At 39.5% G+C, this 127,130-nt stretch overlaps 1 protein-coding gene across 1 annotated transcript; it reads left to right on the top strand.

Moving 5' to 3' along the window:
- Positions 1–6,051: 6,051 nt before the first annotated feature.
- On the top strand, positions 6,052–123,694 carry slc2a9l2 (solute carrier family 2 member 9, like 2). Its single transcript, XM_075459975.1, has 14 exons — positions 6,052–6,108; positions 6,338–6,404; positions 8,652–8,728; positions 16,627–16,728; positions 22,920–23,080; positions 27,996–28,120; positions 29,691–29,836; positions 50,040–50,172; positions 60,587–60,774; positions 64,447–64,557; positions 74,946–75,047; positions 75,218–75,293; positions 102,679–102,806; positions 123,452–123,694. Exons 1-14 carry the CDS (start codon positions 6,052–6,054, stop codon positions 123,692–123,694), a joined length of 1,716 nt encoding a protein of 571 aa, XP_075316090.1.
- Positions 123,695–127,130: the final 3,436 nt, after the last annotated feature.

Raw genomic sequence — 127,130 nt, 5'->3', positions numbered from 1 at the left:
TACAGGTACTGACACGATCATACTTATGGTCATTTAAGGCACTCCACAGTTTCTACACCATTCAATGGGAAATACACTTGTGTCGTTTTGATTCGGCAAATAACTTGCAGTCAAAGTGCAGCATGATTCAAGTCAGGTGATGGTGATGCACATGTCACGCCTTCAAAAACACTGGCTCATTAAACCTTGTCCCAACATTAAGCACACACGGCTTTCTGAGGAGCTGCCCAGAAGTTAAGTTCTCAAAGCAGAGAGGGGCTATAAGAAGATGAGCTTTTTCAGGCTGCCATTTCCTCCGTTCATAAGCAAAAGAAATGGCCGGTAACAGTGGAAGTGGTGGTTAAGTTGAAGTCTTGATGACCAAAAAGAGAAAAAAAAGGTCCTAAATAAACTTGGAAAAATCAAAGTTTGACTGCATGAGACTGACATTTGGCTGACTGATAATGGTGCACTGTTTGCTGAACAAAACATGTTCACAAAAACAAATCTGACTACTTGTTATGGGATATACACAGTACAATACACTCAGAGCAAATCGTCTCCCTATATTAAGAGGCTGTGCGAGTATCATTGGGAGGATGTGGGAGCCAAGTATATGTACATACAGATATATACACAATCACACATATACATAAGGAAACGTTCAGTCCTATTACAATTGACAGCATTCCAGAAAATACATATCTGCAAAGAAGGAAGAGTAATAAAGAAAATAACAATGTCAATTTAGAGAGAAAATGCTAGTTTGTTTTGGACAATGAAATTAATAAATTAAAAAATAATTATAAGTAAATTAATGTCCAACCTTATGACCCAAAAACATCAGTTAGCCAGTTTTCCTCATTGCCATATATCATCGCTTAATATTATGGTTGTGAGTCTTTTACCTGCATATTTAAAGAAAGGTGTCCAAATCTTACAAAAATCATCCATCTTACATTTTAATCTGTAGGTATTCCATTGGTAGTAAGTCAAATATCATTTTGTGCCAGCCCCTAATTGTAGGTGGATCATTATCAATCCACCCAAGCAATATATTTTTCTGAGCAGCAAATATGAGAATACTGAACAGCCTTCTTTGATGAGACCCTTGACTGATGAATTTTGCACTGGACTCACTAAACTGAAATGGAAGTTTATTTTAGGGGGAAAAAAGGATTTAAAAAAAATAGCAGCTTTCCAAATGTTAAGCATGTGGTGGGTTGATCGTACTTTGCGTTGGCATGTGGAACTTCTCCATTTATAGAGGAAAGAAGGATTTCCCCCAGAGGTGCAAGGCAGACAGGAGGTTTCACTATGGCCTTTGTTCCCCTACCTAAAAATCATCAAAAATCAGTTGATAGGTTTTGAAAATGTAGTGTCTGAAAGGTCTTAGAACACAGAACAGTCCTGAAACTGCGACCTTCGGTACCCATACACTCATCATTAAACTGGAAGTGAACAATGTCCCAGCCAGGGGCGGAGCTATAGGCGGGGCGGGCGGGGCAACTGCCCCTGGGCCCAGGGCCCTCACCCACTCAACCAAAAAAAACAAAAAAAACACGTGTATATAGTTCCCAGTTTGTTTGCATCGCAATGTTCTATGTTTAAACATTCCGAAATGTTTTGTAATGTATATAGTTTAGCCTAACCCAGCCACTTGGATGCAGTCAGCTCAAACAGGTGCCGGTCCCAAGCCCGGATTAATGGGGAGGGTTGGCGTCAAAAAATAGCCGGTCGGGATGTTTTGCCCCTGGGTCCTGTCCGCAATTGTTCCGCCACTGGTCCCAGCAAGCGATTAAAACACCTCTTTCTCCCTGCATGGCATAGGGTTAACTGTAACTGTAAACAACAATAAATAATGGAAATTAAAAAATGTTTCATCATTAACTTTATGTATTTTGGAAGTAAAGTCTGCGAAGTGAGTACTTGCCTAACTGTTGACAACAACAGAGATTCTTGGGTGTTTAGGCTGACCACAGAACCAGACACCAGCAGAAATGGACAGAAAAAAACATCTCTAGTATTCTTTTTCATTCTTTTTTTTTATACCGTTGCTGGCAGGTGGATACATGGAAAACAGCTGAAGTGGTCAGGGGTGTTGAATTTCTCTCACAAATGTTTTCTCACAGTTTGATACCAGAGGGGAAAGGGAGGAAGCTGATAAAGGTTAACAGAAGATTTATTTCACTCTCCGTCTGACACCACTTGTATTTGGACAATGATCTGCCATTTGACTAACAGCACACTGAAGCACACTTTTTTAAAAAAATTTTGTTGCAAAGCTGGCAGGCTGAGTTTCTTGAAGCAACCTGTAAGGTAATTATTTAACAGACACACGGAAAATGAACCTGCGTAACTCTGGCATGATTGCGTCGTTAAGAGTAGCGTTTAGCATTTCCCCTACATGTCTATTTATAAATATATATATAATATAGATGCACTGTGAGAATAAAAACAATCCCTCGGGTCCGTATGAGTCTCAGTGGTTACATTTACTGTATTACATAAAGCATAATTTAGACAAAAGTAAAGAAAAGTAAAAAAGAAAAGACAATAAGGTCGATGGTTAATGATGCTTGTTGAGTCTTTTAATCATCCCCCCCCCCCCCCCCCCCCTTCCCGTCATCTGTGCCAGTTTCCGAAATTCAACAAGGCTGATCATTGACAGAGTTTTAAAGAAAACGTGGCCTGCATTAGCAGCACTCCACACTGTCTCACATCACTTTTGGTTAAAAGTTCAGCGTCAGTAAATTAAGTTAGCCAGCAAATCCTCATGTGATAATGGCGTCCTCTTCATAATGTGCTCACAGTGGCCTTTTTCATTGGAATTCTGCTGGAAAATTCCGATTTCTCCTGACAGACGGAGGTGAGTTCTCTTTTTCTCTTGTCTTAAAAAAAAGAAAAATGACCAAGCGCACACTTGGGAGATTAGAATTTATTTTCTTTTAAGCGCCTAAAAAAAAAAAATTCCAGTTGTTTGGAAAGTCACAGCAGCGTAGACTGTTCTGAGTGGATTGTTATGAGGAGTCAATGTTTAACAACGCTGGTGACATTTGATTATACATCTCTGCAGGAAAAAAAAAGAAGAAAAAAAAGGGCTCTGAGATAAAAGAAATCTAGGACATAGGCTATGGAAAGAACTTTGTAATGCTGACAGAATCAGCTCTGGAGTGGCTTTAATTGTGTACCTATCTATCACAGCGCATGCAAGGACACATGCCAGGTGAGCAGTAAAACATTAATGTAATCCGAAGTGGACAATGTTGTAGAATATGATGGTCGAAAAACAATGCATAAGCAATGAAATCACCGTGTAATAACTCGTTTAGTAGTCTGCTGCCACTGAGCACTCTTACAGCAGCTGCATCTGTAGGCTAATATCCTAAACAGCATTACCATAACTTGCATGAAATTAATATGTAAATGTGAGTAAAAAAAAGGTTAATTCTTATCTGGAAATACTGGAAAAGCCAATTGTATGTGGGCCTATCCCCAATTCGATTTTTATGAAATGATTGTCTGTGTGTGTGTGTGTTTGTGGTAGTTGGGGGGGGGGGTTGTATGTCTTTTAATGTCTTTTTAATGTACTGCATATTCTTATCTGGACCTTGAGTCCGTGAAAATAAAGTTTATTATTATCATCTCAGCATCCCTCCGTGTCTGAAACCTCTGGGAAACACAACACTTCTGTTACCTGGACTGTTGAGGAAACATGTCCCAAAGGGGGGACTCGGTTGAGCCCGAGTCTCATTACTGGGTGGTATCTTTTTTTTCTCCCGCGGGGGCTCCTGACTCGACAAACAACAACATACCCTCAAAGTTGCCCAATCCAGCTCAAGCCACGTGCCACGGCTTTCAAACTTGAAGGCGCTCTTTCATGCAACGTTTTCACTTTGCAGAAATTTCGCTCACATGTTTGCAATATAGACTGCTGCCAGGCTGCGGTTTTGAAACTGTCATCGTTGTGAGCGAGAAGAAAACAGCCATTGATCAGCAGAGAAAAAGATGCCTGAGGAGAAAGTTGTTTTTTTTTTTTTTTTGTGGGGGGGATTAAAGAACAAGTTGTTGTGCTCCTTTTATGTAAGAAACGGCTGTGTGTCTGTAGTGACTCCACTGGCAGAAACTTTTTTTTTACTGCATAGGAATGGCGCTGTCACTCCATTTAATAGGAAGTTAGCCTCCAACATGTCGCCGTGGAATAACTGGGTGTGTGTTACCTTGACAACCGCTGCTCTGTTCCGTTTCTGGTCTGCTCGATGAACAATCTCGCCAGGGGTCTTCTCTGGACTTCTCTGGTAATGTGCTGAGGAGGAGGTTGTTGCTCACGCTTACACGAGGTCAAGGAATATAGCATAACAATGAGGCATGGGTGAGCTGGAGGGTAGTCCTAATTATTCTTATGATAGGAGAAACAAACACTTGCTGCCAGTGTGCTATTTGTACAGTCATGATTCCACATCTCACAATTTCAACTCCTTGGTGATAGAACGTTCTTTGCAGGCGTTTTGCAAGGTAAGAACCAATATATTCTTTCTTGGACTTATTTATTAGAGGTAATTTACTCAGCTACTGTCCTTATGTCTGACTGCAGTGTTTACATTTTACAAGCAGTAGAGCTTTCCTTTGTTGTGCATGGTCCAGGCATTGGAAAGGGGCAACTATGGTCATGGTATCGCGTTGCGAGCAAAATGAGTCTATCTTGTAGGTCTTGTCTGTTCTGGCTACTGGTTATGATTTCTATCATGAGGTTTTTGTAACAGTGATAATAGACAATATTGCCTTTGTTGGAAGCATAAAGATTTTGTTGATCTGTTTCACTTATTGAGAAGGTGCTCTTTGAAGTGAACAACCACAAAGAGAGACACGAAAGGAAATTACTTTTGTACGCAGGCCTGTGACCCTCAGATAGATCACTTGTCTTGTTTGTGAAGGAGTGTCCTCCTTTTTTGTCAAGCTGATAGGAAACTAAAAAGTCATATTTCATACATGGATGAAGCAAATACTCAGGTAAAAATTGCTCCATGGCTGATACAAATGTGATATCGAGCCTCTTTTTATTCGGTGGAAAAGTTACCTTATTCAGGGCTTTTATTGACAGTACCATTTACATTACATTTATTCATCTAGTTACCATGCAAAATGTGAGTAGTTTTCAGCATGAGCAACTCTGTGGAGTCCCAATGTTGTTCTGTCCATCAGTCCCATCTGACATGCTGTTTGCAGTTGACATTTTTTAGAGATTTGGACAATCCTGATGAGTCTGTTTGATCGTCTGACTTGTTCTCTGTTTTAGTGACAAGTGACTGATATTTGTCACACCCGACTTTCAGCAAGTGCTGCTTTGGTTTATGACTAAAAAGCTGCAGAGCTGAAGACATTTTCCTCTGCCGCATCTGCACTTTATAGCCGTCATCAGTGTATTAGCAGCTTCACTGTGGAGCTACTGAGTTTTGTACCGCGATGCAGCCTAAAGACTCTCATCGGTCTCAGAAAAGCAGGGCCTTCATAAAGATTTCCGAACCATAGGTGGTATGAAGTTTCTACCTTGATCTGACTTCAGTGACATCATAGGATCTTGTTTTACAGCTCTACATCACTGCACCAACTAAACCGCTGCATTGCCTTTAGGAATGCCCTCTGATATCTGTGTGTCACTGTTCAATAAAGGCTTTAAAGTGAAATGTCAGCATTGGCCGTCATTCAGCACAGATGAGCAGATAGGGTTAGGTTTGGCCGGGTTGTGGCTATCATCAGGATTGTTGATAACATGAATCAACAAGCTTATAAAAGTTGGGCGAAGTCTAAATTTTTGCTTAAAAAAGATAAATATGGCATGTTTTTAGTGTAAATGAACGTTTTTCTTTCCTCTGTAAATTTGGGCCCTCACACAATGATGGGAAATGTAGTTATTCTACAGGAGAGGCTTGATGATCATATACCTGCCCTGGCAATCTGCTTAAAATGGTTGGCATATCAGATTATAAATCAGCAATTCATTGTTGAAAGTTAAAACAATATCTTGGATTTTGTTTGGTGCTTTTTTTTGTTGTTGATCTGGGAAATGAAGCGATGACTCATTGGCACAACAATACCACCGGTGTGCCCTTAGAGTACAACTGCTTGCAAGTAAATTTCATACGATTGATATTTTCAAGTTTCAGTGATTGCGCTTGATTAAACATGTGAGGCAGGACACACAGCTAATGGTATTGCCTTGTTTTTCTGAGCAGCGAAAGGTTGTAGTGGGTTTTTGCCTTTTTTGGAAAGCAGCTGACTGCAATGATGACATAAGGAAGTAACATGGAGAGGAAAGGTGTAACTCTCCAAAGTTAATCATTTCTCAGTGTTATCACAGTTGCGTCTAGGGGATGTTTGGGCTGTTGTCTCCCTTCTTGCTCTGGATACACAGCCCGTGTACGCAGGTAAGAATACCTCTGGGGATTCTTTTTTACTCTGTGAAATTTCTCGTTTGCACACATCCACAGCTGATCTAGCTCAAATCAGTTTCTCTCACTTCTATCACGGTTGTAACAGTCAGCCGAAATGGACTTGTGTCACTTATGGTCTGTAATGCAGAGAAAATGACTGCAAGATCATTTGAAATGCTTGTTGTTTTTGTGTTCAGTAGTCATATATATCAGGAAATGCATTGTAAATGTAACTGTAATTTTACAAATGGGACATTGACATTCACAAATAACAGAAGGAGATGCAAATAGGAAAATCCCTTGAATTCGTTGATATATTTGCTTTGAATAAAACGTCCCTGCCAATATTGACAGCTGATTTGCTGCAGTTATGTAATATTTCTCATCGTATAAATTTAGGACTTGCAGTAGTTTAAATCTGTTGTATCTTTTCGTTTTATGGCTTTGATGCTGTATGTGATGCAGTTCACTACACTGAGACAACTGCACGATTTCATCGTTGTGCTTGAGCTCTTGTACCAGTGGAGCTATTAAAGTTGATTCACCCTTTTGCTTGAATGCAATTCTCAAATTCTGCGCTGGAGGGAGCGCTCTGTTCAAAATTTCCTTTGAGCCTTTAAGAGCCCTGAAAAGAATGAGAAATCTATATGCAGACAGCTTACTTGCGTGGCAGCAGTGATTTAACAAGTTTGGATGGATAGTCCGGGTCCCTCTCTTTCAAGCTTATATGGGCATGAGAATTTGAAACTTAAAAGACAGATTTCCTGTGAGAGTACATCTTGTGAGGCTGCCAATGACATCTGCCTACAGTAATTTAGCAATGTGTTGGAGAATCTTACGCAAACCGTAACCCCGATGTAGTTGTGATTCTCTGTGTGCACAGAAGATATGAAACAGCAAGGCAAATGGTTTGAAATGATGATAAAAATTCTCTTGCAGTGTGTGGCAAAGTACAGTAAATATAATCGATTTTGCTCATGAGGATGTGAGACAAGCGGCTCTCTCAAGTGACATCGAGGTCATGCTCTGATTACATGGATGAGAAGTATTCTAAAATCAATACTTATGACTGCTGGTAACCACTGGTTTCTGCTTCGTGTTAAACAAACAGCCAAACACTGACGCATTCTATGCACTTGAGAGAACATTCCCATCACTGCAGGAAGGTGCAGCAGCAGTCAGTCAAAGGCAACGCTCTCTCAGGCTGATCATGCATTTCGTCTCCTTCCAGATTAAATCGTTGCATTGTAGTGTGTGGGATTTTTATGGTACACACATTATTTTACATCTGACAATAATTCTGCCGGTGCACAAGGAGTTTTCAACTGTGCCCTATGGTTTGTGCGACTGGCAGCTGATGTAGCAATTCCACCGCGTTTTTTTAAAAACAATTTTTATGACAGTCATAGATCAATTTTACACTCTGACTGTGAATGTGGTCATGTTGTGCATCTCCTTAAGAAGTCACTCCACAGCTGGGGTTTATATTTGTGCTCATCATGACGCAGGCTCCTGCTGGCTTTCATTTGCATCCCATCAGGTGCTCATTTGATTTTCAGAAAATGAAAAATTCTATTTTAGTCAGTGAATCCTATATGCATGCATGTAATATACTAATTTCAAGCACAACTTCCTGATGACATTTTTTCACAAAGGGGATTTTTGAGAGACTAATTTGGACAGACCAAAGCCCAGCAACAACTGTGTGGTTATATCACCTCTTTAAAACGTTCACACTTCTAGGCCGGAAGTTTTTCCACTGTGCAATATTTGAGTGTTGCTGCTTTTATAACCACTAGGTGGCAGACTCAGTCTTTGCTCGTCCACCATTGTGTCATCCTACACTGTGGTGCAGGACAAAACCAGGCCATTGTTCTTAGCGGTTGTAGGAAAGTTGGGTAAAAATGCAGTGCTTCAGACTGTAGGCTGGGTAAGATTTTACCTCATGACAGAGTTAATTTTTCCACGTTTTAAAACCAGTTTTTACTTTATATCCTTTCGTGGAATGGCACTTAATGTGGATTAATCCTGAACTTGTGCTCAAGTTCCTGATCTATAATCCTGTACGTTTTCATGCCAGCCTTTCTGATGCATGTCAGCATGTAGAGGCACTGGTCATTTCCTTTTCACGAGATGTTTCTATGAGAAATTCTACTTCCCCATCCTTGTTGTGAAATTATTATTTTGTCCCTGCTAGAATTTCATGCAAACTTGCGTAATGTTGTAATCTTCTCATTTAAGGTCTCCAAAACTTGGACAAGCCGAAGGACAGCCAAGATAACCACAAAATGATCAAGTCAGAGAAGAGCTCAGAAAAGGTCTGTGTGATAAAGTCAGATTCTTTTATGCCTTGAATGTATTTCTCTAACAAGTGCCATTTGATATGAAATTATTTATTTTGGGAGGAATCAAATTTGACCGGTCTGATAGATGCACTGTTCTGACAGCACTATATGTAGGCCATGGTTGCCGTGTCATACATTAACTCCCTTCGGTGACTTGTGCATGCATGATATAGGCTGTGTAAACCTGTATACTACACTTCAGCCAGGTTGCGCATGACCTTTGCTATTTGGACCGAGCACAGATATCTATCTGCTGTTTAAAATCCTGCTACTGTTTTGTAAGGATTTGACCTGCTGCTGACACATGAATACTCATCCGTGTTAAAACTAAGAAAACATCAAAACTGGATGTATTAAAATACTAAAAACCTCGACTGATTGTGTAATGACACAATCACAACAAATGTCTGAAAGATAATCAAGGGATTGAGCGAAACTAATGTAACACAAAAGTGGAGTAACTTTATTTGTTTTTTCTTTTTAGTGAAATAAGTAATGAGATTTATTTATGTTGTGTTCACACAGTCTCACGTCTAAGAAATGTGTTCACAATTCTGTTTATGAGCAACTGTAAATGTTTATTTATAACTTGCCATAAAAATCTCTCCTCATGCTAGTCCCTCACCAGTAGTTGTAGACATTAACATCATAGCTTTGATCTAGCCGCCTCTCCTACTCCACTATGATCACCGTCCTCCACCTTGTCAATAAACCACTCAAAAGTACAATAGACTGTACACCTACATTCATGCCTTCACACATACATGCACACTTTGTCTGAAGTGTGATGCAGAAATTTCACTGACGCAGGAGTTGACGTCGACGTGTTTTTAAAAACTCACAAAAACTCCATGTACTTAATAAGATACCTTAAACATTTATTACTGTCTTTTAACATTTACTTTTCTGCGAAAAATAGAAATTCTCTTTGTTTGTATTATTTAGTTGAAAAGGTTCAGGGATGGTTTTTTTTTGTTATAGTGTGTGTTAACATTTTATCCTTTTTTTTTTTTTACATTGGCTACTGGGTAGTCACATTATACTGATATTGACTGGTGCTTTTAAAAGAATTTAATATTAATATCATGTTGATAACAGAATACTGTGATTTGATCTCAGCTTTTTTTCCACCTCAAGTTTTATATTGATATTGAGATCATTATCATCAGTTCTTTTGGCCACAGTAAGTGTGCAGATGCCAGCCTTATTGTTTGACTGAAATGTTACTCTGTCACAGATTTTAAAATCTGAATCTAGGTATTTATAGAAAAAGACAATCTTTTTTTTTTTTTTAGTAGTTGTGATGCTGAACCTCAAAGTGACACTGTCAAGTACCATCCTAGCACCTCCTGCATTTAACTGTGAACAACTGGGCCCTGAGCAGCAAATGCAGAGATAAGCTTTGCACCTTTTGAGATTGGTATTGATGAGTAGCTCAATGAAACTGAAACTTTTGGGATAATACAACTTCCCTGTGCATGCTGGTGTTTTTCTGATTTGCTTATAAATATTTTTTAAGATGGCACGTAATATACAACTTGGAACTGATATGCAAAGGAAGAATATGCTCCTCCATTTGTTCACAACATATACTAATAGAAAAGGTGGATTCCACTGGGCCTAAGCTCTGCTGGAGCGCACGTTACAAGCTCACGTTCTAAGGCGTTCTTTCACCTCTCAGTAACTGCATTATGTCTATGTTAAATTTCTAAGTTGAATCAGGGACATCAGACAGATTCCATCAGATATGGCAACCATTTCTTGATCATATTTCACAGCGGAGAGAACCCTGATGACACCTCAATGTCTTGATTGTGTTTGAATATTTATTTGTCTGGAATTTTTTAAGTACGTTTATTACAGTCGCGGATGGCCACAGAAACTGTGGTTATAGAGTACTGCTTTCTCTTTTTTGTCTTCCAACCTGCTTTGGGGAAGGGGGGGTGGGAAGACGGGGGTAATCGTTTGGGTTGTTATTAACCTTGATGTTCTGAAAATGTATAAATATAGTATTTAAAACAAAATTCTAAGTTGAGTGCCAGAGGAATCGAAAAGTCTGCAAGAAGGACTCAAAGATGGAGAAGAATAGAACAAGCTGACTAAAAATCAGGGGAAACACATTTACAGTGGAAATCAGGAGGTAGAGAATGAGTAATTTGATCAGTAATAGCTGTCTTATCAAAGGAACACAATGGGCAGTGTGCTCTGAATATCATAAGTGAAAGTTCTTCAGACTTGCCAAATTGGAGGTCAGTGGCATTTCAACTTTCTGTACAATACGTTCAGTCTCAAGGAGAATTGCATATTTTCAGCCTCTATAGATGGCACCAAGGGAGAGGTGAGGGGAAAAAAAACTTCAACTTTACTTTGGTAAAGAACTTGAAGAGAATTCTAATGATTATTAGGTGTCCATTTCTTTGCTCAGATGTCACCATTTTTTATGGTGGTGGTGGTGGGGGGCTCAAATGTGTTTGGTGTGAACCTGATTATTATGTTGAATGTACTGACCTGAAATCAGGAGTACAAAACATGATTGGCAGATAATATTTGTAGCGGGCAGCGTGAGTGCCTGTTGATATTAACTGGCTGACTGGATAGCTCCCGCTTTGCAGAAGCTTGGAGGAAGAGGAATATTCTAGCACGATAAAGCACGCTTCCAACAATCATAGAGGAGCTTATAAAGAAGGAATGTCACCTGCCTCGAATGAAAATGGCTGAATGTCTCGCCAGAATTGTGCACCCCTGGTTTCCTCCATGCTGATCACAGCAGACCCTTCCATCAAAAGTAAAAGGTGGAAAAATGAATGATTTTAATTGTAGTAATGAAAGACTCATGCTGCTGGGCCTGTCCTTTAACAACTGTAAATCTTAGCCGTTTTTAATTTGATATAAAAGCAAAAACTTCACAGTCTGAAAACTGAAGCAATTACAAAAAGGTGATGCAAATTTTGATTAATGTGACATTTAAATTATATTCTACCGGGGCGTATTCACTAGTGTTTGTATTGTTTTGTGTTTTGCATGTGCCAGTCTTACTCAGAGTCTGTTTGGCTGCAAGTTGCAGCAGCTCTGATCATTTAAAAAACACAGTATTAGCTATACACAGAGTACACAGAGTTCACCTGTGTTGCTCTGGTAACAGTGTATATCTCACCCAGGGCCTCTGACGCTGTCTGTGACATCAGCAGCTCAGTTGCCGCCATTTTTTTTAAACACAACATCCCAATTTCTGGAGCTTGTAACCCCTTCTCCCCACCCACTGTCCAGTGGCAAGCTGTCAACATATGGACTTTAAGGTAAAGAAAATCTATGGAGATGCTTTGAGGCTAGACTGGAATGTACTCTGCGAGCGGCATAGAGGCATGACATTAATGCCATGACTGAGTTTGTGACAGACTACATTAACTTCAGTGTGGAGAATACAATCCCCATAAGGACAGTGAAGTGCTTTCCCAATAACAAACCCTGGATCACCAGTGACCTGAAGAAGCTGTTGAACATGAATTAAAAAAGCCTACAGGGAGTTACTGAGGACCGTTCAAAACAGCTGAAAAATATTTAGATGGAAAGGAGGTGTATAGATGAAAGCTACAGCAGAACAACATAAGAGAGATGTAGGTCAGGGATAAAAAAGATCAGACTTTAAGGTTAAATAGGATCAGACTCGTGGAATCCTCGACAGACCTGAACATGTTTTTCAATCGGTTCAGCTCAGAGCACTCAGTATGCTCCTCATCTGCCTCCAGCAACACAGACCTCACACCCTACCTGCACCCACATCCTCCGTCACACCTGAAGTGTCACCCCACACCTCAGTCACGGATCTTACCTCAACCTCACTAACATCTCCCCAACACTTCAGGACACACTGCGACCTCTGCTGCCTCCCCCTCCAGCCTGTCTGTCTCTAGCAGTCAGGTGAAGAGGCAGCTGGAGAGACTGAACCAGAATATGGCTCAGATACAGATGGTGTCTGTCCAAGGATCCTGAAAATCTACACCGAACAACTCTGTACTATTCTTCTCCAGCTCTTCAACCGGAGCCTGAGTCAGGAGAAAGTTGCAGTTTCTAGTTCAGCTCAGTAAGCAAGTCAGAATCAGAATCAGAATTAGTTTTATTGCCATTGTTAGTGAACAGTGTTCACTGACTAGGAATTTGCTGCGGCGTAAGGTGCAAACATGTAACATAAGATATAATGATAAAAAATAAAGAATAAAAATATATGAATATTAAGTGAGCATCTATCAGGGCTCACTACAGTTTCTTTATCATCCTGGGGTTGGTGTTGAAAATGCCATAATTTGTTTTGGATTTTAGGAGGACCAGGAATAAGAATTCTGCACAAAGTTGACAAACATACTTTACATAACATGTTGTTAAAAGATTGGAATCAGTTTGAGGCTTTCTCAGCTCTGCTGCAATACAATGATGACTTATGACAAATGAACGAGTTCGTTAGTAATGGGGTGAATTTTTTTTCGTACTTTGACATTATAATTGATCTATGGGATTGTTAATGTATGTATTTTTTTTCCTTTCATTTCTCCACCTCCAATCTTATTTCCCCTCTACGTTCATCACAAAACTTATTCCCATAAACTATATGTTATTCCTATATGCTGAGTCATGTAGCTGTGCTTAAAGACATGTTACTCTAGTCTTTGGCCTGCTGATGCAAGGCATATGTTTATGTTGTACAAGTATAATGTACATGTTTTTTATTCTTTCTATTTTTTACTTGTAGTAATAATGCATAAAACACACAGTAGAATGGTGACCGTGTTCAGACTTCGCCCGCCACTGTAAAAGTGGATGTTCTAAACCATTGCCCAATCTAATAATCACAACACATTCATGTAAAACTTAGTAAAACTCATAATACTTATGAATACACGTCTGCATCTTCACCATCTTCTGGTCAAATGTCAAGCTTGCACACTGGATACATAATGTAGTTGTGTCAGAAAATCTGCTAATAACCCGCTTTGTCTGAAGGGGCATTTCCTTTTGTACCCCTGGGGAGAGACTTTCTGGTTTTAAAGCTGCCGTCGGCAGGTTTTCAAAATTCCGAGTCTAAAGTCGGAAAATTCGAACTGATACAACTTTCAGGTCCCTCCCCCAACCTCTAACAAGCTCCGAATCGCCCCCCAAACCCCTCCCCCTTCTGTGGACGAGGTTGTGCACGTGAGTTCACACCAGTGTGCGCGCACACAAGCTGGGGACAGACTCATGCTCAGCATGGAAGACGTGGTTGGTGACTATTCTGCTCAGATAATAGATAAATAACAAACCTAACGTGATTGGTTAAAAACAGCCGGGAGCGTCGATTTTTGCGAGCACGATTACAGGCTTCAGAGGGAGCTACAGAATTCGGGATTTTTCCTAAACAGCCTATTTAATATTCTCCTTTCAGAATCCCATGACAGTTCAAGCTAATATGACTAAAAAAAAGTTGCCGACGGCAGCTTTAACCCCTTAACCCATTGACGCCGGATGTTGCGTAGCGCAACATTGCCCCGCCGGTTGTTGCGTTGCGCAACATGGTCCCTAACGCCGGTTGTTGCGTAGCGCAACATTGTTCATTTATCATTATTTTCAAGGCGCATGTAATGCACAATGATTGGTATTTGTTTGGAGAGGATGAGGACGAGGACGAGGATTTTTTTGGCTTTCAAGTAGACTGGCAGTCCGCTGGATTTCGCCCCCGACGTCAACAAAAGTTTACTCGTACACCGGGGCTGAAGGTGCCAATATCTGAAGATGCAAGTCCTTTAGATGTGTTCTCGCATATTTTCACTGATGAAGTTTGGGATATGTTGGTGACACAGACAAACTTATATGCGGATCAGGCGCGCGGCCACACACCACCCAACTCGAAGTGGAGCCCCGTGTCAAAGCAGGAGATGAAATCTTTCATCGGTATCTGCCTAACTTTTGGAATAATCAAACTACTAACTCGCCGGGATTACTGGAGGCAGAGCAAGTGGCTGTATCAGACAAATGTCGCCCGAGTGATGGCACGAGATCGTTTTGACATGATCTGGAGGTAATTATTTATTCTTGCGCTTCATTCTGACGACTTCTCATTCTTATTTGAGTGGCGTTGCCCTTATGTAAAAAAAAAAAAAAGAGAGCCCGGTGCGAATTACTGCAGTATAACTATGATGTTTTAGAAGTCGTGTCACTGAAGTTTACAGTATAACTGCAAAATGCAAGATATATTGCAGTTTCTTTTTATCATTCATTATTATTGCTGATATTATAATTTTGCAATGACGTCTCTATCATGGCCAGAAATGTAGCTGAAGTGGTGCCTACATTTACTACTAATACTAATAATAATAATGATGATAATAATAGTAATGATGATTAGTTATAGTATAGTAATAGTAGTATAATAAATAGCAGCATTGGGTATTATCCTGAATCATGTGTGTGTGTCTGTGTGTGTATTGACTCATCTTTTTCATTTTTTTTTAATGAAAATGTGTTGGTGTTAATGCTGAATGAACATGACGGAATAAAAGCAGAGAATTTAACCTTTAAAATGCAAATTATTTCATGTCTTTATGTGTTTCAGAGGCTGAGACTATTGAATTGTTCTTAGGTGTTTTCAATTAATTGTTTTTAGTTAAAAAAAAACCTCAGGCATTGGGGACCTTTTCTAAAAACTGGCTTAGGCATTGAGCAGCTTTTTTTGCAGGTGCTTTAGGCGCCAATGGGTTAAATGGTTTGGCTGTCAGAGTAGCAAAAGTTTCTTTTCTGCTCTGTCTTTCTATGTTTGATCCTAAGATTATTTTTTAAATGCCCTGATCATTAACCACACCTGCATAATCTATTTCAGGGGCTTGGAAATGTCATCCCAATAATGAATGTGACATCGACGGGCAAAACATGGGCAATAACAGAATCTACATCCTTTTATAGAAAAGAAACCAGTTAATTGATTTTAAGGTTAGTTACATAAAACATCTAAGAAAGTTTACCATATGAGTTTCCTGAAAAACGGCAGACCTTCATACTGTCTGGCCTCCACTGACGACCATTTCTACACTTTCTGATTCTGCCCAAACACACGGGGTCACTGGCTGGAGGTCATGAGCAGGCCGTCAGGGATTTTCCTCTCCAACATCGCAGAGCACAGCTTAATCTCTGCTTTTGTAAACTGTCCTCAAACATTTTTAGCACCTTGAATCATTTTTACTTATAGCATCACCGTAGCTTAAAAAAAAAACAAAAAACAAAAAACAAAAAAAAAGACACGTCAAAGACTTCTTAAAAAAAACATAATCCAATAGCTAAAAAAGTAACACAACCTAATGTATTCTGTGTGGAATTTCAATATAATGAGCAACCTCATGCAGGTCCTGTATGTTTGTACATGTGTTCCTATATGCATGTTTTCATGTACTGATGTAAAAGTGTTTAGAGAGCAGTATGAGTTTGTGCATATACTTAATGCATGCATATATGTGCTTGTATGTTTTATTTATTGAATTATGTATGCATTTATGCATGCATTCATGTTTATGGGCAATAAATTGTTAAATAGGATGATGTTTTAAGACGAAAAGATCAGATGCCTTTCACGTTTCCAATTCTTGTCTTGGCTGCACTTAACTGTGTCAAGGAGAGCTTGCTTGCGCCATCATCCACTTGGTGCTGTGCTGTTAGTATTTAATGTTAAAGCAATGATCTTCTCAAGGGTAACGTTAAGTCAATAACCCAGTTTCCTGGCCTCGACTTATATAAAACCTTTACCTTGGTTTAGTTTGACCTTGACATTGATGCGCGCGCCACTGATGAGGCCTGTGTTTGTACGACCAGCGTGGATCTGTGTGTCTGATCTCTTATGTCTTCTCTCTCATTAGCAACCAATCACAGCCTGCCTCTTCAGTGCAGCCTTCTTTGGGGCCCTGGGTTCATCTTTCCTTTATGGCTACAACCTCTCTGTGGTCAATGCGCCTGCTATGGTGAGTCAAACTGTTAAGCTGGCATGTAAGCCCTTTAGTGGGAAACCACCATTGATTTCTCTCATTTTCTCAATGTGTTAGCACCTCCAGAAATAAAAAAAAAATGTTCATTTAGATGGGGATTCAGTGTCAGATTCAGATTCTGATTAAACTGAATGGAGATTTGTTTAGTGCTGAAAGAAGTAAGTACATTTCATCACTGTCGATGCTTTTAAACAGCGAGTCCTTCAGCCAAATACAGGGGCGTGCTTGTATCTTTTGAGTAGCCCATGATTAGTGAACACCACTGTGTGTGTGCATGAATAGATGGAGCTGTTCTGCTGAGTTAATGAAGTTTGTCAGACCTGTGATGGAGTTTTCAGATGAAAAAAAAATGCTGAGGTCTTTAGCGTCCTATCAGACTCCTTAAGTTATTTCTGATGGAATTCTTTTTTTTTTTTTTTTTTTTACAGCATCTTTTAAGGCACCTGTTGTGTTATTGAAATATTAGTTCTTATTCTATGATTCGATGTCACTCATTAATTGTAATGCTTAGTCGTTTTTGTTGCTTTGCTACAGTGCTCCACTGGAGATATAGGAAATAACAATTAATGATATTAAGAATATAAAAACGCATAAAAGCAATACAGTTTTACAACTATACAGTAATTATGGAAATGGAAATGAATAATTAAGGTAAAGACTGAAAGTAAAGACCAAAACTACTTATTTTAAATTAAGACTGCCAGCAGGTGGAGTCTTTATAGCTTGTTTGCCACAAGCAGAAATTATTTCCTGTGGTGTTTAGTGGTGCACTGAAATTAATCTCTTGCTGAACACGCTCCGGTGACTTACCAGCATGTCATGGAGCGTGTGTGAAATATTGTCCAGTATTGTACTGAACTTGAATATCTTCCTCTCTGACACCACCACTGCTCTTTTTCCACTCTTACAATGTTGCTGACCTTTGCAGATTAGTTTCTTGAACCTGCTGGCGTCTACTACCCCCGCATACAGCCGCTTTGGAGGATAGCACTGGCCACCACAGACTCATAAAACATCCAGCAGATGTTGAAAATAAAAGGAGGCTCTGGCTTTTCCTGTAGATGGCAGTGGTGCTCTTGGTCCACTCCAGTTTAATGTCAATGCGCGCACCGAGATATTTGTAATCATCAACCGTCTCCACATTGAGCCCCTGGATGGAAACAGGGGTCAGAGGTTTGCTAGTCCCCCTGAAGTCCACAACAGTCCACAGTTTCTTAATATACACCACATTAAGCTGCAGATGGTTCTGTTCACACGCGTGACAGAGTTGTCCACCACAGCCCTGTATTCAACCTCATCACCCCTTTCTGATACATCCGATTATGGCAGCGCCATCGGAAACACTCCTGAAGGTTGTAGATCACACTTTAAGTCTGTGGTGTAGAGGGTGAAGATGAAGGGAGAGGACTGTCCCTTGTGGGGATGTCATATATCACTTTTATACTAATGCAGAAGAACTTCTAAGTAGATAATCATGATAATTTTCAGAATATTTCATAGATAAGTATGCTGTGTTCTTTCGTTTGATTTGGTTAGAATTTTGTTTTGATTATAGTTGGAGAAGAGATCAGCACATTTACAGTGAAGGCTGGCTTAGACATATCCTCCTGCACAACTATGTGCACAGTCTTCAGTCACAACTTTAAAAACAAAGACAGGTCAAATGAATAATGTAAATGATGTTGTTACAGTGCAATCTTCTGTTGGGAAACATTTAGCTTTGACATTTACAAACACCTAAATGTTAGTGCAAACTAAACACGCCTCTAATTGCAACTGCCAGATATCTCAGGGCACCCTGAGAGGTCTCTTGTCCATGTTCCAACTGGTCTGAACTAGTGTTTTAATATTGTGGCTGACTTGTGTATTTGGCATTGCTCAGCCCAGACATTTTCATAGTCTATACATGCTCTGTGTGAAAAATGCAATTTTCAGGAGCAGCTAAGTGGTGCCACTTTTGCATAAGAAACAGCATTTTCAGAAGTTAGACTTTCCAATCTGGCCTTGTGTTTCTTCTGAGGTAATTAGATGCCTCGCAGGTCATTGAATTAGTATTCAAAGATTACAGCCCCCAGCTCTGCAGATGCCCACACAAATATACAAGGAATATTGCATAAAATACAACAGGGATCTTAGCATTTACTGAAAAGCTAAAGTAATAAAAACTTTTAAAAAGAAGCAAAAAAGGCTGTGAAGGCTGTAACTGTTAGTGAACAGAAAAAAAAAAAACATACACTTTGCCCTTGTTTTTTAACCATCAAATGACACTAGGATACTTTGCAGTTTATTTTCTCACATGGACAAAGTATTTTTTAGTTCAGTAGTGTCACAAAACCTGTTCCAGTCCTTCACTGGAGGCTCCATGTGGTTACAGAGAAGTGTATTTGATACTTCTTTCAGACCACCCATATACATGGTTTATAGTGTGTGAATGAAAGACTTCCCTATGTCTTATGGTTGCTTTGAATGAAAATCCTCTCCACATACTATATGTAATGTCTCTGCTTTGTCACACGCTTTAACATGTTTGTCATGTTGGTTGTATTTGTGGTCTGACACTGCAACACCAAGCTGGAGGTTTCACGTCTGCCAATTCAAAACGCTCATTCCTCTGTCCCTCTCGTCTTTAGAGTACTTGAATAAAATGTTCAAAAAGTTCCATCATTACATAAAGAGAAGAGAACAAGTTGTGCAAGACTAACGAAATCAAAACTAAAGCAACCTTTAAACTGTCCTTGAATCCTGAATCTTTATTCTGTGGCCAGGGTTGTTTCTGCTCAGCCACGCAGCCACTGCGTTTGCTGTAAACCGGCATGACTCCTCTGAAAATGCAGGCTGAGTGTAAAGCAGTAAATTGCTGTTGATGGTGTCAGCTGGAAAATGTATTTTAACCATCTTTAAAAAAGAAAAAACTCATTTTTTTCCCCCAGTTTGTGTTTATACTTCCCTGTCATATGCTGCTTCCCAACGGGGAACTGAGGCAGTTGTATTGCTCTTTTCAGAGCCAAGAGATCCCTTAGATGAAAACTGTAATTTTCCCTCAAAGAGCCAAGGAGCTGTTGGTCCACAGCTATTTTGACTTTTCTGTTTTAAGGGAATGGTTGGCAACACACTCTTTATACACACAAAAACACACTTGAGAGAACAGATGAAGGCAAAAGGAAACCTGCAGCTCCTGCTGCTTTTCTTAGTGGGGTATGATGACATTGAAAAGAGTCTAGATAGATATAACTGCTTCAGTTCCTTGTGGGAAACTGCTGTCTGATGTCAGGAAAATCACTGAGAGTATTCAGAATACATTAAAGCATACGCAATAAATTCTGAACAATTTAGATGATTTTCTTATTTTTGCAGCTGATCTTGTCCACAGCAACACCTTCTGTAGCTTTCTGTGCTGGTATTACTGTCTGCCAATTTCTAGGGTATGTGATATACTAACAGCTCAGTATCTAACGCCAACCCCACTTGAAATAAGCCGAACTGTTATTTGAATTCACAGCAACAGTTCAGCTACGGATGCAGATAATTCTCCAGTTTATGAGCATGCTGAGCGATCGTTGGTTGTTTATTCTCCTTCATAGCTTCTGCCCACCAGGAACATAAGCTGATCATTAATGTAGGCACTGGCTTCTGTCCGCCACTCTAGGGGTCCAGCACTGCTTCCGCTGTCTTTTTACAAAATTCATGAAAAATAAATAAACCAGCATCTCCACTCTTTTAATGTATGTTTTTTTTTTTTCCCGCTATGCCAAAATCTAAAGATCACAAAGGAGCTTACTGTCTGTTCTCAGCTATGAATGAATAAAAAAAAGACAGTGCCACAGTTTATTACAATGAAAAGATCATAAAAAAAGCAACGCTTCTACTCATGCTCCTTTAACAAAGGACTTAATCAGCCTCTTTAGTAACAGTTCACTGAAAACACAATAGTCTCTACATATGGCATGACAAATCACAGCATGTGTAAATCAAAACTCAGTTTTCCCCATGCACAGCAGGTCCATTTCCAGCAGTGAGCCATTTTAAAATGTGAGCAAGGGAATATTATATGAAGTGTCAAAAATGCATTCCCAGTGAGTCCCAACAAACATTGTCTTAGGCACTAAATATATGATTTGTTGCCATTTTCTTGGCCACAGCGAGTTCTCTTCTAAGCTTTATTTTGCTTACTCACTTGCACTTTGCTTCATGCAGTAAAAGTAACATTGCAAGAACAATGGAGTGGAAATAAAAGGCAAAAAGAGTCCACGCACTTATTTATACTACTTATAAAATGTACACAATATACAGAGGGCAGTTTATTTCAGTGGTGGTAAGCCACATCCATGAGACTATTCTATGCAAATTTAGGGCCACTCAGGGAAATGGGAGCAATGATCAAAACCATTCAGCATAACTGCCGACATAACCTGCTTTCTTGGATTCCAAATTGTTTTCAATTTTTTTTCTGAAGGTACAGGGTTTACTTTCTCTGGAGCTCATGTTGCTCATTTCGGGTGAACACATTGCCTACTGGCCCTAGTTTAGGATCTCGGAGAACAATTAAGTAACAGTCTTTCTAAGATGGGTGAAGTTTACCCTGTAGGAATCAGTGTAACCTGTGACCCTCCTGCTCCACAAATAGGAATAAGCTTTTCAAAGCTTTTATTCCAGTGACATCAAAGGTAACTTTGTCAGCACTTTAAACTGTTATGCACAATGCTTGTGGGAACAGCCTTGACTGCAGAGTCAATGAGAGCCACCATGGCACTGGGCTATCTGTGATTTGAGGACTTTTAGCAGTGTAGCTCGGTTCAGGAAATTAATGAGGATTGTAGTTGTAAAATGAAAGATTAAAATATATAGAAGCTCGCCTGTGCTGCTCTTTGGGGGCCTTCCTCTGATGTCCTCTGGGTTGGAGCATGACTTTCCTGTGATTGACTGCCTGGCTTCTCTCTTCCTTGCTCCATGGGGGCTGCCTGGGTCTGGGGGCCCTTGCAATCTGCTCCTGATCTCTGGAGTTGGGAGTGGCTGTGGCCCCCTTTCCCCATTATTAACCACAGTTCATGTAAAGCCTTGGCCATATATTTTGCACACACAGGCACAAATACATGCACGCACATCCACTCATTCACTCGCATGCTCACTCTACAGTTGCTATGTCACTTTGTAGCTTTAATAATATTCAGTGGCCACAGTTAAGTTTTATGCTTGTTGCTGTTGGTTTCTTTTTTTTTTTTTGGAATTTTTCTTCATTAATCTTTTTGCAGGTGCTCCCGATGGTCCTGCTTGTTTTGTGTTTTCTTTTCCTCCGCAGATGCAGCAGCTGGTTGCCTGTTTTATCGTTCTATCTACTTCCTTTTCACCACACTTTAACTCTTTCTTTCATTCCCCCCATCAATTAAAATTTAATAATAATAATAATAATAAAAAAAAAGCCTACAATGGTGCTGCAAACTATGATGAGGACACCGGCTGCGTGGGCTTCGGCTTTGCTGATGCCTGAGCCTCTGAGTACAGCAAACGAAAAATAAGCTGTTTTTTTTTTCTTAAACCATCACAGACAATGAAGACACTTCAATTAGACCTCGAGTTCTTTGACACAGTCTCCATTGATTTTAAACCACAACACTGACTCGTAGGTACCTCAGCAAATTAATCTTTCGAATCACATCTACTCAGATTGCTCTTTAAAGTTACCAGATGACATTAAAGAATTTTTGGCCACTACATTTAGTTTGATCTTTTTTTTTTTTTCTATTTGTTTTTAAGAATGATTTATTCTAATATTAAACACAATAAAACATACAAAGGAAATTATTTACAGGATGATGAATTACAGACAATACATAATAAGCACAATAATGCATCAAATCAGATATTTGATTAATAGATTTTACTACGTGTCTGTAACATGATTAATTATGAGTTTGTCTTATAATTGATTTTTCCTGTCAAATTTGTATCTATAGCTTTGAAAAATCATTGCAGGGTCTTAAACTCAGTTTGGACAAGTGAAAGGACAGCTTGGTACGATGCACATCACATTCAGAAAATGCATGTTTGATAAGACAGTGGGAAGTTTTTGTCTTGCTTTTTCAGATTGATAGCTTTTTAACACATTCAACCATTTTATGAATATGACACAATCGTAAGATATGTGTCTGAATCTTTTTCTTGTATTGCAGTACATTAAAGCTTTCTACAATAAGACTTGGATTGAGAGATACGACGAGCCTATTCCAGCAGAGACAGACACCCTTCTCTGGTCTATCACAGTGTCCATATTTGCCATTGGAGGCCTTTTTGGAGCTCTGTCTGTCTCTTTAATCATGAAAGTTCTTGGAAGGTGAGTACACTCGTAAGAGCTCATAAAAACACATCATCTTCGCACTTGTAATGGACTAGCAACCTTAGCTGAGCTAATCCTAATTTAAGATTCAACCCAGTTTTTAAATGTCTTGAGGCCGTCTCTTTATCTGAAGGCATGTTACAGCTGTAGCTCACGGTGCTCTGGCAGGATTATCAGATCAAAAACTATCGAAACTGATACTAAACCACCGAACTGATCTGGGAAAAGTGAATCGCCATTCAGCAGATTCCTGACTTGGGGAAAAGTATTGCATAGTTCATTGATATGTTACATGTGTTTTTTACTTAAAGTATCTCCTGATCTAATCCCCCACTGACTCATTTTTTAATTGGAGCTCTGTAGGGATCCTGCCAACTGCTGCAGGACATTGTGTTCTTTAATAGGCCAACCAACACCATCCCAAACCATCCAGATTATATTGTTCACTTGATAAAATGTTGAACATCTAAAGCGCACAGACGAGCACTTAGATCAGAGATTTGTATCAGAAACATCTGCAGCATCTGCTTGGCCCCTCCATTTGAAATAGGGCTTTAAAATAAGGAAGCTTGTTGAGCAGAAGATGTTGATAAAGTAAAAGAAGATTCAGAATATTTCAAAATATTCTAAAAAAATAAGATGTATAAAAAATACAAAATTCTGCTTACAGCGAAAAGGTGGGTAACTTGAAAGTGAAAAATTTGGATTGGCACTGTATGTGTAAAAAACCCCCAAAAAACCCAAAATTGGTCGCTGCAGTTTTCTTACCTTGACTTGTAAAGTAGGACACTCTTCCCCACCTTGCTTACACTTTTACTTTTGCTGGCTTGTTGCAAACACGTCTCATTTACTGTACTCAGGTACTCTGGGTTGAAAATGAACTGTCATTCATATTACATACTTAGGGAAATGTTTCGTTTCCTGTCAGACTCTGAAATGTCTGAGGAGACAGGAGCGCTGTATGCATTTTTGCTTTGTCAGCATTTTCTTTCTATCTTTTTCTTCGTACACTCTCTAAATCACTGCACCTACTATTGTACAACGGTACTTCAGCTCTTCTACCAGCTGGCAGGACATATTTTTTAACAGAAAAACTGAAATGAGCGACTGTCCCTTAGCAAAAGAAAAAGGAATTGTGGAATGTAGCTGGGGCTGCATAATTTGAAGCAGGAGTTGTAGTCCTGGATGTGCTGGTAAAGAAGATTTAAGTTTCAAATCAAAGGCTCACCGTACACATTTTCTCAGAGGTCTGCCAGATTTCACAAAATTCTGTAACACTTGCAATTAAGCAACATTTGAACCCAAATCTGATGATGGTTTTGCCAATTAGTTTTTTCAATGTTAATTGAAAATGGGTGAGGATGTTTTTTTCCTCTCAAAACCTATAGTCGGATTGTTTCTTACTGTAGTTTGCTGGGATTTTGCCATGATCTGTACTTTATAGTACACTTACAAAAATGTTGGTTCAGTCAGTCATGTTGTGCCCATTATCATGAACTACATTTTCTTTGCCACAGAAGCAACATTAGTTTGTCTTCCCATAGTTTCCCTCGAAGGCCCAGTTATTGTGACAGCTGGTCCTATTAAGTGCTGGCAGCTAAGAAGTCGTTATATACATGGTGGCTTCCTCACGGTTGTCTCCAGCTCACGTGCAGAACTATCACGCAGCAAAGGCACTTTCTAATGGAACCAAGGCCTTATTCTTGTTTTTTTTTTTCTATAACAGATTGTCCACATACAGATTCCAAGGAAATAGATGTGTTGGGGAAGAAAAAATGATTTTTTCCTGATTCCTTGGTTGTGACTTGACATCTTATTTTGCACTGTGAGATCCAATCTCGCAGCCATTATGATGAGTTTCTCAGGTTTTGGCCTAGCTGAGTTGTTTCACCATCTTTGCTTGGGACTGCAGAGTTGTATGTCCTCCCGGCCCCCAGGGACTCACAGGCACTAATATTATTCCTGCACTGCTTTGAAATGATTCACATTCGAAAGACTGTATTAACCTGTAATGATAAGTATGTCTGTGTCAGAGCAGGGTAACACTCATGAAGCTTCTGTTCATAGTGATTTGAGATAATTAAGATGTCCTAATGTTTCACCTTGGAGTGGTGGTTTTCAAATGTGTTGATTAGGCAGAAATATACTATTCATTCTTCCTCCATATTCTCTGCTAGACAGCTGGTAGTTCAGGTCAGAGTCCTGGAGAGGTTGACATTCAGATGTCAGGGAGAGGAATTGAATATATATTAGCAGATAAGGACATGGGAAGCGGTGCAAAAGTAAGCTACTTCAAAGAGTGACCAAGTGGATCATTAAAAGTTTCCTGGCGAGGCTGATGTCATTTTCTGTTTTTTTAAACTAATGTTTTTGGATGTTTTACCACAGCAATCTTTTTCACAGCGCAGATGTGATTGGATGATATTAGTGCAAATTGTTTATCTTCCCACTCAACTTTAATGGGAATGAGGCTGCCCTTGAGACAATGTGTGTTGCTCAGAATCTCACTGCGGCAGTCAAACAAAAACATATTTTCTCTTGACCCCTGACACTCAACAATGAAGCTCTGCAATTTAATCCTGCAAAAAAATATAGCCCTCTTTTAGTCTATTCACCTCCAAGTTTGCTTTGAGAAATGGAATGTTTAAGTATGCGCCTGACGTTGAATCTAGACAGAAAAATATTTGTGTGCATGCAAATGTGTGCATACATGTGTACAAAGCCAGGTTTAACATCCTTGTTCCATTTTCTTGACATGTTAAAGTCAGAGGTTTTTACTGCATAGATATTTTAAATGCCAGCAAAAACATTTCCACCATTTAAGGAATAAAATGTTCTATAAATAAGGCTATGAATGATATATGAACAAACCCCTCTGCAAAAGCCACCAAAGTAATGACAACATGATAGTTTGGTGTCTGTATCCGAGTCTAGAGTCTCTTCCTTTACACAACCTTTGCATCCACACCTTGAAATGTATATACAAAGCTAAGTAAATGAGTCTGCATGAAATATTTAAGTGTTCTCCTCCTCAAAAGGGAGCGATCATGGTGTACATGTCTTTCAGGAGCTAACTTAACTGCGTCTTGTCAATTATTGACAGTAATAGTATTTTTATGCTAAAAATCTGGGCCTGAGAATCTTACAGGTTTGGGAGCAGAGAGAATGGAACTAACAAATTGCTTTTAACAAATTCTAACCCACCAGCAGCAAGCTCCCTTTCGATAGGAAAGCATGAAAGATGAGCTCTTGCACATTGTTTAACAATTTTAAAGATATGGATATTGTTTTAAAAGAGAAGTTATGAAGGTGCTAAAAGGCATTTTGAAGGAGTCTCGCTCCTTCATACATGTATAAAAATTTTTGCAGTTTTATAGCTCAGTGTTTGTTCGCAGCAGATGAACAAAGACAATTTCCATATAGCTGACTTGACTTGTTGCCAGTATTTATGCCAAGCTTAACTGCTGGTTCTGGCATCTTTTATACCAGAATGGCATTTATCCTCTCATTTGAGAGGCCTTTGTCTTTCTTGATTCACATCAATTTTACCAGACCTAGTTCATGAGTATAGAAAAGATCTGACTTTGATCACTACTCTGTCATGAAACACATAGTAATGAGTAATGAGTAAGTCCATGTCTGTCCTCCAGCACAGCAGAGTTTAAACCCATAAGGGGATAAGAAGCAATTTCGATCTTTAAGGGTTAAGAGATGTTCAGTCAACAACGATGATGATAAATTATCAACCTGATGTTTTTAAAGGGGCAGTTTAGCTTTTGTTTTGATGTGAAACTGGAACATGAGGTGAAAAGCCAGGGCGTTTAAATAGGTGAATGAGAATGGCTGAGGAGAGAGAACACAAGTGAGACAGTGGAGTTAATGAACAGGCAGGAGGGAACTGAGAAAAACTAAGAGGAAAAATGGAGCAAGAAACAGAACTAAGATGAGACCAACTGATCAAGGTAAAAAACTAACAAAAAAAACCCCCACGAGTGTAAGTACAACCAACTAAAGACTAATACAAACTAAAGAAACGTGACAAACCAATAACTCAAGATCACAAGCAAACTAAGCTTAAAAACATGAACAAAGAGCAAGCAAGGAGGAACAAAAAGACAAATCCAGACTAGAGAAATACAAACAGCAAAAACAGTGATTAAAAACAAACTAACAAGAGAAGTAGATTAAGATAAAAGCACAGAAAAACCAAGAATCCAACTAAAGTCCAAAAATCTATTAACCATGACATGTCATTTTAGAGGAAAATTCTTTGAATAAACTGAAATGCTTTATGCACCATGAGAGCTGCCTGAATGCACCAGTAGTTTAAGGCTGTCTGTTACAATTAGGGTGGAGAAAAAGCCCAGATCCAGAGTGGCCTTCAGGTCCCTGTGTGTGCAGGGGGTGACGTTGCACCCAATCCACAATTATTTCAGTAATGCTTCTGACTGTGCGTTGATAATCAAATGCTTTCAGAATTGAATAGACATTAACATATATACAACTGCTGGTTTACCTTTGAGTTTGGATGAATTCTGCATTGTTTTTCATCAACTTGAAAACCTCCTATAGAGAAAACAATTTTCAGTTTTGTTGGCCTTGAAGAGTTGTTCTCATCCACTCTGATCTTGATAATGACACAAACACATTACTCATCTTTACTCCTTTTTCAAAGGTTTATTCAATGCCATTTCTTGCTCCAGGAAACCTTGCTGAAATGTTTCGACAGATGTCAAATGTGATTTTTTTTTTTTAAATCACAATATAGGCACTTGATTTGGACAAAACGGATTGAATGGAGTTGAAATGGAGGGCATTTCTTATAAGATTCATTTTAATGTGTCAATGTATCCCATGTTCTCCACTTAATTTCTCCTATAAAATTATTTCTAATCCTATTTTTGACTTTTAGAAAGGGAACCTTGCTGCTGAATAACGGCTTTGCTGTGATAGCTGCACTGCTGCTGTCGTTGGGCGAGATGTCCAGATCTTTTGAGATGCTCATCATTGGCCGGACAATTATTGGGGTGAACTCTGGTAAGTCATTCAGAGAAATACATTCTAAATACTTAATTTCTCTTCATCACACTTAGGCTACGGCTACACGAAAACGAAACGAGGTTTTTTTTGAAAACGGGTTCGAAAATTCTTGCGACCACACGGAAACGCGCTGCTGGTCCAGACGAAAACGATGAAACGATGCAGTACACACGCCACTGTGTCACGCCACGCTGTGAGACAATAGAGAAGTGTTAAAATTGGCTCACAGCGTCAACGTGTGACTGACGCAAAAACGTTTTAGCTGTAACAATGGAAACGAAACGAGGCCGTTTTCAAACTTTCCCACTCTGGAACCCGTTTTCAAAAACTATCGTTTTGGGGTAGTGGGAACGCCGGCTCCGTGTGGCCGCGACAGCGAAACGATAAGAAAAAGTATCGTTTACAGTGAAAAACGTTTTCGTGTAGCCGCAGCCTTAAGTTTTGGCAGTAACTGCTTATTACATGTGCATACCATTAGTGGTAGAGGGAGTACTACTACAATACAATGAAGTAATACACATAGTATCCAAATAAAATTACTGGTTGGTTCCCTCTGGCTTTTTCTTTTGAAATTATCGGATAAAAAAGCATCAGTTTGTAAACGACATGATACTGGGATTGTTGCTGAAAGGGGGTCTACTTTAAACCGCTTAATGTACGGTGATGCATATGTGTGCACAAGAGCTACATTTAAGGAGTTGTGAGATGATAAATGTGAGGGGGAAGAAAAATATACATTTTCTGATACAGAAGTTAGTTTTTTTTTTAATTGAATCTTTTTTCCATTTTTTTGCGAGTTATTGAACAACTTAAAGCTTTACTGAAAGTCTTGAAGGTTTTGCACATCCTTGATTTGATTTGAACGCTTGAATCATGTAAGAAGTTTCAGAGGCCAAAAAGATTGGCATCCATGAATGTAATCTCTAACAACATGTTATCTTTTAAAACCTTGCTGTGCTATCTTTTTTCTCTTTAAAAAAAAAAACAAAAAAAACATCTTTGTGTTAAATTAACTCGTAACTTAAAATGTCAAATAATTAATGGAGTAGAAAATGTAACATTGCCTTCAACAACGTATTGGGAGTTTTAAGTAGCATGAAATAAAAACGCTTTGAGTACTTTCCACCACAGACAGAATTTGCCTCGATTAATTAACACATTGAACTACACAAGGATCAGTTGTAATCTCTGGATCATCATAGATGTATTAGCACACACATTTCCCAAAGAGCACAATTTGTAAACTGTTGAGACTGATTAGTGGAAAATCTTCTTCAGGATTAATTATCTTATTAGGGATGATCATTTCTAACACACATACCTCCTATCTGAGCAGTCTTTGCAAAGCTCCCTCAGCTGTGACTGTGTAATGCTGTCTGTGCAGTGTGGGCTTCAGACTAAGACATCATTTAAAATGGAATGCTTTTACATCCTGCTGAAGGAGAAAGATACTAAACATATAAATGGGTGCTCCTCTGGTACTGTCATATCCACACATAGTAGCTACTCATCTCTCTTTTTTTTCAACATCACTGTGTTGCGCGTCCCCTTTATTTTTCCGTGGCAGGCATAGCGCTTAGTGCCCTCCCCATGTACCTGGGAGAGATTTCGCCGAGGCATATCAGAGGTTCTATTGGCCAGTTCAACTCCATCCTGATCTGCTTAGGAGTGTTCACAGGACAAGTGCTGGGCCTGCCCGAACTGCTTGGTCAGGTCAGTGGTGTATGAAGTATGAAAAATATGGCACTATACCTATCAAGTCATCCTTGCATACAGTTGCTTTCTAAAATTATCTTTTATAGATTTTTTTTTAAATTTTGCAACTCAAAAAATGTAAAGTGGATATGATATAGAAAAGAGCCTTTTCTCTTTGCTTAAGAGCGTATACATGGGTCTGAAATCATTCAGAAACACAATTCATATCACTCCAGTTCTGAGATCTTTACACTGACCTCCTGTCCAGCAAATAATTGATTTAAAAATACTACTGTTGATCAATAAATCATTTAATGGTTTAGACCAAAATACATTTCAAATCTTCTGGTCCCCTACGACCCTCCAAGGCAGCTTAGATCTTCAGGTAAAGCTTTGTCCCCAGAGCAAGGACTAATCAAGCAAAACCTGCTATTAGCTTCTATGCAACTTTCATGTGGAATTATCCCAAAAAACTGCAGATCTGGAGAAACTCTTACATGCTTTAAATCACATCTTAAAACGTATTTTCACATTTTTACCATTTCATTTGGTTGATTTCTCATTGTTCTGTGCTTTTATCTGGTTTTAACTTCATTGCCTTACTATGTGTCCTTCATCTTCTTCGTTTATTGAATATTTTTTTTTAATTATTATTACATGCTTTAAGATAAGATAAGATAAGACAAGATAAGATAAGAAACTTTATTGTCATTGTACAAGAATACAACGAAATTGCGTTTGGCAGCATCTCTTGTAGCTGCTACAATGTCACGAGTAATAAATATTGAAAAAAAGTCTTAGACAAAGTCTATTTATTGCATGCTCTCTCATACAATAATAATATGTTCATATGTTTATTAAGTACTAGAGATCTCAAAAGACCCTCAGGAAGAGAGGGGCAGAGTGGAGTCAAATGGATCTCTCCACACCCTGAAATGACATGCTTGAATAGAGGTGTAAATTAATGTATAAAAAAAGAGCTTCTGTTCTGTCTCCCTGTATTATTTTGACCAAAGCATGTGACAGATATTTCATCAGGCTCTGACAAACCTTTGCGATCTTTTTTGATTGAAAAAGTATTGATGCTATGGCTGGTAGCTAATCTATCCAATAAAGTTTGGTTGGAAACCAACAGTAGATTTATTTGATTGCTTGATTGGTGGGTGAGCTGTTGTAAAAAGAGAAACACCTTGCACAGGCACACACTGTTGTTGACAGAGTCTACACATCATTTAAACGGTGTATCAACTGGATTGTCTGCTCAGTTCTAGCTGCAAAGCAGTGGATACACCCACCTAAATCACATGTAGGAAACAAACGCAGCAGGATTGTACTGACGAATGAGTTGCATGCCAGATTTTGAATTCACATTTATTTTGCCAGCATTTAACGGCACAATTAACATTAATCGATTTGAAAGATTAACGCTTTTTTAAGGTGACTGTTCCTCCCACAAAACAAAAGTTATGTGAAAGAAACATCTGGAACATGGGAAAAAGCAACACAAAACAACCATCACAGCCACCTCCACTCTACTGTTTGTGGAAAATGACTGAAGAGAATTATTTTTTCCCCTTTGATCTGGATAATGTTTTCAAGTCTTCATTTGAAAAAAAAAAAAAATCATTCTCATTCCCAGCTTGCTTGATCAAAAAGCACCTCTTGTCAGATTAAATATTTCTTTCAACATGAAGGGTAGGTATGTGCATCTGCATCTTGCTGGGTGTGGTGATGCAGAGAAATAAAACACAGGAGTTCCAACTAGGACACTAAGATTGAATCCTTTTGAATAGGATTTTAAACTAAACTGGTAATGTGATTCCACAGTCTTTGTTTTCTGTTTCTGTTTTGTTCACTTCAGACAACAAAACTACCTGGTGAGAGTTGTCTGCTGTAGATAGTTTTGTAGACCTGTCACTTCTTATTTTTTCCTCTACCTGTCCAGTTTCCTCAGAATATTTTAAAGACAAACTCCACCCCATGCTGAGATATGCCAAAATTATTTCGCTAATAGCTCTTAGGAAATCACTGCTATAAAAAGTGTGATTTTATGCCAGTCCTACTGTTATTCTTGGCATTCTTTATAGATACAGCTATAGAAATGCAAACAAAGTATATGCGTCTGCAACAGGCTGCTAGTAACAACGTCCTACTGGTTATACTATACTACACTTCTGGTTCTTTGCTAAGTTGTCTGTTATGTGCAGACAAAACAGACCCTTTCCCCCTCCATACCTTTAAGATTAGAGACAAGTATTTTGCTTCCTCCTCGGAAAAATGAGGGCTGGCTCAAGAGTTGCATAGTTCTGTTTATCTCTGGATGTCATCTTTTCTATTTATGAAATGAAAATGAAAACGTCAGGAATATATTTGAAAACCACTTTGACATGTTTTTGCATTTCACTCCAAAACAGAAATAAAGCTGAAAACAGACTTTATAGTACATCCATGATTGAAGATGTGTTTTTCCACCAATGGCCCTGAAAACGGTCAAGTCTTCTGAGAGTAGTCATCACTCTGAGGAGCTGCAGCACATCCATTTCAGCTGGAGTAAAGACAGTAAAATGTTCAAGCTCGAGGCTGTATTCATTTGTCTCGTTCAGAGCAGTCAAAGGCATTTTGGTCTTGAAACCAAAAACAAACGCAATCTGTCAGAGATATCAAGCGATTTTTATGCAGGGTTCTGTTTTGCTAAATGTAAGTCACAGTGGAGCTGAGTGTAGGAGCAAAACATTGATGTCCTGCCCTGTCGGTTTGGAGTGACCTGGAAATCGACCCTTAGTTACATATTTGCATAACAATGGTTTTGTTTGCTTCCCTAATCTCATGTAATGAGAAGCAGTGGAGAAAATCTAAATTCTTAGACTGCGCAGCATCAGGGAAGTTCTCTCTCAATGCCAGAGGAGCTGACATTATGCACAGACACTCTGCACTGCTGTGGCTATTTATAGTTCGTATTATTAATTCACCACCTGCAAACACGTCAGGAGTGCAAGTCAGTCGTTTAATGCTGAGGAATTAATCAGAGTCATGTTGTTATCAAAGCAGATCGCAGTGCTTTAGAGTAGATAAAAGGAATATTTACTCTTGGAAATAGAATTGTATCTCAGATAATAGGAAAGTCAAAATAATGACACAAACTCTACTCAGTTTGTTAATGCATGCACTCAGTTTACATAGTAAAAATGTTGTGTGTACCAGAAAACACAAATTGTAGAAATAAAATAAAATTTTGTATTGAGATTTAATTAGTCATTTATTCTCTGTCCTGGCGTATCATTTGGGCATTTTTTCTGTAGAAAATTACGTGTTTATATAAACCACGTGGGGTATATTCATGGTGGACATAATGCTTAATCTGATCTGATTTGCTGCTTCCAGCTGGCTTGGAATTCCCATGCTGCTTTGTGCGCAATTTCATTCACACTGCAAAGGCAGCCTGGAAACCACCGCCCTTATTTTTGCCTGAGTTAAGGCGGTAGCATGGTTGCCGCGTCTGTCACGGCGGTGGTGGACCGTGACGTCAATATGACGTTTCAGGCCTGGCGCTTCCCTGGAAAAGACGGCGCAGCGCGTTGTCGTGCACCAGTCGATTTTTGTAACTTGGCGGCGCCGAGCACAACGAACCGGATGGACCGATGTGAGACCAGGCTCAGTGAGGAGGTGCGTTTGTACAGGCAGCTGTACGAAACTGCAGTGAAACAACACAGGGAGCACGTAAACTCCCAAAACTGGTGCACAGAGATTGGCAGAACTTTGGGGAAAGAGGGAGAGTTCTGTAAGAATGTGTGGAGGAAGCTACGGGACAGATACGTGAAGGCAAAGAAGAGGGCAGAGACTCTGTTGATACCGGGGGCTTCAAACCTTCACCTCTTTTAACTGAATTAAAAAATTAAAATGATCCGAAAACTGCAGCAGTATCATTAATTACAGTATTCTTGCTCTTGACAGCGGCATTGTTTTCTTCTCCACTTTCGTGGTTGTAGAGTAGAGGTAACCTTCACGTAGCAGCGCCACCTCTGTGACGGAGAAAATTGCAACTACTGGCGCGCAACGACTTGCGCCACTATATAGGGTCCTATGGGGGGCACAAACTCGTGACGTCATCAACACCGCTCGCGCGAGCAGACGCGGCAACCATTCTAGAGCCTTTAGGGCAAACAACGGACACAACGTTACCGTTCGATGCAGCCTTAGAAAGTGTTTTAAGTAGCTTAGAACGCAAGTTTACTATAAAAAAAGAGCAAAGTTTGGCGTTGAAAGATTTCATTGCCAAGAAGGATGTATTTCCTCGTCGAATTTCTGTCGCTCTACATACGTCATCTGGTATAAGTGATACAATTGGCTATGAATCGCGCGCAAAGCAGCATAGGAAGAACCAGACGCCATTTGATAGACATTCGTAGTGCCCAATAAATGGCTCTAGGCATTCGTAAACCACGCCTCAAATACGAGAAAATACACACCTAGTTCCCAGACCACCATCTCATCGAGATATGGACGCGTCAGCCAGGCTAGCTTCCAGCAGCACTTGACTGAAACATCATTTACGTCTAATCAGTTACTTCTAATGTTATTTAGCCATTCCAGCCTCTTTGTTTCTTTCTGATTCAAACCTTATTCTTATGTCTTTGGTGTCTCTGCCTTGTGTCCTCCATGCCAGTAAAGTCACAAAGGTTTTGTGATGAGGTTTCCTCGCTCAGCACTGACTTCTTCAACTTCACAGCCTCAGTGGCAGATAGTTCATTTTGGCTTGACATTCAAGCTTGAGCTGGCGCTTGAGAGGGGGGTTGAAAAAGAAGTACCATCCCTCCTCACACTTAATTATCTTTCTTTGCTTTTCCAGACTGGCTGACAACCATTGTGCCCATCAGCCACTTTATTTATAAAAAAAGAAAAAAAAAACCTTATACCTACCCTTCACGGTACTGTATGTGTATGGTTCTGTTTGTCCCCGATTTCATTTGAATAGCAGCAGGAATTGTCAGTCACACCTTGCTAACCCCAGAGGAAATTTGACCCACTTTATCCCCTCTCACGTTACATTCCGTGGTATGCAAACACTTGGCCTTTAGCTGAAGCATTTTCATACCAGGGATCCATCATCTGTGTACTTGATTATTTATGTGCAAAGATTTCAGTTTATCTTGTAGGGCTGAAAACAGACATTAGCCTGAGGCACATATGCTTCCAAAGCCAGTTGTGTCATGAGAACAGAAGACTAATAATATCAAGCACTCTTCTCCTGGCATGTTGTGTTGACTTTAGATCACCAATTACTTTTGGCTCTGTTTTGGTGCTGGTAATAAATGCGTACTCAAATATGCGTTCCCTAAATTAATTTACTAAATGTATTGCCAGAAATCATATACTTTGGAACTTGTGGTTGTTGAGGGCAGGTACGTCACCAGCCACTTTTTACCGGGGCACATGCCCCTGTAAACATGCATTGTACCCCAGTAAAAATTCCCATATACATCCTTCAGACTACGCAACAACTGATGTGCCAAGGAAGAATAACATAGGCATGATTTTCCCTATTTCAACCACGTAACCTACTTTAGCCAATGCTGCACAGGTCTACCAAAGAGTGCAGTGAAGCGGTTGTATTCGCAGGCATTGGGTGCGTCTGTGCATGTTCAGTGAATGGACCGTGTGTGACGCGTAGCGCGAAATCACGAGTTTGAAAGCAAGATACTGCGGCTCACACGTCATATTCATCAGCGGATAGTAGCTCATACATTTTACCAATCGAAGCGTAGTAGTATAAACCACTACACATTGATGGATTGCCGTCACCGTGGTCATGGACATAAGGAAATAAGTCAGAAGCAACAAGGAGAACTGAGAATGAAGTGGAGAGAGGTGAGAGATTTGTTTTCTCTGTTGTAGCTGTGAGAGATCTTTCAGTGTATTGAGACGGCTCCCTTCTTGGCTAAGGTCCACAATGTCACAAGGGAGGCTGCATCACCTCACCATCTTGGCTGTTGAAAGGGATCAGCTTGGTAAAGTCAGTCACAGTGAAGTCATTGATCGTTTTGCCGAGATGAAGAGCAGGCGGTACAGTTTAATTAGGGGTGTCACGGTGTGAAATTTTCGGCTCACGGTTATTGTGACCAAAATTACCACGGTTTACGATATTATCGCGGTAATTTATTTTTTTCTTTTAGTGTTAACATTAAGGTGACCAGGTACCGATCCGAAGACCTCGAACAACAACGTTGTCTTACATTGCGCAATCATTTATAATACACGTGGTGTAATAATGTGTTTCACTGCACTATTTTCACTGTCTCATGGCATATCAAAGTTTAGCTATTCAACTTAGCTTAGAATGGCGTTTAGCGCCCATCTAAGAATGGTGAACACACTAGAGCAGGTGCATTGCTAATGTAATGTAAATGATTATTATCACGATTTAACATTATTGACAGTCGGATATAATTGTTACATTTCCCCTTTACCCGAAGGCAAAAGTTATTTCGAGCATTTCAGCTAAAACTATGTGTTAATATAACAAATATACCTTGCACTGGCTCTGCAGCTGCAGGTGATGGTCTCGTAGGTGAGTGATCAAATTGGATGTGTTGCTCCCTTTCGCGGATACCGGCATGTCCTACACACGGGGGCACCGTCCTCCACCAGTTGCCCCTCAGAGTTTTTGAAATATCCAAAGTAGGACCACACTTCTGATTTTGTGCGCTTAGAAGGTGGAAAAATGGTACCATCGCGGCTTCCTTCTTCTGCTGCCATGCTTAAAGTGAGAGAGTGTGAGAAAAGAACCTCGGACTAGTGGCACCCGCGAACGTTCGAAAGTGTCACGTGTGCGGTGTAGAGCTCTAGTAACGCACCTAGATAACATTATGTTTTGAAATGCAAAGTATTTAGCGCAGAAACAGTGTAATACAGTGTAACCGTGGGAGTATTAGGGAAATGAAAGCTCTCCCGGTGTAACGGTGTGCGGTAAGGTAACCCACCGAGATAACACCGTGTTTTGAAATTCAGAAGGTTATCTTACCGTCAAAATATTTTAGCGCGGTTACCGTGTACACCGGTAACCGTGACAGCCCTAAGTTTAATGCTTAAAAAGTAAACTTATATGAAAGATAAATGGGTAAAATGTGGGTAGGCTAGTTTAAAAGGCTTCTCAATCAGGGGAATAACTTATCAGACCTTATCAGGTACTCTTAATGTAAGATTTTGACTTTTTATTTTGCAATATTCCCTCTTGTAGAAGTATTTATTGACTGTGCTGCAGTAAGATTAAAAAATGCTCAATACCTGGAATGAAATATTGTTCATTATTTTGTATCTATTGAAAATTGTAATACTGTGCATACTGTGTTTTTTTTTGTAATATTGCCTCTTGTAAAAGGCTTACTTGATTATGTTTGATGTGCTACAGAGGGAAGAATTGAAAAGCTAAATGGTTGAACTCAAAAGTGTTTTTTTATTTGCTTAGATAGCCTATAGCTCCATTAAACCTGTTGAGGTTCATGCTAATTTGAATAAATGTTCTTATACATCCAGCACAGGCTCATTTTCTGTATACAGTAAGACAGTGTTGGTGGTGGTGTCCTGGCTGGGGGCCTGTGCCGCTGTACAGCTGTATCCCTAGCAACATCCCTGGTTGAGGGTAAAATAAATGTTATAAATTGAATACCTGAGATGCCCTCCTAATTGCAGGCAATTGAGGTCAACAAGGAGAAGGATTTTAATTTCCCTGATTATAAAGAAGAGGTTAAATTAAAAAGCCAAATGAATAACTGAATCTAGATGATACAGACACGCTTTGTCTGTGAGAAATTGATGCAAAGTTTATAAAATAATGGCCAAACTGGGAAAGAAGTGTGTGTTTTGAATGTGCTACTTCCTCTCTTCAATTATATGTTTAATGTGACACACACCAAAAAAAAGGCATTTCTAACTATTAAAGGCATTTCTAACAAATCCTTGCAAGCTTTCAGTCTAAAAGTATGTACGTTTGATGTTTTTTGTTTTTGTCATAAAAATGAAGCCGAGACTGAAGTTGAAATTGACACAAAAGTTGTTATGCAGCATTTGGTCGTGTGCAGTTGTTGTGACGACGCCAGTTAAAGACTTCAAAGACCTGACTGTGTCTGAGTCCTCTTTTGTTTGGGGCTTATCCTTTGTGCTGTATATGAGCATAATGCAAATCTGCAGCTGCACATTTGTTGTCATTCCAACAATTATAAGAGCGACAAGCATTTTTTCCCTTTTCGTAATTTCGGTGGATCAACGCCAATCATCATAATGGCACATTTATTACAATTAATACATTTTCTGTTAGCTTCTTGTACCTGTTCTTCTATGGGTGTCCTTTGGAAAAATACAATTCTTTTTCATGCCATGCACTTTCCATTTGACTAACAATCGAAAGAACTTTTATTAAATTCATTCCTGCCTTTAACATAGCATAAACATATATATCCACCCATCCATTATCTATACCGCTGAATCCATCGGTCGGGTCGCGGGGGGGCTGGAGCCTATCCCAGCAGTCAATGGGCAAGAGGCGGGGTACACCCTGGACAGGCTGTCAGTCCATCGCAGGGCCACATAGAGACAAACAACCATGCACGCTCACTCCTAAGGACAATTTAGAGATGCCAATTAACCTTACATGCATGATTTTTTGGACAGTGGGAGGAAGCCAGAGTACCTGGAGAGAGCCCACACATACACAGGGAGAACATGCAAACTCCACACAGAAAGGCCACAGCTGGGTGTTGAACCTGGAACTTTCTTGCTGTGAGGCAACAGTGCTAACCACCACACCACCGTGCATCGGTGAAGAGACTTTGCTCCTGGAAATGCAGGGACTTTAATGTATTGGTATTGATTTTCTCCATCTTTCATTTGAACCCGCAAACCACCTTTATATCCTACTGAGTTGCATTTCTTTGTGCAGCAGGTGTTATGTATTCTGCAACTTGCCTCTTTCCATGTCATTTAACAAGCACATCACAGGCTCATGTCACATATATATAATGATGAATGCATTGTCATGATCTTTGTGGGTCCTGGGTTGTGAGACTCTCAGGCCTTCTTGATGTCAGTTTAAGATAAAGGGACTTCGTCCAAAATGTCGCCTTTCGTCAAGTTCAAAATTAGGGTAGGCTTGATGAGACAGGTGACCATTAATCTTATCTTCATGTTTATCTACTAACCTTCTCCAAACACAGATGTAGCTTAGGTTCAGTGGCTTTGATGAGCCCTTGTATTCTTCACCACAACGGTCAGTGGTTTCATTTGAATAAATTGATTGTTTTGAGGGGGATTTGACTAAAGCTCATCTCATGTTAGATACATTGTATACTTGTTGGGCTTATGAATAATGTAATACACACAAGGTGTGCTGTATGTGTATGCTTTGAGCTCTGTGTAGTTTAACATCACAGTACAGAGTATTTTGGCATCCTTTAACATGAAGCCACCAATGCAATAGTTGTAGCAGAGTATATATTGTACTTGCAACATGACTCTAAAGGACTTAAAGTAATTCTCTAAGTGTGCATTGGTGCATGGCAAAAATGTTGCTAGGCTACATTTTCATAGTGATATATCAGTTTGCTGTACCCACATCCTCATGGGAGTTAAAGCATTCAGTCAACTTGCTTTATGTGTAGCCACGCACAAGCAGCTCTTGAGAGATGGCGTTCAAACATGTTGGCTCCTCTGCAAGCTTTCTGTATGGAAGAACTGTGTGTGCAGTATCAATTGTCTTTGCAATCCTAAACACCTCCATAATTCAGTCTGGCCTATGGTCACATGGAATCCTATTAAATATTCAGACGTTGTTGAATATAAAATGTTATTATGGAAAGTTAGGTATCAAATGCAGCAATTTTGCTAAATACATTCTAAATTTAACTTTTGGTACTGAATCCTTTCTTTTAGAGAGAAAGCTAAATTGACACAGCCATGCTGTGGAGCTTACAGTGCATAGATTTTTTTTTAAATTTAGCTTAACTCAGAGGAAACAGAGGATAGCCTTCAGACTATGAGTTATGTGAAAGGCTGCACCACTGCAGTGCTGTCTTAGCTGGGTGTCCAAAGCAGTTCTCTGAAGATGTTTCAGTTGATCCAACACTGTGGCTAGAGTACCACATGGTGCTGCCAAGAGAGATCACAGTTCTCCAGTTTTGCCCCTTTCTATACTGCCCCCCTGGAATATTCTTGAATAGTTTTCATTCAACATCCTCATTACATATAAACCCAAGCCCTAAAAGCCAAGTTCTGTATCATCCTACAAGAACTCTTTGGTCTAGGTATGCAGGTCTTTTGTGTTCTCAGAATCTCTAGGACTAAAATGGGAAGCAGAGCCTTTAGTTTTCATCCTCCTGTCCTTTGGAACTGGCTCCCAGCAAAACTTTAAAGTCACCTCTTAAGAAAGAGCTTATTTTTAATTCATTTATCTGTGCGCAACCTTTTTTGTTGTTGTTTGTGTTAGGTATATATTTAACAGTTTAGTTGATTTCTTACTTTATTTTTTTTAAATTTTTTATCTTTTACTTAGGGTTTACATTTCCAACTTGTTATACTTGTGGTTATGTAAATGGCTGGATCTGTGGCTGGATCAGAATCTGTGGAGTATTTTTCCCTGTCATAATGAATACTTAGAGTTTGATGGTGGTGGTAAGTATTCTTAAAAAAGGTAACATTTGTGAATGGGCAGCATGAATTCTGGAAAGAAACAACTAAAAGTATTACAGCACTTTCACAGACAACCAGTCTCTTTCATATCCGCTTTGGGGCTGCCACAACATCTCTCATGATGGACAAACACTAACTCCAATCATCACGACACAGCCCCTCATATTGACACACCCACGTCTAATCTACCCCCAGAGACGCCGGGCTGCCTTGGAAGTGATGAGTTTTGTCGATTTAGCCAATGATGACCTAGAATTGTAGAAAAAAACTTGACTCTCCCGCCCCCTCCTGAAGCCGGGCAACCCTCGGCACAGAAGCCTGGCTGTTAGTGGCGGCTTCATAACATGATTTCCTCAGTGAACGGCGGCGATTTCAGAACAAATCACTTCATTAAGCTACAGGACAACATGTTGTAGTTATGAAAGTAAATGCAGTATTGGGCATATCTTGTGTTTTGTGAATAACTGTTTTATCGTCAATTTAACATTGAAGATGTAGCAATTTCGCCAGAGAATGGGAGAGGCTGTCCGGCTTCCCGTGTTGTTTCTGAATAGCCGCGGCTGAGTTGGAACCAGCAAGGGCCAACAACATATTTCATAACAAAGAAGACAAAGCATCATAAACAAAAAGAACAACCATTAATAGCAAAGAGGCACAGGTCAAAAACTTACAGCATCTGAACTGGACAATCTTTATTATCTTCAAATCATAAAACATTAAATTCAACATTAAATTCCACTTTCACTTTTGTCTTTTCAACAGCAGAGCAAAGCTAAAGGACCAACAACAGCACCAGCACTACTAAGAGCAGCCCACATCTTAGATTGTTCCACATATTTATGAGACTGTCGTCAAATGGCAGAAAAACACAATGACATGTAGACTTGCATTTGGAGAGCATACAGAGTGAACACTGAACTGTGTTCAGCCCAATAATGTAGATGAGAAAGTAATACTGATGTCTGGAATATTAAACTATTACCCTACTGCACTTTGTTTCTCTAACTCACAATTAATATCACAAATTTAGAACTTTAAAATTGAACAGCCCTCTTTAGCCCTTCATGTATCAATTAGAATCTCAGTGGTCCCCCCGATTATAAACGGTTTTATAATACACCTGCAAGGACTAACTGTCAATTTGCTCTTGTGACACCCCACCAGCAAAACAGGATTATGGAGAAGGTGACATTCATCAAAAGTAGCTGTAGGCAGAAGGATGATGGGCTTTTCTTCTGATCCGGGCAGATGTCCACTTACAGGTTTCTGAAGATTGAGTTTCTGGTGGAATGAGATTTTTAACAAAACAAGCTCTCACTTTTCACTTTGTGAAAACATGTGGAAGCAGTGTTGTGTTTTCCTTGATATTATAATGACATAAAATTACTCCAGGAAGACATTTATCTTCCAGATAATGGACAGACCAGTGTAACCAATACAAGCTGGAAATTTAGCTTTAAGAGAAAATATCCTTGCACTGAGCTCGCTATTTAAGTAGGTTTAATTCCATGCTTTTGAAATTTCATATCATGTGGTGTCACATGCAGAGTTGTCTTGTGTCTTGTCTTTTTTTATGAACTACCTAATTACACTCCCAGGAACAAAGAACACTTATATAAATATGCAATGATGTCCACCAAACAGTGAGTGATAGTCTTAATCTCATTTGCTGCTGTGAGAATCAATCTAGGCTTTAACCTTTGTGGGACTAAACTTAGAGAAGTTTGCCACAGAGCAGATTCATTAAGCAACTGGATGATGCATAGGTAATGTAATTACAGCTGACTTATCCTACAGAACATTTGCTTGTATAATTGGATATATCACTGATGTGGCCCACCTGAAGTTTTCATTATCACTGTCTCAGAAGTTACATGTTCACACCAACCCCTCTCTGGTTCTACGGGTTTCTTCTTTGAACAGCTGCCAGAGCTTCACATTGTGCTCTGTTTATATTGTTTCATCTTCAGAGAACAAAACTAGCTTTTATCCTCTGGATTTTTTCAATCACAAGATGATAATATATGGCATCTAACTTCTCTCAGGAGTTAACTGAAGGGAAAAATTGCACTGTAGGCTTTGTTTAGTTGTGATTTATTATCAGGGTTATAGCCACATAAAGCTTCCTCCATTTAAATGCCACTACTGGAAGACACCAAAAGGCACACATTTAGTTCATGCTGTTGACAGCACTGCTATATTGTGCATTTGCATGCATGACTGTGTGCCAGGACCCCATTCTGAACCCATCAATTATTCAGAGGCCTTACAAGTGCCCATTCAAGTACGCAGTGTAAACATAATGGGCACAATCCACTTTGATTTTCAGGCTAGTGTTGTAATGCTGGTTAAAAATGGTCATGAGGTGCCTCATTGTTGAAACAAGCCAAACGGGGAGAGCACAATGTAAGTTGGAGATGAAAACTGAAATCATTTGTTTGATTAAATTACAACTCCAATTCCAAAAAGGTTGGAAAGAAAGAAACATATCAAATGTTGAAAATCTTAACTTTTAAGAATGAGCTTATATTTTTCACGGCGTAGGGAAATGTCTCCCTTTCAACGTGTGATGTTTTCTGTGTTATATTGTCAAGGTGGTCAAATAAACAATATGTGGTTTCCGGGATGAGAAGAAAATAATGACAACGTAGGTTAAACAGCCCCGGAGTGAATAGGAGGGAGTCAGGGCCATCACAACATCAAGAAGCATTATTCTCTTTTTTTTTTTCCAGATGAGCTTGACCTGCTGGTTGGATCAGAAATAATATGTTTGAGAGTGCTCTCAACATCAGTAGATCTATACCATGTTAGCAGAGAATCATAATGAGGTAAAACGTTGAGTTCCAATGAGGTGTTAAAAGGTACGAAACCCAGAAATCGGTATTTGCAGAACAGGTTATGTTTTTTGTCTGAAAGGTTTAATCTTATCTCCTGCTTCAATAAGATGGTCCACTGCTCAGTATCAGCGCGACATCTCCTTCATGAGGCATACAGAGCCCACTCATGATTGATTGCTTGGGATCACTGAAAGGAGCTGAACTATCTGTCACAGATGAAAAGGGCAGACATATATTTTTTCAAATTCCATTTAATATCTCAGACGGACATTGCTGAGAAACATAATTAAGGACTGTGCAAGATAAGAGTAATAATTCACAATTCAGTCTAGGTTCTCCTTCCACTTTTCTCACTTTTATATTGCAAACTTTTTCAGTCTCGATGTTTGATTTTAGAGGTAGTTTGTGCAAGTTCATGAAATGCACAGGAAAATCTTTTTTTTTCCCCCTCAAGAGAGTAAGTGAAACCAAAATTAGGAAATTAATTAACTCATTTCAGATGCATAATGGAGATTAAGTAATATTGTCACTCGAAAATAACTGAAACCTCTGCCTTCATGTTGTCAGAGTATATTAAAGAAATATTGGAATTCGCACAATATATTTTGTAGGGTGGACTTCACACACTGCTTTTACATTTTGATTTAGAAACTCAAAAAGCAAACTTGAGACAGGAGGTGACGGAAGTCTAAACTTGATTTTATTACAAAACAAACAAAAAGCGTAGACTAGCCCGAATATCTAATTGAACCCCCCCCCTAAAAAAAAACCTAAGAACTCACAAGAAAAAACATACAGAGAATCAAGACTAGAATAAACTCGAATGGCAGAAAGTTACATGAGGAGATATGGCGAGGATCTGGTAGGGACTGAAGGAAACCACGGAGCTTAAATACTGTGGGGGAGAGTGATTAGTGAATGAGTGCAGCTGAGGATAATGAACATGGGGGAAGGCAGTCGAGCCGATAACCAGACAGGAGGCAAACCTAGGCTGCGGCTACACGAAAACGTTTTTCACTGTAAACGATACTTTTTCTTATCGTTTCGCTGTCGCGGCCACACGGAGCCGGCGTTCCCACTACCCCAAAACGATAGTTTTTGAAAACGGGTTCCAGAGTGGGAAAGTTTGAAAACAGCCTCGTTTCGTTTCCATTGTTACAGCTAAAACGTTTTTTGCGTCAGTGACACGTTGACGCTGTGAGCCAATTTTAACACTTCTCTATTGTCTCACAGCGTGGCGTGACACAGTGGCGTGTGTACTGCATCGTTTCATCGTTTTCGTCTGGACCTGAGTCTTTACAGCAGCGCGTTTCCGTGTGGTCGCAAGAATTTTCGTACCCGTTTTCAAAAAAAACCTCGTTTCGTTTTCGTGTAGCCGTAGCCTGGGGAAGCTATCGGTGAAAAAATGAAATAAGACCAAAACAGAGAAGAATAACAAGAATAATCTGATTCAAGAAAGCCTAATAAAGACCAACCATAAGAGCAACTACAAAACCAATAACTAAAGACGAGACTACAAACTAATAACAATGAACAAGACCAGAGAGCAACCAAAGAAACAGAATACAAACAACACAGATCGTGACCGAGGCTGTATTTACCTCATTTTAAGACCTGATAATTACTGTATATTTCATAGCAGTTTTCCAAATTGCAGTACGTATGAGTTCGATATGTTATCTTTGTTGTATTTTAAATCAAATATAGGCTTCAAGTGACCAAATAATTCCAATCATTGAGATTTCGTTGTATTTAACATTGTATATATCCTGAATCTTTTTGGGAAACAGTGTTGTGACCACTTTCTGTTTTATTTATTTTTGTTGCCTCTCAATTGAACACATTGCACATGCAATTTGATGACATGTGTAGAGAAGAACTACAGAATACTTGTAGTAGTGTGAATATTGAATCGTACTACTTGAATAAAGTTAAGGCATTCGCAAAAGTAAATTTCCTAGAACTACCAGGATTTTTCTGCCTACCTAGAAGTACCAGAGAGGGGCCATTTGACCCAGCGGCTTTTACCGAATACACTAATCACTCATTTTGTTATGGTAATGAGGCTGTTAGGGGCCGTGTGTGGGGTGAGGGGTGAGGGGGTCACACCTTACAGTGGTAACAGCCAAGACAAACAGGGACAGACAGCTTCTTCCCAAGGGCTGCCAGCCTCCAAAATCACCACAGGTAAATAGCAACTTGCATGAAGATATCAGCAGCAAAGACAGATAGCACAGTTTGGCGGACAGTGTGTTACAGTTTTTCTCCATTGGTTTGGCTCATTTCTTGAAACTGAGATGTCATTCTCAAAACATGGACAAAAACTAATTTGCAGTTCCTCACAACAGAATGGCATTTATCATTGCATTCATCAAATTTCAAATGCTTTTGTACATGTCTCAAATCATTTAGTACATCCTTGCAAATGGCTATGTACAAGTATCCTACAGTTAACACAATCAGCTTACATTTAGTACAATTTTCAAATGAATGTACCTTGCTGATCTGTCCCAATTGGATATCTATCGCAATTGTTAGATGGATAAATACCAGTGCATGTGGACTACTGCTTCATTTCGCTCAAGAATTTTGTGGTGAAAGAAGCTCCTCTCCAAGGAACGAAGATGCAGAGATACAGCACTCAACCCACATTTCCACAACAAAAGGAGTGTCCTCAGGGGGTCCAAAGGGTCAAATGACCCTCTTGTGGGTCTTTTATAGCCTGGCTGACGCGTCCACAATCTCGATGAGATGGTGGTCTGGGAACTAGGTGTGCATTTTCTCGTATTTGAGGCGTGGTTTACGAATGCCTAGAGCCGTTTATTGGGCGCTACGAATGTCTATCAAATGACGTCAGGTTCTTCCCATGCTGCTTTGCGCGCGATTCATAGCCAATTGTATCACTTTATACCAGATGACGACAGAAATTCGAGGAAGAAGAAAAAAATGGAAAATAAAAGTAAACTTGCGCTCTAAGCTACTCAAATTGACAACAAAGTAGGCCTATATGCTATATTCTACATGAATTTTTATGTTGTAGAGTTGTGAATTTATTTTAATAATGGAGAAATTGAGCAGCCTTGCTTTGTTGTCTACAGTAGTAGATCAACCCTCATCTTACTTTGAAGCTCCCAGCTCTCTGAAGTGACGTCGACGCAGCTTTAGCTGCAGAGAAGCTATCAGGCTTGTGTTGATGATAATAATAAACTCCTGGACTATGTACAAACTTCTAAATGCATCGTTTTGTGAGTACAGACCATATTTGTGCTACTGTAGAAGTTTGGTTCCATGACATGTGATTTTAGTGTGGTAATTTTGGAGATACTGCCAGGGTCCGTTAGCGCTTGTACCCTACTAAGCTATTCGGGATAACTCTGTAACTCAGCTGATGTTCAGCCAATATCGGAAAAACTTCGGGTGGGCTACTTGGCTGGATGTCACGGTTCAAATGACCCTAGGGTGAATCTACTCCGAAACACTTTCTAAGGCTGCATTGAACGGTAACGTTGTGTCCGCTGTCATGTTGGATTAACGCTCTACAAGCTTCGGTGTAGCGCATAGACGTCGTCATCGTCTTGCTGCCCCCCCCCCCCCCCGTTCTGTGATTGGTTCCCAAACTCTAGCAAAAATAAGGGCGGTGGTTTCCAGGCTGACTTTGCAGTGAGAATGAAATCGAGCGCAAAGCAGCATGGGAATTCCCAGGCTAGGTCTTTTAGGTAAAAAGGTCAATTGACCCTCTCCGTGATAGTTCTAGTGTTAACTCAGACGTTTTACAGCCTAATTGTTTTTTTTTTTAATTCTCCTATAAAGGTTAGTCATATAAATCTCAAATAATGTCTCTCATGGGTTTGGAGCTGCCATTTTTTTATTCAAAGCTTATTTTATTCCAAGTGCCTGGAAAACTGTGTTCTGTTCTCATTTTCTGAGGTTAGATCATGGAACATAGATCTGCCAATTGGTGGAACTTTGAATCCTGAAATCTTTCCTCTGAGTAAAGTTTGTATGCAGATATGCTGTGTTTGCCACAATGCTTGTAGTGTACAACCTAGAATCAATCCCCCATTGGTGTTGTGTGTGAGATAGCTGGCAGGTAAGTGACCTCACATGTCATTAACCCAGGAGTGAAATCCAATGCAGTTCTTACGAAGAATAAGGTCAAACATAAAATAACATTCTGTTGGGGGTGTTCACAGTATCTGATGAAAGGTGCACTGTTGAAGAACAAGATTGGTACAAAAGAGACATTTTAGGCAAGACAGAAATGCAAGTAGTTCTGTTCAAGGATATAGATACAATTAAAGGTTCTGGATGGATGAATATTGCAGTGGTTTGGTAATTTGGGCATTATTCATTAGGTGAACTATGCTGTATAACATGTACACAGGAATATGAGTATATTCTAAATGCAACTCATATAAACACCAGTTACCAGGATGGCGTTTTTATTTAGATGAAGATCAGTAGTTTTCAGATTATATTGCTGGATTTATAAGCTGAACACTGTCAGATTCTCTGTTTAACTGCACAGTTTTGTTTCTGATTGGAATAGTTTTAACATCTGTCGGTGGACACATAACACCTGGCCTCATTATCGGTACTAATTATAAATGCACCTAATTATATTACAGAGTACACTGTTTGTCAGATTGCTCTGATGTGTTCAAGGAATATTTTTAGACTCAAATGAAAAATGCTAAATATTTCATGGGGTGTTTCTGAGGAAAGTTTTCATTTGTGTTTCCCAGGTGTTTCCTCTCAGGAGCCGTTGTGACATTCTGTTTGTTTTGAATTAAGTTGCCAAAAGGACCTTGTTGATTACCAGCGTCCATAAATTTGCCAGACTTTGATAAATATTTATGTTTTATAAACATCTATATTACTGAGGGATTTTGTGAAAACACTGAATACAATTTAGATGACAGCCGTCATCCCACTCCATTCACTTAATGGTAATACAACAAAAAAGTTAGGGGTCAAAAGACTTATTTTAACATCGTCCTTGTTTAACACTTTGGTTTATAGCTTTAGGAACTAAAACTAGAACTTTTATCTTTTAGGCTGCGGCTACACGAAAACGTTTTTCACTGTAAACGATACTTTTTCTTATCGTTTCGCTGTCGCGGCCACACGGAGCCGGCGTTCCCACTACCCCAAAACGATAGTTTTTGAAAACGGGTTCCAGAGTGGGAAAGTTTGAAAACGGCCTTGTTTCGTTTCCATTGTTACAGCTAAAACGTTTTTGCGTCAGTCACACGTTGACGCTGTGAGCCAATTTTAACACTTCTCTATTGTCTCACAGCGTGGCGTGACACAGTGGCGTGTGTACTGCATCGTTTCATCGTTTTCATCCGTTTTCGTCTGGACAGCAGCGCGTTTCCGTGTGGTCGCAAGAATTTTCGTACCCCTTTTTAAAAAAAAACCTCGTTTCGTTTTCGTGTAGCCGTAGCCTCAGTTATTTTAGAAAAACTCTCAGTTTTTATTGAGGACTTGTAACACTGGCTTTCTAAATTTGAAAAGATCTTCACACTTACTAATGGCCCTGTCACACTGTTGCGTACGAGAGAAGCGTAGAGTTGCGTATGAAAATTAATAATATAATTTTCATGCGCACGAAAAGTCCTTGAAAATAAAGAATGACTAGCGTATGAGTAGCATATGAACTGCGCATGCCCAGCATACATTTCAACGCGCCTATATCAGCAGCCTTTCCACATTGCTCCATTATTGCAGTAGACGACGCACTATCAACATCTCTCGAGACATTCATCTCGATCATGCCTCCCAAGAAGCAATCGTCGTTTGCTCGGGCCCTGGGCCGAGGAAAAGGCAAAAAAACACAAGAATCATTCTCACCCAAACCTGCTGAAATGCCCGATGCACCTGCGGCTGATGAGTTACATGCTTCTGAGCGATCAAGATCCCCAACTCCTCCTCCTGACCGCTCCCGTGAATCGTCGGTTGCCTGCCGCCTCCATCTCTGCCCGTCTGGCGGAGATGGAGGCGGCAGACGGGCGGAGGCTATAAATACGCTAGCTGTACGGTACACCTTCATGCCAACATATGGCAATTTATGTCCAGCGTTCTCGACCTATCAGTAACGTACCTATATCGTACCTCTAGCGTATTCAGCGTATGCCTAGCGTATGCTTAGCGTATTAACCATACGCACAAAAGTTTTGAGCATGTTCAAAATTTTATTTCTGCCTCAGCGTATGCCAACGTATGCCAACGTATGCCAACGTATGCCAACGTATGCCAGCGTGCTTGAAACGTATACAACCTATGCCTAACGTTCCCCTGGCGTATGTCAGCGTATACCAGCGTATGAGTGATAATTTTCATACGCAACTCATATGCTTCTCTCATACGCAACAGTGTGACAGGGCCATAACAGACAAAGACAGGAGTCAACCCACACAGACATTTCACATCTATTTGATGAATATTTTTTGAGTTTTTAATAAGTTTTGTGGCCATGACACCAACAGAATTTACATGCTTGAATGGGCCTTTGTGCTTCTTTCTGAAGCCACAGATAACTAACCACATCTGTAAATGTAAGAGATGCGCGTGCATTCATTCCTTCAGTGGATTGTTGTGTAACAGCTGTAAGACATCTGTTTTATCAAATGTGCTCATCAAATATATTTAAACGGCTCCATTGCTGAAGCTTTGATGTAGTCCTTCTGTTGATGTTCTGATTGCAGGAGTCCAGGTGGAACTACTTGTTTTCATTTTTGGCATTTCCGGCAGTTCTTCAGCTGTGTGTGCTGCCTTTCCTCCCAGAGAGTCCTCGCTACCTGCTGATGGAGAGGAGTGACGAGGCGGGGGCAGAAAGAGGTTTTACACACAGCACACAACACTAGTACTCACTGAGCATTTCCATGACGCATACACCAGACTCCGCAATGTGCCGCAGTACAGTCTGCGCTGGTAATGTTTTTAAAAAAGACCATCATGTGGAATGGTCACAACGTAAGAATCTTTATATTCGTGCCAATAGACTCAAATTGTGCACTGAAGTCTGCTTTGAAATGCGCACTGATTACATACTGCACATGACTGTTTTCTTAATCCAAACAATATACAATATAATTCAAAACAAAAGGGAAGTTTCAAACTGAAGTAAGTTTATAGGTCACTGTGTGTAACTCAAACACAGGTAGCGAATTTTGACTCCCAGACCTTGCAAAAGAAGCCTTTAACGACTCCAGCTCTGTACAAACGTGAAGGCAGTCTGGCAGTGCAATTTAGAAACGATAAATTAGCCAAAAAAAAGCTAATATTCCCGCAAAAATTCAAATCCTCCTGACCGTTAATCCCACAGGCTTTATGTACAGTCGTGCAGAACGGTGACAATGGAGCAGGAAACAAAATAAGTAACAGATAAGCAAACAAACAATATACAACCAACTTGAATACATCAGATTTCCCATAGCATGAGAGTGCACACACAAGCCAGCCACCAGTGACCACATACAAGTAAATAGATGCCAAATAAATTAAATAAATTTAACGGTGCCGACTTAACATTTCTGATAACATTACTTCTAAAACTACTTGCAGTGCACTGACTTGGATTAACTTTTTAAATCGCAAAAACCCAAATCTCCAAATGAAAAATGATCTCCGCAGTAAAGCTTTTGTGCTTTAGTTGATCCTGTGACCAACTGTCCAACGCCAAAGTCCGTCAACCTCCAAATGCAGATCACTCCCCCAGTGAGTCATTTCATGACAATATTATATCATTAAGAGTAGCTGTACACCTTTAAATCTATGTGAGCACCAGTCATCTTTACATGCAGTAAACATTTATGGTATTCATATTAAGTAGAGTAGACATTACATTACATTACAGTCATTTTGCAGATGCTTTTATCCAAAGTGACTTACAATAAGTGTGTTCAACATTGGTAGGCAAAAGAACTTCAAGTCGCAAGAAATCATAAGTGTACCTTTCCTACTTTGACATAATAAAACGTTTATTGAATATCACATTTAGCCAAATTTGTGGATCTTACTGTGGTTAAACCACCACCCAGATCTCTGTACATGTATTTTAAAGAACATATGAGTGTTCCTTTAGTTTGTTGGAAGAGCCTGGAGTACCTCACCTTTTTCTTTATTTTTGTAAAAAAGTAAATAAAGTTTTACTGTAGTTTGTTGATGGATGAAGTCAAAAAAGATTCTTGTATTCTAATAGGTAGAAACAAGGTTTCAGTCATGATATACATTAGTCCCATCCAGGAATTATTATGTGGACAGAAATTAGTTGGTTTTAGGTATTATTTAACTTTTTTTTGGTTTGTTTTTTTCCCGTTTAATCTTTTTTTTTCTTTGTAAAATGGTACCATTAGAAAACATTCCAAATGGCCACTCAAAGATTGGTGAAACTGATAACTGTTGGGATGTCAGTCCACCTCTTTGTCACGGCCGAGGTGCCCTTGAGCAAGGCACCGTACCCCCATGCTCCCCGGGCTGTGAATGGCTGCCCACCCCTCCAGTGTATGGCATCTGTCTCTATCAGTGTGCGACCCTGTGCATGTGTGTGTCCACAGGTGCCAACCTAGATGGGTTAAAGGCGGAGGACAAATTTCGTGTGTATGCATGTATGCATGACAATAAATATAATCTTAGAATTTTTCCAAACAAATGTATTTTGTAGCTCAGTTGTCAGCTGTGCCAAAAATATGCTACTGTACGTGTTTTAGGTACTTCTATTGCAACTCCATCTGTTGTCAAATGGCTTTTATAGCTTTTCTTTTCTTTTTTCTCTCCTTAAAGAAATCCGAATTACTGATGCAATTTTTGTCCAGTGATGAGATGATGTGACTTGAAAAGAAGCAGTATGTGGTTTAATCCCGACTCAAAGTGCATGTGTAAACGAATCATACAGAGAATTGTGACGTCAGATCCTTTGATCATCTTAGTCTCTTGGGCAGTATGCGCTCTTTTTTTATTATTTTTTTTTATTCCCATATACATACATTATGAATGGATTCCCTTCGAAGGATTCCTTACTTTTGTTCTTTGTAACACTGAATATCTTGGTTCTTTTTAAAGAATAGTTGTGCAGGAGTTCATGAAGTATCAGCGAAGGCTTCGCATGAAGCTGTATTTTTATTATAAGATGCAAAAAAGCAGCATTGATATCAGAAAATAAATTTGGATTGCTTAGCTTGCCTCATTACTTTTGTAAGGACAGTAATATTGAGGCATTATAAAATAACTGCATGTAATATTTACGTGCATGTCAGTTTTAGAACATTAATAAAGACGGGAAAGAATGAGTGTATTTTTATGACATTTTTATTGACACCATTGCACATATAGAAACTGTCATTTGGTGATATGGGGGGGCATTTGTTCTCTCGTATTTATTTGAAGTTAATTAGCTCTCAATATCTTATGGAACTTATTGTTATACTATAATATCAAATTTTGACATGTCAGGTATTCTCAGCACATATCAAACTGCACCATGGTCATGTCACGTTACTCGGCTCCTGGTATCGGGCTGGATGCTCTGGGGTCTCCGATGTGTCCGCAGATCTTTCTTTTTTATGGTGTGGTGGCGTGCGGTGGGGTGTGGCGGTGCTTTTTCCCTGTTGGGGGCGGCTTGGGTGGGCCTGGGTGGTGGTGGGTCTCAGGGCCGGGCTGCTGCAACTGTAGTGTCTGCGTGTTTGTGTTTTTTGTTTTTTTGTTTGTATGTTTGTTTGTTTTGTTATTTTCTTTATTTGTAGGGGCTGTCTGGGGTGGGGCGGGTGGGTGCCTTCTGGTTGCCGAGTAGCTCCCCAAATACGGTCGCTGCAGGCCGAATAACTGGTGGACATTGTCTCTCCCCGCTGCTTGCGGCTTCACCCACCTGTGGGCATGTCTTGACTCCCAGGGCGCTTGGCCAGGGGCACTGGGGCATGCGCTGGCCCTCTACGCTTGGCTGTCTGGGGCGCCTGGCACTTTCGGGTATTGGGTGGGGCCTCTGCCAGGCGGTTTGGGGGCGCTCGGGCTTGCGGTGCCCGGTTAATGTCTGGGTGGCGGGGGCCTGGCGGAGCCGTTGGGCTGTCGCCTCTGGTCACCGGGGGGCCTCTGCCCTATGCTTGTGGGGGCTCTGTCCGGGGGCTTCATCTGCAGTCTTCTGGATGGATGCGTGGTTGTCCCTACGGTGGGCTTCCCGGGTTCTGTGCTCCGTGGGGGCTGCTGGTGGCCTGGGTCTCGGGGCCCTCTCGGCCTGCTTCTGATTGCTGGGGAGGGTGTGGATTGTATACACTTATACACTCATAATTAAGCACGGTTATCATGTGCGACCTATGCCATGTGTATTGCATGTTCATGCACACACACGCACACACATACACATTCATTAGCTCAGTAGCATGCTCGCTAAGCAGTTGTTGTATTGTCCTGTGGTTTGAGGTCATCCATGTCCACAGTTGTGTTATATGTGATTGCTGCTACTTGTGCTTTTTTTAAAAAAAAAAAACACAAGTAGCATTAATAAAGCTTCCCTTGGCATAGCAAATGTGTTTGGCATAAAAGGTATTCAGATTACAATTCTGCTGCCATAATGCTGGACAGGACAAGGGGTAAAAAATAAACAAAATAAAATAAATAAAGTCATGTTACTGTTGATTTCAATGAAATTGTTGTTATATAATTGAATTAAAAATCTAAAGTTTTACTGCAGTATTACTGCAGTGTTTGTGCTAAAGTCCTGTAAAAAAGATACAGGTCTTTGAAAAAGTATAATTCAAAGATAAGCTTTGAATTTTACTGCTTTGGAATTTCAAGCCGATGCGTACACTTGATGGAGCACTTTAATTTATAGCCAACTTCCTCATTGTGCTTTACCCATTTGTCTTATACTGCTTCTCTCACCAAATAAATAATTCCAGCTTTGAGTTATTTCAGCATATTGGAGTGCAATAGATAGGGGTATTGTTCTTTTTTCTGTCTTTCTTTTTTTTAACAACTGATTCAGAAAACAAAGAAAGAGGTGAATTAGTAGGGAACCAAGGAAGCAAATGTTTCCTGTGAATATTTGAAGTAATGTTAAGCTGTCAATCTATTTAACTACTAAACTGTTAATTACTTGCCTTTGAATTTGACTAAATATTAGGGGTGGGACGAAATGCTTTGGTCACGATTCGATTGTATAACGATGCTAAGGTGCCGATTCGATTTGTATCACGATTCTTGATAATTGCAATTCTCCAAGTATTGCGATTCGATATAATCAGTAATTGCAATTTTCTTCCTCCTTAGAAAAACAAACAAGTTGAATCATACACTTCGGAATGTTGTTCCCATAAACAATGCACATCAGTCTGTGTCAGTCAGTCCAGCAGCTAACATTATTTCAACTGAGACAAAAAGAGGCATTTTTTAAAGTTTACAGTTACAAAATGAATTGAAATGTCCACACAGCACAAATGTGGGCTGGTTTTTAACATAACCTAATGTGATGAATTGATGAAGTTTATCTGGACACGGATATGATGTAATATAATCGATGAAGCTTCCCTTGGCATAGCAAATGTGTTTAGCATAAACGGTATTCAGATTACAATTCTGCTGCCATAATGCTGGACAGGACAAGGGTAAAAAAAATAAAAAACGATTCAGGGGAGAAAAATCTATTTTTAAAATCATCCCATACAAAAAAAATCGCGATATATACATGAATCGATTTTTTTCGCCCACCCCTACTAAATATGCACAGTGATCTATACTTTAGTCTGACGATTTACCCTTGCATGAAACAAGTGACCCTCTTAGAAGAAAAGAATGTCTGTTTAAAGGACATTCAGCCTTCAGATTTTTCCCCACCACTGCAAGCCAACATTACGCTGGCACAAGTCTGCACGGTGCTGAATCGCCATGTTGTTGGGATGTGTTACAGCACTGCAGAGGAGGGAATTGTTGTCAATACACACAGGTCTTGCAGGCGGGCCCTGTAATGTAGCCAGACAGAGACGCCATGTTCCTATGCCTTATCGCTTGCCATGTGATGTAGCTGCGGTGGTCTTGCCCACTATTTAAAGGTTTCAGAGGTTGAAGATGAGTAAACTTGTATATCAAAGGCTGTCTGAGCAATTCCCATAACCATTTATTAATTTTACAATTGCTTGGTCTGCACTTTTTTGTTTGTGACCAATGAATAAGTCTTAATTAGAAAGCATCAAACTTTGTGTTATACAGGCCTGAGCTCGTTAGCCATAGTGATTCTGTAAGTTCCTCCTAAGAGGGCTGTAGTTACTGATGATAGATGTTAATCACAATCAATCCATCACTTTCCTGGGAAAGTAAAGGTTTCCCTCCCCAGCATTCTGTTGTAACCAAAGCTATATAATTTCCAACCCAACCTCCTGATAGATTTTGAAATAGCTACATCGGACCACTACGCAAATCTTTATAATTTACAATAAATACTCCAAAATTTTACTATTACATTTTCTTTACTCTTCACTGCACAGATACAGCTGAACCCTTCTTTTGTGAGAATGTTGACATTATACGTCTCCATGTGTTCCTAGATGATGATGTAAAAAAACTCACGGCAAAACACTTGAATCATAAGATCACTTGGGGGGGAGTTGCTTGAACATTTCTGCCTCTCCCTTGTCCCTCTACAATATTCACCAGTGAATTCAAACAAAAATGCATCCACGCTAACACATTGAGACTCATAGGACCAACTTAACGGTTTCCCAGTAAGGTTTCATATGATAACACTATACAATGAGTAGTTCAGTCAGGCTGTAGGGTCATTTAAAGGTTGTCTGTTGTGTCACATCCCTCCTCCTTGTGGCATTGTGAGTGTCTTGTCACAACAGTGTCACAGAGTGGAGCCATGCTGTCTCCCACAGGGAAAACAAAATCTACTCGAATCAAAAAGACTGGCACAATGGCACTCTTGGACATCATTCCACACTCTTACAAACATCCCAATCATGTCGATGAGATGGACAACTCATGTAAGACTGTGGATTTAACTAACAGGGAAAAGTAATTTAAATATACATTTTTAAATGAAGAGAATTTCTAGGAAAGAAAGGCTTGTAATGTATGTAAAAGCCCACACGTGTTCTCATTGTCCTGAAAATCAGTATGGCTGTGCTTGCATCTGTTGGAATGGGTGAAATCATGCTTTCCTTTACTGAATAATCCTCCCTCTTCAGTAAAATAAAAAAAACAAGAGAATCACACAAAAGAGTGATTAGTTCAAGCTTGTCAGTTACTCCAACAAACAAAAGGTGGACAAAGTGTGTTATCCTCCTTTTTACAGCCTTTATGAGGCAGATTTAACCAGCTTTACAGGTACCTTTAAGTGGACATCACTGATACAAAACATGCGTTACGGTTTAAAGAAAAAGCATTTCTGGTTAGCTGATACATCTAATTATATGGAGGATTTAGCGTTTACTGGTTTTACACATTTAATTCCCTTTTCCTTTCAGAAATAATGCAACCTCAAAACTGCATAGGTGATCATTTCATGTGATACTTTTAATTTTGCTCCATGGGCCCAGTGTCCCAGTTACTCATTGATGAGAAAACTTCCCTTTTCTTATCATCTACAGAATAATATTACTATATCCTATAATTAGAGATTATATTATAGCCTATGTTGGCTTGGTCATCGTGTTTTGTGTGCAGACTGTACACTTCATTCTCCCAGACACACACTGCTCATATACATTACAAATGCTACAGCATGCTCCCAAGGAGACTGTGGATGAAACTTTAGTTTGACAGGTGTGTATGTTGTGCGATCAGTGTCCGTACAATGTACCAGTGCACTGGGACTTCCCTAATTATGTGCTTTAACACACTGTCTTCTTTCTGAGAAGCCCTTTTTTGGGTTGTGTTCCTAATCTCTACCCACCTGATCCTCCCACAACCTCAGGGATTCACCTTAAGGGGAGAAAGGCTCAAAGTGAGGAAAGGGGTGTCTTTACATCAACCTAGTCTCTCCTGTCCATTACATTAAAGTGGCAAAACTAAAAATGGCTGCCAGACACCTGGCCAGCTTTGCTCACATTTTAAACGTGTTCATAACTGGTTTGGCCTCCAGACTGAGAAAAGAACAAAACGATGTACTGCAAATATTCTATATGAATTTATAGGGAAATCTAGTTGGTATTCTGTTGTTTTAAGATAGTCAACAGTCATGTGAAAAGAAGAGTTACACCCTCTTTGAATTCCAAGATTTTATTCATTGGGCCAAAAATAATGGTTAAAAAAAAATCATCTGGTCCTTGTTTGTAAGGGTTGTCAGAGGAAAGCCTCTTTTTTCTAAAAAAAGAACATGGCAGCTTAGGTTTGATAAGTTAGATCTGAGCAAAACACAAGACTTCTGGAATAATGTTGAGTGGAGACCACAGTGGAGAGGATTGGTCCTAATGGACAACGCCAGATTTGGTGAAACTCAAGCACAGCGTACCAGCACAAACTATGGTCCAGTTAAAGTCCAAACCTCAACTAATAAAAATGCTCTTGTGAGACCTGTTCGTAAAACAAATGCCCATAAACCTCAATCAAGTTGGCCAGAATGTCTCCATGTGTGAGACTGATAACGTCATACAGAAAACAATTACTTCAGTTATTGTTTGTAATTGTATTGCATTGTGGTGTTTTCTATATCTTAATGATTAATAGGATGAGCTAAGTATTCACACAAATGCCTCTGCGTTTTGGCTTCATTTTCATTGACTCAATGAATAAAGTATGTTTCTATTCTATTGTATTCGATTCTAAATAATGACAGTCATAATGCCATGTGTTACTCATATGAGGTTGTCTTTACTTAACTTTAAAACCTCTTCGGGACCTGTTCTAAAACCTTAGAACTGAGAGAGCGTGTGCTTTCTTTTTCACATAACTGTAATGTACTGTAATCTGCAGTGCAGCCATGGAGAAAAATATGTTGCAAGACTTAAGAGACTGAGATTGGTCAAAGGAATTTTCTCAAAATGCAAATTAATAGTGCTACAGTGTAATTCTAAAGTACAGTAAAAAAAAAAAGAAAACTTGATTGGAAAAGTTTCTGCCAGTTTAATGACTGAAATTGTGACCCCCAAATGCCAACAGATGAAAAAAAGGCCTGCATACATCTGTACTCTTGGTTTAACTGCTATGCTGGTGGGTTTCTAATCTCTACCCACAGATTTGTAAATCATGATGCGCGTGGATTTGCATGGCTGTTGTCTCATAGAGAGCAAAGAATGAAACATTATAATGACATTTGCAACTGCCAAGCAACTCCACTTTATCTAGATTTAAGAGAACTGTAAGAAACACAATACACCACTAAATCTACCCTTAAGTGGTTACTGTAAGACCTAATTTGCAATTCAATTCATAAATCTGTGGGCACAGATTACCAAGCCGTGTGCATGGATTGATAAAATGGTAACATGGGTTTAGAGTCAGAAAGCACTATTTAAACTGAGAATACAGAATAACAGCACACCCAGCTTACCCCAGGGGGGCTGTAATGATTTTTTGTTAGTATGATATTCTGCAATATAGCGACTGCATTAACTGTCATACAACAAAGAGGGTGTCTGTATATGTAGTGTTGTATGTCTGCATTTAGCTTAGATGGCAGGAAATTGAGAATTCAAATCTTAAATGACTGCAGGCAGCAAACAAAGGCAAGGGGGTGAGAGTCATTTATACTGCATTAAAATGTGGTATTATGTTTGATAAATTTTCTGTCTCTGAGGAGGCATTTAAACTCATAAAAGCACAAAATAAGTGATCGCCCGAGGGTTCAGTACAAATATTTACACTTTAAAGGGGCACTATGGACTTCACAAGAAAAATCGCCTGACTGAAATGCATTGCTTTGAGCTGAGGTGGATTTCACAAAAGAAATCATTACAAATACAATGATTTTCATCGTATTTGACTTGGTTTCGACGACTAGGATTAGGGTAAAATTAAGGGTGGGTTGTCATGCTTTGACAGTATGACAAGAAATGACTATGAAAATATTACCCAGTGGTACATACAAAAGGCACAGCCTAGGTTACCACAGAGCTGACAGTCTGAAACTACTCAGGAGATGCAAAACAGTGTTGAATGCAAAAGGAACACGCATCCATATGCCTAAAATCTACAGCTGAGAAACCATCCAACTGTCAGTCTGAATTTAAGAGTGTCATGTGAAAAAATTTCCAGCGCATGTCAGCCAGTATTATTTAATATTACTGCTCAATATTATGACAAAATAGAAAGAACTCAAGGAATAACACAGTGTTCACTCAACTAAGGATTACTCAAGCTTGCCCTTACACCGTCTGTCAAACTATCAAGCAAGTGACATTCTGACCTCTGACATCTTACAACTCATCACCATTTGCACCTGAGTGCTTATTGGATTTAATCAGAAGCACCTGGTGAGTACCTGGTACAAGAACAGTAAAGAAATGCTAAAGTTTCACAATGTTTCATCCTTCAAACAGTGTAAGTGTTGTGTTCAAGCTGTGTTCAGTATGGTCGAATGCTTTGTTGTAGATTTTCAACAAGGTTGGAGAAAAAAGCCCACGGAGGGGAAATTGTGCAAGTTAACAGCTAAATAAAGTACAAAGTTAAAAGTAAAGATATCAGCAACCATTTTTCTAAGCTGCAACTCATCTGAAGTGTCAATAAGTACAGGACTAGGTGTAATAAGCACACAGCTTAGGTAAAGTCACCACTTAATAAGATTTAGTTGAGGTTTGAAATTTAAATTTGAGGGTGACTTTTGGTAAACTAGATGGCTGAACCTGTAGCGGGATCATTGATGGACACAGGTCACCGCTTGGGATGGGAATGGTATAGGCAGAACCTCTTCAGGATGGACTGAACATCAACCTGCAAACCGAGATCACTGACAAATGATCTTAAGCTGTAGACCTCCTCTTTTCTTAAATAATGTTACATCAGACTCTCATCTATGCTTTTAATAAATTACTCTAGAACAGCCACTTTATGGAGCCAAAAGGAGTCGAATAATTGGGTATAAATCGAGGGTAGAATAATATGTTTATAACAAAGGCATTGGGTCCAGTGAAGCTGCTGGAGATGTTTAGATTTTCATGTAGACTAATTGGATGTTCAGGTTTTAACAAACATCTCCATTTGTGACACTACGTTCTAAAATCCCTAGCGTCTTCAATCTCAGCATGATGGCTGTTATCAATAATTCCTGTACACTTGATTATTCTTATCACAGTACTGTGTGTGTGTGTGTGTGTGTGTGTGTTAGCTTTTCAGAGGTTTTTAGGGAAGAAAGATGTATCACAGGAGCTGGAAGAGGTCCATGCGGAGGCTCGAGCTCAGGATAACCTACACACAGTCTCTGTGTCACAGCTGCTAAGGACCCCAGCTGTTCGCTGGCAGCTCATCACCATCATCATCACCATGGCCTGCTATCAGCTCTGTGGCCTTAATGCTGTAAGATTAAGCTCTTGTTTCACTTGTCTCAGATTTTCAGTGTAATCCACCTCTTCTATTTTACATTAAGGGTACCTTATTCTCTTTATTTAAGAGAAATGATTTGGTATTTATATGAGTTTAGAACTGATTCTAAGATTACAATATATTTTTAGTTTATAGTAATGAATGGTGGGCTGCCTAATTTTAAGAGGAGGGATTTCTGGCAAAGAGTATGATATACCTATAGCACTGTTTCACTTTTTTGGACACTTTTGGGCAGCAAATCATAACAAAAACTAGCCTGATAAACCAGCCTAAATGGATTGGATGTCTAATTTAGTCTGGCACCGATCAATGGATACAACGGAACATTGTTGATGAGCACAACCCGTTGTCTTTCAAACCACGTCTGTGCCTATAGGCCAACGCTCTGACCAATCAGCGCAACTGACTGTGACGTAGTAAGCGCGACAGAAAGCTTTGGTGGGAGGGGACTCTTCCAAAACTGATGCCAAGCACAGATTCTATAATAGGACAGATACGCCACTCACGGTGCATTTCCGGTTTCCAACGAGGCGATTTTGGTTGCAGTTCCACCCTCTTTCCACGTGGGGCGCCCAATTTTGGAGACCAGAATGAATGGAGTCCTATGGAGCTATACGTCCTTTCGTGCCCTTATCTCAAGATATAATTTTTTCTCTAGTAATTCGAATGTTGTTTTCGAAAGAGGGTGTTTAGAAAATACCCATGGCTGAGTTTTAGATTTTTAGAGCCACTCATTTGCTTAAAAAAAGGATTTGAAGTGTATATGACGTCATACATAGCTGGTCGACCAGCTGTCATTAGCACAATGCTAGCGCGTTGTGGACAACAAGAAGCCAACCAGTAAGAAATCAAAGGGATATATGTACTCGTTCAGTTGATTTTTTACTTGAAACCCATGTTGAGCTCTCAGAAACTACATTCAAATCTGAGCGCTCTTGAGGAGACTTAGGTGAAACTGACCATTTGTAGCATCTAGCTCCATTGGGCCCCATTCATTCTGGTCTCCACCGACGCTCCCAGTGGAATTCTGGTGGAACTGCAGCCAAAAAGCCGGTACAATGGGGCTTAATAGAGAGTGGCAAGGCTGTTCGTTATAATGGCTGTGTGCCAAGGCTGAATCAAACGAGCACTGTTCCATTGCCGCCGCCATCTTTCTTGTTGTGCTTTCGCTTGTCTATGTTCGCTTCCACTGCCCAACGTCGCACTGCTCTGTCGTCACTCCCTCAGAACCCTCTGGCCCGCCCGCGTTGATTCAAAACACATCTCTGCGTTGTGATTGGTTTAGTTGCCATCTGCCAGATTCAGGGCAGTATTTTCAAAATGACAAGTGGATCGAGGCCAGACCCAACCGCAGGCAAAACATTTTGCCGTCCAGCAGTTGGCGCTGGTTTTCCAGGCTAAACAAAAACAGCAGTTATGCAGTAAACACCTTACTAAACAGTTGAGTGACAAATCCGCCAGTTGAATACAGTCAGACACTCCTAACTTAAATGTAAGAATAAAGAGTAAAAAACGAGTTTTAGATATGAGTAAAAGCAACACTGACATTGAAAATGACATTGTTGGTGTCCTGTAGAACTGCTCAAAGGAGCTGTCCCATTTAAGGGTCTTAAAAGTGACAAAAATACCAATAGTGCTTGTCAAGAGGTGGATCAGGTGTAGCGGCACACTGCATTTATGCCCCTTGGGATATGTGCCTTCACAGTTCTGACCCTTTATGTGTTATTTATTTGAAAATAGGCTTTTATTTTCTCTGCCCAGAGAAGCGCTAAAGCAGCGGTAGGTAATTAGTTGTTACACATTTCTCAAAGCTCTGTGGATTGTCAGAGCAAGGACATCAGTCTTGCTCAGTTCATTTGCCATTTAGTTAAAAAAAAAAGTGTAAAGACTAAATTAAATGATGAGTTCCTGCTCGGACGGATTCTTGCCCCAAGTAGAGCGACTTTGACTTTGTTTAGTTCTGTGTTCCAGACTACTGTGTAAACGGTAGGATTCTGTGGGGCTGAAGAAGATGCACAGTGTGACTGTGTATAGCTCACTTTGTCTTCATAATATATTCAACCGTCCTCCTCCTGCGGAGCTGCAGTCCACCTGGGTATTAATGAAGGAAATTGTAACAAGAATAGCTGTGCATGACAAGAGGGTTGTGCCCCATTGCACCACCACTTAGTCTACCAACACTTCTCACATCTCATATCTAAGCAGGATATTTGATTACCAAGAATCCCAAAACCACAAGTGATGCAGATGGACAGCCACAAAGACAAAGACTGTCACCTGGAAGAAAGTGAATGTGAAGATGATGAATTTATGGGGTTTATAACCCATACACTGAAGCATTTAAAAAAAAAAAATTCAATTAGTTCCATTTTGTTTCATTTCAATGTAAACTAAACTATAGAGGATATGCACCTACGTCACTGTCCTTTCTAGACTTGAACTGATGATCCCTGGGTATCAAAAGAGTCAATATATTTATCACGTTGTAATGGACTCTAATAAGCTTTGCCCTTTTTACGCAGAAAACTCACAATCTAGGCTCAAAGTATCCACTGCACGTTTCTGTGCCTGGAATCCAGTTCTCTGTGACTGGCAAAAATCCATTTGGCTCTCATCTCTTTTTTTTTTTGTTTGTAATTCTGTAAAAAGACAACCTGACATCTATCCGAATCTATTAGAACAGTCAACTGCAAATCAGCTTTTCGCCATTTTAGACACGTTTTCTGTGTTTTCCAACTGGTCAGTGTGCGAGTCAGCTCTCTTTTTGCCACTTGGTTGGTGTAGTGTCACTGATGCACATTCGCATGTCACAAAAATGGTTGGTGGGATGAATATAATAAATAAATAATAAAGCATGGGCTTACTTTCCCATGGTAACATTTTCACATTTGATATGTTTGTGGACTTGAGTAATCTGCATTAAACCTAGAAATGACAGCTTGTCTGAATAATCATAGATATGAAAATGACTTAATTTACATGCATTATAATTCAAATGAGACCAGAATGTAATTTAGATTACCCTTGAGGTATTTATTTGGATTGTCACACCTTTTTTTATTATCTGTAATTCTGTAGTCTACAAAAATGTAATCTGTCTGCAGCTTAATGTGCTGCAGTAAAACGATACATGGAAGCTCCTCTGAATATTGCTGCAACCACAGTATCACTATTTGTCTTGTCAAAGCTCCTGATATTCAACGGTTGCTTAAAGGTTTCTCAATTCTGTCTGTTAAAAAGACAGATGGAAAGATTAGTGCTGACCGTAAGTTAGAGGAAAGAATGCAGTTAAAAAGGTCAACATCAAGCAATAGGTATGTTACCGATGTGATTCTAACAATGTTCATCCTGGTAATAATCTGGTCGTGGTGTGTATGGGTGACCAAAAATGGATTTAGCAATCTTTTGCGAATACAATGTGACACAATTTGTCTGCAGCACTGAACTTCATGTAGTCCTAAATGCATTGAGTCTATACTGCATGTAGTGAGAACAGATGATAGAAGACAGTTGTAATGTTTTTAAGCTCCAACATTAATACAATGGACAGGATTTTTGTGATAAAAACCCACAAATTTATTTAGAATATACAATGACTCTGCAATAACAATGAACCCCAGTAGAATGTGATTTATTTTCTTGCAGATCTGGTACTACACTAATGGGATCCTTCGGGAAGCAGGCTTTGCTGAGAATATGCTTCCCTACATCACACTGAGCACGGGAGCTATAGAGACTCTGGCTGCCATTATCTCAGTGAGTATGTCTGCTTCACTTGTTAAAAGCACATGGTAGTTTTTGTTTTGGTAAATTATTTCACAGCGTGGTGCTTCATAAAATTAGGATCATTGCCATTCCTACTCTCATTGTTTAAACTCTCTTTGGATATTGTCTGTGTAATAATTGACATAGGTATCTGTACGTCAACATTATTTATGTACTTGACTGTTAATATGATGTCCCCTAACAAGAGACAGGACAAACCATCTGTTTATTTGCCCAATAAATAGCGTTACATTTTTTTTACTTGCTAAGTGAAAACAGGATGTTTCTCTACCATGACTTTTTATTGTGAATCATACAGTGCCTTTAATAGATATTTGACAATGAAGTATCACAGTGAAAAGAAGTGTGGTGGTTCAAGTGCAGTTTTACTGATCTGTTTTGGTAACACCGTACACGAAGATACATTGAAGTAATATGAATATGGCCATTTAATTTGTTACTCTAAAACCAAAACAATACTTTCATGAGCTAATACTTTCGTTTTAACAGAACATATTCACATCTTAGTCATAATTCTGATGCTCAGAATCACATTTGCTTTTTGTGAAAGAATCTCTGAACTGCAAGTTGATGTGAAAAAGCATGGCTGCTGGGGGGAGTTCATCGTTTCGCTGCTTGTGCCTGAGATTCAGTAGCATTTGAGATAATGTGACGACTTACACCAGCAATGTATCTTCATTAGAATAACAGTGATCTGGAAAATCTAAGATTAAGCCTAGTTCTCCAGACGAAATCACTGATGATGCATTAGGGTTGAAATTGAGCTGTTTTGTCTTCATTACTATATTTTTGCCCATCACACCTTATGTTCAGGGAAAGGCTCCCTGAAAAGTGTAACTGACTATGAGTGATTACTATCTACCTACTATCTACTACTAATTGATTGATAGTTTTCTGTGTTTGACTTAAAACTTATTTATTTGTTTCTGTAGGAATATTGAGTCACTCATGGCGGTGTGCTATTGATCCAGTTTACACTGAATTAGGGATAAGTGTGCAAGCTATATCACCCACTCATGCAATAGAGCAATGCCAGGGGCAGAATCCAGGACTTGAATGCCTCCCATGGGTGGTATTCTGAGTTATTACAACTGGAAGAAGACTTCCAGGGTAGATCCTTGAGGAGATAAGGAGGTGGCAAAGCATTTAATGCCCAGGATCCTTTGCTTCCACAATTTTCGAAGGAGTGGCTGCCCAGCACATGCCTGGTGCTTTCATCATTATATCATAGAACATAACAAAAACACAGCCTTCTATACAACTGCTCCTTTAAATAAGGGATTTGTGGTTCTTTTTGTGACTTGTAAAGAATGACACAATGTCCCAATTTGTTGTTTTCTCATCTTAAATGAGTCTGCCTCATAATTAGTTATTGATCTTACAACCTAATCCTCTCTATTGCTGAGATGGGGTAGAATTTAAAAAAAGAGAAACTAAAGCAAATTTCACTCTGACTTGTTTTGTTGCTTGAAATCTTTGGCTAATACAAGTCTTACTTTTCAAACAAGAACAGTTTTAAATTAGAGCGGGATTTTTTCCCTCTTATTCCTTTTAATTTAAATGTGGTGTGGGCTGCTATCTCTTTATTTGATTCCAGTGAGTATGAGCACATTAAATATGACCTTTGATCTGTGGCAAAGGGAAGACCCTACTGAGTGACTTACCTGCCAGGTGAGTAGCCAAAAATTGTACTCAAGTAAAAGTACTTTACTTTTGAATAATATGACTCAAGTAAAAGTAAAAAGTAGTCATCCAAATAATTACTTGAGTAAGAGTAAAAAAGTGCTTGGTAAAAAAACTACTCAAGTACTGAGTAAATGTTGAGTAACGTCTGATTTATATTTTAACTCAAGCATTCAATCAGACAAATACAAAATAATCATCTTTAGGCAAATTAGAGTTCATCCAATTGATAAAATAAATTAAAATGAATTAATTTATTACAAAATAGCTTAAATTAAAATAATCCAGGTAAATTCAAGTGCTTCAATAAAAAATAAAAGGGAAAGGAAATGTTTAAAACATATGTAACCCATATTTAACCTAAAAAACAAACATTCGCCTATCCATGGGGAAAGAAAACGAATTTAGGAAACTTACAGCTACATGTTTGATCAAGTTAGATGTTGAGTTTCTGAATGCTGAAATATCCGTTTGTTTTGGTTAACACAGAAGGCACATAATGTAGCTGCTGTTTCGCACTTTTTGTAAGGTAAACATGCTTTCAGTATGAGGCCTCGTCTGTGTTTTTATTTCCGACCGTTGATTCTGACATTTTTCATCTATTTCTTTTTTGTTTGCTACGACTGTAAACTGTAAAGCTAACCCGTCCCGCCGCTGAGATTGAGTATGGTCACGTGACGAGAATGCGCGGCTACGTTTGATCGGTGAAACACAGTCACGTGGTAGAGCCTTTGGAGGAAGTCTCTCTCTGTGCATTTCCTTCTAAAACCAAACAGCTAAGAGCATAACTAGTGCTAGAGTAAGTGCAGTAAGTTAGGTACCTAGACAAATGGGAAGACAATTTAGAAAACAAAGACAATTTAGGAAACAAATAAGTGCGTAAAGGCTTTAGCATGGTTGCCGCGTCTGCTAGCGCGAGCGGTGTTGATGACGTCACGATTTCGTGCCGGCTACATATAGTGACGCAAGTCGATGCGCCAGTAGTTGCAATTTTCTCCGTCACAGAGGTGGCGCTGTGTGAAAGTTACCATTACTCTACAACCACGAAAGTGGAGAAGAAAACAATGCCGCTATCAAGAGCAAGAATACTGTAATTAATGATACTGCTGCAGTATTTGGATCATTTTAATTTTTTAATTCAGTTAATAGAGGTGAAGGTTTGAAGCCCCCGGCATCAACAGAGTCTCTGCCCTCTTCTTTGCCTTCACGTATCTGTCCCGTAGCTTCTTCCACACATTCTTACAGAACTCTCCCTCTTTCCCCAAAGTTCTGCCAATCTCTGTCCACGAGTGTTGGGAGTTTACGTGGTCCCTGTGCTGTTTCACTGCAGTTTCGTACAGGTGCCTGTACAAACGAACCTCCTCACTGAGCCTGGTCTCACATCGGTCCATCCGGTCTGTCGTTGTTGGCGCCGCCAAGTTACAAAAATCGACTGGTGCACGACAACGCGCTGCGCCGTCTTTTCAAGGGAAGCGCCATGCCTGAAACGTCATTTTGACGTCACGGTCCGCCACCGCCGTGACAGACGCGTCAACTATAACTCCGGCTTAAGAAGCTAGGACGAAACAGGTGATGTCATAAGAGGGCGGATCTGGGTAGTGTTTCCTGAAGAGATGGGTTTTCAGCCTGCGGTGAAAGATGGGCAGCGACTCAGCTGTCCTGACATCAGTTGGGAGATCGTTCCACCAGCGAAGTGGTCGGGCGGGGGTGTAGGGCTTGACCATGGCCTGGAGGTAAGAAGGAGCTGTTCCTTCCACTGCCCTGTAGGCTAGCACCAGAGTCTTAAACTGGATGTGAGCAGCTACAGGGAGCCAGTGTAGAGAGCGGAGAAGGGGAGTCGTGTGGGAGAACTTGGGGAGGTTGAACACCAGACGAGCAGCAGCTTTCTGAACAAGCTCCAGAGGTCTGATAGCAGAAGCCGGGGCGCCAGCAAGGAGTTGCAGTAGTCCAGGCGGGAGATGACAAGAGCCTGGATGAGCACCTGCGCTGCCTTGTCGATGAGGAAGGGGCAAATCCTCCGGATGTTGTAGAGGAGGAATCGGCAGGAACGGGTCACTGATGCGATGTTTGCCGAGAACGACAGTTGGTCGTCCAGGGCCACACCCAGATTCCTCGCAGTCTGAGTTGACGTCACCACGGAGTCATCCATGGTGATGGCCAGGTCTCGGAACGGGCAGCGCGTCCCCGGGAGAAATACCAGCCCAGTCTTGTCCAGGTTGAGCTTAAGGTGGTGCATCGACATCCACCCTGAGATGTCTGCCAGGCACGCAGCAATGCGTGCTTCCACTTGGGTGTCAGAAGGGGGAAAAGACAGAATCAGCTGGGTGTCGTCTGCATAGCAGTGGTAGGAAACGTTATGGGAGTGGATGATAGAACCAAGAGATGATGTGTAGAGGGAGAAAAGAAGAGGACCCAGGACCGAACCTTGCGGAACCCCAGTGGTGAGCCTACGTGGCTTCGACACAGACCCTCTCAGTGTTACCTGGTAGAAGCGATCTGTCAGGTAGGATGAGAACATGGAGAGTGCAGAGCCAGAGACACCCATTCCCTCCAGGGTAGAGAGAAGGATGTGGTGGTTCAATGTATCAAATGCTGCAGATAGGTCCAGGAGAATCAGGACAGAGGAGAGAGAGTTAGCTCTAGCAGTTTGGAGTGACTCAGTTACTGCTAGGAGGGTCGTCTCAGGTAGGGATCCAAGAGGTTGTTCTGGTGGAGGTAAGAGGACAGTTGTTTAAAGACAGCATGTTCAAGAGTTTTGGACAGGAAGGATAGAAGGGATGTAGTTATTGATCTCCGAAGGGTCAAGAGTTGGTTTCTTTAGAAGGGGAGTGACTTTGGCAGTCTTGAAAGTAGAAGGAAAAGAGTCTGATGTCAAAGATGTGTTAATGAGGTGGGTCAAGTAAGGAAGAAGATCAGGTGCAGCAGAATGAAGGAGAGGGGAAGGGACTGGGTCAAGGGAACATGTGGTGGGGCGGCTGGCTGTTACAAGGTGAAGGACCTCATTTGCAGAGAGGGCAGAGAATTGGGACAGAGAGGGTGGGGGTGGGAGATCGACAAGTGTGGGTGGTGTGGACAGCTGGGGGGTGAGGGAAGGAAGATCGGATATCGTTAACCTTCTTGTCAAAGAAGTCGGCGAAATTGTCAGGGAGGAGGGAGGAGGAGGGAAGAGGGGATGAGGGTTGGAGGAGGGACGAGAAAGTTTGAAAGAGTTTTTTGGGGTCAGAAGCAGAAGTTTGAATTTTACACCACCCTTTTTATTTTTCTCCCAATAATGAGCCACTGGGGGGTTTCACTGGCACATGAAATAGTTTTATGCGATCAAAATTAAACTCACATATTTATTAGCTGAACAAATGAGTATAGTAATAAATCTAATGAATAATTGATCTTGATTGTGAGCTTTCAGCGTTATGTGACTGATGCCGTGTATAGTTAAAAGACATATTCAGGTTAAATTTAGCTTATTTTTGTTCTGGAAAACACATTTAATATGAGTTTCATGTTCAGATACACTCTTGACATTCATTGACAGAGTTAATTTCATTTATGGTTTCATGAGCTTCAAATATTCATGATATTCATATCAAAGTTGACACCTGGCTTTAAAATGCTGTTTTTGTTTGATTAAGATGGCAGTTTTTCAAAGGTGGTATTTATTTCCAAAGTCTACGGGAATGTTTTTTGCAATACAGAAATGAATTCCCCACAAGGTACATTTGGCTTAGGCTCTCACTTTATCTAATTAGTAATGCCTCTCACACAGAACTGCCAACATGCAAACAATAACTTTTGGCATATCATGCTACTATAATTTTACATATTTCAGATGAAATAACTACATTTCCACAAATAAACACTTTGCTGTGCGAAAGTTACCTTATCTGCTCCCCGTCTGTCAACACTGAAAACCTGCAAGAAAATACTAGTCATGCTTTTGCATCCTGCAGTTTGACTTTGGTACTTACGCCTGGGGTTGATCCAGAACACTCTTTTTTTCGTGGTACTGCGGTGAGTGGAAATAAAGATTTGTTCTGCAGTTATGCTTTCGACAGGCACAGGTTGATCTTTAGGAGTTGTATGAAAATAAAATTTTACGTCACAATGCTGAATTTGGAAAAAAGGAATTGTTCTGTGGTTGTTTGGTGGTTGACATTGTCACTTCACAATTGTTTGTTGTCAGCATAAAGAAGAATCCTGTTTTGAATCCCGGCTGGTGCCTTTCTGTGTGGAATCTACATGTTCTCCCGCTGCATGCATGGATTCTGTCTGGCTACCTGAATTGGATTACATTTGTATGGAAATTGGATGGATGGACGGATGAAATTGTTTGGATTTTTGAAAAAGAGACAAAGGTTCAAAGTGTTGCTGAATTATTTGTAATCCATAGCATTATCCACCTGCCTGTCAGGTAAGAGATCCAGCTCATGGCTGTATGACAAAAAAAGGCAAAATAGCTAAACTTAACTTAGATTCAACAGATCTGAATAAGTCGTGATTTGGGATTTTAGTCTGTAATTTTGCCCTTTGTTTGGTTTCATTAGTAATCTGTTCAGTCAGTTTATTATGCATACTGTTGTCTGGTCTACACCAGATTGTTTTTGAAGTTTGAAGTCTTTTTTTTAAATGTTTCTTAAATTTTTATTTATCTTTTTTATTTGTACCCAAGTCAAGATTTTAGATTAGGAAATCAATTCCTGTGTTTGGCTATTTTGCTAAGTGAACTCATTACAGATTGTCATCCTGGTCAGTATGCACCATAATCACAGAAAACCGTATTAAACAAACAAACAGAAGCAAGTTGGTTTATGTGTTAACTGATTTAAAACTTGATGTAATTAAATACTGACCCACCTAGAGCGTTCTATTATTGAGCTGTGAATCAGACATAGTTGCTCTCTCACCAAAACAACCAAATGGTTTATCCTCCCAAGCTAATTCAACACCTTCCATTCTCAACTTACTCAGTAAATCTAATTGTTGCTTGAGGCGGTTTTGCACATCTGGTACAAAGACCAGTTGTTTGTTGTGAACCCACATGTTATGAATATGAGATTTCTGGCTTATGAGATTCTGAGTATTTTTCCAATTCATATATGCAAATAAGGTTACGTGAAAGGTATTGTTATTTTTTATTTCTTTTGTTTTTTCTGTGATCAAACTGGCTGGGCACATCGCCATCTGCTTAAAAACCATCTGTTATAGGTAGTTGGTTGTCTGCTGAAAGGTTAGCGTGTGGGAGGAGATGACTGACAGTACATTCAATTACCTTTTGTAAAAGAAGAAAATTGTGAATTCCGTCATATTGAACAATCAGCTGTGTTCTCACTGTAGTAAGTCATATGTCCAAATGAATCTCTACTCAGAGCTTCTGTATTTTTTTCAACTCCTTCTTGTTTCCGGTGCAGAGACATTTGTTAGATTTGTACATGTACTGTTGGAAGGAGAAAATAGTGAGAAGCAATTGTGTCGCCCTCCCCCCTCCTGGCAGAATCCAATGAAATTTGGCAAAGAGGTGGAGCATTGACAAATTAAGAATCCATTGTTCTTTGGTGCAGACCCAGATTACTTTCTTTAAAAGTACGAGAGAGAGCTATTATTTCGACAGAGGACTGCACTCTGAGTGTCCTTCTGGTGAAATCATTGCACTCTTTCAGCCATGTGGACACCAGTGGATAAAGGAAGGTCACTGAAAAAGCTGATCATTTACAGGAGAAATGTCAGTCACTGTAAAAACTGCCTTTTACCTCTTGCTTCCCATTTTCTTCCAATCTCAGCTGCCAACTCTGTAGAAATTCAGTACCATATCAGCTAAACTATCTGACTTTTATTTTACTTTATTTTGAACGATCATGTGTTATTTATATCAGTCTCAACTTACCTAATATTAAAAGTCATTTGTGAAATACATAAAAAGGAAATAAAAACAAGCATGCACAATTATGACGCCCTAAATGCTGCATGCTATCTACTGACCTCCTGCCCTCTTTTCCAGTGCCCTACTGGGCAAACGCCCTTTCATTGCAGCACACTTGTCACTATTCGGCTAGCCAACAAACGAGAGCTGAGGATTTTGTGCCACCCTGCATTAATTCACACACATCCGGCCTTGTCGTCACACTCTGGAGCCCTTTGGCAAATTTAAGTCTAAACACAAACAAATTATTTTGGAATGTGAAAAGTGACCTTGTGGCAGCGAGGAAGCACTTCAAGTTACAGATATAAACACAAGTTAATTTAGATAGCATTTGCTTTCAACTGAAAGAGTTTGTCCATTATATTTTTCTGTATTGGATGGATGAAAAAAAGAGAAAAATTAATTCTGAAAACACCATCTTCATTATGTGTCCTACGGTAGCCAGACTACTTAACATTGTGTAGATGGCTGCCATATAGTAAGAAATACATTAATAGCTTTTAATATTTTTGTCTAAAAACATATTGTTTTAGGTTTAAATAGTCATCATAATAAAAAATGTTATAGCACTGCTGTTTTCATTTTTATGTGACAGATTTCCTTATTCAAATCCTAAGATTGCAGTAAAAGGAAAGACCGGAGCAGCCTTAAGCTGTAGCCAGCTGTCTGTAATGGCTCATCTGCTTCTTGATGTGATGAATTGTGACCAGACATTTTAATCCTGCCAACCGCAAGGGCTGAAGTTACCAGTCTGACCTCTGTCAAGTCTGCCAAAAAGTAGAATAGTATATTGGATTGTGTGAAGCTCACTTATTGCAATTCAATTATGAGTTAACTCTATTAGTTTTGCACATAAAAAGGATATCACAGCTTTTTTTTGTCAGAAAGTGGAACGACTTACAAACGATGTGTTAGCTGAAGAAATAATTACTGTTGTTAGATGTTTTTTTTAGCTAGCATGTTCAGCTTGCAAGTCATCGTAAAGGCAATTAATGAAAACACATGAAACAAGTAACTAAAATGTGCAAATGACCTAATGTACATAGAAGAGTGAACACCTGAAGAAGACATAGCATCACATGACAACCTTGTCTCCCAGGTCTTGTCAGTATCTTGTGATGCATTATGCAGTCCTATTTTAGTCAAACTTCTGTTCCCACTCTAATGAAACAAGCTCTCTCTCTCACACAGACACAGGCTCATAAATATCCATGTTCTGAAACTTTCGGAGACCTTAATGAGCTGCAGGTCTGCTGGTGTTTGTCTCTGAGTATGCCTGTGTGAGGCGGCAATATGGGTAGTATTTGGGATAGAAATTCCTCCTGACTGCAGGGACCATGCCTGCTGGGATATACAGATACATAGTAAATTCCACTGCTTTTAGAAGATGTCCAAATCTAAAGCTCAAACGAGGGTATTCCAATAGGAAGGTGCTTAAAAGCAAGGAGAGGGAGAGAGTCAGTGTCAAGGGGGGCTCCGAGCCTTGTTGATAAGGCTAGTAGCGGATGGGAAGAAACTGTTTTTGTGGCGTGAGGTTTTGGTCCTGATGGACCGCAGCCTCCTGCCAGAGGGGAGTGTCTGAAAGAGTTTGTGACTGGGGTGTGAGGGATCAGCCACAATCTTCCCTGTCCGCCTCAGAGTCCTGGAGGCGTACAGGTCCTGGAAGGTCCTGGAGAGGTGTAAGATTGCAGCCCACCACCTTTTCTGCAGACCGAATAACACACTGCAGTCTGCCCTTGTCCTTGGCGGTGGCAGCAGCGTACCAGATGATGGAGGAGTAGAAGTGCACCATCATTGTCCTTGGCAGGTTGAATTTTTTTCAGCTGCCGCAGGAAGTACATCCTCTGCTGGGCTGAACATCAGCTCCCACTTGAGGTCCTGGGAGATGATAGTTCCCAGGAAGCGGAAAGACTCCACAGTGTCTATTGTGGAGTCACAGAGGGTGATGGGGGTAGGTGAGGCTGAGTTCTTCCTGAAGTCCAAAACCATCTCCACTGTCTTTAGAGCGTTGAGCTCCAGGTTGTTCTCCCTGCACCAGGTCGCCAGATGGTCAGCCTCCCACCTGTAGGCGGACTCGTCACCATCAGAGATAGGTCCGATGAGAGTGGGGCCGCCCGTGAACTTCAGGAGCTTGACGGACTGGTGACTGGAGGTGCAGCTGTTGGTGTACAGGGAGAAAGGCAGAGAAGAAAGAACAAAGCCGTGGGGGGAACCAGTGCTGATGAGCTGTGAGTCGGAGACGTGTTTTCCCAGCTTCACGTGCTGCTTCCTGTCAGACAGGAAGTCTGTAATCCACCTGCAGGTGGAGTCAGGCACACTCAGCTGGGAGAGCTTCTCCTGAAGCGGAGCCAGGATGATTGTATTAAAGTATTAAAAAGGCCAGCAGGTGCAACTTGTGCTTGTTAAAGGCCCCAATTTCACACCCAATGCTTCATCCATTATCCAGAGAAGCACCTGAGCAAAAAGTGGAGTGGCCACAGAATTAATGATGAGCCACATCCAGAGTTGTAAAGAGTTTCAACCTGAAGCAGCAGAAGTCAGAAGATTATCTGTAAATACATTTCCTCCCCTGAGTTCAAGGAATGTCTGAACAAATTAAGTTCAGTAGTTTTTGAAGAATATGTGGTCTAACTAATCTTACCATCAACCAGTTGACATTGTTTACCCTCGATCCATGACTTTCCGTACGTTTAGCAATCAGCCTATGATCATGATGTAATTGGACAGCCTTCAAATATAATCCTTTTTGTCCTGTCTACAGGGCCTGGTAATAGAGCGAATTGGGAGGAGGCCCCTTCTCATATTTGGTTTCTCCTCCATGGCTGTGTTCTTCAGCCTGCTCACAGTTTTCCTCAATTTCCAGGTGAGCCGCTCTTCTTCTTCTTCATGCAAAAAAACAACATTGCAAACCAAAAAACTGTAAACGATGAACGATATTTAGAGTGGACCCAGTATATTATTCAGTGTTCACCAGCAGAACTTCCACAGGGATCATGTCCCTTGAATTTGAACCTTTTACCTGTGTCATTCCAGGATAGTGTGTCATGGATGCCATACCTCAGTTACATTTGTATACTGGCTGTGATTGCTGCATTTTGCTCTGGACCAGGTAAAACTGACACTATACTCCTAACTTAACTTTAAACAAACAAAGTAAAAACCCTTCAAACATCAACAGATTGGCTCATTTAAATTCCTACTTCAGTCCCTGATCTTCACACTGCAAGCTGTTGTCCTATATATTAGCATAATGAATAGAGGCCATACTGTACTGTACTGTATATGACATGACACTTGAATTGCACAGTGGCTGTCACCACGTAACTTCTCTTAAGATATTCATGTTTCAAGGGAACACTCACCAAGAAAGGTGCTATTGAGATTTAAGGTGAGATGACAGACTCTTCACAAATGTCACACATGGATTATAAGCTGTAGCATATTTGTTCAAATAGACCAGACTAAGTTATATAGTATAGAGAGTTTAAGGAATGTGGGCACTCATCTCCTTTGTAGTCATTAGGTGTCTGTTGCAGTCATTTCGGGATGCAATTGTTTTACTCCAGATTGATAATTTATGGCCTCTTGGAAATAATTAAGACTCTCGCTAGAGGGGGGGAGAGGAGAAACAGAACTACTGGGGCCACCTCTCTTGTACATTGAGTCTTTGAGTGGATAAATGAGGAGCCATAATTCCTCAGAACTTGCTTCACCATGGGAATCGTGGCCCAGAAATTTCACAGTTGGACAAAAAGACAGAGTGATATATTTTTGTTTAATTCATCAGAGGACACGGTTTGTCTTCTCATTTTCCTGTTTTTGAGTCTTTGTTTCACTTAGTCTATGATCATTCTTGAAACTACTGAATCTTGATATATTTTTGTGTTCCTTTCCAATTAATCAAATCATTTTCTGTACCTCAGCTATACCTGCTTAGGGTCATGTGGTTGTTGGAGCCTTTCCCAGCACATACTGGAAGAGATGCCATAATCCATGTCAAGTCTTTGGAATTTCTTACCGTGTGTTTCCTGTATCTTTCTATGAATCAAAATTTTTTAGTGGAATTTCATTTATTTATTTTAATGGTTGCAATCTTAGTTTTTCTTAAAACCTTTCACTATTTTTCTTGAATTTTTTTAAATCTCTTCTGACTACCCGTTTCTTTCCTGCTTTGAATCTTTTATCGAATGCTGCTCTCACGTAAACTGCCTTTCTTGAAACTAAATGGACTTTTCCCTTTAAACTTGCTGAAATCTTGATTATTTTTTTTTCTCTAGTTATGGGATGAAACATCACTGTTGTAAGAACTGCTCTGGTTGACCTCGTACATTAGCGGCTATACACATGAATTTGTTGTCTTGCTTTAGAGGCCGACAAAAATTGCCTCCAAAAACCACCAAATATGTCAAGAGACAGGGCACGGTAATGTTACAAGACCGTAGAAAGAAAGACTGCATGTTTTTATATCCTGTCATTTATGTGAAGAACAAACATGCTCACAAAAAGACAAAACAAAAGATAAAATGTTCTAGTTTATCTGCAATACACTTAGCTTTCTCTGATATACATTTTTGTTGGATTTGAAAGTGACACGTATGTAACCGTAATACATGTGCAATATAAGGTGCATTGTATACATTACAGTGCCATGTATTGAAAGTTAGCAGAGAACATTTTTAAGGGACCACAAACTTCCAAGATTTTGGAGAGAAATTTGCAAAAGCTGACCAGACATTTTTACATGAGAAGAATTTATATCCATGATAGTCTGAAACAACGGGACTAACGTGGCTAACAGAGGCTTCATCTGTGAGGCAGGGACAATAATGATAAGGCTATAACATGCATTTCAACTTTTGATAACGAACATAACATGGATGAACACGCTGCTGTCGTAATGTTGTGTATTCCCTGTTAGTTGTGACACAGAGCAATAAATGGAGTATAAACATGTTTCATTAGTTTTATTATAGGAACCAACCCCAGCCTCAGTCTGCTCTGATTTACAACCCACGCAGAGCCGAGGGAAAAAAAGATCATGGCAGTGCTATTTTCATGAATTTAAACCTGCGCGTCGGCAACTTCAACAACAGAACCAAGCAAAGCAAATGCCACAGAGCAAGAGAGCTAATTAGTTATTACATAACAATGGTAACAACAAAGCTAACTCTGCATCAGTCTGTCATTCTGTTTTTCCACTGAGCTCTTTCCAGCAGTAAAATCCAATCTGATATTTATCATTTTCCCATGAGACCCATCTTTGCTTATATATTGCCTGGTATGAGTTCCCAGTGGGAGCGATGTCTTGTATCTTTTGTCAGCGACTTTCCATTGAATATGCATTTTGTTTTTCCGCCTGTTGGATACTGTCGTGGGTTGCAATGCAGACATCAAGCTTGCATAGTGCCAACAATATTCACAACACACAATCAAGAACTGCACACTGTGCTGCTGACGGTACTTGAGATTTATAGGATGGATAAAAAGATTCTATATGAACTCAGCAGCCAATTAGCTTACATGGTTTCATTGGTTTCCTTACAGCAGAAAGTACTGTCTGAAGCACTGACATTCAGTTTGCATTGGTTTTAATTTCTTCACCTATTCTCAGGTCCCATCTTAAGAAGTATTCCTTTGGTGGGTGTCCTTGATCCCTTTGAACTTGACAATGTTACAAGCTAAGTAATTAATAATTTACTGCAAGTTTTTGCGCTTTGCAGCAGTAAGAGGTTGTTAGGTACACAGGGGACATTAGTGTAGACGGTGTGGAGCTTTTCTTATTTATTAACTAGCTAGAATGGAATGCATTTGCTATTATAAGGAGACCACTTAACTTTTCAGTATGAAAGTATCCACGATGATGTGTCTGCAACAGTAAAGCAGGTTTTGAATAGTTAATACTCTAAAAATGAAAAATGAATGTATGCATGTGTTGTAATTGCTCATGATCAAAGTATCTATGCACAAGTCACTCCCTGTACACATACCTGATTAAAATCTACAATAGCGTGAAAAAAATGATGATGGAAGGCAAAATGGAAGGAAACGAGACAAACTGTAACACTGCAGTCTTTTTCAGTTTGGAAGAAGGAAATCTCTATGTAACAAAAGAAATAAACTTTTCTTTTTCTTTTCTTTTTCCCTGGTTGACACATACTTTAAAATCTGTGGTAGCATTTTCTCTGTATGCTGTCCAGAAGAAAGTATATCGAGTACAAAAACAAGTTTGGAATTCAAGTCACTGTAATCTGGTAAACTTCATATTAAAATAAATCACATATACACATATATATTTATACACATATATATATTAAAAAGGCCACACTTTTCTGAACTTACTGCAAATGGCAACAATTTATTTTTGTAGCTGACTTTGTGTCTACTACATTGAGGCATATTTACATAAAATATGTATTATAGAACAATACTTGATGTGATAACCAATTAAGACATTATTTGATATTCTTTTTAAAGCTACATAATCCTTATGTTTATTGTTATCTTGCCGCATATTTTCAAAGGATTTTGTTGATTTGGAACAGGCTTCTATAAATGGCAACAGGCTTAGTATTCAGTTTATTTTTTGCAAAGTCCTCCATCTGAACTTCCTTAGCCTCAACAAAGCAACAGTGCGAGATGCATATGTTATATTAAACAAAGAAAGCAATTTGATGGACAGCAGAGAAAAAAAAAGGAATCAAACAAAAGGAAAGGCTTGAGACGTTTCTTTGGCATCCCTGGGGAGAGTATTTGCTAATCCACACGATCTTAATTATCAGGACCATTTTATGAAGTGGAAAATGTTGAGCCTTGGCAAACACTGCACTTTACGTGATCAGTCATGAAAAGTAAACTACAATGCAAAGTATTCGCAATAGATATCCTTCAATAAATGGCAAGAATGTTTGGTACAGTATGGAGAAGTAATGAGTCCATGTTTGAGCAGTGGCCCAGAGACCAGCAGGAGGAAAGCTGTGCATGCTGTCATCCAGTAGTACATCCTTACAATCAGTCTATAAGGGGCAAAAAGTAGGCCAGAGTATGGGTCCAATATAACGAGACACCTAACCAGTGATGCCATTATTTCCAAAGAAATAAACTGATAGAGCCCCCTATGAGCTCATCCCAGTTGAACTGCATAAAAGGAGCAGCTCGAGAGCACAGTTTTCTGTTTTTTTCTACAAAGGAAAAAGTGTGGATTAAACTCTGCCGCATTGAAACCATGACCATGATTTCCAGTGTCATTTTGGCTGCCTTTATGACTCCAGCAGATATATTTGAAAGAAACTTTGGCTTTTTGATTCCAAATATTTAGAGAAGCACTTTTAAGTTGATAGAAATGCTGGTGTTGGAGTCCGGAAATGTTCTGGTCCTAAATTTTTTACCTCACATATTCAAGGTGTATTATCAGTAAAGAATGTCTCCACTCATATGGGTCAGTAGGTACATGCTGTACCTATTGGTTTATATTTTGAATTCTTGTCTTGAGGTAGTGCCCAGGCAAGCAAGAAAGATTTTGAGCATTGATGTAATGATAATTTTGATATATTTTAGCCCTAACCATTATCTTAGCCTAACCTTAATAAGGTAGTTTTGATTTCTAAGCTGTTTTGAAGCTGCTAGAGGTCTAGTTGAAAAAATATTTGAAATTTTCTTTAGCAGGAGACAGATTGTCAGATGGTTTGAGTCAGCTGACTGACAAGTGGAACTGCTGTCTGCTGAGGCAAGTCAATTTCTTTGCCTAACACCAGAGCTGGTGAGTGCCCCCCTTGGAGGAGATGTATCAAGTCAAGGTTAATTGGGGCCTTTCACTGCTTGTGGCTGTATCTGAGAATCACTGTAAGGAGTCCTGAGCCTGCTGCCGGAGACGCAGAGGCAGCTGAACAATCTGTATTGAGATGGATAAATATTGAAGTTTTACGGTGTAGCAAGCTCCAGTGTGGAATTAATATACCATTTTGAAACCTTTGGAAGATACAAGCATCCCTGTGGGGGATGTTTTTCTGGGTAAAGACCAGATGTGGAAGTCTACACAAAGGAAAGGGACTGAAATCGTCTAATTTACAACCACCTTCGGCCTATGAAAGCTTTTGGGAGTGGATTTAGCAACATACATTTGCCATAAACTTGAGGGATGCATTGACAAGTTAAACTGAACAAACAAAGAATCCTTTTTGGAGAAATGGGAGACTAACCTATTCCCTATCTTATCTGGACCAATAAATCGAAGTTGACATTTTACCCTCATTCCCCCCAGATAAGAGAACCAGATGCCTTAATAGAACTGGATATGACTTTACTTAGATTCACTTTCAGCCAAATCTTAACACTGTATTAAATGTGTTTGGAAAATAACATTGTTTGTTTCGCTATTCATATGTCACAACTTTACAGATATTCATCTGAATTTTGAGACTCATAATCATGTTATGTGTTATTTGATGTCTTTATATCATAAGTCTTTAATCCACATATCTTAACAAGTTGTGGTGTTTTCAGAATCATCGAGACAAATGTTTTATGAGACGGAAGAAATAGAGAAATAGAGTTTCTTTGTTTCATCCAAAAATCTCTATAAACGTTAGAACAGATCGCCTTACAAAAACACCCAGGCAGACGTCACACCAGTTTCAGGCATATCATTGGCTGAAAGTGTAGCGTAAGCCTACGTCATGACCAGCCTCCGCGAGTGAAACCACGGAACCCGCGATCCAAAATCAGTCTTATCTACTTTGAACTCTTCCCTTTGAAACATGAGAGAGCAGAAAGAGTAAACCATGGAGTAAAGCCATACATCTATGAGCCAGACACACGAGACAGAAGACAATAGAATGATGCGGAGAGAATGAACGATGCAGAAGAAGATAAAAAGACTAAGACAGGATAGAAAGATGAGGAAGAAGAAGAAGATCCGAACAAAGATAGAAACAGAATGAAGTAGTCTAAAGATACAAGCTTTCTGTTTTTTTGTTCGTCCATCGTCATCCATGTCTTTTTACGTCGCACGTCTTTAACCTCCGCTGCTGCACGCCATCACATAGTTTTCCTACCAAGAAATCCAGCGCCAAGCTCACCTCATCAGAAGTTGGTCAGCAACCAACCAACCACTTGGACGATTTTGTCATTCTGGACGGTGAAGTCCTCGACACCAGCCAATTCCTGTTTCCCGGTGGAAAGAAACGACCAACCAAGTAACTGAAAAGTCCACGAAAGTCATCCACAACCAAGGAAGGGCCTGAGAGCGGAACCGAGAGAAATCCACTTGGACCCCGCGTGGCTACCACCTGCTGTGTTCCGAGCTGACTAAACAGGACTTCAGTAAAGTAAGGTCGACCCGTTTGTAACTGCCTCACATGTTAATTTAATACATTCTCATTTATTTATTTTTGGTTCCTACCTGCCTTTCAGGTGAGGGGGGGCTCATTAGTTGTTTCCTGTTTCTACACGGTACCCTTTTAATTAGACCCCGCCTGGCAGAGCATGAGAAGGGAAAAACAACACGGCCGGTTGTCTCCACACTCGGTAAAAGGTTTAAGTAAGGTTAAAGAGTTACAAAATTAATGTAAAGAAAGAAAACGAAGAAAGAAGACAAGAAAAGATTCAGCCCTTTGGTAGTGTGCAGCCTACGAGGTGTGTTTTATTGGTGTATTTGTGTAATTACATTAAGCTACAAGCTCTGCATTAGCATACTTATTTACATGATTATTTGTTACTTTCCTTTTCTTCAGTTCTCACGGGTCGGTCGGAGACTGTAAATAAACCCTGTTTTGAAACGATCTCGGGTCTCATGCTTACTACCTAGAGGAGCTACAGTGAGAACTCGACTGCTTCGCGTGAGTAGCCGAGGAAACGACGCTAGCTAGCACGGTGATCCACGGTCGGGATGAAGCCTCTCCACGTCGCGGGTGCATCGTTTATTGCCGTCCACGTAGCAACCAAGGAAGCAGCTGCGGGAGGGTTAAGGTGTTACTAGTGTGAATCTGATGTAAATAAGAGACTTTGAGTGCTTTGCACAAGAGACTGAAACATTTTGCATCATTTTCTAGTTTTGTTGTTTTCACTCACCTTTCATTGTTGAAGTCCGTCATTGATACTAACATTACGTTGATGCTGAGATTGTGTTTATCGACAGTTACACTGTAAACTTTCTGTCAAAACAAGTAGTGTTAATATTATGATAGAACAGCTCCATAGTAATTTAATGGTGAATTGCTAATGTTTAATGCATCTCTAACTATGCTGACATGTTTTTTGTTTAGTTATCACTGATGGTAATAAGACAATTAGTGAATAAGCCAAATTATTGAACAGAAAGTATAACCATTGCTATATGTTAAAAACTGAGTGGTGATTCAGCTACACTAAGGCTATTTGGCCATTCCATGAGTGCATATAACTACAAAGCTAAGGGTAGTACAACATTTAAATCTAACTGAAGTAATCAAGTTAAAATGTCAGACATAGAACATTTCTCTGAGAGTGACAGAAATGGTGGTGGTGAAGACATACAGCAGCATGGGACAGACACTCAATCACAAGCATCTGAAGGCATCGAAGCTGCTTGCCACGCTTCGCCAGAGCCACAAAGAAGTCAAAGAGCTCGCAAGTTAACGGAAAAAGGCCAAGAATTGCACAAAGAGCAAGTCAAAAGGGTTGAACACCGATTCACGAAGAGCTATAAGAAGTGGAAGACAGTCGTTAAGGATGCTAAAGATGGGCTGAGTGGAGCATGCTCAGACAGCCTGCTGCATGAACACATCACTAAGGTAAGCGATGCTGCAAGGGACCTGAATGATGTTTATGAAGAGTTGAGGCGCATTGACATTCCAGACCCCGACACACGTCGCAGAATAGACACCTGTGAAGCAGTAACAAAGACAATAATTAAAACTGCTAGAAGCTATCTACACACAGAAACTGATGAAGATCAAGGGATTGAAAAACAAGACAGGAAAGAGGGAGATAGAGAATCTGTGTTTAAGTCTGCAGCATCAGATAGAACAAATATCTCTCACCATAGCAAGCCCAAGTCCGCCAGGTCTTCAGTTCATTCTCGAAGCAGCTCAAAGGTCACATCCAGACGTTCAAGCCAGTATTCTGCTCACAGAAAGGAGGCTGCTGCTGAAGTCGCCGCCAATGAAGCCGCATTGCAGGTACTGTTAGAGAAAGAACGTCAAATCAAAGAACTCGAACAACTTGAGGCTGAAAATGCAGAGAGACAAAGGGTGATAGAGGCCAAGCGAAGAGAAGTGGAACGATTGGAGACAGTAAAGAAGTTAAAGGCTGCCAAAGCACGACAGCAAGTGTATGAACAGAATGTATGCTCAGATGATGAAATAGATGAACTGCTCCATCAACATGTCTCCCTGAAGGAGAAGGAAGAAATTAAAGATGAAGGTAACTTGTCTCAACATCTGCCTCCACTACAAGCTATGACACTGCTAGGGAGAGAAGATAACACAGCAGCTCTTTTGAGAGTGTTTGCAGAGTCCATCAGTGCAAGTCGTCTTCCTGTACCTGAACCAACAACATTCGGTGGTGATCCACTCAGATTTAATGACTGGAAGGTTTCATTTCAGACACTCATTGACAGAAAAAACATACCAGGTGAAGAAAAAATATATTACCTGCGAAAGTATGTGAGTGGCACAGCCAAAAAAGCCATAGAGAGCTACTTCCTGCTAGGCACAGACTCAGCCTATCATGCAGCATGGACCATCCTTGAAGAGAGATATGGCAATCCATTTCTCATCGCCAAAGCCTTCAGGGACAAGCTTGATTTATGGCCCAAAGTAAGTTCCAAGAGCAGTGTGGAACTTCAAGAACTTGCTGACTTCCTCCGCAGCTGTGAGGTGGCCATGTCCCAAATCAAGGGCCTTGAGGTACTTAATGACTGTAATGAGAATCAGAAGATACTCGCTAAACTTCCAGATTGGCTGACTTCTAGATGGAATAGGAAGGTCATGGAAGTTGAAGAGCGAAGTCATAAGTTCCCAAGCTTCAGCAACTTTGTTGAATTCCTCACACGTGAAGCCAGAATCGCTTGCAACCCAATAACATCTCTGTATGCTCTAAAACCAGGTGAAAGTGAGAAGAACAAGGTTCCAAGGAACAGAGCTCCTGGAGCAAAGGTGCTGGCAACAAACTCAGGCGAAAGGACTGTCGTCGCAAGCTGTGCCTTCTGTGAGAAGACAGGTCACGGTTTACTCAAGTGTTACAAGTTCATGGAGGAAACAGTCTCCGCACGAGTTAAGTTTGTTCAGGAAAACAAGTTGTGTTTTGGCTGTCTGCAATCCGGTCATCGCTCAAAGGAGTGTGAAAGGAGACAGACCTGCAACATATGTGAGAAAGGACATCCAACTTGCCTCCATGATAATCGCACTAAAGAAAGAAAGATGCTAACAAGGGTTAATCGAGCAAATGACTATGACAAGCAGAAAGAAGGAAGCTTTGAACGGCGACAAGACAAAGCAATGAGTTCCTCGTTTGAGGCAACGTCAAACAGAGTCACACAGAACATCAAAGACACTCATACATCCACTATCATTCCAGTGTGGGTGTCAGCCACAAGTGAGCCTGAATGTGAAATTCTTGTGTATGCACTCCTAGATACACAGAGTGACACAACCTTTCTCCTTGAAGAAACTTTAAAGGGTCTGCACACAAAAAATGAACCAGTTCAGTTAAAGCTGTCCACCATGGCTTCAAGAAACACCATTGTGCCATGTCGAAGAGTTACTGACTTGCAAGTAAGAGGATTCTACTCAGACAAGGTAATACCTCTGCCGGTGACCTATACAAGAGACTTCATACCTGCAAACAGAGAACATATTCCCACACCAGACACGGCTAAAGTTTGGCCTCACCTTGAACACATCGCAGCTAAGATAGCTCCACTACAAGGTTGCGATGTTGGCTTATTAATTGGCTACAACTGTCCTCAAGCTCTTGTTCCAAGACAGGTGGTGCCTGGTGAAGGAAATCAGCCATTTGGACTGAGAACAGACTTGGGCTGGAGCATAGTAGGCTATGGCAACCTCTGTCTTGATTATGGAGATGCAATAGGAGTAAGTCACCAGGTTGTTGTGAAGCAAGTCATTCCAGATTGTCAGTTGGCTTCAAACACCACAAGTGACGTGCATTATGTCTGTAGAACACAGATCAAAGAAGTAGTCTCACCTATAGATGTCAAGGTGGGAGAGATCCCAAGTAGCGACCCAGAGCTCAAGAAGGCCCACGTTTATGACACGCAGGCAAAGGAGGTGAGGTCACTGTTGGATCGCCTACACAAGTTCTCTGATTGGTCAAGATTGGTTAAGGCCATTGCTAGATTAAAGCGCCTTGCTAGAGAAGTCAAAGGCCTGAAGCCACGGTCCTGTGAAGCCACCAGTCTAGAAGAAAGGAGGGAAGCACAGTTAACCATAATAAAAATGGTTCAAGACACAAACCTCTCTCAAGAAATCCAGCATCTCCAGCATCACAAGGAGACACAACCGAAGTCCAAGCTGCACAGACTGAATCCATTCCTGGATGACCAAGGTATCATTAGAGTCGGAGGCCGCTTGACTCATGCTGCCTTACATCCACATGTAAAGTATCCTGTGGTTCTTCCAAGAGACAGTCATATCTCATCATTGCTGGTAAAGCACTATCATGAAAGAGTGCACCATCAAGGCCGGGGAATGACAACAAATGAGCTCCGTTCCAATGGCATATGGATCCTCGGATGCAGCAACCTGGTCTCATCCCATATCTACAAGTGCACCAAGTGCAGGAAATTCAGAAGAGGTGTGGAACAACAAAGGATGTCAGATCTTCCTGTGGACCGAACAGAAGCTACGCCGCCATTCACCTTCTGCGGTATGGATTGCTTCGGTCCATTTTACATCAAGGAAGGGAGAAAGGAGTTGAAAAGGTACGGACTGTTGCTCACCTGTATGTGCTCCAGGGCAATTCACATTGAAATGCTCGATGACTTGACCTCGGATGCCTTCATTAACGCCCTGCGTTCATTCATCGCCATTCGTGGAGCAGTGCGGCAGATAAGATGTGATCAGGGGACAAACTTCGTTGGTGCAAGGCGAGAGTTTGTTGAAGCGTTGAAAGAGATGGATCAAGAGGAACTCAAGGAGAAGGAATGTGAGTTCATCTTTAATACCCCAGCCTCAAGCCACATGGGCGGAGTCTGGGAAAGACAGATCCGTACCATCAGAAGTGTTTTGACGTCTATCCTAGAACAGTCTGCTAAACAACTTGACTCCTCCTCTCTAAGAACATTTCTATATGAGGTCATGGCAGTTGTGAATAGTAGACCACTGACTACTGATAACCTGAATGATTCATCCAGTCCAGAGCCATTAACACCTAACCACATTCTGACCATGAAGTCCACAATCATATCACCTCCCCCTGGGAAGTTCATCAGGGAAGATCTATACCTCCGCAAAAGATGGCGTCGAGTTCAACTCCTGGCCAACAACTTCTGGTTACGTTGGAAGAAGGAGTATCTTTTAAATCTCCAACACAGACAAAAGTGGATCAAGGAACGCAGAAATGTACAGATCGATGACATTGTTCTTCTGAAAGATGATGGGATCCCACGGAACAAGTGGAAGATGGCAAAGGTCATACAAGTTTATCCTGGGAAGGATGGAAGAGTGAGAACACTCAAGTTGTTACTCAGTGATCCAACACTGGATAAAATGGGAAGACGCACCTCCAAACCAGTCTACCTGGAGAGGCCTATTCAGAAGACGGTTACACTGTTGGAAGCAGACTAAGACCACAGTGTACCATTGTCTAGTTCTCAGTCTATCAGTTAGCCTTATTGATTAGTTGTTGATTTGTTACATGATAATATTTGAAGTAATGTTCATGTACAGTATATGTTTCCATAAGTCGTTCTAAGAAATCACTTGTGATTTGGTGATTTGGTGGGAGTGTAACTGCCTCACATGTTAATTTAATACATTCTCATTTATTTATTTTTGGTTCCTACCTGCCTTTCAGGTGAGGGGGGGCTCATTAGTTGTTTCCTGTTTCTACACGGTACCCTTTTAATTAGACCCCGCCTGGCAGAGCATGAGAAGGGAAAAACAACACGGCCGGTTGTCTCCACACTCGGTAAAAGGTTTAAGTAAGGTTAAAGAGTTACAAAATTAATGTAAAGAAAGAAAACGAAGAAAGAAGACAAGAAAAGATTCAGCCCTTTGGTAGTGTGCAGCCTACGAGGTGTGTTTTATTGGTGTATTTGTGTAATTACATTAAGCTACAAGCTCTGCATTAGCATACTTATTTACATGATTATTTGTTACTTTCCTTTTCTTCAGTTCTCACGGGTCGGTCGGAGACTGTAAATAAACCCTGTTTTGAAACGATCTCGGGTCTCATGCTTACTACCTAGAGGAGCTACACCGTTTTTCATCTTATAGACAGTTAGATGGGTGTCTCGAGACTTTCACTATTAGAATGATAAATTAATCCAAGATGTCCGTCTTTAGCTTCAAATAGTAAGCCAACCTAAACTATTTGAGTAAATCCGGTATCTCTCCATTCCTCATATTTTATTTTCAATTCACTAAGTGTTTTATATAATCACCCATATTCAACGCTTCTCCTGTTTGTTTTAAGGTTCATGTCTTTCGTCATATCGTTTTAATAAATAGTTCATATATCTATATATATGTATAATCACAGGTTGTGTTGTATGCTTTCTTTACATAATGTCTGTCCAACCAAACGAGAATTCACGAAAGTAGTGAGATATGAGACTGATTATTAATTGAAACATTAACTTAACATACCAGAATCGTAAGATTCTATGTTTTTCCTTCTTTAAGGTGGTGCCCCTACATCTGAGGTTAAATAAGGTTTATTGAGACGGTGAGAACTTCTGGTAAATCCTTATATTTTATCAAGTAAAGCTACAACGCTGTAGGGAAGAAGTATTTAACTGAAGAATTCAGTTGAGTTTTATTTCAACTATGTATTAAAAGGTGAAAATTGATTTTGTTTGTATACTCTGAGCTCATTTGCTATTTCAAACAAAGAAATCAGAACAGTTTTTCAGCTCAGTTCAGAGATTTTTCTCTTTCATCTGCCTTTTCAGACAACCTGACACTGTCATCTCATTAAATTGTTGATTCTCTCATGCTTTTGCTCCTGTTGAGTATTGTCCTTGTGTCAAAAATAGAAAACATCTCCCCCCCAAGCTGTTCCATAACCCATGCAACTCTACTGTCTGTGCATGGAAACTAATAAGACCACATATAACAACAGCATCATGCCACCACTGTGGTAATGTACTCTGCTAGTGATTGGGATGACAGCTGCAGTTGTTATATGGGTTAAGCAAAGTATGTGTGTAAACAATAAGCATGGAGGTAAATTTGAAGTTCATGAAAATGTATAGTGAAGAACAAGAGTATTAGTACTGACACTTCCATCAGCCTCCCCACACTAAGTGCCACTAAGGGCAAAAATTGATGTTTTGACCTGAGAAGAGTCAACATAGTTATTGTGAGCAAGTCAGAGGATACGCTCATCCAGACCTTACAATTTAGTGCATTTGCGAGAATGTCGTTAAAATCAGTCTCAAGAATGGTAAACCTTGGACAAGCTAATCATCTACATGGCACTGGAAAAAAAAATTGGTCTCGTGTGACCCAAACCAGACTTTTATAATGCATGAAAACATGTTAGTTTGACCAAAATTGCACAAAATTGAGCTACTCAAATATGAGTACAGCTATACTTACTCCACTGTCTCACACTATTGAACATGTTTCTGTGACTCACTCGATTTCATCCCTGTGCATCTATACTGGGACAGGGAGAGTTACCCAATTAAATAGTTAAAATCGAGCTGTATATGTGGCTTGATTCAACTGTGTGTGCAACTAGGACTGTAGTTGGTGTGAAAGTTGAATACTAATGGGACGATAACAGATCCTAAATGTGCTTTTGTTATTAACCAATTGTTACCTTTTGATGAGAAAGAAACAGTTGTGTTTATATTCAACCAATGGTTTTTGGATAACTGGATTGTTCAGCCCTATTTTGCTGATTGAGAAGTCTATACACAGAAATCAGGCATATGGTCTTATACACCGTGGGAATTTAGAAACAAGGTGTGAGGGTAGCAGCAGCATTTACAGTACTGCACTCTTTATTGTACACAAGTGTGAGTAATGTTAATCCTGTATAGACAGAGAGCTTTTGGGAGATTGTTTTCGATTGACTTCCTTAATACAGAGGTTAGAAACCACTGCTCGCTCGCGCTTTGGAACATGGTTTGGACTGGCACATGGGGATAGATCCTCACAGCCCCTTTATAGACACTCCACTGTTTCTTGGTGCCTGTGCACTTACAATAACTGAGGTGTCAAAAGACATTTGCCACCTAACCTACAAATTAAAAGTCTATCATCAGGTCACACTGTTGCAATCTCTGTTATATCCCTGCATGTCTCAGGTCTCCCTGATGTTTTAAAACTGTAGAAAAGGTTAATTTAGTCTACAAAAGCCAACTCCTTGTTAGTCTGAGTGGCATATGGTATTTAGCTGGCATATCTGTCTTGTCTTTCAATTTTCTCTTATGTTTAAAATGAGAACATGGTAACTTTTACATTTACCTGCTGAGAGTTTTTGCTTTTCTATTATCTTTTTGCCACGGGCACATTTTTGTCGCAGTTTCGAATATGATTTTTCTGTGGCACTGCTTCAGTGTAAATTTACAATGATTAACATCTTGTGAAAGCTTTTCTCCATATGTAATCGATATTATTTATTATAGCTGCTACTTGCTACCCACAATATGAATTACCTGGACCAAGTTTAGGTTTCTCTCTTTAAACTGGCATCCAAAAACAAAACCACGTTGATCACACATACTCAGTGGGGGATTCGTTGGTGGTGCAACTTTGTAAAACAGGAATTTGAGTTATTGTCACATGTTTGACAACCCCACACAAAGGGTGTTGGAAGTTGAGATAGGGTGAAATGTTCATTTATCAATATTGAAAACATCTGATTTGAGGACAACTAACAATCCTCACAAAAAGTTTTCATATTTACAATAAAAATCTTTTTAAATATTTACAGCCAAAAAATGACTGGCTATAGTTTTTGTGTCTGCAATTCAAGAGGAGACAGAGAGAGAGAAAACGAACACAATAATCCAAACAATGGTGCCAAAATGAAAACAAGGTTCAGATTGTGAATCCACTGAATTGGATGGTGTGAGGTGGCTTGTGCTGTGATGCCTGAAATTCTGATGGGTTGTAAACTAAATTTTTGTAGACTTTTCTTCACCTGAGTCACACAGTTTTTGCCTTGTCAAAGATATGCACAAGTGTTAGTCAGTCTTGTGTAAAAAACTGGTTGTTTGAACAAGTTAGTTGTTAAGAGACCAAAACTCATGAGTGGAGTCTCTTTGCAGAATATGCTTTAAGAATCATATGACCTTATTCGAATATCTTATTAAATTGTTTAAATATTAAACTGTTCATTAAAAGTAAGAAGTCTTCTGTTTCTACATTGTGAGCAGAAACAATTTAAGACATGTTTCAGATTTGAATCTGAAAAAGTTTTTGCATTAAACCCAGTGTTTGCGTGTGTATGTGTCCACCAACAGTTTCTTCCTGCTCCATGGAACATGCAAATCTAATATGAAGGAAAATCCAGACAAGCAGTACTTTTAACATATGCTCATTTCACAGCAGAATGCTTGGATTAATGAATTCCTGGTGACTCACTTTTGTAAAACTGGGTTTAGATTGTTTCCCATATGAAAATAAACATTTCACACTCCTGCTGCCACCTCTGCAGCCATATTTGTCTGTTGTTATTTTGGTAGGTTTTTTTTTTGTAACATGGAGAAGCCTTCACAGGTTTTCTTTTAGATTTCAAAGTTGATACACCACTGAGACATAAGCCTTTTATGAGCTCTTGTGTATGGTGGAAACTCATCTATTATCCTCTTTACTTCACTCGCACTCCCTCAGTTCTCCCTTTAGGGAGCCTCCTACTGACAAAATTAGTGATCTGAAAAATGTGAGCTTTTCTCTTAGTCAAAAGAACAAGGGTTAGTGATCAGTGGAGGCAGCAGTTCAAGAAGTTTCACTGCTAATAGGCAGGCGTTGACATTATCTTTGGCACTTTGACGAGATGACAGCATTGATCTCTAGAAGAAAGGATGCTAACAAAGCAATCAGCGCTGTCAGTTAAACAGAATTTAATATTAACTTGTAGCCAGTCTTTGAGCTTCGCTATCAAAAGAGGCAGTGCTGATGTTATTCCAGTAATAAGGACTGTTGCTTTTAGGTTGGAGTTTTCCAACAGATCTGACCCCCCCTGTATGTACAGGAAAAAGTTTCTCCTGTGACCTCTCACCGGCTGAGGCAATTTGCTGGACCACAAACTGCGCAAGACACACTTGTGCGACCATGCTGGGAATACAAACGATACAAATCTTACTTCTGTGTCACGATACCAGTTAAACTTGCTTGGCTGTTATATTTAATTCAGCTCTGCAATGAATTCCTGATCTGAGGGAAGGTGACACGAGGGAAACAACCTCCATTTTAACAATTCCTATTCAGTCTTCTTACTCTTCTTACATCATCATGTGTGATCCCTACAACTGCATTTCTCAGATGACAATCATGTAAAGGTCCTGGGTCTTATACACAGAGGAGGGCACAGAAGTTTTAAGGCTCAAGACAGTAATAAAAGATTAATTATTAATTAATATATGCAGTTCAGAATTTGTGGATCAGTTCAGCAAGCTTTTGATCGAAGAACAACAACTACCCTGTTCATTGATGAAAAGATTCAGATTTTAAGCTGAACCAAAACATACAGTATGGACATGAAAGTCTGTAACTGATTACAAGTAAAAGTGAAAAAAGCACATTCTTAAGTGTATTTTAAATATTAAAGTTAAAAGTAACCCTTTTAAGGGGCACACTGTTTCAGAGTGAGCTAACTGAAACTCACAGCATATACAATTTGAAGACTATCCGACCTTTCTGACATCAGTTACAAGAATCAGTTCACTGAAAACAATAAACACTGACCGAACGCACTTTCAAAGTAGTGCTTGTAGAGTTGACAACTTCAAACAGTTCGCTTAAACAACTTGCTGCTCTGAATCTGCTCAGTCTACAGTATTGTCTCATTCACTTTCATCCACAACACTAGCTGTGTGAGTGGAAATGTGGAAAAAGTAAAAGGTCGTCACAAAAAAAAGAAAATACTCAAGTTCTGGCATTTTACTCTGTTTCACAGTTGACATTAGAATGTATTTTTGTTGCTGTATAAGCTTATTCGCAGTGATTTGTTTCAAAATCAGGATGAGGACTCAGTATGTTTTCCCCTCTGCATATTTTTTCCAGTCAGGACTTAAAGCCATTCATCCACTTCAACAGAAGCCACCTGATATTTTCCATGTTTGGTTTGTGAGATAAAATGGAAATTATATTCTTTTGTGCACTGAAGTGAGAGGCTGTCAGGAGCTCATTGTAGAAACGCATCTGAGGCAGTCACTATAGACACTTATTGTTCAGTAATGAAAAAGGATATAATTGTTCCAGGTCAAATCTCATTGACCCTGCCATTGTCCTCATGCAAATTAAGTATCAACAAGAGAAAATGACTCTGTCCAAACCATTCACAAGCAGATCATGAGATTCAAATGCAATCACTAGCTATGTTTGCTCCTCCTGAAGATATATTTTTATCCAAATATGTGTCACTTGACTGTGGTAAAATAATGCACTTAATAACTGGTTACACTAATACCTTTTAAACACCTGTCAGAATGTGCCAAAATTAACCTCAGGTCGTTAAGAGTCACACTTACATCATGTCAACATTTTCTGTCTTTTGCATAATTGCCTTTGATCACACTGCATGATATGCTACATTAAGGTGTTGAACGGCAAAAACATATTATGGGGAAATGATTTATTAGTGTTCTTTAGTACATATGAAGTCAGTACCAGCCCAAAAACACTGAATAAAACACAACCCTGGCATCCTTCTTTTCAGGGGCCCCCTATGTTTGAAAATATCTCACTTTATGAGCCATTCTGATTTTCAGTGTAAACTTGCGTCATTTCTAAAGTTCACCCCGCCTCCCATACTAAGCCTCGACCTCTAAGCCACGCCCACTAACATACAGCTCGCTAAGACAAATGAGCACAACTTCACGTTGAACTGGTCTGTTGTTAGCTGTACTGAGGAGATTGAATCTTACACATACCGCTAGCCCAGTGGCGATTCTAGAGTCTGTGGGGGCCCCAAGCAAAAAAATCCTAGGGGGCCCTACCGACCAGTGTTCGTCACCAAAACATCTGACACCAATGAAAAATGTATGAAATAAAACCTCTTTTTATTCCAAACATGTTCCAAACATGAAAAACATTGTTATTTTCAAAATATGCATGTAAAGAATAAATAAATAACTAAAAAAGACAAAAAATAAAAATTGAATAAAATACCGCAAATTACTTTGAAAACCTAATATAAACTTTGTACAAAATATTTACAGTACATATTTACAAATTATATACAGTAGTAAGTTCCTCATAAGCCCAATTTACAGTATGCACTGCTTTTAGAAATGCTGCTTACGGAATTGGCTTGTGCAAATGCTGATACTATGTCCTCCAGATCCAAAGACCTTCGCACACTACACTCTAGTGAACATGTTCACCACGAACGTTCGCCACTGTTTGAGACAGTTTATAAAGTAACTAGACAATCTTTGATTGAATGCACCTCAGCTCTCGGGGGGGCCCCTAGTGGCTCGGGGCTCCAAGCAGTTGCCTGCCTTGCCTGTTGACAAGGTGCGCCTCTGCGCTGGCCTCAGTGGATAAAACAGCCCAGTAAACGTTAGGTAAAGACTGTGTGTGTGTGTGTGTGTGTGTGTGTGTGTGCAGCAGCCACTTTTCATTGGACTGTTTTATTCTAGACTTACAAAACAACTGAGCCACAAAAAGGGATTAGTTCCAACTTTCAGGGCCTGAACTTCAGATGAGGGAAATGTAAGTCCTTGTTCAGTTCTAGTGCTGCTTGATCTGGCTTTTGCATTTGACTGTAGATGATGATATTTTGTTTGACAAGCTCAGGGAGTGGGTGGGTATTTCAGGAACTACTCTTCAGTGTTTCTCATCATATCCCTTTGGAAGGTCTTTTTCAGTAAGTGTAATTTTAAATAATCATCTAAACCTTTGTCCTCAAGTTATTATTATATTATTATTATAATTTATTATAATTTAACAAGTACATTATGCAGATGATATTCAGTTATTTTTCTTTTAAGCTTGAAGATGTTTTAGATATCCGTTCTTCTGAGCTGCATACAGTCCATAAAAGATTTGATGGCTGACAATTTTTTTTCAGCTAACCTCAGAAAACAGAGTTGCTCGTTTCTGCTTGTTTTTGCTTTGCCCAAAATGCAATAAAGAGACTTGATTTTGTCTTATTTAGTCAAACTGCCTGTTGTATCCCTCGTTGAGTTTCATTTGGTCTGGATTATTCTAATTCCCCTTTTACTTGCCAGAGCAATTAATCTCTGCACTGCCTACAACTGGTCCAGAAAGCAGCTGCCAGACATCCAGAAGGTCCCATATAACTTTAGGCTTGATTATTTTACATTGGCTCCCCATCAGGTTCAGAATTCAGACTAAAATCCTTGTTCTAAATTTCAGAACCTGGCATAGCCAAGTCCCCATATATGTGTTAGACGTACTGAAGCCCTTCAACATAAAAAAAACCCCTGAGGTCCTCTGATCAGGGGTTGTTGGGTTAGAAGACTGTGTTTTTGATATTTGGTAAACTTTGGAACTATCTCCCATTGGATACCTTTAAAAAGCAGCTTAAGCCTAATTTGTTTAAACAGGCTTTTGTTTAGTTGCCTCTCATTTCTCTTGTTTGATTACCTTTTAGTTTTATTGTTTTTCTTCTATCTCTTTTATCATTTTGTGTTTTTTTTAATCTCTCTTTACTGTTATCCTTGTGAAGGACTCTGTGACATTTGTTCTTGGAAAGTGCTTTATCAATGTATTTTCTGCACTTTTTCTTTCACTTACATCCGACAGGCCATGCATGCTTACTCTCACACCGAAGGTCAATTTAGAATTCCCAGTCTATCTAACATGCATGTTCTTGTACTGTGTGAATAAAAGGAAAAAAAAAAACCATGAGGACATGCAGACTCCCTTTTGCTGTGATAAGACTCTCCCCGGATAACTGCTGCTACTGCAGAATGTGGCACCGGGGCCAACCAGCACTCCACTAACAACACTATTTCTTGTTATCAGTTCCTTCATTTGCATGTCCTCACAGCACGGGTGAAGGATAGTGGAATTTTGTTTTAGTAGGTAAATGAAAGTAAATGAAATCGCACGTTTTGTTACAAACAATCAGACCTGTAAATGTAATAAAGGTTTTCAATTATACATTATTTAAAATTGTCAAAGTTGGATCATGTAAACATCAATCTGAAAATTGCATGCAAGTTATGTTGCAACCCTTAAGCACTACTATATTTTTGCTACAGTCTAGGTAAAAAGTAAAGTAAAATTGATCCATTGTATCTAACTGTCTGTGGTCTAAGCTATTCATTTACCGTGCAGAATTTAGAGTAAGAAAAGATTAAGGCTTTGTATTGAGAGAGTTATGGATTTTTGTAGAAACAACAAACAGACCCTTTGGTCTTGTTATAGATTTACCGCCAATTAAATCCATTCTTCTGCACTGATCATGTAGCTGGGAGAAAGATGAGGTGGTGGCTATGGAGTGCTGACATGCAGGTTATAGCAGAAAAGATAAGATGAATCATTTTGCACAAAGACATGTTGTAATGAACATTTATGGTCACCCATCCTGTGATTGTAAAACTTTGCAGATAAAGAGAGATACTTCAGGTGATATATGAATAATTCCTAACAAGCGTGGCAGGTGTCCCTGTGCGGGAAACATAGGCCATACATACAAGGACAGAAGTAAAAAATAGATTCTCTGTGTAGAGACCAAGAACCAAGGTGAAACGTAATGATGTAAAGGAAGCATTAGAAAAAATTGATTAGAGGAGCCAAATAAATGAAGATGGAAGTAAAGACTGTGTGGGTCTATCCATCATTTTTGTGTTTGCGTCATTAGGGTTATGTGTTATTCATTTTATACTTACAAATACACACAAACACACGCACACACACACGCACACACACACACACACACTCGTACAGTGCACAGTTGCTACTGTTCAATATTCCAGTCTTGCTGTACAGTATGTGGTTTGGCTGTTTTTTGACTCATAAATCAAAACCTAAATTAAACATCCTCTTAAGTGCTTTTTTGTCACATAAACATTTAGCAAATGTGAAATGTCCAGCATCTTTTTATTATACCTTGTTAAACTGCATCCAACATAGAAATATGGTTTCAAGTGGATCCCAGATTGTCATTTATTTGCATTGCTCCTCCCACCAACCTTGCTGTGTACCTTACATCCCATGGCTGATTTCTCATGTAAAAATGACATGAGTCTCTTCCTGCCAGGGGCTTGAGATGGTTCACTTCCACCTGCACTCGGGCTCCCGCTCTTTGTATTGACCACTGACACAAAATCACAGTCAAAAACCATAATAACAACACTACAAAAGGCACTGAGGTTGTTTTCTGATCGATGTGTGGCTCCTTACATGACAGTCTAGTGCTATGTAAACTAATTTTGAGTACATGAAGGGAGAATAAAATGTTCACCTCGATGATGTGTCAGAGGTGTGTGTGTGCACCAGACACCACTGACTATGTCCTTAATCTAACCTGCTCTATCTGGTTGCTTCTTGCACTGTTCCGCTCTGAAATATTTAAATCTATTTAGTTGGATGAATAAAATAGAATATGTTCACATCTTGCTGTGAGGACCAATTTTTAATGAACCATAGCAGTGCGGCAGCACTCAAAGTTCTTCAAAATGAAAGCATCCCACTGGTTCATTGAAAGGTTGAAGACTCCCCTGTATGAAAATCAAGTATTTAGCCTTAATAACGTGCACATTTGTTTTTTTCTTCAATGCTTGGTGAAATATCATGAGAAAATGAAGCAGTCAAAGCATGTGAATGTCTCAAAAAATAGTGACTCAAACAACCGCGGTTTCCCATGAAACAAACATCAGGAGCTGATCCCCCACGACTTGGGGCGACCACAAAAAAAGGCAACAGATGATGTGGGATATTACAGCAGAGTCGATGACTCATGCTATCCATAACCACCATGTCTGTAACACCGTAGAGAGCAATATATAAATCCATTACCATTCTGATAGTCTTCTTGTGGACGACCCTGTAGAATTTGTAGAATGGGTCGCTTGTAGAAACATGTACAACTAAATTACTGCAACAAAGCAACATGTATCTATTATGTAGCTCTGGATAGTTTTACGCTACTTGAGTACAGTTGAAGGTTCGGCGCTGTTGGCAACAATGGAAATAGAGGCTGGAGTCATTTTCTATTCTTGCATACTAAATGAAGGAAAGGTATAGAAAGAGGTGTGAAAGACATTTTCAACAGTGTAGGGAGAGGAATGTAGAAATGAAACGGGCATCAGGAAATGTAGCTTCTCACTTCATGGAGAGCACAACCCTGTTGGCCTTTACGCTGTCACTCACATCTCATAGATGTTGTGAATCACAATCGCATCACACCCAGAGATTGTGAGAAAAAGAAGCTTTTATCATCCTCTCATAGTCAGCAATGCCACACAAATTCTCCAACCAGTTACTACGAAACACTTTCTCTGTACATAAAACTATCAACATGCAAATTCCATGCTGCTAAGATAATTTCTATATAGGCTATAAATTGTCTAGCAGCTGTTTGTGCTTGTAGTACAAAATAAGTGTGGAGAGCTGCTGGGTTGCCCGGTCTATTTGTTTTTTGCAAGCTTCTGCTAAATATTAATGTCTGGTTCAATAGCAACAACAGAGTAACACTGCCTGTCATGCTAAAACAATTCTAGGAACTAAAGAGCAGTTTGACCCATCTTCCTATTTACTCTGTAACCGTCAACGGATTTCTTCGACTTTGCCTGAATTTTAGATTCCCTTTCTCTGGTTGAGAACGGACTGATGCACCAACATGATTAATCTGCTGAACTCAAAATAGATACGAGCACAAAAAATTATGTTGAAAGGATTTTCATTTTCTCTGTGAACGAATCCAAAAATTGTTCTCAAATCTGTTCTTAAAGTTCTGATGTGTAAGGTTTAGGGGAATCTATTGGCGGCCATATCATATGATACTTAAATATGTTTATTAGTGTAAAATTAAGTGAAAATAACCATCGATCCATCCATTTTCTATACCCGCTGAATCCGTCGGGTGGCTTGGAGACTATCCCAGCGGTCATCGGGCGAGAGGCGGGGTACACTATGGACAGGCCGCCAGTCCATCACAGGGCCACACAGAGACAAACGAGACAAACAACCACACACGCTCACACTCACTCCTAAGAACAATTTAGAGACACCAATTAACCTTACATGCATGTTTTTGGACAGTGGGAGGAAGCCAGAGTACCCGGAGAGAAGAAAATAACAATCATTTCTTAAAATGTTTGTAGCTGACACCTCTAATTATTGCATACAAATTGTATACACGTATTCAAATGGTTGTCACTCTGACTATAATACTATATTTGTGACATGTTGGTTTCATAGCTTTGAGGGGGAGGGTGTTTTTCTGCTGGTGTGTCATGATTACACGATTATGTAATTAGTGTATTTATAGTGTGTGAGCTGTTGTTAGATAATTTCAGAAGCATATATCTGGGGCAAACCAATTGACTCAGGGTTAAAGTTAGTGCTAGTACAGTGTCACAAAAACTGTAATCATACAGTTTTTCTCTTATTTTACAGCATTTTCCTGTCATTTTGAAATGAGAAAATATCAATTAAAAAAAATTTAAAAAACTCGCAATAGACTGTGAATTCACATGTGAAGTTCACAAATGAGAAATAACATTAAAAACCTATAACCATATATTAACCATACAATTTGTGTTACAATGGTATGGCTGAAATACATTTGCAGGGATGGAGGGTTTAACTCGGGTCACTTTCAGGCTGGTTAGTGCAAAGATTCATGGGAGTATAGGTCCAAAAAACTACAAATAGGTCATTTGTGATGCAATTGTGGATTAATTTCATTGCATTTGAACTCTGTTATGGGTTGAAGGTTTGAATGGCTGAATCACTGGTAAATTTAATGAACAATTGGCAACCGTGACTGAGAGTTCTGTCAGAGACAATAACATTCAGTCAGCGAGGGTGGATGAGTTGATGGTTGGCTCTCTGGTTTCCTCAATACCAGAAAAATTTCAATTGAAGCAGTGATTCTGTTGCAACGATATGTGAGTGAGAGCTGATATTCATTTCTGTAAACTCTGCACAGCTTACCTGCCTCTCAATGGCATATAGAAATGAACTGGGTTATATTAATATGATGTTCCCCTATCACAACAAGCTACTGGGTTTTATGTCTCAAAAATAATATAAACATGCATATACAAAAAATATTATATGTGATTATTTATAATGTTGCAGTTTTCAGCCATATCTATTACTAATTTAATCATTACATTCAAAGATTCTTCTTTTTACATTAAAGAGCCAAAAAATACCTAACTTCACATGTAATTTTATAGCAGAAACTGTATTTTAACCATGAAACATTACTGTACTTCACCTATTACTTAATGGCATTTTTCTGGCACTCCAGCTGCTGAGAAAAAAACTTAAAACACCTAACTTTATTTTAAATGGTACTGAAACATGACCTAGAGTTTTGGCATTCCGACAAACTATACAAATGAGCATGTAGGAACCAAGTAAAGTACAAAACATTGGATTCTGGTACCTCTCTCTCATTGCTGCCTAGACGTCTGCAGCTCTGTGCCTTACGCACAACAGATCATGGCTATAACACTATTGGAGTGTGACCAGCACACAGAAAATGTGATTTCTTTGGAGGTCAAGCTGAAACAGAGGGCAGTGCAGAAGTATTTGTCACACACACAAAGCACGAAGAAGCAAATCTGTGGTTTCTATCTGCTCAGTTTAGTGCAGTCATGGCATTTGGGGCTGTGATTTACATATTTTGTAATTGAATCTTTTATTCTCTGTCACAAGTAAATATGATACATGTTATTACCTCTGGTGAAAAATGCACACATTTCTTTTCAGTTTTATTGACTTTTTAATGGAAATTTCTCTTTGATAGAAATAGGTCATTCAGGAGAAACACCTCATTATGGGACTTAAAGACAGATGCTTTGCATAATAAGGGTTCTTACATTTAGGTCAAACTAAAGCAGATAGGATGCAGTGTGTTATTTGTGTAACAGGCACCATTTTTCAAACTAGATTTCTTGTAAATTAAAAATGTACAGTCTGGTTGAATATATACTAATCACTGTTGTGTTTACCTGGAAGGGAAATCTGCATACTCTTATCCAACACCATGCAAGACATCATCTGAGGCCCTCCACAAACATATGCTGGCCAAATAACATAAACAGCCTAATTACTGTGCAGTCCCTGGGCACACCTCAGCCAAGGTCAATTAACCCCTTGTATCTTATTGACATTGTAGGGCCGGAAATCATTTTGAAACACTGTGGATCATGTGTGAAATATGACAAATACACTATGCAGCTAATGTTAATTTCAGGGGCCAGCAGAAACCTAGTTTATTGGTATTCTCCGAGAATATGACAAAGCAGTAAATTGTAGGTTGTGCACAGCTTCCTGCAGAACAACACTGTATACCCCCCCCATGTATAATTTGACTACCAGAGTATGACTGTTTGAATGAAAACTGGGTGTTCTTTAATATCTGATTCAGATTTATTTTGATGACAAAATAAAAATAATGTATGAACTGTTCTGATACTCTGTGGCCTCTCAGTCAGTATACATAACCTTTGAATAATACACTGAGCAAATAGATTTTGTCATTACCTGCTGCTGGTGCCTATTGTTGTGGATTCCAAAGTCTGATTACGTTTTTTTTTTAAACTAAGCAAATTTATGCTTTAAAGGTTTTTTTTTTCCCTGCCAAACCTTCTGCCCACAATAAGCCAGCATTTATAGAGTTACAGATGGATGGATACTGTGTGTTTACTGCCCATTATCGACTCTGATATACAGTTGTAGGGCCCAAAGGCAGAAGATTAATCTTTTATATGCAGATGATTGCCTTGTGCATGCTCACACACAAAATCTACTTTAATCAGCTCGTAACAATGCTTGTGAAACAGAATATTCCATTAAATGGCTTGATGTCAAAAGCAATTAATTCTAAAAGGGTCTATGTGAGCCATACCTCTGTGTTCAGATTAAAAATGTTAATGCTTCTGCTGCGTGTAGCAGATTAGCTTTCTGCCCAAGCACAGTTACTACATTTCCCAAAGTTTGTCAGAACACACAAGCTGTTGTGAGGAGTAAATGCACAGATTTTGAATTTGGAAATTCTACAACTTGAATTAAAGTTGTCAAGAGTAATTGATAACATTTACTGCAGATAAGGCGATTTATCTTTCGTCCACTAGTCTGATAATGAATATAGTCAAATCTTGGTATAGTGTGGACCAGTATGGGAGAAACTTATGTATGTGACTAGAGAGGTGGCCAGCTAACTTCATGAAACTGCTGACAAATATCATTTGATAGCATGCTTTGACTTGCACAGAACACCAATTGCACTCTTACAAAGACCTACACTTATACTGATATTCTTCCAGGCTGCAGTTTATTCAAAAGCAGCAGATAACACACCACCCAGATAAGAAATATTATCATTTCCGTGAATACAGTCTCTCATCCATCACTTTATCTTGTCTGTGCACAAATAATACCTCTGAAATAAAATCATGTTTTAATTCAATCTTTGAAATGCATTATCTGGTCGGTCACAGACTCGAGCTAAATACTGCAGATTGGGTCCTTCATTTTATTTTGATGCATATTAGAAAACAAGATATCTCAAGCCAAACAATCTATTTCAAATTGGATTTCCTTTTTTTTTTTATCTAATCCAAACTTTGCAGTTTTGATAAAGTGCTATAAACAAAGTTCTCTAGTCAAACTGCAAGTAATATTTCAGATTAGTTTAGAGTAACACTAGAGGATTTGGAAATTTTTAGGACCTGGAAATGTGCATAACAAAAGTCAATATCCTTCAGGATGCAAACAAATCGGTGTCCTAAAGTGGGCTCTTTGGGGCAGCTTTTAGTTCAGTTGTGCCAGGAGAATGTAAATTATATTAACTTTCAGCTAGGGCAGACAATGACAAAACTTTAATCAATTTCAAGGGGGTTGTAAGAACAGAATCCTTTTCAGACCAAACATAATCGTTTTTGATAGTTAATGTCAGAGTTTTGTTCGAACTAATCATTGATTCATCCATTTTTTTCTCTCTGTCAGGTGGCATCCCATTTGTCCTGACTGGTGAGCTGTTTGAGCAGTCCTACCGACCTGCTGCTTTCATGATCGCTGGCATCGTGAACTGGCTATCAAACTTTGCCGTTGGCCTCCTGTTCCCCTTCATTCAAGTGAGTACTGTCATATAATTTAATACAAGTACACATTGAGTTTCAGTTTTTCAGGTTTTGGAGTGCGCTCAGCTCCAGTTTGCAACCTCAGGGGAGAAGTTCTAAAACAACGGACACTATCCTAAAATAATGTGTTACAAACATGGCCAGAGTTAGGTTGTTTAGTTCACACACTGCCAATAATCTACATGTAGGTTCAGCCTTCACAGCCCATTACAGGTGCTGGTCAACGAATTAGAATAATTTGAAATAGTGCAATCATTAAATTCTTTGAATGCATTTTTTGTGCAGAAAGCAAATCAGGTGTTCACCGCACCTGTCCTACTCGTTAGACTAATCACAGAACTCGTTACCTGTAAAAAATTTGCTCAGCTGATCTTTCCAAAAGGCCCATTTAGGCCATTTAACTGTGACACTGTTGTTTTATTGAATTAGAATAATGGAGAAACCGTTTCATTGAATTAGAATAATTTTTATTATAATTAGAATCATCACTTTCTCAGTATTTTGTGGCTGCCCCCTTGGCTTGTATGACTGCCTGAAGTCTCCGCGGCATCGATTTGACCAGCTTGTCGCAAGTTTCCGCACTCACAGCTTCCCAGGCAGTGGCGATGTTCTGCTTCAGTTGGTCCAGCGTAGTAGGCTTTCTGTCGCGAATTTTCCGCTTGACGATGGCCCAAAGGTTTTCAATGACATTGAGGTCAGGCGAGTTGGCCGGCCATGCCAAAACTTCAAGCTGTTTTTTAGTGAACCAATCTTTGGTCGACTTTGCCGCATGAGCCGGTGCAAGATCCTGTTGAAATATGAAGTCTTCTTCGCCGAACTGTTCCTCAACAGTCGGAATCAGGAACGTTTCCAGAACATCTTGATATACGGCAGCATTGACAGTCTTCTTGAGGAAGCAGAGTTTCCCTACACCTCGAGCGGACATGCATCCCCAGACCATAACGCTCTGGGGAAACTTGACGGATCTTTTCACGCACTCGTGGTTGTACTGTAGGGAAACTCTGCTTCCTCAAGAAGACTGTCAATGCTGCCGTATATCAAGATGTTCTGGAAACGTTCCTGATTCCGACTGTTGAGGAACAGTTCGGCGAAGAAGACTTCATATTTCAACAGGATCTTGCACCGGCTCATGCGGCAAAGTCGACCAAAGATTGGTTCACTAAAAAACAGCTTGAAGTTTTGGCATGGCCGGCCAACTCGCCTGACCTCAATGTCATTGAAAACCTTTGGGCCATCGTCAAGCGGAAAATTCGCGACAGAAAGCCTACTACGCTGGACCAACTGAAGCAGAACATCGCCACTGCCTGGGAAGCTGTGAGTGCGGAAACTTGCGACAAGCTGGTCAAATCGATGCCGCGGAGACTTCAGGCAGTCATACAAGCCAAGGGGGCAGCCACAAAATACTGAGAAAGTGATGATTCTAATTATAATAAAAATTATTCTAATTCAATGAAACGGTTTCTCCATTATTCTAATTCAATAAAACAACAGTGTCACAGTTAAATGGCCTAAATGGGCCTTTTGGAAAGATCAGCTGAGCAAATTTTTTACAGGTAACGAGTTCTGTGATTAGTCTAACGAGTAGGACAGGTGCGGTGAACACCTGATTTGCTTTCTGCACAAAAAATGCATTCAAAGAATTTAATGATTGCACTATTTCAAATTATTCTAATTCGTTGACCAGCACCTGTAGAGTTGTCAGCTCCATTAATTCCTGAAGTGGCAGTCTGCCTCATCATCATGTTGTCAGCAGGTTATGTTGGGAACTCTCCACCTTGCTCAGCCTGCTCTCTGGTCCATCTTCCATTAGAATTTTCTGGAGTTTCATTATATAACAATATGGATTGCATAACCCAATTATATACTACTAATGGGTGCTTTTTGAGGGCAGTGATTCAAGATAATTTAGAAGCTGCCTATAAAATAGATTTTAAACTGGTCGCTGTGACCTGACATGTTAAGGTCCATCATTTTCCAATGTGTCAAAAGTAGTAAAGCTGTTTCTGAACGGATCATGTGTGGACACTGCTACAGTGTTGTCTGCTGCAGTGCTGCTGACATGCTGTTTTCACTGCAGGACATTTGTTTACAAGGTGTAACGTGTGAAATGTGATACATGACAGGAGTGATGAATGCAGCCTTCGACACAGTTGCTTGTTCTAAGCTTTGCACGCATTGTTTTGCGAGCAAAATGATGTGAAAATAAGATAGATTTTAAGATTTAACCTTTCCTATTGAGGTAATCTTTTTTTATTTTTTTTTTATAACTGTCCCATCATCCTTGTTTATGAATTATTATAGTTTTTAAAGAAATTTGTATTCTCCAAAGAGACCTCCCCTTTAAGGATTTTCTTCTCAAGAGTGAAGTAATAAGCAAGCAACAGTTAAAGATGAAAGAGCCTTTCAGTGTCTAAAAGTGGAATGTTTTCCTGGAAAGTGGAAAGTCTTTCAAGTCCACGACTATTACTCCAGGCAACTCTACATCACTCGTTTTGCATCATCTCTTTCTCTCCCTCCGTGCCTCTTGCTCTCTTTCATTGGTTTCACAACCTGTTTTTACCCTCGTTTACTTTCATTAAAGTTTAACCCTAGAATTATTCATTGCGCAAACTTCTGACAAGAACTACATTGTCTTTGTTCTTCTGGGGTAGATTGAGTTTGATGGTATTGTTATTTCACTTGGTCACATCGTAGATAGTATTTAGTCTCCTGGTTTGTTCTCAGCATTTGTTAGATCCTCACCGTTACTTTTTTTGAGCTCTTCCAAGTGTCTTGTCTAGTCTAGTAGTTCTTGTTACTCTGCGTTTTGGTTGTGTTTTCCATGTTTTGTGTGATGGATTTCCGGCTTTGCCGCACTTTTGTTTTGAAATAAATAGTTTTCGTTCCATTTTTGCCTCCTGGCTCTCACTCCGTGTCTGTACTTGGGTCCTCCTTCCTCGCCTCCACCAGAGAAACATGACAGTGATTTGTTACATACTACATCGAGTTTCCTGTGTTAACATATGTTGAATTAAAAATAATACATCTCAAAAGGCCAGATTTCCCAGAATTCCTTTAATCTTAAATTGGGATCAACTCCAGCTCAACAACATAACAGTATTTGTCTAATGGACTATTTCCTACATCAGTTACTCGGACTACATTCTGTTGTTTCTGTTCTGGGGTGAAATGACAATTCAGTAGAGATGGCAACTACAGGGTAAAATTAAATATATGTGGTGGCATGCTGGATTCAAAAAGACTTTTCAGAGAGGACTGGACAAACTATATTTGTATGAATGTTCTGAATATTTTTCCATTGTATTTGTTGGCCGTTGTCTTGCTTTACAGCTCTTACTTCACATGCTCAGATTATATAACTGCCTGTACGATAAAGCTGAAAGGAAGCCAATTTCATTACTTAGGCCTGAAGCTGCAAATAAGATGCTCTTTTCTTCCAAATTATTTGATTATGCTAATATTTTGACTTTCAGTGTTTATGAAAAAGGTGTTTGCTACAATTATCTCCACTGTGTGTGGCTCTCACAGGAATTGATCATGACCTGCACACAATCCCCTTACAGTCATATGAAAATGGCAGTACATCCTCTTTCAGCTCTAAGGTTTCATGTATCAGAACAAATTTTAAAAATAATCTGGTCCTTAAAAGGTCTTACTATATGGTAAATACAACTTGAGATAAAAAAAAAAAAAAAAAAAAACATAGCTTCCCAACCTTTTGGGAATTTATAGTTGTAATTCTGCCTCATTTTATCATTATGAATAACATGACAGCTGAAGAGGGTGTTTGTTCACCCTTACAAATGGGGCAGCTTTAGTAAGAAAAAAAAAAGAGCAGAAGAATGGCAACGGCATTCTCTGTACCTCTGCCATGCTTAGCCATTGCTTATTTCAATAAACTATGTGTCACGCCCATGGGGTTTTACCCATGTTTTTAGTTTGATGTTTAATCATGTTTTAGGTTGTTTATGTTTTGGTTTTTTAAGTTCAGGTTTTAGTCAGGTCTTGCCATTGTTTTTCCCCATCACTTCCCATGCCAGGTTATTAGTTGTCACTCACGTCACCTGTTTGTCATTGTCCCCAGCTGCACTCACTCACCAATCACTCCCAGTTTAGTATTTAGTTCCCAGGCTCCCCTTTCATTTTGTGAAATCCTTTCCCTGATTTTCACCCCTCATACCACGTTGCCATGTACCTAAAGATAAGTGTTATTCATGTTATGCCAAGTCATGTTCTTTTTGTTTTTCCTTAGCCATGTTTTATTTTCCAAGGTTTAGTTTTGATATCCGGCTCAGCCACGCTTTTTGTTTTGTCTTAAATTGATTAATGACCCCAGTTTGCCTTTTACACCTCTGTGTCCTGCCAACCCACCACGTCACACGACACTCTGTTTCCCAAGTGTGAATAATGTGATCTCATGGCATTTTATGCTCCCCGTTCTAAAACCTGGTAATGGTGCAATCAGGATACAGACAGCTCAAAGCAATCATATCATTTTAAAGTTGTAAGGCAAATATTTTCATTCATGATACTATTTTTTTTCGAAATCTTGTAAATCTACACAGCGTGGTGTGGCACAGGGTGACGTTTTGTTGTAAAACATATGATCCTAGGTGGTTGCTCACATGTCACCGTGTTCTGATTAATTATTGAGGCGCACTCCCACATACAAGGGATTGTACCAAACTTGTGCGCTTAAACAACATTAAGAAATGTCTTTTTAATGTAGTAATTCCCGATCAAGGCCCCAACGAGCTGAAATTTGATAGTCTTATCTCTGTAGATTTCGCAGTATGTACAGGGTAAAACTCGATGACTCAGAAGTAATTTAGCGATACAGACTTTGGCTGAGTTCATCTGCTGTCTGTGAAGATAAGGACAATGGTATTGCTTCTCTCTGATACCAACCTGACTGCTCAGACAATCCAAAAGAGATTAGATACTTCAGGTAATCTTCTTTGTGTCTGAAGAGTCAAGGGTCTTGAACTAACATCCCTCTGATCAGACCCTTTGATGTAGCAGTGTCCCGTGTAGAATAGGATCTGTGGCCCATGTGGACGTTTTACCCTTTACAGGCATAAGCCAAATCAATATCCTCCACAAATGAGTAGAAGTCACTAATGAAAACTACATCTTGCCAATACCATCGTGACTGTTAGAAAGCAAGAACATGGGACAGACAGTAAGTTTGGATCGCACATGCAGACATAAACCTTGTCACATCCAATAAAGCAGGTCAAATGTTATTACAATCAAGAGACAGAGACATGGAAATACACTGAATCATGTACTAGATATACTCCATGTATGTGTGTTATCTGATGTGACAGTATTTTCACTATGTGGTCCACATATATTCACAGTATATAAACAAAAATGATGCTTTCTGCTCTGGCCTGAGAGTTAGAGGTCTTATTGGTAACAAATTGTTATTTCAATCAGACCTACAAAGGAAATCATGTTTGGAAAGCACCAAAAATAAGTCATCACACTCTGACAGAACCTGAAATAATAAAAGTGTGGAAATGTAGTAACAAATATAGAAATTTGCAGCTCTAATCTGTACATGTGGCTAAATGCACTTGTAAAAATATTATCGCAAGGTGATTAGATACCCATGGAAAAGGATCCAAAAAAATATTAATTAAACATAGTTGCATATACTGTTCAAAAAGGAAATACATAAAGAAGAGAGGAGATTGCTCTTCCTTTCAAGGAATACAAGGAGAGGTTCTGAAATGAAAAGTCCAATCTACCCTGGGTCAACTACACTTTTTTGCCTATTGATTGTAGTCTGACATAATGAATGTTCCTTTATTGTACTCTGCTGTTTCGGAGGACATATTACTGCATTTCACTTTGCCTTTAACTGTTATTCAACAAGTTAGGACTTTGCAGCAGTGGGGAAGGTGTGCTCTAGGACTGAATTTGTGGACTGATCCGCTCTGCGAGTCTCTGCCCAAGGCCAATGCCATGACCAGAGATGTCAGCAACGATACGACACAACATTCTTGTGTTTTCTTAAAAAGTTGCTGAAAACAAGCATCCAACTCCATGGTTCATTCCAAGATCAGTACAAGGGATTCTGAGAATCAGTGAGGCATTGCATCAGAGGGTGCACTGATATGGCTGCCTGATAGCTGTCTTGCAGAATGTCAGGATGGTGAAGGTAGGACACGGATGCGGAACTTACAAAAGAAAACTGGGTTTATTTAAGCAAAAACAAAGAACAAAAAGCGCGGCTGAGCCGGATTCAGAAACTGTGAATAAATACTTGGAAAACAAAACAAATGACTTAACATGGCATGGATAAATAAATACTTAACTTGGCAGGTGACGAAGAACATGGGTAAAACAGGTAACATCGGTAACAAGGCATGTAAGGCAGAGATCCGACAAACAGACAGGGGAGATAAGAGACTAAATAGAGGGCTGGGAGTGATTGGAGAGTAAGTTCAGCTGGTGACAATAGCCCCTTTCACACTGAGGAATAACCCGCGTTTAATCCGCGAATTTAGCGTGTCCGCTGTTGCGTTCACACTGCCGATCCGGGCTGCCGCGTCAACTCGAATCGCCTTTCGACCCGCGTCGGACCCTAGTCTTTTTGCCGAGCCGAGTTTGGTGTGAACACAATTGACGCGGGTCGGACGTGGGCGTGGCGTGACGTGAGGAGTTTAAAAGACAGAATGGACAGCTGATTCAGAACAACAGCGACAGGTGAGGACAAGTTTTACTCTGTTTTAGCCTACATCAAGTTCGAGACATTTTTTAATATGGCCAACTGGGGAGACAAGGAGGTCCGCGAGCTCCTCAGCCTCCCAGCAGAGGACGTTATTTACCGTCACATTTCGGGGACTATAGTGCTCTTGTATTCTCCGCATATTTTCTTCGGCGGCATCCCACGTTGTAACCATCCACACCCCGTAAAATAACATCTCCATGAACTGCATATACAATTGCAAAAACGAGTCCTCAAGGTGTATTTAACCCTACCTCCGACGCATGGCTTGTGCCTACGTCATTGTACACGCCCAGCATTTTCTGTGTTTTGTGTGACGCTCTGCCACTAGGCAACGCCCCCTGAACGCGGCTTCAGGCGACACGGGTCACCAACACGCCAAGCGTTCACATTGCTCGACGCGGGTCGAAGGTGCAATTTGGACCCGCTAAGGTAGCGGGTCGCAGTGTGAAAGGGGCTAATGACTAACGGGTGCAGTGAATGAACTAATGATGTGAATGAACCAATGACCAGAGTGAGGGGGAAAAACAATGACAAGACTGAAACTCAAAACCTGGACATGAACTGAACACCAAAACGTAACCTAAAACAGAAAACTTAGGCTACGTGCCCACGACAACGGTAACGACGGATAAACGCAGAACATTTCGACAGATGTGCCTATCTTGCACACGGCGACGGCATTTTTAGGAGTGCAAAACGGAGAAAACGCAAACGCCCTCCAGAGTGGAGATCTTAAACGATCCAACCTCTCGTCGCCGTAGGAACAGTTCAAAACGCAGAAGTGCGTTTTTTGCACACGTTAAGTGGGTAGTTCTCCATGAACGACTCCCATATCTCACTATATTTATTTTGGACACTCTCCCAATCCACATTATCCACTGCCTTCCTGGCTTTGTAGTTCAGTGTCGTGTTCAGGAGCAACTGGACCTCATCATCTGTCCAAACAAAGTTTGAAGGCGTACTGTTGTTGCCGCCGCGCTTCGCCATTTTCTTCCAACTGACGCGGAGGAAGTAGCCACAAAACAGGCATTTCTCATATTTATTAATATATAACAATATAACTCATATAACAATACCAAAGGTATTATTGCTACTGCCACCTACGTCCGGGGCGTGCATACTACATCGACAAACTGCGAGTTTTATACGTTTTCTCTGTTCCCATGGGTAGACAGATATCCACCCCAAGACGCTCGTGAGAACGCAGATAAATTGTGGAGGAAAAAAACAGACATCTGCGTTTATGCTTCAGAGCGTTGTCGTGGGCACGTAGTCTTAGTCCCGTCGGCGTGACACAGAAAAGAAGAAGAACATCCGAACAACAGACCTGAAAGGGAATCATTTTCCTGTTATTACAGAAATTTCAGGCACATTTCACTTCAACCAGCAAGCGTGAGGAAGATTGGCAGCATCTTGTATTACCCTCTTGAACTCCTGGCATAGAGGGCGACCAACAATCAACAGGGTGATTTCAAATGTTCTCAATTTTCTTTGAATACAAGCATCTTGCACACTGTGAAAACTGTTTTCCCCCAACAGAGACTGTCTCTCCTCCAACCCAATTACAACTGTAGTTGGTGGATACTCTGCCAGGTGGCAGACAAACAGCAGTCACTACCAGTGTGCCAGTACATTGTTTCCTGCAACACTTTTCTGTGCACTGAACTGTGTGTGAGCTCGCAGTGGAACTTTGAATACAGCTTTTCTGCCAAACCTGGCTAATAGCCGGAGGATTTCAGAGGATTCTCTCTGCACAGAATGACCTCAGCTCCTGGGTTGTGTGCAGTGACATGTTCTTAAACCATGTGACAGCTCATCAGGGTAGCCGATAAAATCTGCTAAGGTCATTCAAAGCCCTTTGGGCTTACTCTGGTCAAAAAACCAGCTAACTTCCACTAACATCTGGCATTAGTGCGATGGGAAGGTGTTTGATTGGCCTTCAGTCTAGCATCAAATGACTGCAGTGGACACAGGTTTTAATTAGCTCCAGCTCAGCATCAGTGAAAACACAACACCCAGGGCTACACATACATTTTCAGTTTCCATGCTGCGGCCAGGGCAACAAAAATGAGAACAGCTAACTTTTTCTTTTAAAGAACACAAGTCTACCAGTCGTTACTGCTCACACAGAGGCTCTGAAACTGACAGAGTGATGACATTTCTTTTTCAACCCATGGTTAAGACAGCTGGAGGCTTATTTTCTGTCCAGCTGTATGGTGCTGATGTTTGCGGTGCAGTCAAAGAGTTTTTGAATATCGCTAGCAATGCCTGTAGTATACTGTGTAATGCCGTCCTTTATGTTGTCGTAATAACACGCCTGTTCTCTGGTAGAGGTATACTGGACCCACTTAGCCCACAGCGCACTGCACATGTAGGGAAAATGATTTAGGGTATATCCTTGTTTTAAAAGCTTGTTTAAAGACATTTCTTTTGGTGTGAGAAAAAAACTTTAATTTAAGTGCTGATTTTTGATCATGCAATACCCTTTCTGATCAAACCTTCCACTGCAAAGACACTAAAGGCTGCTTTGTGAGTAAAACCATTGGTTTGGATAGCTGCTGCTGTTGAGAAAGAGAAAAGAAAGCATGTAAAAAAAAATAAATAAAAAAAAAAAAAAAAACGGGGGCAGTATTCATAACAGATGTTGGCACATCTCTAATATAATAAATCACGAACACAGGCTGGGTTTTAATGACCAAGCTCAACACTGACCTTTTTGAGAGTTTAAACTGAATTCATTGAGCTTTCTGTGCATTACATATGTTAAGCTCTCTTTTGCCTCATATGTTTTCAGCAGTTTTTATCAGCCTTTTTTTCTTTTTTTATTAAAGATTTTAAAAATATTTTACTATGATCTGCTTTTATCAGTGGGGTCATTCTTTTACATTTATTTTAGATTTGGTTTACTTCCTTGCTTGTGACCTTTTAATTGCTCTTTAAAGCACCGAGCTGCATTTAGCTTAAAACAGTGCTATATAGAGATAGACTGACAGAAAAGGTTGCTGGTCTAATCTAAAGCTTTTTAACAGCTCACTTCATCCATTGTTCGGAGCACATCTCTTCTCATTTCCAGCCATTTCTTCTCTGCTTAAGGAAAGCGATCCTGTTGTCTCCTAACATGGTAGAAGCTCCTTTAAGAGTCTAGATGTTTCATGAATAATCTATCTTTATAGGGATTTTATTCTTTAATTTTGGGGGGAAATGCCCACAATTTCTAAGAATACAATTTTATCATTAGATTTAACTCTTTGGACTAAAAGTCTTTCTAAATACAAACCAAAGAGTTACTCGCAATAAAGAGCCTGGAGGTTTAGTCCATCTTACCTACAATGAAAATTTATAGATGTGTAGATAAGATAATGACCCTGATTACGTTTTTTTTTTTTTTGGGGGGGGGCTGAGAAATGGGAGATGAGTTTTGCTTGGGAAACAAAATGCATCAGCTTGTAGGGTGTATTCAGAGCTTACTCTTTTCTAGGTCTCCTGCGTCACTTTGTCTTTGATGTTTTGAAGCAGTCTTTAATGTCTAGCCAGGGGTCCTTAGTGAGCGTGTTCTTCATCATAACTGCACGAGTTTGATCCGGCTGGCAGTGATGTTCTTTAAATATATATTAATTATCTTTTATAGATGAGTTATACAGATCAAATATAATCGAATGCCTGAACCATTTGATAAGTTATCATTCTGTTTACTGAATGACATTTTCATGCATGCCTTGACATACTGAATGCTACCATAGACAAGCTTATCAGGTTTTAACTCTTTCGGTGCCATTGACGTCTATAGACGTCAATTTAAAAAAAAATGCTGACTGCCAAAGACGTCTATAGACGTCAATTGCGTTTTTTAACGGAGCGGGCTGGGGGACAATCTAGCGGAGTTTGTCACTAAATCTTAGGCTTGTAAACACTAAACAGAGAATATACTGGCAAAATTACCCGCAAGGTGGCAGCAGTGCCACTTTGCACAAAAAAAAAGAAGCTTGTTTTCTCCGTTTTTTGGGTCAAACAGCTGTTTTTGGTGAAACCAACCTATGTTCTACTGTCTATTACTAAAGGACTGAAAATGGTAGAAACAAACTTGTTTTTCCTGATGAAAGAAGAGAGTCTACTCTTTCTTTTGGTAATTTCGGTGTGTACATAGTCATAAGACACACTTTTCTGTGGGTCTTGAAAAATCATTCAAAATACTGTAAAACACTTTGCAGTATGGGTCTCTGCACTGAACATGGCTGGCAGCCAATGAATTAATTGACTTACTGGTAGGATGAACAGATGGGAATTTTAGACTAAAACGGTTCAATCTAATAAATGCTATTTATTCTACGGCATGTGTACTTGTTAGTTCCTCCCATGAGTTTCTTCTGCCCCCTCTTGCTGGATGTCTTGCCTTCTACCTTCTGTTCCTCTGCAGTACAATAACATCTCTCTCACAAGAAGCTTTTTTTTATTAAGAAGAGGTGACGTCATCTGTATCTCCTTAATATTTTCAAGATGGCATGAATGTAACTGTTCTTTTTTCTTTGTCCTTCCCTGGCTTTTTGTCTTTCTGGCACACCAGTTTCTCAGGCTTACAAATGAGTTGTGGGATTAGCTCTCTTCTTATATGACTTTGTGAAGTTGTCTATGCATTAGTTTCCTTTTAACTTAAATGTTGTTAAATGTACACATACGGATTCTCTAAAGCTTAAAAGGAACTGGATTCTGTCCTTAGATTTCTTTTTTCCCCTTTAGATCGGAATACTGATACTTTTTTAATGTGGGTACGTTGCAAGTTAAAAGAAAGCTTGCAAATCTCTTGAAATGTCAAATCATGTTTGTCTGATATACCATTTGTCATGCAAATCACATGGAAAAGGGAAAAGGTTGAAACAAAGAAGTAATTGGTATTTAAAAGTATTTGGACACCCAACAGTGGTTTTACCCTTTCGCTCAGAATACTTCTGTGTACTTCAAAGTTCATAACTCCATCAATTCTACCGACACCATTAAAGAACAACTGTCCCTGATGTTGACCTTCCTATCTCTTTGCTTTTCTGTACTCCCTCTGGAATCTGCTTAGAATTCTTTACAGATCTTTGAAAACCTGCTGTCTGTGTTCATTTATTTATTCCCAGCTGTGCAGCTCCTAGTTTGTGAATGGTTTCCAGCTACATCACTCTCCCACCCATGAATGCAATGTTAAATGAGCTGTATCTGGTAATTAAATGGATATTGATTGTGATTACAGTCTTCAGCCTGTCTGTAACAAGGGTAAATTTGCTGATGAAGATGTTGTCATGTAATTTCCCCAGCTGGTTACTGTCATTTACACAATTTATTTTGTATTTTGAAAAATTTATGAACTTCTGTGTTAAAGTTATTTTTTCAAAATTCACATTTGAACTTTATATTCTACGAGGTTAAATATTCCAAATATATTGTTGATATAAAGTTAAATGTTTGAGATATGATTTTTTTTGGTTGCTCTCATCACTCCATCAATCAGAAAATACTGTACAAGCAGAAAAAACATCTTGCCCTTTAATTTCAATTCAGTTTATTTATTTAGCGCCAAATCACAACAAATCTCATGGCACTTCACTTTAATTCAGGCTGTGAAGGTCATGAACAAAACAACTGAAAAATCCATCAGAGACGGGTACAGATAGAAATAAAGAGGAATGTTTGTATATGCATAAGTGCTACGAGGAGATTTCTGGTGCAGGAAAAAAATGTATTGATAAAACAATGAGTCAATTGCTCACATTAAAATAAATTGAATGTTGTTTCATAATGCATCTTTAACTAATGTTTAATAAGACTTCCATGCATGTATCTTATAGATTAAGTGTAAATTGAATGTGTTCCATTTTCACTCTCTTAGTAGACATTTTATGAACACCTAATAGCATCAAATCTAAAACTTTACGAGTGACAATAAAAATTTCAGTGCCGGCAGAGCAATCCCATGTAGTTCATGAATATGATAGACAAGTTCCTCTCATTTTACCCTCTAAGTTTGTCCACATACTCAAAAGACTTTGTCTAACTGGTCAATTCCAAAATTGTGCTGCGTCAGACCAATATTCACACTATCCTGTCAACATTTTGGAATTAAAGACATGTTCCCACTGCTGAGAAATGACTTATTTCTAGGTCAACAAAACATTTCTTAGCAATCAGGAACTCAAAACACATTATAAGAAGACTTGAAGAAACTTGCCTTTCATAGAAATTTGACAAAACAGCTTCTTACGGAGCCTCTGGTTGATCTGAATATATAAACACACACACACACACACACAGCTGAAAATCTTAGACAAACAGAGGCGTTTCCCTCCCATGAAACGTCTTCATTCGTCTTGAATGCTGCCTTGAGGTATATTAATCTGGGCTTAAAACACCTTCAGGGCTCAACTCTATACTCATTTTTTTCATCCAATTTCAAATGATATCATGAACAAAAAAGACTTAATTGTTCCTTCAGGGGATGATGATTTACTGAAACTATGGAAACATAGTACATAAAAGATGCTATGATACCTTTAGGCTAAATTGGACATCAATTTAATCATAAAGTATATATGATCAGAAAGATATTTTTTAAATGGTCATTGTATCATTGCACAATATTTCTGATGCAAGTGAAGTTCTTCTGTCTGCTTTGTAATTGCCCTTTGTAATGAGGATGTAGGTCTGTTATGCTTTTTATAGAGAAAGAACTTTCCCTTTGGTCATAATGTCGCACTTGTCTCTTATTAGATCTTAATGGAATTTGACACTTCAACCTTCTTGAGCTGAAAGAAAATATGTCCACTGAAAATCACACTCTTTAAACTACAACCTTTGCTTAACTCTTTCAAGTAGTGCATGTTTCTTTTTGTTGAACAATTCATAAACAATAATTCACAGTTAATAGAAATACCTGGTGCAGGCTCTAAGTTTAGCTTCAGGCCTTTAAACTTTTTATAGGAGAGAGATTTGTTTTTTTTCCAGTGCAGTAATTTCAGTCTATGACTAGACTGTCAGTCACATACAGTAGGACAACAGTAAATATCCCAGAGGACAGATATTTTTGCATTATCAATTTCGTGATTGAGTGAATACATAAACTATTCAAATCATTTGTCTCATATCAAAGCTTTTCTTATTGCATATCTTGTTATAATTCCAATTTAAATTTGGAAAACTGCATTGTTGAAGAGCTATTTTTCCTGAAGTACCCCCAAGAAAACACGACGACTTGAAGTAAATGCAGAACATCAAATTTAATACATCAAATCTCTGAGCGCCTGGTGGGTTAATTCTGCTGAATTAATAGTAATCTGAACATGTCCACTTTGAGTGTTTGTGTTTACAAGTGCTGCGGCTACAAATACAGAATGTATAGTGTATGTGTATTTGTAGCCACTGTTAGATATGGAGGTGTTGCCGTCACCTGCTCAATCATAATCCAATCGCACAGAAATAGGCACAGACTGTGTTGCTACAAAAAGAACATGCGTGCCCACAGTTATTATTCTTGTATCTTGGGAGCACATTCACATCTCATCTCCTGTCATTAAATGACTTGCATATATATATGTATGCAAGTCATTTAATATAGTACTACTTTAAGTTTCATTCTACACTTCAAAGCCACTGTCAAGTGAAATGAAAAGTGCAGGTTTCATGATAATGAGGCGAACTTTTGCCTGTTCAAAGTAAATAAATGGATTTATTTATTTTGCATACATACAATTTCAGACTATTTTACGAGCAGAACATACCTGTAGACCTGTAGATCCTCAGTAAAAGCAAAATGTATACACAGACACACACCAACACAAAATGAAGGTTCCCTAATGGAGGGACATATTCATAGAGAGGAACAGAGAGTCGGATAAAAGTCAGCACTGAAGTTGAAGATCGCAGTGAAACTTTGCTCGAGGCTTGTTGGACATGGCAGTGACGTTGCTCTGACCTTTTGTCAAATGCTCTCTGCCCGTTTCCTCTACACCCCCTCCAGATAAACCTAATTTTGTCTTTTCAGTCAGCTGCATCACGAGTGTCATGTGTTGGAGCCGAAGAGTGAACTGACCCTAAAATAACTGTAAACCACCAAATGAATCAAACATTCCGACAGTTGTTTCTTTGAAAATTAAGTTCAGGATCTTTTTTCTGTCTGTGCTTGAGTCTTATACATTAAAAGGAAAAAACAAAGACGAAGACACTGAAAAAATTTAGGGCAGTAATTTGACGTATCATGCATTGTTTTCAAGCCCTGTCAAATTTACACAAATACGTCCCAAACACAGGGGAGAAGTGATCCACAATTGGCCAATTGCACTACAGAATAAACAGACTAACTGCTCTGTGAGGCTAAAAGAACTCTTATGAAGAGGGTTCTTTAAATGCTGCCATAATTGCGATCGGCTGGTCAGAAAATAATCTGCACATCCTGTTATGACAATGGCTCCTGTTTTTAGCTAGCTTTCACATTGTGGAAATAAACAAATGCAGTTGAAAGAAGGATTAAAGCAGGACTTTACAGTACAAACACAATGTTAGCCGAGGCTTTTAGAAACACTAAAGGATGAACTAAAGTTATAGGGTTGTTTTCATCCCTTCAGTAATGTGTTACACACTAAAGTGCTGCTTTGGGATTAGGATCACGCCAGTCCTGCAGGGCCTGGTGAAAATCTCACTTCAGTGGGAGGTAATGGTCAGAAATCTCACAGAAGCGGGTCAGAGAAGAGCATGAAAGCTGCAGGAGCAGGCGGTAAAAGTCAGAAATCCAGGGGTGGACTGGGTGAGACAGGGATTGAGAAAATAGTCTCGTGCAGGGTTCTGCCGTGGTGCTTTGAGTAGATTGCTAGCAACAACATGGCTGGCTCAGCAGAAAATTCACCCAGCAAAATCAAAGCGACAGAAAGCCGACCTTTCAGATTAACACTGTGGCTAAAGCCTAAAATAAAAGCCACAGAGCCAATAACAGATTTTACGTCACTAATGTAGGTGGAATAAGCATCATGCTTTGTACTATGAAACATTTTCAACAACAATCTCTAAATTTGCAGTCTTTGCTTGCCCTTTTGCACCTAATCAGTTCTGCTCCGTTCTGTAAATGTAGTCAGAAGCTTGGACACACCTGTCTAATGATTTTGAACGTGTAACTGGGCCTGAAGATTTGTCTTGAACTGTATAGGCTACGGTATATTGCATTGAAATGCACACACACACACAAGGCTGGTTGCATCATGAACCAGTTTGAAGACAAAAAAAAAAAAAGATCTAATAATACCAATAGCTTATTCACTTTAATATATAAAAGATTGCCTGGAACAGATCTCACTAACTGAAGGAATAAGTAGGGATTATTAGACAGATAAGAGGCATACGGCAAAGAGAGAGCAACGCTCTCTCAGGAGACCTGTAAAAATGAGTCTGATGAGTTAAGGAGAAGAACCCAGGAGATAATACTGAGTGAGACGAGGAAGGTGAAGACAACTGTGAGAGACAGGAAACAACAGTTATTTTTAGACAGTCCGTGCCACTGTTATTGCAGGAGTCGTTTTTCTGGCTGGTGTTGCTGGCCCACCTTCTCCCAGGGACACTCCAGCCATCCAGATCACAGCAGTGACTTACTCGTTCCTGACTTGCACCTGAAACCAGCTCTGACCCCTGTTCAGACAACACACCCTTGCACCCTTCCCCTTACTGCCACAACAGACCTCTGCAGTGGTGTGACAACTCGCTTGTGATGGGGCCGGAGTAGAAATGAGGAATTAGATTAAGCACCTTTCATTATTTTGACATGATATCAATTAACAGCAGCTTGCTTAAAGTCAGACAGCATTAATGGATCATCTGAAAGATGACATGACATGATCATTTCCACTCATTTAATTCTTAATCTGGGGGACCTCTAAATGAGCTCTGGACCCATCATAACTGCAAATACTGAACAATTATTGCAGAATGAGGGAGAGCTTCCTCCTGGGGGAAGCTTTCTCTTGAGAAAGAGGACTTGAAGTGTCTTATAATTGGTCTCATTCCCAAAGGCTTGCAGAAGGTGCTGGGGAAAGTATATTTTTAACTTGTGAACACAATATGTTACACTTGTGAGGAAAGAAAATAGAAACTTTGACAAACACACTCCTTTTTTCGAGTATGAAAGCATCTTAAATCCAGATGTACATTTCCCAGCCAGATTCAGATCCAAAATAAGAATGTGAGCAGCACGACAAAGTAGATAAAGGGCACCCCTGGCACCGTCTCTGAGCCTCTGGCATTAAAAAAGTGGATTGAAATAAGGCTGATTTGGGGGTTTATTGACTCACACTTTATAAATTTATATAAGACCTTTTTGTAAAAAAAAAATTAAACAGCAATGTGCTCAAAGTTTTTATGCTGCAGTTGTGTGAGGATTTAACAGAGCAGCCGTTTTCACAGCAAACACAACAGACATACACTATTAGCAAAAACAAGCTCTGGTCAGTTTTGTGGGAAGGGGAGTAATGGAAATAAATCACACATGCAGCTGTTCATTTCACTACATTTATTTCCACTGTCTACTTCCACCCTTCCGATTTTACATAGGGGTTTGTTTATGTCATTATCAGGACAGTTTTTTTCCCCTTTATTTTTTTTTTTATCTTTTGGGGTGTTGATAGTATTTAGCATGGGAAATGTATTTTGAAGTCAAATCAACTGACAAGATTGCATGGCACCAATTGATAAACATTTTCACTCAATTCACTTGTAGTGTTCTTTTGAAAGAGCAAATAATCCTTTGATATAAATTGATTCAAGGCAATCAAAGCGAAGCAAACTACCCTAATCCTATTATGTCTTAATCAAATTCAATAAAATTTGGTTTACATTTTTATTAATTGTGGGACATAATTTCTTGCTTTACTACCCTCTTACTTGTTTCCTCATGAGAAAATTCAGCAAATAATATCCACAACAGTGCAGCAAGTGTCATTTTGTGTAAATGTTGTTGAGGCAGATTTTGGTGTCATAACACTGAGCAGCCCATTGTGGTTCATCACACTGAAAGTCTCATTTAATGTTTCCTCAGAGATCTTTTGGTCTGCTCTTTTATTACTTTCATCTTGCGTCTTTGTTTCACTCTCTGGGCACAAATGTGCATTCGGGAGAAATAGACTGGAAATGATTGTAAATCGAGGATTGTTGTGCACAGACTGAATTAGAATAAGAATAGTAGCAAAAGAAACATACTGTTTTTTTTATTTTTCTCTCCTCTATTTTTTTCTTCGACCACATGCCACAATGGATTCCTGGATCTGAACAAATCTAAATGCAACTTTAAAAGACCTGCAAATTAAAGTTTTGGGTGCATCATAGTCCAGCCAGTTAAATTAAATAATAAACATAATAAACATCAGCAGAGATACTTTAAAAATAGTGGAACAGACATTGACGCTGCTGTCAGTTAAGACTGATGAAAAGCGCATTCCCTTTTTAAATGTTTTTTTTTTTTTTAATGAAAATTAAAAGCTTTGTAATGATCACAAGTTCCATAACTGCTAATACTGAACAACATCTATCGTAAAACTGAACTACTACAAAATCGGCTACAGTAAAATGAATGTATTGGCATTCTAAACTACTCATCAAAGTGGAGGGATTTTTTAAAGAGCTTTATATACTTGCTATGATATGAGCTTTACAGTTATTTTAAAACACTGAATTAAATGCGTTAAATTTTCAGAAGATTGATTTAGACTATAAAGAGGGGCAATAACAACGTGATTCCCTTGTTTTTGGGATCTGTAAAGACTAATGAGCCATCACTATCACATACGTTAGTATGCTTTGTATTTTGTCTTGTGTTGAGTTTGCATTGTGGTGCTAAATGTTCATTAGTCTTCCCCATTCTTGTAGGCACACTGTGACTACACTAAACCATGATAATCCATAACAATCGCTGAATAGCCCAGTGTGGAAATTAGCGCTTCAATCTTATGTACATCCCTGTCTTTCATGCCATGCAGACAGTGTGCATCCCAGTGAGAATACAATCTATAGACGTCAGACCCATATCAGCACAAAGCTCACGCCCACCAATGATGACTCATGGTTGCCCTAGAACTACTGACTGTGACATTATATTTTCAAGCTTGGGCACTCACTGGACCAGGGCTGTTTCTCACGTCATCAGTAGTTGTGCGTCTTTAGTGAGGGTTTAGGTTCAGTACTGTTCTGCCTCTCCTGTTCCAAAACTAAGTCTTCATTCTGAGCCATCGTTGTTTTTTTTATTCCATCGGGTCCTATCTTGTCATATTCTATTTTTTCTCCTGTCCTAAAGCAGTTCGTCCTTCTGTGGCCAAACAACTTGTCCTCCCTCTCAGGGCATCAAACACTGATATACCACCAGATTTGACAAAAGATTTTTTTAATCAACATGTTATTTTTTTGTCAATGCTGTGACACATCAGTTGTCACAATATCTGTTAGAAGCACATACAGAATAGACACGAATGAGCAAAGAAAGCCCAGTTACGAAGTAGGAAGGATAGTGATGGATTATTATTATAATTATTTAGCTTTTGTTTAGGAGATCTGGACTCCACTTCAGAGAGACTTGTTTTTTCACTGACTTTTGCCTTTGAGACCACCATTTCTTTCTCATTGTCTTTTTCCGTTTCCATTATTTCCGTTTTACTGTTTCTGTTCTTTTTTCAAAAGGATTAGTCCAATTCATACACTGTCAGTTAAAAAAAAAGCTAGCTAAGGATAGATCTAAGGGTCTGATGGGTCTATGTGATGCCTAAATGTTTGCGTTTGCCCTAAACTGAACCCAGCTGGGTCAATGCAACAGATCAAAAGCGAATCCGGGTGTCAAATATGGAATGGCCTTATTTTATTATTACTAAAAATTCAATTAATGACAGAAGGAGTAGATGCAAAAGTGTCCTGTTTGTACTATGAGTCATCTCCTCTGACATCGAAGAAAAAGTCAGTGTTTTCTAAGGAACTTGGTAACTTTGCAGATGAGCATTACATCACAGAGGCAGCAGGGAAACTGGGTCAGGTTCTTTGCACAGTGCTGTGTGTTTTCTTTTCTACTTTGTGTGTGTTTATGTGTGTGTGTTATGAAATACACGCAGCGCAGTAAAACCATGAAAGATGCTGACATCAGTGGTGATGTAACCACTCAAATTAAAGTGGAAAGTAGTTCCATCATCGAGGTTATCCTTGTTCAGACATTACATTTGTACTGCCGGGTACTTTGCACAGTAAATAAAGTTGGTCCACTTATGAGCAAAGGCTAAAGCTTGGTGACGGTCAAGTTTCTGTCTCAAGCAAAATGCCTCTCACAGACTCTCTCTCACACACACACAAAGCCCCTCTCAATGTCTAAATCTCTTTCCGGGTACTCAGTGAGCGTGTATCTGTCACTAATCTCCTTTATTGACATAACACACTGTACAAGGTTAGTTTTCATACTTATACCGAAACACACATCTGTGTACATAAAAATGCACATGTGAAAATTTAATTAAAAAGAAATGGTCAAGAAATGATAAAAATCCAAATGGGTGATTTAGGATTACAAATGAAGAAAGAGATACACGTTTTCCTCTCTCAAATACAGCATTTATTCTACCTGAGCTGAATTTGAAATGAAATTATTCTGAACACAATAATATTGGCGCACCCCAGCTTGACACGCACAGATGACAAAACAGATGCCACACATGATGCCCTATGGAGTTGGCAAAATCTATGAAGGCTGAAAAAAATAGTAGGATTTGGTTTTGTTGATAGAGAGAAGGGTAAAAACTCCATTTATTTCAGAATAATGAAGTCTTAACTGATTTTGAAGAGAAAAACAAAAACAACTGTTGAGATAATGGAAAATTATGTAACATCTGTTCTTGTCTGTGTGTTTCTGTTGATGTAGGAGAAGCTGCAGACCTTTGCCTTCCTGGTGTTTGTGGTTGTCTGCACATTGGGATCTATTTACCTCTGTGTTGTCCTCCCTGAAACGAAAAATAAAACATTCATGGACATCAGCCAGAGCTTTGCCAAGATCAACAAAGTCCCTGTTTCTTCCCCATGTCATGAAATGGAGCTGGTTCTGGCCATTACGCCTGACATGAAGGGAAAACCCCAAGAAGTCACAAAGATGGAGAGCTCCTTTTAAGTGAACAAACTACATCAGTAATGGAGGAACAGGGTCAAAGTATAAAATGAAAATATTTGTTGTTTTGTATATGTATTTAATTACGATGATCAATTAATATGAAATTCATGCTGACTGTATCTTTTGTATGACTGGAATATTTAGAAATATTACAGTATTTTAGTTTATAGTAATTATTTGTTACTATATCTTATTAAAATAAAAGACATCAACTAGATTTCACTTTTTGTTTATAAGTAAACTCCAATTTCTTAAGGTCATCGAACGCGGATGCCGGGGCCACATGTAAGATATTGATTAGAATATTGATTGCCAACTTAGTGAGTCTGAAGACATGGAGAAACATAGGACACAGTGAGACATGGAAGCCTTATAAGATTGATAGATGAGTAATATAATATGCATGCACATACATAACAAAGACAGAGAAGAGTAATAAAATTGTCAAAAAGTATTGAAAAGGCACAACAAGTAAAATAATCCAACTCCAGTCTGTAAGATGCAGTGACACAAACTGAAAACCTCCCACCAACCAAGAATCCCATACTTCATATCCTCCAATGGATCGTTGTACTCTGGTACTTCAGAAATACTTAAAAGGGTGTGGAATCTGATCATTACTCATCAATCTGGATGCTACAGTGGCACACAATGTCTTTTCATCTCAGTTAGCTAGTTTAGTGGATTTCATATTTTGTTATCAGTCCAAATGAGGATTATAACACTGACGTCTGTTAATGTTCCAATACAGACATCAACAGTGAGAAGGAGAACTCTGTGAACGTTGTAAAACTGACAGTTTCTTGGAGCCTCTCTAACTCTGAGAGAAGCTGGTGATACTTCCCACCAGATGGTGGGAGCCAACAGAGGAAGTGATCTGAACAGAAGCAGACAAGCGTGGCATTGGAAAGCGGTCACGGTTTGCTCCATAAGAGGCTGTGTTCAACATTTGAAAGTCCACTTACAGCAGGGCTGACACTACCTTCTCATAGAGTCACAAAAGTGTATGTGTGTGTGTGTGTGTCGTAAAGCTACAATAAAGGAGTGTCCAAGTTTTATAGGGCATTATAGAAGAGACCTGTGGAAATTTTAATGCATCATCACTCAATTTAATTCTTGTCATATCTTGTGAGTTGGTACCACAAATTACATTTACCCAACTGGCAAGCAGGCGTGGAAGTAAGGAGAATAACAATTGATGTTGTCTTGCATAAAGTACTCTCTGAAGCATTAGTTGGTGGGTTAATGACGGGAAGGTTTGCTGAACATTGCTGGTGGGAGATAAATAAGTATGCTTATTAATGAGAAATGCTGTGCTTTATAAATGACTGTGCTTATCCAGCCACTTACATATACAGAACGTGTGTTCAACTAACCTCAAATTATGCAAAATAAGATGTGGGTGCAACTGGAGGTGCTGTTTCCATCTTATGTTTTCTGTTGGATTGGTTTAGTTACTGAAATTCTACACCTTGCCAAAAATATTAAGTTTCGGTATAAAGATTGCCGGCAAAGTCATAATTCATTTTTCAGTTTACTATTCCTCTAAACCATTTGAAAATAATCACCATTGCCAAGTTATTGTGAGGTGAAAAAAAAATGTTTGCATTACACACTTTGCAGTTTGAACAGTTCTTTGTGTGACATAAAATATAAAAATTCCCCATTAAAGACTTAAATACCCTCACAGTTTATTTCAAAAGGCAGTGAGCTATCTTTTTAAAGTTATCTGCCTCTTGATCTGATGAAACAATCTCTCATTCTATCAGCTAAACTAGATCTCTTCTGACCTCATTTCAGCAGCACCTTTGCCCAGTGAGAATATTACGAATGACAGTTACAGGCCATCATAATCATTCTTATAGCCCATAATGATGTGATTCCGTCAGAAGAGATTTATTCAATCTAAACATTTACCTTCTTGAAAAATTTGTGAAAGTCAACATTTTAAAGTGAATTTTCCTATTTACGTTTCTAGCCACACCATCTGAAATAATAGAATAGGAGATGATTAGAAAAAGACTATTTCATCTCACAAGGAAAATAAACCCAGTGAATACAAAGCTAATCTGGAAGGCTCAGGCTGCTGAAACCTCATATTAGTTTCAGCTGAACTTTCCACTGTCTCTTTTATTGGAATCACATTAAAAATGAATCCCTTCATAGCCAGTATTGGTTGGTAGTTTGACAAAAGGAGCTATTTCAGCCAGCATTAAATCTTTCAACATGCATACAGGCATTTTAGACAAAAAGAGAAGATGATTTTTTTTTTAAATTGATTAGCTGTCCAAATGTACTGGTCTTTTCTTTCAGAGATGATCTGTGGGGAAATGTAGTGTCCCTCTTCCACTTGTCACCCACATGCATTAGTGTCTTTTTCTTGCACTGCCTGGACTCGATAAAAGGTCTGTACTGGTGCAGCTTTGACTTGGTTTCACAAAATGCTGTGTTGTGTGTTTCTCCTTCACCCATTCACATGTCACCACCACAGGGGCATCTTTGAATTAAGTGCTTCACCCAAGAACATTTCCATATGTGGAGGGGCAAGGAACTGAGATGCTAACCTTGAACTTAGTGGAAAGCCATCAGCTGAGCACCAACATTTCCAACCAGATGACTTTTCTGATAGTAATTTTAAACGTGTGATTCATAGAAAAGTTTTCAGCTCTTTTTTTTCTTCTTTTTTTTGTTTTTTAAGCTGGTCTTGTGGAAAACATCTCTGATTCCCCTGTGGTTATGTGACTTTCTGACTGGGTTGGAGTTTATCTGTCAAATTTCAGTGCTTTGTATTGACAAGAGGCTCTCCACTCTGCAGCTGTGCCACTTCAATGAAAAAAGGCCCCATTTTTTTGCCTTCATCTAGTCTGACTCAGCACTTGAACTATGACAACCAAGTAGGTGTTCATAATGCTTATATGTCTCAAACCAAATACATCTTTTCACAGTCGACAAGTTTGATCATATTCCGTGTACTGTATGATAATCATTTGGGAAACATAGTGAAGCTAATTTTGATATCTCTGTATTTTCAAATATAACCGTGTCCAAATCTGTCATCCTCTCTGTGTGAGTATGCATGTATTGGACATTAACTTCCCTGCCACACTGTGTCATTCCTGCAGGGAGTGAGTTATCCTCAGCGATGGAGGATTAAGCCACTTTCGTTTCTGCCTGCCTACTTTATTCACCAGTCTCTGCAGGATTTGGCCTCTCCATCTAAATCCCAGCAATGGAAAACAAAAGCAACAGGCAGTAATCAGTTTATCCGCCAGATTAGTGGTGTCAGACCTCTAATTTCAATTCACCATGTAAATCACTGCTTTCCTTATATATGGTATATGCAGCAAATAAATTCAGGTTTCACTAAACTTGAATAAAATGTTAAGATTGTAGTTTAAAGATTTTTGTAAGTTTATATGGTTAAAAAAAACGTGCT

Source organism: Odontesthes bonariensis, chromosome 3 (genome assembly GCF_027942865.1).
Source record: "Odontesthes bonariensis isolate fOdoBon6 chromosome 3, fOdoBon6.hap1, whole genome shotgun sequence".
In the NCBI taxonomy this organism is placed as follows: Eukaryota; Metazoa; Chordata; class Actinopteri; order Atheriniformes; family Atherinopsidae; genus Odontesthes; species Odontesthes bonariensis.
This window is presented reverse-complemented; position numbering and strand designations above follow the sequence as displayed.

Excerpts from the sequence above, each read along its gene's own strand:
- slc2a9l2 (XM_075459975.1), top strand. The coding sequence starts at position 6,052 with ATGACTCATTGGCACAACAATACCACCGGTGTGCCCTTAGAGTACAAC. Across the intron at positions 60,775-64,446 it reads AGCTCTGTGGCCTTAATGCT|ATCTGGTACTACACTAATGG; the intron begins GTAAGATTAAGC and ends ATTTTCTTGCAG. Across the intron at positions 75,048-75,217 it reads CAGTTTTCCTCAATTTCCAG|GATAGTGTGTCATGGATGCC; the intron begins GTGAGCCGCTCT and ends GTGTCATTCCAG.